Genomic DNA, 144,179 nt, shown 5'->3' with positions numbered 1-144,179 from the left:
ATACACACACACACACACACACACACACACACACACACACACACACACACACACACACACACACACACACACACACACACACACACACACACACACACACACACACACACACAGGCCTTTTGAGAGAAGCAGATTCACACTGAATGCAGATCTGCTTTTGCTTTAAATACTCGTCTCTAAGGAAGGGGAGGGGGTAGGTCTGTGGTGGCGAACCTATGGCACTCTAGATGTTCATGAACTACAACTCCCATCAGCCCCTGCCAGCATGACCAATTGTAGTCATGGGAATGGAATTGTAGTCCATGAACATCTGGAGTGCCATAGGTTCGCCACCACTGGTAGGTGATACAAATACTGGAATAATGCAACAATCTATGGAAAATCCAGAGTTGTAAAAAAAATTCTAACTAGTATCCACATTCCCTATATGTCCATCCAGAGCATGAACTATTGAGTTATGGACATCCTTGGAAAGATACTCCCAGTGGACCTCCTAACCAGCATATGGTAGAGTACACTAGCTGAGCATTCTCTTAAGCTGCCTCTCACTTTCTCCTGCATCAAGAGAATAATGGATGTTTTGGAGTGGTGGGCCATTTCTCTTGGGGTCCTGGCCAGCACCGCTGTTCTCTAGAATTAGCTAGAATTATAATTAGTTTCTTGCGTCTGATATCTGCGCCTCCGCTCCATAGCTGCATAAGTTTTTGAACCTCTGCTGTCCAATACCTCCACCATGTTAGCATAACATTTTGCATATATATGACAGGCAAATGATTAATCAAATGAATTAAATTCATAAATCAAAATAATAGAGTAAAGTTTTGGGTAGGACTGTGTCCTGCATCTTGTACATCATTAAGTTACTGATGAATCTATGCATGCTGCATAGACTAGAATAGATTCTTCCTAGCTCAATAGCAGGATGGAAAACTTCCTATGGAAACATCATGGGTTGGCAATTTTAGCAATCAAAGCACTGATCTTTCAGGATAGCATTTCACAGTAGAAGTCTCATCTTTCATATAACTAATATTTTATTGAGTATTCTAGGAAAAGAAAGGATCCTCTCCACATATTTTCTTTCCCCTTCACATAACATAGAGTTAATTCTGTCTTGTAGCTGGCAGTGGTACAGAGGAAGTAAATAGATCTCACCTTGTAGAACCTAGTTATCCACTCAGTATCCTTGAAATTAACAGCCCCCAAGACATTTGCTCTCAGTTCTCTAGTTCTTATTGCCTGCTGGAGAGCAGCCAAAACCAAACATGACCTGATTCTTCAATGACAAAAGGATTCTGGCCCAGAGAATATATAGTTCTTGGGTCACACATTCTTTGTACTTACTCCTGCAGCACAAGGAAGTTCTACATATACTATTTCTACCACCTGATAAGATGAGAGGACTCGCATTTGAAACTGCCCCCCCCCCCTCAAATGGCTATGACATCCACTTATGAGCTTGGTGGTCCAATACTCTTTAGGCAAGTCTGCTTTTAGATTTCATATGGGCTCCAGCACTGGTAAAGAGAACACACAGCTTTTACAAAGCAGAAGGGAAAGGGTAGGCTATTGTTAAAGGGTCATAAACTGAAAGGCCATTGCTGCAAGAATGAGCAGATTTTGCTGGTGTGTTTGCAATTTATTGAAGAGTCAGAGGAACATATCCTGTTTTGTGACATGGGTTTCTTGTAAGCAAATGATATGTAGATTTTGTTTTCTGAGATGAAAAACTTTCCTTCTTTTCACTAATGATAAGCCCATTCACATTCCAAGACAAGATTTTATAATCCATTGTGATTAGATTTCTTGTGTTTGTTCTAAGTCTTTTCTATACTTATGCAAAAATTCCTCTGTTTTCAAAATTTCCAGAATTTTAAACCTTTTGCCTTTAAAACTGAAGGAGACTCCTTCTGGTACTTCCCATTTAAATGGAACACCCGCCTTTTTCAGTAGTTCAGTCAAGTGCTTCTACTCTCTTCTCATTCTCAGGAGTTTAGGTGAGACCTCTTTTAAAATTATGATCTCCCCCCCCCCCTTATGATTAGGTTGCTTGCAAAGTGGGCCTTACTATTCTATCCCTGATAGAGTTGGACTTGAACTGAACAGTGCAATCTCTTGGTAAGTTCTTTTGTTTGACATAAGTTGAATTTATGTGAAAGGCTTTGTCTATTTCCCCTTCCATTATCTCTGGTTTTACATCCCCTAGCTGGGCCAATTTTATAGTAAGTAGCTGTTTAATAATATCCTTCTACTTCTAGGATTGATATAAGATAATAAAGAATTTTCTCTTTGCCTGTATTCCAGCACAGCAATATGGCTTTGGAGTCTTTCATTCTCCCCTTCCAAATGTCAAACCTTTTGGGCCAACCCATCCAATCTGTTCTTAATTCCTTTTACATCCTCTGTAAGGTTCTTAGTGGTGGTATCAATTACATTTACTCAGGGACATACCTGCCAGAGGGACATGGGGTAACCCATGTCCCCGGGTGCCACCTATCTGGTCACATGGGGGTGCAAAATGGCTAAAGTCTTCCATGGGCCCATCAGGTACCCCTTGGCCTGGCCCCTCAAGAGGTTGAAGACAAAGCAGTGGGGCTGGTGCCAAAGACAAGGCAGCAGGGATGGCAGAGGGGGGGAAGGCAGAAGTTGGCAGGTTGTGGCAAACCGTGGGCCCCTCTGGCTGCTGCTGCCTTCCCCCCTGGCTCAATCTCCATCAGTGACAGTATGGCTGCCTCTGAAGACGAGACAGTAGAGCCTCCACCAATGGAGGCTGGGGGGGTGGCAGCAGCTGGTGGGTCATGGCAAGCCGTGGGCCCACCGGCTGCTGCCACCACCACCCTGTGGGGGGAGGGGGGGGAGGCATCCACAGCAAGTGTTGCCTTGGGTGCCATTTCCCCCTGATAAGTATTTGCATTTACTTTCTTGTTTACTTCTGTGAGAGTTGCTGTGTTTGCTTCTAACAAATCATGCAGTTTATTAACCATCTTCATTAAATCTGCAGTGCTTATTTTATCAGGATTTTGCTCCCTCTCTGGCCCCACTACATGACTTACAGAGTCCCTCCTGTTTTTTCCTTTGGTGTTTATTGGCCATCGTTTAAAACTCACAGATAGCACTTTCTCAAAACTAAAATGTGTTTCTCCCACAGCCTTTTCCCTGGTCACAGACACTTCTGTGATTCTATCTTCTTGTTGCCATAGAAGTTTTATGTCTTAAGGTCAGAGAAGTACTCTTTCCCCTCCTTTCTTAAAGTGACTCAGATTTATGACGTGAGGAACACCATATCCTGCCTTCCTGTCTCAGTTCAGAGTCTCACAGTTCTTATCTCTTACTTACATAAATATTTTGATTTGCTGGCCACTCATTGAGTATTATTATTATTATTATAGGGGGGAGTGGGGTCAAGATCAGGATCTTTTCTTTATCTTTCTATGTATGTGCTATTTAGATGTGTAAAATAAATAAAAATTCTAATTAAAAAAAAGAGGAACATATCCTAACAAACATGGCACATAGCAGGAACACACAGTACCCACACCACTCATTAACCAATATTTTTATACCAATAAGTTGTAAAAGTGGGATTGTGCATCTCATCACTTTGCTGGCAGAAACCCCTTTCAGAGTTGTGAGATTACAATTTAGTTATGTCTTACTGTATCTTTAAATTCAGTATGGGGCAGATAAAATAACTGTTGCTCCTCCTTCTTGTTGGGAATAAGAGCTCCTCGTATTTGGAGATTATTCCTAATCGTAGTTAGCAGAGTGCACGGGAGGCTTAGAGCACAGCAGAAGCCTTACTTCGTGTGCATTTGTGTGATAGATCCCAATGTGCGGCAAGCTTACACAAAAGAAAGTCGAAGTCAGTTGTAGTTTCTAATCTAATAAAAAAAGTATTTATTAGTGAACTCCATTCTGGATAGAAAGATGGAGAGATAGGTTCACTATGCTATCCTAATCTAGCTAGATGGGGATGGATGCACGGAGCGTCCACCTCTCCTCTAGGCATGGTAGGAATAAGATGGAGAGATGTTGAGGAGGAAGCCAGAAGGAAGGAAGTCCCTGAGAGTATCAGTCTAACATCAAAGGGATAGCGACAGTGTGATAGAGTAAAGTTGTCAAATCCCTAGGTCCCTATCTAGCCACTAGCTCTCTAGTAAAAACCCCTCTGTAGGTTGAGGCAGGAAACAGCTTAAACGTGTAAAGTCCTTCACTTCCAACACTTCTCACTCCTCCTGTCACTGATACCTGTGTAACAAACCACTTCCCACAGAACAACCACAATAAAAATTTAGTGGGGTGGCTATTGAGAGTTCCCAGCAATAAAATGCTGCAATTGGATTACTGTAAATATTCAGTGTTCTCTATAGGACGTACATCTGGACTCTCCAAAAAAAACCTGTTCCATTTACTGCAGTAACAACTGTATGTTGGCAACTGCCCTAATTTTTATGACACTACAATAATTCCAGCTTCAATCACACACAAGGCCCATGTCTTCCTCCCATTCCCCCAAAACTCTGTTCCTCTTGGTTGGCTATCCACTTCCCTCCAACCAGGAACAATAGAAGAGCTCATATGGGGGCAGAGCCATCAAGAGAGTCTGGGACAAGTTATGTTTCTTTCATGCATATTCCAGGGGAATGGAAAGAGTGTGGAGCTCAGTTTACTGGCTTTAGTCTCCAACCAAGTCACCTTCTGCTCATCTCTAGGCTCCTGGCTCTGCCTTCCATCCAAACACTGCAACCCTAATCGAAGTGTCCATCCTGTTGAAGAGTCGCGCTTCCTTGGGTCTTCAAGGTCACTCTAATTGCTCCCTTGTGCCTCAGACAGCTTCTGTTTCAGCCCATTTTTGCAAGAATGATAGAATTTCTCAGTTCACTGATTCAGATAATCCCTCTAGTCTCAGAAACAAACAGCAGTAATAAGGGACTGTAATGCCCTGGAAACTTATTTCAGATGTCTCAAACTTTCAGCAGGTTTCTCATCTCATAGAGCAGAAATGAGAAACAAACTAACCTTGAAGGGCATTCTTTCTGCATAATCCCTTCTGTGTTTTTGTTACCAGGGAATAATCAGTGAGGGAAGAAGTAGATTCCAACTTGCCTTCTAGCAAAAAGTGGTCTAAGATTCTCCTCCAGTGAGGTTCAAGGCCAGTCAACTTCAACTTCTGTTAAGCAAAATAGGGTTAATAGGACCAGCACTCAAAAAGCATAAGTGACTGAAGCAGTAAGCAATAAAGACCAGTCACCTGACGATTCTCCCTTGGCATGCTGCTGACTCAGTTCTCCAGATGCTGTGAATCAACCTAACAACAAAATGAAGTCTACTGTTTTTACACTATCTGAAGGAGATGTAACACGAGACTTGACAACTGTGATAACTTTTCAAAACCTAGGTCTTATTCTGTGTAAGGAACAAAAAAACCTTTTTATATATAATTTTTTATTGTATAGTCTGAATCCTCATTACATTTTAGTATAATTATTTACATTTTTCCAAACCATACATACAAAAAGAATCTCAAAGGTATCCCCCTCACATAGACACACTATAACATTTGTTTAAAACATTTTACCCCACTTTCTCTCCACAGACTCAGAATTTCTATGTATTCAACTGCCTTAAATCTCCATTAATGGTTCAGAACTTTTTCTTCTTGGCTAGTTGATAACCTTAGTAGTGACACAGCTCTGGCTTTTGCCTCCTTGTTTATTTGTCTTCTGCTGATTGGTCTCCTGCCCAAGGCTCAACAGGGAATTTTTACCAGGTATTTTGCAGGTTATGCTGCTGCCTAATTGGTGTGTGGGGTGGTGGGGGTGGTGTATTGACTGAATATTGAACTCACTTGTAGTTTTAATTCATGTTGGTGAGTTGATGGATGCTTCTAATTGATGGCGATGATTTTAATGTGATGTTGGCTTTAATGCTGCCAATAGAAGATTAATGGGATATTACCTGAACACATGAAGGTGCCTTATATTGAATCAGACCCCTGATCCACCAAGGTCAGTACTGTCTACTCAGATTTGCACTGGTTCTCCAGGGTATCAGGCAGGGGTCTTTCACATCACCTACTGCCTGATCTTTTTTAACTGGATGTACCCAGGATTGAAACTGGGACATTTTACATGCCACGTAGAGACTTTACCAGTGAGCCACAGCTACCTGTCTTTATCCAGTGATTTATTTTCCTCCATACCATGAACAACTGTAGCTTCCCATTTTTACATATTAAGCCCGTTAACAGTTGTCTCTCTCTGGAGAGGTAAATGATTTGATTAAAATGTATATGACTCAATCAGCATGAAAGCCATCATGGTATAGTGGTTAAGAGTGGTAGTCTCTAATCTGGTAAACCAGGTCTGTTTCCCCACTCTTCCACATTAAGAGTTTTCTCAGAACTCTCTCAGTCCCACCTACCTCACAAAGTGTCTGCTGTGAGGAGAGGAAGGGAAGGAGTTTGTAAGCTACTTTGAGACTCCTTGAAGGTAAAGAAAAAGCAGGGTATCAAAACCAACTCTTCTTCTAACAAAATTTCTGGCTGAGTATGAGCTTTTGCGAGTCACATTCTAGCTGTATCTGAAGAAGTGAGGTATAACTCATTAAGGTTCATGCCCTGCCAGAAATGTTGCTAGTCTTCAATGTGCTGCTGGACTCTTGCTCTTTTCTACTGCTACAGACAAACGCAGCTACTCATTGTAATGTATCTTCTTTTTCTGCAACTGATCTATGACAGCTGCTATCCTTTGACAAATCTGTCATGTGATAGTTAACAGTTATAATTGTGATTGATTAGACTACATAAACCATCCAAGGTAGTTCTAAATAAAGGGTTAACTACTGCCCTTAGATCTTCACCGGAGGATCCTTCTTGAAAATGTTTGTTGTCTGTTACCTTTCTTGGTCAAGGACCCCTTACTGAAAGGATTTGTTTCCATTATTTACTCTTCTGCTTTTCATTCCAGCCACCCCAGGCAATGTGGCAGATCTTTCACTTACAGCTGGTTGTCAATACAGAATGAATCTGCTCAGTAACTAAGCTTTGTGAAAAGGCTGTAGAGACACAGCAAAAGTCCCTTTTTTCTTTCATTGTGGGAGGGAGCTGAGATCTGGAGGGCAGAATTACCCCTGCCAAAGAAAGAGGTGAGAAGACTGTATCTTCCATGAACATGTTTCCTCAGCAAGGCTGCCAAAAGGAGATTAATGATTCTGTGAAATGAGACTCATCTTCCACCTGCTTTTAGAGACACCTGAGTTAAATTCCAGCTGGTGTTGCTGACAAGCTTGGGAGCTAGTGCAGAACAGAAGGAAGACTCCTTCCGCACCCAGCCTGCTGGGACAGACCCTTTCCCTACACAACGAAAAGCAACCAAGGACTGCTGCTTCACACATGATAGATTTCTTGCAAGACCTTGCTGGTGTGCAGGAAATCAAGTGCCCCCACATGAGCCTGCATTTCAGAAGTTCTGGTCAAGTTTCTCACAAGTGAAAGGGTTCATATGGGGCTCATGTAATTCCCCATATGGAAGTGTTATCATTGTGGAAATCATAATGATATAATTAAAGCTGCACATTTTAAAAACATATATATCAATCAGATAGTTTTAGTTGATTAACTGAGAGAAAATTTTAATCTGGTGATTAATTGGTGAAAGAACAACCTCATTTAGTTTTGGAGGGTGTTTAGATTCCACAATGTCTTTTGTTTTGTGGCTCTGACAGGAAATAAAAAGTAACTACAATGATGACTTGTAGTTACCCCTCTTTGTTAAACTGTAAGTTATTTCAACACTTCCTCCAGTATCTAAAAAAGGCTCTGGCAATATACAAATGTGTTAAAGTGCAATCAAATGAGGTAATAAGTTAACAGGCAGATTATCAATCAATGAACATTTCTAAAAGTTTAAGATAATATGTATTTGTATTTGCATTGAAGATTTTTACTCTGTGTAGGAAATCTTGCTAGCATTCTTGTAGTTCTTTCCCAAATGTGGGCCCATCTGTGGATACCTAAATCTGTGGATCAGGGCCACTCTCATCCAAAACAGACTCAGAGGACCCTGCAGAAAAAAACTGAAAAGTTTTAAAAAAACATTGAGGGGTTTAAATTCTCCACAAATTAAGTAAAGCATTGTCTGTGCAAGTTCAAAATTAGGTTCAGGACTGAGTTTGTCAGTGCCAGGGCTCACCTTTGGGTTATGTTGAGTATTAACATGACATTTTTGAGCATAGGCAGAGTGTTTTCCCCTTGCCAGTGGGTAACAGAGGACCAAAGGGGATGTTAATCTGTAATAGGTGCACTGCATTGTACATTTATGCAGTTTACATCTGAATGGGAGTTACTTAGAGGATGGAGAAGAGATGGAAAGTTTCAGTCCATTTGAACGTGTGGCTGCTGCTGCTGCTGCTGCTACTACTACTACTACTACTACTGTTCATTCATCCAGTGTCATGAACAGGAAACGCAACTAAAACACAAAAGGTTGGGGAGTGGATTTATCCTCGCTCATGCAGACTTATGGAGCCTATGACTTTCAGAATGCTCTGTGGAATCTGATACCTCCCAGTGACTACAAAACATTGGCCTCCACAGAAACATTATTCTTTCCAGTCAAAGGAAATATCAACTATTTTCTAACATCTAAAAACCAAGGGCATTCAAGAAGAATATGGTCAATAGTATCAATTTTTTCTAATCCACAGGAACATAATCTATCAGAGAATGATATAGCAAAGCACAGGGACGGCATCCAGATGGGCTGGCTCAGAATCCCTTCTGCATCTCAGTACATTAAAAGTCCAGAAATACTCTGGGATCTTCATGGGGTGGGGGATGGAATTACAATAGCAAGTGATGGATAAAACCCACGAGGTTCTATAACAATTCTGTTATAATCTAGTTCAATATAAATTCAACTCCCTGGTGTTTTTAACACATCAGCAGTAATGTTTCGACATATAAATTTATTTTCCAGTATTCTGTCTCAGATTTAAAACTGTCACTGTTCACTAAACTGTTCACAGGCTGCAAATCAGACCTCAAGATATTTATCTTTAACTTAATATTCATCTTTAACAATATTTATCTTTAACTTATATTTATCTGGCTCATATCTCCAGTGAGTGTTCTCCTACTTCAGGGCACAATATCACACCCGCTAAGCATTTTGGAGCACCCAAAATACTACAAAGGAAGTATAAAAGTGAGCAATCTATACTATGCATAACAACTTGATTGTGCTAATCAAACCTAGACTCACAATACTGCTGTAGTGTTAGCATTTATGGGGGGAAAGATGTGTGTTTCACCCCGTCTAAACTGCTAATAGAAGTGTAAGGAGTCTTGTAATCCCTTGAGTCCCTAAGGGCCAGGTTCAAAGTCTAGGGTAATTCTAATAAACTAAAAATATAAATCCAATTTATTAAAATATAACAGAATTTGTGAAAATATTCCCAAAAAGGTTAACCCTGGTTCACTTACCATTGCCTTACAGCAGAGCTTTTTGCAGAAGGTATACTGTGTGTTCTTCTTGGGAACAAGTTTGGAGTGTACCAAAAAATCCTTCTTGCCACAACAGGAACTCTTTCTAGAAAGACTCTGGACAAGTCTTTGAGCTTGTCATAGGAGCTGTTCCCCTTTTCTCCTGGCAAAACAAAGTGGGGCAGCTCTTTATTATGGTTCTTCAGTGCAGTTGTTAAAAACTACAGCTATGTCAAATGCTGCTTTTTCCTCTTTCCAGTTATTGCTGCTCTGAAGAAGGGTTGCTCAACTCTTCCTAGGTACTACAGTTTTAAAGTAAGATAGTTCAGCTCTTTCAGCTCACAAGTTTGCTCTTTCTGTTCAGTTTTTTTCAGATTGAAAGTCTGTAAAGCAAGCTTTGCTCTTCCGAGACTACCTTTAGTGCTCCGAAATCAATCTCCTCTTATTCTTTTAGCTAAACTAGTCCTGCTTTATACCATCTTTTAGTGTTAAGGTGTTCATTTCAAAAGCATATCCCATGAACCTTTGCTAAATATGCAAATTAACATCAGCCCACACACACATCAGCTATCTGGGCTGTTCTGAGTTAAGGTCTATCAAAATATCTATGAGTTACTAATCAGACCTAGGCCTAAAACTTTGTTTTTCAGTACAGACTATAGTCTGGCTTCAGTTTTACTTTTTCTACCAAAAGATAAAAGTTCAGCCAGTAGTATGGCAGTGGAAGAGACAGTAGTGTGCTTCCACAGTAGAAAGTAGTCCTGAACATCCATGAACATTAAAATTCATTTTTAAGTGCAGCCTTTGCCAAAACCATCAATTCTTTGCATTATTAAACATGGTACAGTCCTCTCCCAGGAGGCTCCTGCACCCCCATCCCCAAGCTGCCACTCACTCGCCACTTCTGTTGCCCACCTGCCTCGTCCGCTACTTCTGCCACCTCACCTGCCCCCTGCTGCTTCTGCCGCCTTGCCTGCCCCCCACTGCTTCTGCCGTCTCCCCTGCCGCTTCTGCCACCTCCACCTTCCCCCACTGCTTCTGCCACCACTTCTGCTGCCTCACCCGCCCCTGCTGCTTCTGCTACCTTGTCTGCCCCCCATAGCTTCTGCTGCCTTGCCCACCACTTCTGCCACCTCTATCACCTCACCTGCTATTTCTTATTCTGGACTTTTAATAGCTGCCTCATGACCTGAGGAAACCAGATAAGTTTTTGTTGGTATTTGAAAGTGTTTGTCACAACCAGTCATGAAAGTGTTAAATATTTGTTTGTGTGTAAACAGTATGTTGAGATCACATTCCAATGAGATGACCTATTGTTGCTAACTACTTCCCGCTTCTTATGCTGTCGTATCATTTCTATTGCCCACGGCCTCCTCGCTCCGGCATATCTTTAAATCTTTAGATTTTTTTAAAAAAATAAATAACCATAATGGTAGACCAATAAATTGATACTATTACTAAAAAATGTAAAATTAATAAGACTAGTCGAACAGTCCAAACACCTGATTTGGCTCTGCATTTGATCAACAAACTGGGATGTCTCCAGCCTTGTCATTTTATACACAAGCAGTCCGTGATTCCAGACCACAGTGGGAAAAGCCCATTAGTCTTGATGCTTGAGTTTTCAACACACTAGAAGACAGACCAGGGACGTAGGTATAGATTTTTTATGGGGGGTGGGGGTTGGGGTGGGGCCACACCCCCACCCACCCCTAGGGCATGGCCACGCCTCCCCAAGCCCCGCCCCCTGACCTAGCACTTATAAAAGCAACTCTCCAAGGCTTATAAAAGCAACTCTCCCACACATGCCAGCAGGGTGACCTTGGGCTAGTCACAGCTTTTCGGAGCTCTCTCAGTCCTACCCACCTCACAGAGTGTTTGTTGTGAGGGGGGAAGGTCAAGGAGATTGTAAGCTCCTTTGAGTCTCCTACAGGAGAGAAAGGGAGGATATAAATCCCAACTCTTCTTCTAAACTGAGGACCTCAGATTCTCCCTTTAAATCCATGCTGAAGGGGGTGGATTTAAAAGGAGAATCTGGGGAAATTTGGGAGGTGCCTGCTTTCAGGGGTGCAATTGTTAAGCTAGCAGCACCAAAAATTTTAGGGTATCTTTAGGAGACTCTCCTAATGATACCACCCAGGTTTGGTGAAGTTTGGTTCAGGGGGTCCAAAGTTATGGACCCTCAAAGGAAACAATGGGGAATGGGGCACCCCCTTTGGGAGTCCATAGCTTTAGACCCCCTGGACCAAACTTCACCAAACCTGGGTGGTACCAGTAAGAGACTCTCCTGATGATACCTGCCAGGTTTGGTGAAGTTTGGTTCAGGGTGTCCAAAGTTATGGACCCTCAAACATGTAGCCCCCATCTTCTATTGGCTCTCATTGGAAACAATGGAGGATGGGGGCACCCCCTTTAGGACTCCATAACTTTGGCCCCTTTGAACCAAACTTCACCAGGTATCATCAGAAGAGTCCCCCAAACAATCCCTGAAAGTTTGGTGCTGCTAGCCTAAACAATGCGCCCCCTGCAGGCCAAAAACCAAAAAAACCACTAAAAATGTTTTTAAAACCCACAAACGGGTGGGCGGAGCTTCAGACATGAATGGGGGGGTCTGAACCCGAGAACCCTCCCCTTACCTATGTCCTTGAGACAGACAATCGTAAACCTGGGGAGCTTAGTCCTTTTGAGGTTTTGTAGTTTGTATGCTGCAGTTACTTCTCCCTCACTTTTCACCATAAAATACAATGTTTGTGAGCGTGCATACCTGAAGTTATGAAATTAACTTGTTTTATTTGTTCTCCTACAGACCAGTCATACTCACACTCTGACCCTCAGTCCTTGCCATGTACTGAGACAACAGTAAATATGTAATAGTACAGTGTAATATTTATTGTTTTATCTCCATGTTACCCTACTCTTTTAGCTAGTAAACCTTTATATTATGCAACTCACTAGTATCTGGGTCTTTATTGGTATCTGCTAAACTCTGATGATGGAGAAAGAAGATGCAGAAAGACCTGGTTCAAAGCAAAATTCCCAAACAACAGATTGTGTAATCCTTTCTTTCAGACCAACCAAAATAGCAGAAAAGAACCTGTAGATGGCTACTCAATCTCCTAAAAAGTTGTGAAGATGGCTTTTTAATTTTTTTTGTTTGAACGGGAAGGGTGGGGATATAATAAGGCAGGCACTAGGACCTAGCAGAGCACTCTATTAGAAATAAGATTAAAAAAGAAATGGCAGATGAATTTACAATTCTACTTGGAGCTTTTGGTGGAAAAGAGTATTTTGTATCAAAATGTGGTGAAGGAGAATTTTATATATTTTAAATTTTTAAATTTTATTGTTGAAGAAATATGAAAATAAAAAGTGTACAAAAACATAGAGTAATTTGTTCAAAATATTTCCGTTTGAATTATATAATATAAGATATATCAATGTGTTATACAACCATTACAGTCCAAAACTTGTCAATATAGAAATGTTTGTGTTATATGGTCAAACATATATCTTACTCTATGGTAATAAAAAAGAGAGGAAAGAGAAAAAAGATTAAAAGCATCTAAAGTGGATCAATTCAATTAGAGGAGGAAAGAAGAGAACAGGAGGAAAGCTAAAAAGGAAACACAAATCAGAAGTTTGAGGATGGACATGACTCCAACCTTCTATTAAGTCGATATGACTCAAATCAATAGTTTGACTTCCACCACCAAAGTGACCTTATATATTTACATCTTTAACTCTCAAGGAAAATTCTTCCCTTACTCTTTATGTTAATAGGTTATGGTTATTCATACAGAAAGTACTGTAATAGATATCAATGCATTCACATAGATCTTATTATTCCTTCCTCTATCCACTGAGAACAACTTTTCAATCAGTCCAATACTCTCTTCATAAAGTTTACACAATATAAAGTTGTATTTATCCGGTGTTCCTTTAAAGGGTTAAATCCTCTCCCGCTTTTCCACAAGGTCGCAATTAAAATGTATCTGGAAGGATATACAATTTAACTTTTTTAAAAACTGAGAGAGGTGCATGATTTTTGCCACACATTTTTGTTTTAGCCCTGAGAAACCACCTCCAACTCCTCTTAAATCTAGAACTGGAGGAACCAGTGATCAGGCCTGCTAAGAGCCATTATTGATTCCTAGACAAAGATCCCTTCTGATTTCCCCTTTTGATTTCCCTAGATCTAACCCCCAAACCATTACTTGCTGTTAGGATGAACAAACTAATAAATGGTAATCTATATGCACACCATACATTATTTCCCATTCCATTTCCTATGCTGAATATCCTGCTGTCCTTTCCCTAAGGAGCTCAGGGCAGCATACATGGTTCCCCAGACCCCATTTTAGTTACATAAGAAATGTGTCAGGTTAATTAAATTGAAAGAGAAAGTGACTAGCCCAGGGCCTACTGAATTTAGAGCTATGCAGCAGAGGCACCTTCTTAGACTCCCAAGATGGCCAGGGTCCCTAGAATTTTGTCCTGTCAGTCTCCTCATCTCAGTGGCCTGGCCAGAGAGGAATTCAATTCCAGCAGAGTTGAGCCTCTAAATGCAGGTATATGATTAGTAAATGCACATTCTTTTCTTCTACGTTTTCCTTTAACTCTTTTCATGGTTTCCCTCCTGTGTGTTACTTTTTCTGCCCAGAGGAAAATATTTTATGCAAACAGGGGGCTCAAAGAACCTCTTGCCAATCAGATAAAAAAACCTTCTTCCATTACTATTTGTAAGTTGCCTTCTCTAAGCTAATACCGAAGCATAAAGCCCCTTGAAACACCCAGCTGGCATCACCTGGGAGGCAATCTGTAAACCTGCAGCCTGCAGTCATTTATAATGTACAAAAAGTCCTCAGCCTTGCCACTGACAGCATTTCCAGAAGTTATACAGATGGATGGAAGAGCCCAGGAAATACCTAGAGATTTGCTCATATGAATACTCAAAAATGTATGCATGCATTTTGTGCAAATGTATAGAATTTCTGCTGGCTGTGGCATACAGGAGGACAATTTACAAGTACTTTAAGGCCTAAGAAACAGAGCTGCCCATAAGGCTTCCCTTCAGGACTATTCTAGAAAGTTGCGGTAGGGAGGGCAATTGTATTATGAATGTTCAGCTGTTAGTTGAAGAGAGTTCAGTGCAGTGCTGCTGTTGCTGAGAAATCAAATTTTCACATTATTCTGATGGTAATTCCACCCCCCTCCCCTGTCAAGTACCATGACTAATGTACTGTATATACTCATGTATAAGTGGAGTTTTTCAGCACACACTTTGTGCTGAAAAAGTCCCCTTCGACTTAGGCCCCTTCCCCACTTCTCTTGCTGCTGCCGTCGCTGCGCGCTGCTCTGAGCGCGCGGCATCCCTAGCGTGCGTCTGGGCGTCCCCACGACCCCGCGCTGCCCCCGCGCTCTGCCAAAGGCGCCGTTTTCGCCAGCGCCAGGGATGCCGCAAGAGCGCAAGAGCGGCAGCGTCGGGGCGGCTGCATTGTTGCCGCCCCTGACGTGGGGAGTGCAATGGGACCCCGCGCTACTTGCGGAGAGTAGCGCGGGGCTTATGGTGAGTGGGGAAAGGGCCTTTGGTGTATTTTAAAAAATATTTTAGGGTTTTTACTTTGTCGGCCGCCAGGGGGGCGGTTTTTAGGCTAGCGGCATCAAAATTTCAGGGTATCATCAGGTGACACTCCTGATGATAACAGCCAAGTTTGGCTAAGTTTGGGTCAGGAGGTCCAAAGTTATGGTCCCACAAAGGGGGTGCCCCTATCCCCCATTGTTTCCAATGGGAGCTAATAGTAGATGGGGCTACATTTTGAGGGACCATAACTTTGGACCTCTTGAACCAAAATTCACTAAACCTGGGTGGTATCATCAAAATAATATCTTGCTGATACCAGCCAGGTTTGGTGATGTTTGGTCTAGGGGGTCCAAAGTTATGGATCCTCAAAGTGGGTGCTCCCATCCCCCATTGTTTCCAATGGGGGGCTAATAGTAGATGGGGCTATATTTTGAGGGTCCATAACTTTGGACCCCCTGAGCCAAACTTCACCAAACCTGGGTGGTATCATCAGGAGGGTCTCCTAAAGATACTCTGAAATGTTGGTACTGCTAACATAAACATTCCTCCCCTAGGTTGTGTGAATGTTCCTTCTAAAATGACACCTGCCATGTGCAATTTTAAAAATATGTACACTAAAAATAATGAACTATTCTTTTAAAAAGCAGGGTAGTTTTGAGTCACAGTGAACAGGCATGCTCATTCCAGTTTTTATTGTAAGACCCATTGTTTAAAACCGTTCCTTACAAAAAAGCTAATGTTTTTGTACTTTTAAAGTTATTGTTGAGACCATATTATTCTTGTTGACCCTCTTTTCCATTTACAGAGCTAGTTTACTGTTTAGTTACTTATGAATCATAGCCACTGCAAAAATACCCCTGTTAAAAATTCTGTATACTACCCCAACTTGTAAAATGACAAAAGAAGTTTATTCGCTTTCCTGCTTTTCTCATCCCTTTTCAATACAATTGCTGTAAATGTAGAGTCTTAATTTCTGACAACATCTGCTTAGCATTAAATCAATGCATGCATTTATTCAGAGGCTGTGGTCCTGGTGGAGCACTTTAAAGACACACTAGTGAGAGCCACTTGAAGGCATGACTGTTTAAGAGCAAGGTAAGAACATAAGAAGAGCCCTCCTGGATCAGACCACTGGTCCAACTTGTCCAGCATCCCGTTTTATACAGTTGCCCTTAAGGGCCAACAAACAAAGGAGGAGGCCGGCATCTTGCTGCAGGAACTGGATCTTGTGCTTGAAGACAGCTTGATTACTTGAAGTTGCCTTATACTGAATTGGTCTATCAAGGCTACTATTGTCTATTCTGAGTGGCAGTGGCTCTCCAGGGTCACTGCAGAGGCCTTTCACAGGAGCTATGACCTGATCTTTAGTTGGAGATGCTGGCAACTGAACTTGGGGTCATCTGTGTGCCAGGCAGATGCCTCAGCCCCTCCCCAACTTCTAATAAGACATTATATACTGAATGAATGAGTTTATTATAGTGTTGTGACCATAGGCTGCAGAAACAGAAATATATATATAAAACAAACAGCATATGGCATATGGAATGAAACATAACAGGATAAAATACAGAAACATGATAATACTTAAAATGGCAGACTATACACAAAAGTGACTGAATATGCCAACATATAATAAATCATAAAGCTAGATATAACCTTAAAATCCTATTTTTTAAATGTTGTCCTACAATTTAATTAAGATATTTGAGAAACATTTTTCCTTATAATAAATGATAAAAAAGCAAAAGTGGCAACTTCAAGAGTTAATAGAGGAGTAGCATCTGCCCAGAGTGTAAGGATCTCAGTCGTTCTTGTTTCCCTTACAGCCTAACCTGGCCTTGACAGAGATTCTTTTGGCCGGGCGTCCGGCCAGGACCTGCACCAACCTTGTGAGAATGCTTATCTCGCTTTTGCATAGTAGAATTCCGTTCTCATGAGAACGGGGCAGGGGGGATGGGTTAGTCAGCATTATAACCTGTTGTTTGAGCGGGGTTGCTCATTCCTGCCATGTCGTGTGTGTGTGCTTTCCAGGATGTCTGAATAAACGGACTTATAATCAAAAGCCTTTTTATTTCTGCTCTTTGGAATTCCTTACATTATGGCAGGAATCTAACTCATTTTTCTCTTGACTGTGTTTGGATCTCTGGTGTTCTAACATGCAGAGATTGAGTACTCTCGACCATGTGGAAGGCACGATAGCCCCCATAGAGGGTTTCGAGCCTTCCCTTCCAGACTCCGAGGATCCGGGGGATGATCCGGTTTCGCTGGTGACTCTCTCCCGACCTCGGTCCAGTTCGAGTCTGCCTCTCTTCCCTTGGGACGATCGACATGGTTCAGATCGTGTGGAGATGCATGAGAATTTTGGGGCGCTATCTATGGATCGAGCGCCTGTTGACCGGTTCATTTCCACCCGGCAACGTGTGGATTACAAACCCCAGATGCAGCCAGTCCCTGAGGAGTTTGGATTATCTACCATTCATGCTGACACCCAAGAATCCATTGAAAGGTTCCTGGACAAATACTTCGAGGATATTCCCAAAGATCAGCAGTGGCATAGCACCGGAGCTCGTCCTAAAGTTACAGCGGAAGCAGGGACGATGACGAGGGTTGGATCGATGATCGGAAGAGGGTTCCACACCGCCTCGGCAGTACCAAACCCGGGAGCGAACGAGCGAATGGGTGAAATCCGTGGAGCAGTTGGAGGCGTGGAGGAAAAACCATCAGAGGAGGAACTGGATCCCGAATCGTTACCCATGCCCTCGAAAGAAAATTGGGACGATGCGGTGGCCATGCTGCGGGACGCCAAACTCGCCTAGGAGCACGAGCGCGAACTGTGGGAAGAGGAGCGCGAAAATCTGCAACGGGACCGTGAAAGTCTGCAACGGGACCGTGAAAAGCAACGCAAGGAAATCCAACTGGAGTTGGACCGTGAAAGAGAAGCGTTGCGTCAACAGTATCAACAGAATCTAACGATTCATGACAAAGTGCTGGATCAGTCTAAACTGGATTTACAGCGCCAGCGCGAAAACATCAAAGCCATCCAAACCCAGAATGAACTGACTTTAGCCGTTCAACGAGACGAAAGAGCCAAATTGGATCGAGAGAGGGCAGCTTTGCACGCGCACCAAGATGCCTTAACACGCAAGGAAAGGGAATTGGCTGAACGGGAGCAAACTCTACGACGGCAACGTGAGACGTTGGTTAGAGCCCCAGTTGGTGCCTACACCTTCACCCCCGCACCGGCGGCCCTCCCTCCTGCCGGAGGCGTGGCGCCTCGCGGCCCGGTTCCAGCGTTTCAACTTGGGGCACCTCCTCAACCCCCTGCTCCTCCAGCGCCCCTACCCTATCCAGTACAACAACCAGGTTACATGCAGCAGCAACCCCAACATGCACCTAGAGCAATTGAAAGAGGGTTCTACAGACCCCCCATCCCAGCTCATTTTGATGGTACCGTGTCCAAACTTCCTTACTTTATCCTGCAACTCGATGCTCATATGCAAGAATTTCATGATCTATATCGTTCTGAACGCGAAAAAATACGAGACATTGGGTCGGTGTTGGATGGGGTAGCCGCTGAGTGGTTTGTTACTCTTTATGAATTGCAGGGGGACGATACCCGCACGGTAGCGGGCTTCCTCCAAGCGTTGCGCATTCGGTTCCAAGATCCCAATGCTGAAAACGATGCTATCCGTACAGTAAAAACCATCCAACAGGGCAACCGCTCCTTTGCTGATTTTACCCGTGAATTCCGAGCAGCGGCCAGTAAACTTCCACCGGACTGGCCCGAGCGCATGAAATGCGAGTATTTTTTCGAAGCAATGGATATTAAACTTCGTGAAACAGTGATCCTTATTCGGATCCCGCAAACGCTTGCGAATTGGATCGAGCTCGGCTCGCAGGTTGCTGCCCGTCTTGCCTATGCCCGCGCTGGAGGCCGCCCACGCCCGAAACCAGCCAACACGCCGGCGCCTGCCGCTAGAAAACCAAACCCGGCTGTAGCGGCCGAGACCACGTCGGAACGCCGTCGCTGTTTGGGATTGTGCCTCTACTGCGGAGGTCCTGGCCACCTGGCTGCCAACTGCCCGAAGAAGCAGAAGCCTCCCCTCCCGGGGGCCCGCACTCCGTCTGCCAAGCCTCCACGCAAATCCAGCCTGCCAACTCAAGGATCGTCCAAAGCTACTTTTGATGAGGATGTCGAAGAGGAAGAAACTGCGCTTAGTCTTTCAGCGGCACCCGTGGATCTTAATCCTTCTCCTGATCCGGTGAGTGAAGGCAGCGCGCCCATTACTATTTTGACTTCCTTAGCCAACCCCAGTAAACATACGCGTATTTTGGCCTCTGCACTTGTGGACTCAGGTTACTCCCACTGGTTGCTCCCTTATGAGGCCGCAAGTGGCCGAAGAACTCGGTTTAGACCGAGTTCCCTTGGTGAAGCCCATTCCTTTCACCCAAATGGACGGTAGCCCACTGGGTGGTGAGGGTCCGGCCTGGTTCAAAACCCAACCGGTACTTCTCCGTTGCAACGATCATTGGGAAAAGATTAGTTTCATTCTTGCTCCAGTTGCAAAGCACTCCATTGTATTAGGTATGCCATGGCTACTTTTACACGAACCAACCTTCGTTTGGAAGGAACGAATCCTTCAATTCTCAGATCCCCCCTGCGGAGATCACATGGATGGGGAAGATCCATCGGTAGGGAGGAAGCAACCATCGCTACAGCTTTCAATGTACTGTCGGCTCCCCTTGCTGTAGAAATCCCAAAGGCGTATCAAGACCTATCCAGAGTTTTCCAGGAACAGGAGTGCGATCAGCTTCCCCCCCATAGAGATACCGATTGCAAGATCCTGCTACAACCCAGAGCCCAATTACCTAAGGATAGGATCTATCGCATGAGTCCCACCGAGGAAAAGGAGCTCTGCGCCTTCTTAGATAAGAATTTAGCCAGCGGATTCATCACGGCGAGCCACAAAACACACCCATGCAGCCCCTGTTTTATTTGTTAAGAAAAAAGACGGTTCGTTGAGACTTTGTACTGATTATCGTGGACTAAATGCTGTTTCCATCTCCAACAAATATCCTTTGCCCTTAATAAAGGACCTCTTGGATGCCCTAGGCAAAGGCCGGATTTTACCAAATTGGATTTGCGGGAAGCTTATTATCGTGTCCGCATCGCGGAGGGGTCTGAACATTTAACAGCATTTAATACAAAATTCGGGCAATATGAATATTTAATAATGCCCTTCGGATTAGCTGGGGCCCCAGGGGCTTTCATGGCCCTCATAAACGAGAGTATTACATGATTTGTGGTACAAGGGAGTAGTCGTATATTTGGATGATGTTTTGATTTACTCACAGACCCTGGAAGAGCATGAGGCTTTAGTCCGGGAGTTTTACAACGTTTACTTGATAACTCCCTCTTTGCCAAGTTGTCAAAGTGCTGTTTTCACCAACCCGCCATAGACTACCTGGGCTATCGAATATCCTCTGACGGTCTAGAAATGGACCCGGCTAAAGTGGCCGCAGTGGTTGACTGGCCTGCCCCCACCAATAGAAGGGAATTGCAATCTTTCTTAGGCTTTGCTAACTTCTATCGTGACTTCATTCCCCATTTTGCCAAACTTGCCTTACCGCTCACTGATCTGTTACGCACTAAAGGCAAGGACGTCCAAGCGGCCAAGCCCGGGGCCCCCCTCCCCTGGTCGCAGGAATGCCAATTAGCGTTCCAGCAGCTGAAAACAGCTTTCACAACTGAGCCAATTCTGACACATCCCGACCCTGAGCTTCCTTTCATCGTTCACGTGGATGCTTCGGACAAGGCGCTGGGCGCTGCCCTCTTACAGAAAAATAAAGACAATAAATTGGTACCGTGTGCTTATTTATCCAAAAAATTTTCTGGTTCCGAACTAAACTGGACTGTCGGAGATAAGGAAACCGCTGCCATCAAACTCGCATTGAGCACTTGGCGCCATTGGTTAGAAGGAGCCAAGCACCCCTTTCAAGTCTGGTCGGATCATAAAAATTTGGCTGCGCTTTCCACACCTCTCAAAATGTCCGCTAAACAATTACGTTGGGCTGATTTTTTCTCTCGCTTTTCCTTTACGGTCCATTTTTTCCCTGGTAAAAGCAATAAGCTGGCTGATGCATTGTCCCGCCTCCCCGGGGAGGGGGGAGACACATCCCTACGGGATATTCCACGCCCCGTTCTCAGGCAGATAAACACCGCTCAGAATTCCCCTTACATGTTGGGGCTTGGGTTTATTTGTCCACTAAAAACCTTCCAGACGTGCACAAATACTCATGCACGTGCACAAATACTAATGTGATCCATGTCAGGATCACGGGGAATTACCATGACTTGAAGCAGTTTAGAAAAGAAACAGCCCAATCCAATGAGGGGAGGAACAGGTTGATGGAGGCGGTGTGGCACCAGCGGAGAGGACAAAGGCGCAGCAGCCAGGCATCCCTTAGCTCCATGACGGTCAAACCCAGGAGTGGGCGACACCGCAGAGGAATGCTGGCATCCAATTGGGCATGGGGGGGGGCGCAGCTGGGGTATTCCCAGGGATGGAGCCAACTTTAGTTGGCTTCCACCCAGCCTTTAAGGCCAGGGACGAAGAGCTATAAGGCTGCTGTCTATTGTTTCTGCTTGTTGTCTTGCAACAAGACAGCCTTCACTCTTCTTTTTCCTGATTTTTTATATCATGCAGTTTACTGTCTTGTCCAGTTAGTACTTTTATCTGACCTGGAGGAAAGAAAAAAATTCAGCATCGTTTCCCTTATCACTTCCCAGTGGCAGTGGAACTTGATGCCCTCCAAACAGCACTGATAACCATAATCCAAAGGTAATTGGAAGAGACAGAAGCAACCAGCAACTCCTGCTGACTGTTTGCAAGGATCACAATTGGAAATTGAGCTAAATGTGCCGAAAGAATTTACCTCCCACCAAAACACTGCAAAGGGCTTTTCAGAAAATGAAGGACTTGAAGGCTGATCTTTAACCATGTTTACAAGTAATATGCAGCTTATGACTGAGCCTTTGCTTTACTACAGTTATACAAAGCCTCTATCAATTGTGTTCATGCTTTTTGCAAGCTTCCCATAAGCCTTGTTCAGGTCCCTTGAGTGGAACTAGCAAAGATAGGCTTCCCTCCTGCCCTTAAAAAGAAATTCATCGATTTACTATCAGCTGATCCCTGAAGTGAAATTGCTAAGGCTCTTTCCCCACCAAATATCCCAGAGGAGGTGCCCTACACCAGTGGAAAGAGAAAGTGCACATTCTTGACAATAGTGCAGAAGGTAGCCTTCTTTTTGTTTGGCATTTGTTTGATGACTAGGTGCGCATGTCAGCCTTTGAATGTTACAGCAGAGGAGAACTTAACATCTAAACATAGCTTTCAGAAAAAGAAGGCATATAAAATTTGGTAGTCCTGTGGAGAGGAACTGTATTGCTTTTCACTAACAGTGTCACAGACATTGTTCAATGGAAGATGGATTCAGCATTATGTGCTTGATGAAGGCAGTGTACCAAGGCTTGTATATAAAACTATGAGTCTCATTGTATGTAGAGGTGAAGTGGTTGTATTATTGTAGATCTGCCTGTTAAGCATTAATGGCTGTAGCTGCACACTGGTGGGCTGCATGGGCGCTCTGTCAGTTTCAGTGAAATGGTGACTTTATGGGCATTAATGAGTGGGTGTGCATGTGTATGCATTGTGATCGCAGCTTGCCAGATTAGCAGTGTCTATCCATCTGTTAGAACCTCCATGTGCCTAGAGACTAGACCAGAATTGAAGGCTTTCAGCTGATTGGACACTGAATATTGATCACTGCTTGATGAATCTGCACTGTCCCATTGAGTAATTACAGGCCATTTTGCAGTGTAGCATCATCCATCAAGATCCTGGTAACACTAAAGAAAAAAAACGCTTTTGGAAAGCATTTTCCTTTTCTTTCCTAAATACTTCTGCTTTCTATGTAATTTCAGAAAACCCTGCTCTACAGTCCTAAATCGTATTTGATAATCGTATTTGATAATTTGATTTGATAATTTTGATAATCGTATTTATGCCAGAATCACATATAAGTAGTTTCTTGGTTAAAAATAAAACAGAGTTGCAGTCCTGTTTTAGTATCCTATTCACCACTAGCATCTAGCCAAAACTACTGGGAATCCTTTATAAAGACAGGATGGAGTCCCTGCTGCTACTCCATAGCATCTGGCAGTTGTTTCTGACCCCAGAATTGCACTTTTGACTAGCCCAGCTTGTAGTCACCAACAGACCTAGTCCTCCACCTGTTTCTCTGATCTCTTCATATGATGTCTAATCTGCTTTCAGTTGTGCCTTAACATTGCCTTGTAACTACAGTGCCAGAGTTCACAGCTACAAATTGGTGTGTCTGGGGGCAATAGACATATGACTATGTGAACCACAGATAGTGGCACAGCTCTGAAATAAAGAACTCTTTGGGCCAAAGTGAATATCATGACTTTTAGCATGCAGAGTTGAGGTCCTCCCAACCTGACTGACTCAGATAGTCAGACATCAGGCATGAGGGAACAGCACATGGAGACCCTATTCAGATAAGGATCACAGCACCAGTGATGGTGGGGAGGCTTCAGCCTTTCCTCTGTGTTGTTGCCCAGCCGGAAATGACCCTGAGTGGGGGAACACACTAAGCTTGTCCTGGGAAACTGATGAGGGCACGACTTCCTCAAACAGTGGCCTTCTGATGCCACAATGTCACTTCTGGCCATGTAAACACAGGTAACATTACCTCAGTGTGGTGTGGTAGTTAAGAGCAGTGGACTCTGATCTGGAGAACTAGGTTTGATTCCCCACTCCTCCACATGAGTGGTGGACTCTTATCGGGTTAACTGGATTTGTTTCCCTACTCCTACACATGAAGCCTGCTGGGTGACCTTGGGCTAGTCACAGTTCTTTCTGAACTCTCTCAGCCCCACCTACTTCACAAGGTTTCTATTGTGGGGAGTGGATGGGAACAGAGTTTGTAAGCCACTTTGAGACTCCTTACAGAAGAAAAAGGCAGGGTATAAATCCAAACTATTATAATTATTATTGCAGGGATTCATTCAAAACTCTATGGATGAGTCCTAGAGCATCCTGTGATGATATCTCTTCCAGTTACATAGCCAGAAGTGATGCTGCAGCACCAGAAGATTTCTGTTTTGCACACACACCTCTTTTCCCCTGCCACCCCACTAAGTGCCTGCACAGGATGGAGAAATGCCAGTGTGGTGGGTTCTCCCACCACCAGCAGGCAATTGGCAACCCTAGCTGATGCTATTTGCCTTGTTGGAGGCTGCATATGTAGCCCTGTTCAGCTCTTACTTCAAAGATGGATGTTGTAGGAATTTACCAGCCTGGAGTGGGCAACCCTATGCCATAGAATTCACACTCTGAAGCTGCCATTTTCTCCAGGGTTGCTAATACTGGATTGGGCAGTTCCTGGAGATTTGGAGGGAGAGCCTGGGAAGGGTTGGATTGCAAGAGGGAAGGCACCTCAGTGAGATATGATGCCATACTGCCCACCCTTTAAAGCAGCCATTTCTTCAGGGGAACTGATGTTTGTTGTCTGGAGATCCCTTTGTTGTGGGAGAACTCCAGGCCCTGGAGTTTGGCAACCTTAAAACTAAGCTGAATAAAATAACTTCCAAATGTCATGCCTGACCCAACTAGGCCTGATCTGCCCCCCCCCCCGCCCCCCAAATGGTGCCGTGGGCTGGACTCAGTTTCCATCGCTCTAGGCAGACTCTCAGTTTTCCTTTCCCAGGGCATGAAAGAGTGAGAATGACTTGGTCAATATATGCCTCACAAACACACCAGCCAACTAGAAGACTTACCGGTAGTTCATGTTTGTGCTGTACAGCATAATCTTTGATTGGTGATTCTCTACTTAGCATTTTTTTTCCAAATCAAATTGCTGGCTCATAGAGAATGGCCTGAGAGAGAACTCTCATCATGAGCAGCAGTGCCGGCAACTGTAACAACAGCCTTTGCAGTTACTGGTCAGGAGCTTCATACAGGGCAGGTCAAAATGAGACAATGTTCTCCTCTATAGGGAATCTTTTGGAAGAGTGCAATAAGGAAGGTGCAGGGCATGCTTGGCTCAGCTCACTCTCAGCAGGGAGAAACAAGGAGCATGAGCGGTATCCCTGTTGCTATTTCCTAGACCTTCCTGATCAGCGGCCAGACTCCTGCAGTGCTGGGAGGGACACTTGGAGGAGGAAGGAGATGGAAATCAGCTATGACCTCTCATCACCTCCTGGGCCTGGGTTCCTGACAGCTAGGACAGCTAGAAGTTGCCCTCCCAAGTCTGATGTTGTGAAGCAATTATTTTCTCAATGTAAGGTAAGGAAAGGCTGGTAAAACAAATGGGTTCATACGTGGCCAGGGATTAGCACCCCTCATACTTTATGTTTAAAAATAAGACCTTCATGTGCCCATTCTTTGAGGCAGAATTTTAATAGGAAGGCTTTCTCCAATATGCCTGAAATTGAGTGGTGGTGGTGGGGGGGGGGAGGAATTCCTTAGGTACAATCTTTGATCATTTCATTTCAGCTGCTGGGGAGAGGTGCTAGAATGGTTATAGGAGGGAATGCATTTCATATTGCAAACTACTACCAAATTGACTAACATCTTCAATCACATGCAATAACAATATTACAACTTCTCCACAACAACATCTCTGTACTTCCATGCTAGTGAATATCTTTTTCCTGGATTTACTTTCCTGCCAACTTCCGACTTGGCTAAAACCAACCTCAGGAAACATCTGAAGTCAAACAGGAAGCTACATGAAAAGCAGGAGAGATGAGGGAAAGGAAGGAAACAGACGTAGCACAGACTATTATGCTATTGAATGACTGTCATGATGATACCAACACAGAATTGTGACATACCTCTTCCCTTGTTACAGTTTTGATTGTATAATATTTCTGACTCCTCTTTAATATGATACTCTTTATGAATTATCACCAAACCCAGGTTTTGCACTCTTCTTCTTCCAAAACTCCCCCACAGTCTAATACACAGATGGATTCCTCTCCATGGTACATGTGTGCTTATGAACATCTTTGCCTCTTTGGTGAAACAGATCCCTATATAATCTTATTTGTGATCTTTATCAGAGGGAGGGAGCAACATGACTTGACTTCACAGGTGACAAACAGATTTATAGGATCTACTGAGTGAAAAAGGCAGTCTCTTCCAGGTTGCCCAAGCTGTCTTTCATCAGTGCCTCAGAAAGGATACAAAAGCTGATGGAACACTTGGTTTTCAGTTAATGCCTCTGTCAATAAAATGAGTAGAATTAATGCTAGTTGTGGGCTTGAATTTACATCTATCAAATACAATAGAAATTCACCCTCCATGCATTCTATAGAAGAAGTGCTCAAGCCTTACTAATCAGATTCCAGACTCTAACCACTTATTTATATATCTATAAGCGAATTCCACTCACTGACTCAGAAACCGCTGAACCTACGCACTTGAAATTTGGCACGCCGGCTCCTCATGTACCTCAGGCACTCAATAAGAAAGGATTTCCAAAAATATTGAAGTCAACTCGAGTTATTAGCTATTTTCTGTTTTTCCTGTTCATCTCTGCCCATCTGCCCGAACATTCCGTGGGTGAAGGTTGAGCACTTCAGCCTTCCCAGAATACCAGACAATGGCCACAACAGCCAGCAGAGGGAGCTGTTCCATTAGATCCTGGACCATTTAGCTTCTCTCAACACAGTCCCTTGTGCATAGAAGATCTAAGTGAGGGTGAATGCTTACAGGAGGAAACTCAATTTTCAGATACAGACGATCCACTCACAGAGGACATAGAACAGACTCCCAGATTTTTTAAAGGGGAGGATTTATCTCTAGTAATGACAAAAACTATAAATGCATTAGATTTGCAGCATCCAGTGGACACTGAGGATCCAACTGGACAACTGCAAAGAAAGCCTATAAAGGGGTAATCAGAATTATTTCCTGGAGGAAGGGGTTCCTTCGAGGGTTCTCCCTCCTGTCTCCTGGGTAAGAGAATGGAACAATCCACTGAGAATACCCACTAATGGAACAATTTCCCAGTTCCTTTGATGAGTTACTCACTCCAACAGTGATTGGTATTCTGCGTTTACGTATACAGCTTCATGTCACAGGACTTTTCAGTGACAGCTACATTGCTGCTCTAACTCCACTATCCAAATCGACAAGCTGTGGTACTGCCCACCAAACAACAGGCATGCTTGATCCACTGGTGCGATGCCTTACATACACACAGCAACTTACAGATTGCATTACACACAGACAGCACCAAAAAGCTGCTGCAAAATATGCAAAACCCACCCCGCCACTCCACAGGCACGCTGTAAGGAAACAAGCTACATGTCACCCCTCAGTTCACAAACACACTGTACAGAACTATGCTGACTATCACCCTGAAATTCACAGAGACACCGCTCTCACCAACATGTAGTGAACCACGGGTGCCCTGCTATCCAACAGCAACCTGTTCCTTCTGCTGCAACCGCTACAGGGGGACTCAACAAATTCATGCAGACACTGTGATCACCAACATGTAGCGATTCACAGGGGCCCTGTCTAACACCATGCTCCTCAGCAGGTAGGAACCTGTTCCTTCTGCTGAAACCGCTAAAAGGAGAACATGCTCCACTGCTGCGCCACCTGCCTTCTAACACAGCACTCCTTAACACATAGACTGTGCTGAAGCATGCACACTGTCACCCCAAAATTCACACACAGCCTGTGCGGGAGCATGCTGAATGTCACCCTCAGGACAACAGACAAGTGAGAGAGACCGATTTCATGCCAATATTCAAAGTGCACAGACAGATCTACCACAGGACAGGAAGCCTCAAACTGGGACTCCAGCACCATGACTGCACCATGGCTTACACAGGAGGTATCGAGGCCCTAAGTAGGACGCTCCAAGATATTACTGGCCACAACCGTCTTATGGGTGGTATTCTTTGCATTTCTTACAGGTGGAGTATTTGCATTTCTTACAGGTGGAGTATTCCGCTTTTCCCACTCCCCATAGCAAAGCACGGGTACCCTGCTAGTTATACATAATCACTAGTATAGGTGGTGACAATTTTTGAGAGGCAATCATGATGAGGTGAGTTTGTCCAGTGGCTTCCTGATTCTAAACTATGCTAATCACAACTGACCATCCAATCTGTACATGCACTCTCTCAACCTCATTATAAGTCATGGTTGAGAGCCAACGAACTATGGGCCAGTCCACATGCCCAGGGGACATTAACCTTATGGGTGTTTTTTTAAACATGAACACTCCATTCTGCAGAGAAAACAGCTTTTGAAACTGAGGAGATTTGACAAAGGAGATTGTGAGTTAGCACTGTGGGGGTGGGTGTCAGCTGTTAAAAGAAAATCAAAAACAAACAAACATATAAGACATGCCAAAGTCATGAGGCATTGTATTGTTGAAGGCTTTCGCAGTCAGAATCACTAGGATGTTGTGGGTTTTCTGGGTTGTATGGCAGTGTTCCAGTAGTATTTTCTCCTGATGTATCACCTACATCTGAAGATGCCAACCACAGATGCAGGCAAAACATCAGGAGAAAATACTACTGAAACACGGCCATACAACCCAGAAAACCCACAACATCCATGAGGCATTATTTATTTATTGAATAAAATATGTATTCCCTGTCTTTCCCTCTTGGCTTAAGGTATGCTTAAAGAAGACCTTGGGGGATCCCAATCCATGCATATTGTCTGCAACGTCTGCCCCTATATTTCCATACCACATCGTTTCCACTACCTATCCATCGATTGTACACATTTCCCCAAATGAGCCTGTACCATGCACGGTTCCTGCTTCCCCTCCCAGGCTTTCCCATGTGCAAGTCAGCTGTACTGGCCCGATTTCTGTGACCATCTGCACCTCAGTCCAGCTGCACTGGCTCTGTAATGGACCAACCCCCTCCACCTCCTGGCGGGAGTCCTGCAAATTAATTGTGCAGTCTTAATTAAAATTAAGTAATTTTTCATTGGTGCCCGAGCTGGTGCTTTCCTGATGATTTATTAAAGTGAGCTACGGGTAAATTAGTCACACGCTGACTGTCGTTGCTGTATGACAGATGAGCTGGAAAGCAGTGAGCACAGCAAAGAGGAGAGGAAGAGCAGCAGCTAACAGCACTGTTGGCCTTTCCCCTTGGAGACAACCTCTTCCTCCTCTGCTTCTGGGATCAGTTGATCCCACTTTTAAAGGTGTGCCCCACAGCTTGAAATACTGAACATCATACACTTCGGTTGCTAGATAAACCACATTCAGCTTCTCTTTTTCACCTTTTGAAGACTTTGCATACTTAATATTGCACCCAGATTTGACACAAGGGAAAATGTAACTGAAGCACTGAAAGAAAGGTTTGCTTATTGCTTATTTATTTATTTGTCACCCTTCCTCTAACATGCTTAGGGCGGCTTACAATTAAGAAATTGCACATCATTGTCATACAATAAAACCCATAAAAACTAGCATAAAATTCCATAATACAGAAAAACCTTGGTGCCTTAAAATTAAGGCCATCAATCACAGCCAATACCCTTCCACAACAATATCTTCAGTTGTATTGTGGGAGGGAACAGTTGTATTGTGGGAGGAGAGAGCAGAGGGGAAAGGGAGGTTAGGATGATGGGAAACCATCACTGTCCTCAAGTTGGGCCTGGCGGAACAGCTCCATCTTATAGGCCCTGCGGAATTGCACTAATTTGCCAAGAGAGGCTGATAGGCTTGGTCAATACCCTAGAAATTCTGTAAAATTCAGATATGGATTTATTAGGGCATAAAATTATCTGTATGTCCAAATAAGACAAATAACATATTCGGATATACCCGAATATTAGGGTATACCCGAAAAATTCGGATCCATTTGATTTTTTTGTATCTTTTGGTGGATTTTGCGTTTTGGCCTGCAGGGGACACATTTTTAAAGCTAGTGACACCAAAATTTCAGGGTATCATTCAGAGACTGTCCTGATGATACCACCTGAGTTTGGTGAAGTTTGGTTCAGGGGGGCCAAAATGCACCCCTGATGGGCACCCCAAGATATTTGCCCAGATTCTCTGCTTTGCAGTTCCTTGGCTCTACTGGTGAACTTTGCTTCTGGGGGTGGGGGGGGCAGGTTGAGAGAGTTCTGAGAGAACTCAGCCAGCAAGCTTCACATGCAGGAGCAGTGAAACAAAATAAGCCTTTTGGGTGCCCATAAAATTGAACCCCCAGAAGAAAAGCTCACCAAGGCTGGATGCCATTACCAGTAGGGCCTCCTGGAGCAACCTTGAAAGTATGGTGCCTCTGTCTTCAAAAATGTGAAGCCTGCTTATACACTCAGAAATTCCCCAGTGGCTACAATGGAGCCAAGGCACTGCAAAGCAGAGAATCTGGGCAAATTTCTTGGGGTGCCTGTCAGGGGCGCATTTTTGAAGCTAGTGGCACCAAAATTTCAGGGTATAATTCAGAGACTGTGCTTATGATACCAACTGAGTTTGGTGAAGTTTGGTTTAGGGGGGCCAAAGTTATGGACCCTCAAAGGGGTAGCCCCATCTCCTGTTAGCTCCCATTAAAAACAAAGGGGGATGGGGACCAAACCTGGACCAAACTTCACTAAACTTGGGTGGTATCATCAGGACAGTCTGTATGATACCCTGAAATTTTGGTGCCACTAGCTTTAAAAATGCACCCCTGCAGGCCGAAATGCAAAAAACCCACCAAAAATATCCTCCCCAAAGCCCAAATGCCTTGTATTCAGATTCATTCATATTCGGGCAGGACATATTCAGCCAATTTTGGCCTGAATATGCCCGAATTTGCCCAGATTCGAGCTGAATCCAGTATTTGTTGCACCTGAGTCTGCAAGCCTAGTGGCTGACATTTACCTTGGCTGCCGTTGCTGCCTGGGGATGGGGCAGGGAGAGGGGCAAGCTTAGTACTGACATTCAGCCAAGTGTGGGGCTGGGCTGCCCAGCTGCTGGCGCAAGCAAGTGACATGCCTGGAGGAAATGGGACCTTGGCCTTATATGGGCAGGCTGGACCATCCCGCATCTCTTCTCTCCCAAGCACCGATGGCTTCTCTACTCTCTCCCTCAGGTCACCTGGCAACTGTATTTGAGTATAGTATGGAAAACAATGCCTTTGGTTTGCCCTTGGGAACAGATTCTGCATACTGAACAGAGAGTCCTTGCAGAGAGGTTGAACCTAAAGGTCAAACACTAATGCCCTATGGAGAGACTGTTCACCGCCAAGGTATCATTTCTGTCACAGCTCACCAGGAGTCAACTCAATTTTTGCTGAACAATGACCAAGTGTAAAGATGTTGCTTTTTCCTTTCCCAGCTCTTGTGACCTTGGCAGCATTCCTCGAGCTGGGCTGTGTGCCCGGTGAGGCAAGCTAACCTTGCTACTCCTTATCTATGTGTGTGAAGCTAGTTTTGAGTCTTTCATGGGAACCTGTCTGGGGTTTCGAAGGAGGGGGGGATTCAGACTCGTAAAAGCAGTCTGTTTGTTTGGGAAAAGTCAGATTCAGCATCTCGTGTGTGTGTATCATGGAAGCTTAAGAATAAAGATCCTTCAATGGTTACTCTATTCTGGTCCTTTCTGGTTCTCTACATTATGCTGAATCTCAAACAACTTTACTCCACGTTGTGAACCCCTGATGTCGTTCAACATGCAGAGGTTGAAATTTCGTGAATTCGAGGAGGGCCCGGTAACCCCCAAAGAGGGTTTCGGTCCCCCTCTCTCAGTCTCCACTGAACATGAGGAACCTGCGGAGTCTATCTCCCTGGTCACCCTCTCCAAGCCTCGGCTTAGCCGTAGTATGGCCTTCTTACACCTCGAAGAGCAGGTGACTGAGGCTGCCCGGATGGCTAGACGCACGGTGTCCGCCGAACGCCTAGAGGTCCGCCAGGAGTATTACGATCCAGGCGGAGGGGTGTCGATGGATCGAGCCCCTCATAAACAGCATGTCACCACGCGCCAACATATGGATTACAAACCGATCATGAAAGCGCTTCCTGAGGAGATGGGATTGTCCACCATTCATGGAGATACCCAAGAGTCCTTGGAAAAGTTCCTGGAATGCTATCTGGAGGAACCGCCGCCGACCGAACACTGGCAAAGTACCGGCGCGCGTCCGAAAGAGCCGCGGCCCCTGGCACCTCGAGACTACGTAGAGTCTGCTCTACCGTCGGCGGAGGGTGTTTCAACAGGCCCGATGCCTCGTGGCTCCCGAGTCCAACTAACTTTCCCAGATGACAGCCGAATCCAGGAACTAACTGAAGAGGATGAGGAACTCCTCGGAGCTACTGCCTTACCGACCAGCGACCCGGTGCCAACCGCTGCCCAGAAGGCGCAACAATGGGAAGCCCAGATGGAAGGTCTGAAGAGAACCCAACGTGATTGGGAATTGGAGCGCGAGGAATTGGAGAAGGAATGGGAAGCCTTCCAGGAAGAGTGCGACCAACAACGCCGGTTGTTCCAGGCGGAGATGGACAAGGAACGAGAGACGCTTCGTCGGCAGTACTTACAAGATCTCACAGTCCATGATAAGGTTATGGAACAATCCCGGATCGACCTTCAACATCAACGTGAATGTGTGAAGGCGTTACAAACACAGAGCGAAGCAACGGCAGCGGCACAACGGGCCGAGCGGGAGCGCCTCCAAAGGGAACGAGATGCCCTAGAGCTGAGAAGGGTTACCATGGCGCGTCGTGAGCAAGAACTCCTTGAACGAGAATGAGCCCTCCAACTACAACGTGAGGCGGATAGGGCCGCGCTTGCCCAGCCCCCAGCCGCACCAGTGCCAGTAGTTCCCGCGGCTAGGGATCGTATTCCGGTCGCTCAACCACCACCAAGGAGAATTCAACAGTTGCCGCCACCGCTGCCCGCACAGGCCCCGATGCAAGCTCCTCAGCAACCCATGCCAATAATTCAAGCTCCTCTGCCCGCACCGAGAGCGGCGCAGGCTCCAGCCAGAGGTTACCTTCGCCCGCCTATTCCGGCCCGTTTCGACGGAACCGCGTCGAAACTGCCTTACTTCATTTTGCAACTTGATGCTCATATGCTGGAATTTGATGACATGTATAGATCCGAGGCCGAAAAAGTACGTGATATCGGATCGGTCCTAGATGGTGAAGCAGCCCAATGGTTCGTAGAGCTATATGAAATTGGGGCAGATGAAACCCACTCAGTAGCTGAGCTGCTGCAGGGTCTCCGTCTTCGCTTCCAGGATCCAGATGCGGAAAATAAAGCGATTCATACTGTCAAAACCATCAAACAGGGTAACCGACCCTTTGCTGAATTTGCCCGCGAATTCCGAGCAGCAGCCAGTAAACTCCCTGATTGGCCGGAATGTATGAAATGCGAGTATTTCTTTGGAGCCGTAAACGATGATATTCGAGAGAAGGCGGTGTTATATCGTGAGCCTCAAACGATCGCAGAATGGATTACAGTCGGAACGTTGATTTCCACCCGTCTCACCCGTGCCAGATCCGGAAAACAACCCCTCCAAAAACCACCAGCGAAACAACCGGCCTCTGCGCTTGCCAATAAGTCTGGCGGCACGACTCCTGCTGAGACTACATCGGAACGCCGTCGCCGGTTGGGTCTGTGTCTTTATTGCGGAGGTCCGGGTCACCTGGCTGCCAACTGCCCAAAGAAACAAAAAGCTCCTACTCCAGCTCCTCGCACCCAAACTGCAAAGGCTCCACGCAGGTCCAGACCAAAAACACAGCAGGGCACTGCAAAAACAGCGCTTAAAAACGAGGAAGATGATGATTTTGTTGATCCAGATGGGGGGTGAGCCTGTCGTCAGCCCCGACGGATGGAGACCCTGCGCCAGATGTGGTGAGTGACGGTAGTGCCCCCATCACTTTAATGATTTCTCTTGCCAACCCCGCAAAAAATACGCGTATTTTGGCTCGCGCCCTAGTTGACTCTGGTTGCTCTCATTGCTTGATGAGACCTCAGGTGGCAGAGCAACTTGGTCTGGAGCGCATAGCATTGGTCAAGCCCATTACCTTCACCCAAATGGATGGCAGTCCTTTAGGGACTGAAGGGCCCGCTCGTTTTAGAACCCAACCGGTGCTTCTACGATGTGCAGAACATTGGGAGCGACGCAGTTTCATTTTGGCGCCAGTCGCCAAACACCCCATAGTTTTGGGAATGCCTTGGTTGTTATCTCATGAACCCACGATACTATGGAAGCAGCGCATTGTCCGGTTTACCAAACCCCCATGCGGGGATCACATGCATGAAGGAGAACCACCTGAGAACCCCTCAGAAAATCCTACCGATTCTGACCCCATCGTAAACGAAGTGTCACCCGGTTCCGATTTAGCTGGAGTTCCCCAGGTTTATTGGGATCTTTCCAAAGTCTTTGAGGAACAGGAGTGTGACCAGCTACCCCCCCCCCATAGAGACACTGATTGCAAGATTCTCCTGGTACCCAGTGCGCAGCTTCCCAAGGGTAGGATTTATAGAATGAGCCCAGTAGAGGAATGGGAGCTACGAGCCTTCTTGGATAAAAATTTAAAACATGGATTCATCCGGCGGGCCACTAAAAGCACCCACGCCGCGCCGGTTCTTTTTGTTAAGAAGAAGGATGGCACACTTAGGTTGTGCACCGATTATAGAGGGCTCAATGCAGTTTCAATGTCAAATAAATATCCATTGCCCCTGATCAAGGATCTCCTTGATGCCCTCGGTAAAGGACGCATTTTTACTAAACTCGATCTACGTGAAGCATATTATCGAGTACGCATCGCCGAAGGCTATGAACATTTGACAGCTTTTAATACCAAATCTGGCCAATATGAATATCTCGTAATGCCTTTCGGATTATCTGGAGCGCCCGGAGCCTTCATGTCTCTCATTAATGAAGTGCTACAGGATTTTTTGTATAAAGGGGTGGTGGTGTATTTAGACGACGTTCTGATATACTCGCAAAACCTAGAGGAACACGAACAGTTGGTCCGTTCAGTGTTGAAACAGCTCCTCGATCACTCCCTCTATGCAAAATTATCCAAATGTTGCTTCCATCAGTCATCCATTGATTATTTGGGTTATCGAATTTCACCCGAAGGTCTGGAAATGGATCCGGCTAAAGTTGCGGCCGTGGTGGATTGGCCCGCCCCAACGACCCGCAAGGAACTTCAGTCGTTTCTAGGGTTCGCTAATTTCTATCGTGACTTTATTCCCCAGTTTGCTAAGCTTGCCCTACCTCTGACTGATTTATTACGCACCAAGGGTAAAGAGCCTTTGGCTGCAAAACCGGGGGCGCCCCTTCAATGGTCCTCTGCCTGTCAGGAGTCATTTCACCTGCTTAAGACTGCGTTCACCACTGAGCCTGTGCTGAAACACCCTGATCCGAATATACCGTTTGTGGTGCATGTAGATGCCTCGGACAAAGCTTTAGGAGCCGCCCTCTTGCAGAAAAATAAAGATGACAAACTTGTGCCGTGTGCTTACTTATCAAAAAAATTTTCAGGTCCTGAACTCAATTGGACTGTAGGTGACAAAGAGACAGCGGCCATTAAGGAGGCGCCAGGCACCTGGCGCCACTGGTTGGAAGGGTTGAAAGCGCCCTTCCAAGTCTGGTCTGATCACAAGAACTTGGCAGCCCTCTCCACCCCCCTTAAAATGTCTGCCAAGCAATTGTGGTGGGCAGATTTCTTCTCCAGGTTCAAGTTTACAGTTCACTTTTTTCCGGGGAAAAACAACAAATTGGCCGATGCCTTGTCCCGCCTACCCAAGGGGACAGACTCTTCACTACGAGCCATCCCTCGCACCATTCTTTCCCCTGATCAGCTTGGGTTGGCGGTTACACGTTCTCAGGTTTCCAGTCAACAAACCCCTCCCTCTCCGGACATTCTGGACTTCGTTTCCCCTTTTCTTCATCAACTGATGGAGGCGGGATGGGGAGACGTTCCCACGGCAGAATCCGACCCTCTCTTACGTTTGGAAGGGGGTGTATGTAGGAGAGGCGAGTGTTGGTACGTCCCGCCTTCTCTACGTAAGTCGGTCCTCCTAGCTGGCCACGATGCCAAGCAAGCGGGACATTTCGGATTTTTAAAAACATTGCACCTGCTTCGCCGTCAGTTTTGGTGGCGCTCCATGCGTAAAGACATTGAATCTTACATTAAGGGGTGCCCAGTATGTGCAGAAGCCAAATCCATCCCAGGCAAACCCCACGGGTTATTGCACCCTATCCCGGCGGCTGCCCGACCCTGGCAGGTTATATCCATGGATTTTATTACGGATCTCCGGAAAGTCACGGAAACACGGTGTTGTGGGTGGTGGTCGACCTTTTCCAAGCAGGCGCATTTTATACCATGTTCCACCGCTCCTTCAGCTCCCAAACTGGCCAAATTGTTTATACAACATGTCTACCGCTATTTCCTCTCCTGATAAGGTGATTTCAGACCGCGGGCCCCAATTCATTTCCAAATTTTGGAAGGCGTTTTTTGGGGTTGCTGGGGACCACGGCTGTCGCCGCCCCCTACCACGTGCAAAGCGACGGTCAGTCGGAACGGACCAACAGAACATTGGAGCAGTACCTACGTTGTTACACTAATTATCACCAGGATAATTGGTGTGACCTACTACCATTTGTGGAATATGCTTACAATAATGCCGTTCATAGCAGTACCTCCAAAACCCCTTTTGAAGTGGTGTCAGGACGCTCTTTCCCTCCTCTGCCTCAACTCCCATCCCAGGCGTTGCAACCCCCGGAGTTTGATCAATGGATTCAATCCTTGGCAGAGGGATGGAAGTCGGTCTCAACTTCCCTCCAGCAGGTCCAGGAGTCGCGAGAAAACCCAGGCTGACAAGCATCGCTCAGAGTTTCCGCTAGGAGTTGGGGGGTGGGTTTACTTATCTACAAAAAACCTCAGGGATGTGCACAAATACTCCAAGCTGGGCAAGAAATTCATAGGGCCATTTCGGATTACAAAAGTGATTAATGATGTGACTGCTCGTTTGGAACTCCCTAACTCCCTCAGTAACATTCATCCTGTCTTTCATTCCAGCTTACTCAAACGGGCTCCAGATTCCGATGCCTGGCACGACCCTCCGGAGGCACCCCCGCCAGTGATTATTGACGGGCACAAGCATTATGAAATTGACGCCATTCTAGACTCCCGTTTCTTACGCAAACGCTTGCAGTATTTAGTTTCTTGGGTGGGTTATCCTTCCGGGCATAACCAATGGGTGTATGTGGAGGATATTAATGCGCCCCCATTAATTTCTGCTTTTCATAAGTCCTTTCCCGACAAGCCTGGGGGAAGTGGGGGGGGGAGACATCTTAAGGGAGGCGGAGTGTAAAGATGTTGCTTTTTCCTTTCCCAGCTCTTGTGACCTTGGCAGCATTCCTCGAGCTGGGCTGTGTGCCCGGTGAGGCAAGCTAACCTTGCTACTCTTTATCTATGTGTGTGAAGCTAGTTTTGAGTCTTTCATGGGAACCTGTCTGGGGTTTCGAAGGAGGGGGGATTCAGACTCGTAAAAGCAGTCTGTTTGTTTGGGAAAAGTCAGATTCAGCATCTCGTGTGTGTGTATCATGGAAGCTTAAGAATAAAGATCCTTCAATGGTTACTCTATTCTGGTCCTTTCTTGTTCTCTACACCAAGAATGGCTGGTTTGAATAGTGCAAGCCTCTGCAGACCTTTTTGCAGGCGCAGAGCTTCTTTCCCTCTTGTAGACTGGCCTCTTTCCCTGTTTTTGGTCACCATTTGGCCCTGAAATCCTGGCTGGCTCTTCCCAGTCAAGCTGCAGCAGCACCGACTCAGAGGTCACATGTATGTTTCCCCAGTGGATCCCACAGAGCAGAGGCCTGTGCACTGGCAACAGCGCTTCCACACATGGGAAGCACATTCTGCACACTTCCTTCTGTCTGTTTTCTGCTTTTTCTGTGCCACGTGTGTTCTATAGTGATGACTCACTGCCTCTTTTATTCTTTTTCATGCCTCAGCTATAGTCAATTCTATTAAAATATCTATTAAAATGATTCTATTAAAATTTGAGATAGATAAGTGGTGATAGATTGTTATAGTCCTATTAGGGCTGTAGCTCTATAGCAATTACCAGGATTTTTTGAAAGCCCTCTGGTGATGCAGCAAGAAAAAAAAGATGGAAAAGTGGTTCCCTCAAGAGGCAGACAGCTGGGGAAAGAGTACCAGATTGGAAAGACAGGAAAACTTGCACTATTCCTTCCAGACATTGTGCAAACACATTGGAATTGCATTCTTTCAAAAAAAATTATCAGAGCAAAGCAGATTTGGGGAAGAAGATTTTGGGGAGGGGAAAACCTGGGAACATGAGAAATACATCACAGTGGTGATTTCTGCATAGCAGGAATAAAACATCTTGAGGATGTTTTAAAAACCATTTTGGGGAAGAAGTTCACACAGCTCTCTCACCTCAAACATCTTTAAAACGTTTTATTTCTCTCAACCCAGTTTTTTTCAAAAATCCCTATGCTAGCAATCTTTTCCCCCCACCCTGGGCTGAAGATTTTTCCTGCCTGCTAAGTGAACAAAATCAGGCAGGAAAATGATTTATTTCTCCCACCCAAACCTCTTACTTTCACTTTGACTGTTCACACCCCTATTTTGTGTGCTGTAGCAGACATTCTCTGTGACAGTTCCCCAATTTTAAACAGACCTGTTTTGACTTTTTGTGGTCCCATAGCACAGAAAACACAAGTGTTGCTAGCCAAAATGATTCTTTTTTCCTTCCTACTGTATGGTGGAGCTCTGGTTCATTTCAGAGTTGTGCCCACCATTTTGTATGCTGCTGCAGAGATTCTCCTGCCTCCACCATTTGGTGAAGGTTTTCCATGTGGGTTTCCTCTGCTTGCAGCTCATCTGTGTGCAATTGCCATTTAAAAAGTATATTAATTTGCCTAGTGATCCTGCGCATGTGTGGTTTTTTTCCCTTTTTTGTTGTGAGGGGGATGTCTGTGAAGCTACGACAGCAGAACACATGAATCTACAATAAATGCCTGTTTGTGTCATCATAGCTTCACAGACATCTCCCTCAAAACAAAGGAAAAATGGCACATGGACAGGATCACTAGGCAAAACAAATTTTATTCATCAACTTTATATACAAAAATTGTACATGGATGAGCTCCAAGCAGAGGAAACCTATGTGGAAAACCTTCACCAAATGGCAGAGGCAGGAGAATCTCTGCAGCAGCATTCAAAATGGTGGACACAACTGAAATTAACCAGAGCTCCGTCAGCCAGCAGGCAGGGAAAAAGAACTGTTTTAGCTGGCAACACTCGTGTTCTCTGCACTTGGGAACATAAAAAGCCCAAACGGATCTTTTAGAAATGTCTGCAGGATGTTTTATTTCTGCTGTGAGGAAAGGGCCAATGTTGTGTGGATGCTCGAAAGAGCTGCAATTGGAAGCCAAAGGGGAGAAAACTTTTTGTGTGGAAGGAGCTCCCATCTTGAGAGACTGGGAAAGGTATGTACAAATGTTCCTCGTCCTTCACTATTTCTTTGAGCATTTTTGATACTTTGATTGGCTCACAAAGTGGCATCATAACTGGTTGAGGATTCTGATGCACTTTTCCACTAAATCATTTCCACTTGGATGTTCCCTTCCCTATATTCCCACCTGCTACTCTCATACTACCCTTGCTAAGAAACTCTCTTTACAGCTTCAGGAAATTTACCTTGTGACTTCATGCTGTGGCACTGGAAAACCCTCTGTCAGGATCCAAAGCTGGAGAAGAATACTTTTTTTTGAGACCCCCAAATGCCATGGCAGCTTCTGTAATCCATCACTCTATTCCATGCAGGAGAGGAAACAGGTGATCTACAATGGGTCACCATTTTGTGGACTTTATCACCATGACACACAGTAATTTACACCTATGGAACATCTATGGTTGATGTCTGTGTATGGCAAAGGAGGAAGAACACGGGGGTGGGGGTGAGGGTGGGGGTGGGAAGGCTGTGAGATTGAACATCTGGGAGCTAAATCTGCTGTGTCGCTGGAATCCACCTTCTGAGATGCAACTGGGATTCAAGTTGCTGGTCCAGCAGTGCCCAAGTTTCCTTCCAGCACAGTCAGCCTGCCCTTCACATCCCACTGCTCGACAGAGAAGTCTGCCGTGCCTTCTCCCCACCTGCTTTGATTACAATTCTGCTACTGTAAGCAATGCTGATGAGAGCCCAGGACTGTCAGCTGAGAAATATGGCATTATACAGCTTAATGGCACAGAACTCCAGCAGCACTGATGTTTGAGCGAGCCCATTAGTTGACTGATAGAAACATAAGATTATAAAATAACTATTTACTCTCAGTCTGCTGACACTATTGCGGAGGCACAGACAGTGGGAGGGGAGGGCTGCCTCTGTGAGAGGCAGCAATGCAGAAAGAAGACCAGCAACAGGGAAATCCCCTGAAGTGAAGCTCAGCATACACCCTTGCCAGCACTATGAAGAGTCACTCCAGTGCTGACTATGATTGATGACATGGCAATCTAGGATGTTATATAGTGTATTGGCTTAAAACTGTTACTGGTTGGCCCAGAGTCAGTGTCATTCTTGCTGGTCTGTGTGGAGGATTTGCAAGTCTATGCACAGTGGTCCTCAGGTTCCACTCTGAGCCCCAAACTTCTCCTGTATTCCTAGGTACTGCTGTCATGACTCATCCTCTTCCGTTAGGTACTTTTAATACCCTTGCCCACCTAGGGAGAAAATCATCAAGGCTTCCTCAACTCATGACACCAAGTAGGTTAACATGGCCATTTGCAAAGTTTTCTTAGAGTGTTCTACAACACCCACCCGAGTCCATTAACACAGGATACCTAGTTCAGGATCTAACTGTTTATCAGATTTTTATCTTGCTCTTAATCCAAGAAGCTAATGCATGGTTCTCTTTCCCCTCGAGTTTGGTTTTATAACTTCCATTAAGGTACATTAGGATGAGAGGGGGGGTGGGGGAATACAACTGGTCTAGGGTTATACCGTGAGCTTCATGGCTGATTGCCCACAGGTCTCCCAGGTCCTACTCCAACTTTCTAACCAGTATACCACTAGTTCTAAACAAGGGTATTTTGTGGGTTCTGATTATTTACAACTGCATCAACATGTCTTAATTCAGGCCTGTGGTTCAGTGGCAGGGCATCTGTTTTGCATGCAATAGGTCCTCCTAGGTTCAATCTTTAGCATCTCCCTGAAAAGGACTAGACAGGGTGTGATTTGAAGACTTCTGGCCTGAGGGCTGTGGAGAGACACTGCCATTCAGATAGTCCATACCAGCCTTGATAGACCAATGATACAAAAACATGTTTGAAATGTGTCTCAGGTCCAGGACCTTTGAAACTTCTTGTGCCACAAGGAATGAGTTATCATCACCTGGTCAGGGCACCAGTTTTGTCCAGAGTACAGATAATGCATTGAGTTGAAGTCACTATTAACAGCTCTTGCCCCAGTTAGCTGCACTTTATCTTGATTCCCAGTTACGTTCCTCCTTGTTTTCATGGGGTGTTTCTGATGACAACTATGCAATGGTTGGGTCCCAAGAACTAACATTATATGAAACTGCATCTGTTTTGCGGTGTCGCATCACTTACAATCAGGTTCCCCCACCCTGATAGAGTTTTAAGTGAGAGTCAGCCCTGCAAATGCATCAGAGAAATATCAGCATAGTGTCAGAGATGCCTCTTTTGTCCAGAGATAAGATTAAGAAAGTAAAAGTGGAAGCAAAAGTGGAAAGACATCAACAGCTTCAGACGGAGAAGAAATGTTTCCTGTTCAACTGGTGAGCCACTGGTTTTAGCTAATTTGTGACTGTGTGTACTGTTTTATGGAGACCCCAGCAAGGGAGTTTCAAGACGAATGAGGAACAGAGGTGGCTTGCCATAACTTTTGTCTTCCTTGGTGACCCCCCAAGGAAGCTATACCCTTCCCTCCCTATTCCCAATCTACTCATTCATTTTTCTACCCCTTCTACTTAACTTATTAGGCCTTTTGGGATAGGAATCTGTGGCTGATTATGCATAACTTGTCTGCCGCGCTGCAGGGCTGAATGCCAGTCATTGAAAGATTTCTGGTAAGGACCTGTTTCCTTGAGCCCCACGTTCAATTTCCATTATCTCCATGGCAAGCGACACCACTTCTAGCATGACTTTAATTTGCTTCACAACCAGAACATGGCAGATTTGCCAGTAAGCACAGCTTTTCCCCAGAATCTTCCTTCCATCCATGGCTAGACTACTTAGCTTCACCCTTCCCACTCCCTCGCACTGCCATCCACACCTTTTCCATCACACACACACACACCCCTTCATGTTGCTGGCTTTTTCCTGCTTCCTACTCATCCTGCCAGCATCTTTCAGTTTATCAATCAAGGCAGGTGTACAACAGGTACTGTCAAAAGTAATTACACCAATGCGTACTCAAACTCACTTAGTGAGTATCATTTAAAACATTGCTATATAATATATAATTCTATTTTTCACTAACTGATAACAATTCCAAAAAGTTCAAAAATAATTCAACTGGTAAGTACAAAGTCTAGTTTGGCTATAAAACCTCTAGATTTAGTTTTATTTCAGAAATCCTTCGTCAAGCCAATCTGCAATGTATAAATACAAGTATTGTATTTATCTGCAATGTATAAATACAATGTATAAATACAACTAAATGCAATCCACTCATTCTTATAATTTAAATATTGAATAATATGAATGTTTTATTTTTCATGTATCTTTAGAAAAACAAATGTGTTCCTAGAGGAGAAAAGAAAGAAAAAACTGTGTACATTATATGTAGGTACATATGGAAGGGGCTTCTGGGTTTTGAAAATTATAAAAATGAGTGGATTGCATTTAGTTAACACATACTGATACTTGTATTTATACTTCAAATTGGCTTGATGAAGGATTTCCAAAATAAAACCAAATCTAGAGGTTTTATAGCCAAACTAGACTTTGTACTTACCAGTTGAATTATTTTTGAATCCCCCCCCCCCCCGCCCCACATACAAACCAAGGGAGTGGCAGGGAACGGATGTGTGAGTAGATCTAATACAGGAATATCAAAATATCAAGGGATATCGAAATAACAAGCCTCTCTCTCCTCCTATGGGCAGCAGCAGCAGGAAGTATGTGTGTGCATGCGCGCACGTGCGTGTGGAGGGGTGGAGAAAATATCAGTTCTAGGACATGGTCCCTTTTTTCAGCAAAGTGTGGTCCAGGGAATTGCTTTGCCTCTTTCATAGGGAGGATTATTTTTGGAAAGGGGCTACAATATCGCTATAACTGTAATAACAACAATAATAACAACAATATAACTATAACAGCAGTTTAAAATACTTTAACAAAGCCAGCAATCTTGTGACTGTGTATCTTCAAGAGTGAATTGATGGATGGAGTTAAGAGAATGAGGAAAAACAGAGGCCCCAGAGACTTCAGCAAGCACACTGCACAGTAGCAGTGGAGTGCCTACTCATGTGTAAACAGAGAAACACGAGGAGACCCCACTACAACCCCACTGTGCAGCAAAGAGCCCCAGGGTAAGTGCTCCATGCATAATATCTGAAGAATGGGAGTTCAGGCTCCTGATGGGAAAGAGCACTGGGGTTGAACTGTAGCTCAGTGATAGAGTACATGTTTTGCTTGCAGAAGACCCTGGGCTCAATTCCTCAAATGCCTTTAGTGGAAGAACAGAATGGAAATTATTCACCCAAACATGCAAAGAAATCCTGGCCTCTCCGCTTAAAGAATCTCAGGTTGCTGTTGCTGAGAAAGCTCCTTATTTGCTGGAGACCTTGGCGTTTTCCATTTGGACCAAATATCCTGGGATGGGGAGGTGAAATGTCCTGGTCTGTGCATGATTTTTGCATGGCTTCTGGCCCTAAATCAGGCCTGCCCCATGAGATTTCCCTTATTCCAGGGTTTTCAAAAAACGCTAAATTGGCAGTTCTTTTCAAAACCCCACACCAATCCCGCTGCCACACATATACCGCGGGAGAAAGGCCAGTTTATTTTTCTCGCCTCGCTTCCTGCTCTCCCCGCCCCTGCAACCACCTCACTGGTCTGCCCTTGTGACGTCATACTTTTCTCTCCCGGGACCATAGCAGCCCACCCTTTCATTCAAGATCAGCCCCACAGCTACCGCCAATCAGAACGTGGGGAAAACGGGAATGTTAGCGCATGCACAGAAATGTTTGCATGGGAAATGCAAATAAACTGGGCTTGTGCATAACTGACAGAAGTTCTTCCTCCTGGTCTTAACACGATATCAGGCAGCCATGCGAAGGGAGAAACCAAGATAAGAGTAACCCGGTATGTATGATCCCGGTTGTACCCCAGGTAATTGTGGTGTGCGGAAAAGGTCCTTGAAGATCTACTGCCAGTCAGTCTAAAAACTGAGCTTCATAGACGAATGGTTTGACTTAGTACAAGACAGCCTCACTTGCTGCTTCAAAGCAACTGAATGTCATACTTAGCGGAAGGTTTATGACTCGACTTTATTAATCTGCAGCTGGTTTTGTATGTGTTCTTGTTTATTTGAAGAGCTTTTCTATGCCTTTGCTGTCAAAAAGGCTCACAAAGGGGTTTACATAACAATAAAAGACCAATTTAAAATACATCTTAAGACTAGTGTAACCAAAAAAAAAAAATTAGACAGCAAATACAAAGTAAAACCAACAACACAGGGCCCATCAAGTGGACTAAAAATAAATCTAACACTGAACAGGAATATCAGCAACTTGACAATAATAACATAAATCATAACTGTCAAGACCTGATGGTTTGGTTGCCTTGCCATGAGTTTCCAGGGGGAAGAGGGAGATGTGGCATATGGGGGAGATTTGTTGGCCTAATTTCACTATTATTGCATGCCTGTCTTTGTTTTGCTACACTGCTTGCTTATGTGCTGTGAGCTTTGGGGACCTGAGCCTCTCACGGACTTCAAACGACTCTTATCTGAACTGTGTGGGGTGGAGCAAAGCTGAGAAGAACTGCAAGGCTGGGAATAGCTGTTGCTTGGAGACGGGGGCGAGGGAAGGAGAGATAACTGGAGTACTTCTACAGGGGATGATTCTTGCCTGAACTTCTGACTTGACAGAGTCTTTTTCCAGTAATGTAACTTCTTTGATACTCTAATCAATACATGGATTATGTTATTAACTGAGTCTATTTCATTGAGAGATCAAGAGAACATGACAGTTTGCAAAGTCTCTGATTCTCCCTGTCCTGGATGCTTGTACTCTGTGAGCTATGGCAGACACAGAGAGCCAGATGTGGGGACTACTGACACCAAAGTGATGGATGTGGGAATGATCAATACCCAGGAGGGGACCCATGCAACAGGCTTGGAAGGGGTCGAACCCCTTCCCAAGGCGGGGAGAGGGGATAGAACACCCCACTTCATACCACAGGAGTTGTGAATGGCAGCTGTTCCAATAGGAGAGTGACCCACCAATGGAGCAGATTGGACTTTGATGAGGAAAGGGATTACAGGTGGCCCTCCAGAGTGCTGGGACAGTGGGATATCCAGGTGGGAAACAGCTGCCTCCCCAGTGGGTTGTTCTGAGAGACAACTAACTGGATGGAGGGAAGTGAAGGCAGAGATGAGATGTAACTTCCAAGAAATACTCAGGTGGCTGGATGGTGGGGGAAGAGCAGTGTTTGCTCCAATTGTGGTGCTGCATCCACTCCCTGTTCCAGAGCCCCAGTGCCAGCACTCCAAGTACCTCAGGCCCCTGCCCAACCTCCAGCTGCCCCAGCACTGACCCCTGCAGGTGCAGTGAGGGCCTTGATGGTGAGAAAGCTGTGGCCAAAATACGACATCGCTCCTGAGAAATTACCGTACTTCCTCATCCAAGTGCTGGGATTTATGCATGAATTGGGGGGGGGGACCTTTGTGTCTGATGAGAGCCGGGTGTCCCCTACTTGGAGGGTAAGTGGCAGCCTTGTTCAAAAGCCTGTTTGATTTAGCTGGTGAAGAGCAGCAGTGGTTAAGAGCAGATACACTGTACTCTGGAGGAACCAGTTTTGATTCCCCACTCTGCTGCTTGAGCTGAGGAGGCTTGTCTGGGGAATTCAGATTATCCTGTGCACTCCAACACAAGCCAGCTGGGTGACCTTGGGCTAGTCACAGCTTTTTGGAGCTCTCTCAGCCCCACTTACCTCACAGGGTGTTTGTTGTGAGAACGGAAGGGAAAGGAGATTGCCAGCCCCTTTGAGTCTCCTTACAGGAGAGAAAGGGGAGATATAAATCCAATTATTCTCCTCCTCCTCTTCCTCCTCCTCCTCCTCCTCCTCCTTAACTGGAAGACTTTGAGGAGTGTATGCTTGCCCTTCACACCCACTTCAAGGATCTGTTTCAGTAAAAAATGAGAGACCAGCAGCATAAATGTCAGGGGTCCCGATCTGTGAGTAAGCATGCCACAGAATTTCAGCGGCTGAACAGCAAGGTGCACACCTGGACTGAGGCCACCCAAGCACAATACTTCAGGGATGGCCTCAACCCTGAGATCCTGCAGTGGGCCCTAATGCAAGGGGATCCAGAGATGGTTCTGGGCTGGGTGTGACTGGTGGGAGAGGTCGAGAACTGGGCGCAGTTGGAGAAGTTGTTTAAGCAGCACTGGGGTGGTACTTGGAGTGCAGCAGAACAGACCCAAATGCAGAGAGTTGGGGCAGCAAACCCAAAGGTAAGGCAGCACTTAGGGTTACGCCTGTAGTGTGGATTGCTACCTGTCCCCAGGGAAGGTCAACCAATGGTGGGAGCAGCACCAGCACCAGCCATGCCATCCCCAGGAAGAAGCCCTCTTCTGATGGATCCAAACAGAAGGGGGATCTGGCTTGAGGTCAGTCAGGCCTGATGGCCAGAACTCTCACTCGGCAACCTGAAAGTGGGGCATCCACAGAGTTGGCCTTGGATGAGGAAGACAAGACTCTTGTGGTGAGAAATGGGAGCGACCTTGCTAAGCAGCGCCGAAGGCCAAGTCTGGTACTACATGGCTGGTGAGTGGGTTTATGAGCCCCCTTCCCCTCAAATTGGATATACAGAACTTGGAAAAGGATACACATATAACAGTGAGGGAAACTCTGGACTAGGTGCCTAATCAACCCAGCAGTAGCCATGTGACTGGAGCTTATGTTGAGAGAGCTCAAGCACCCAATACAGTTTGAGCAAATGGATGGAATGGTGATGGTGGGGTCACCAGCATTCCAGCTAACATAATCTGTAGCCATGGGGGTGGGTCATCATTCAAAATAGCTACAGTTTGTGGTTGCACCTGTAGTTAAGTATTCGCTGTTACTAGGATTAAGTTGGCTGATTAGGAACGACCCCCATATCTGTTGGAGTGAAGGGTCCATCACGTTTATCTTTCTGCTGTGCAGACAGCATCTTACAGACCCAGAGTCAAAGGAGGCGGGGGCAAATCCAGGTGCTTAGTTGTGTGGAAGCAGACTCTGACTTTGTGGGGGTGGCTGAGGAAGGGCCGGAGGCCATTCCTGTGGAATAAAAAGACATCTGTGAAGTGTTCAAGGAGGAAGAGTCCACCCTCTTCCCACCCCCACCTTAAGACTGACTGTGCCATTGAGCTAATTCTGGGGGCGGCGTTACCCAAGGGAAATGATACTCAATGACCCCTCGGAAGATGGAGGTGTTACAGGAGTTTACTGACAAAAACCTGGAGTGGGGGTTCATTCAGCCTGCTTTCTCCTCCCTTGAGACTCTTGTCTTGTTCCAGAAGAGAAAGGATGGTTTCCTAAGACTGTGTACTGATTACAAGGGACTGAATACCATCTCCATCACTAACAGCTACCCATTGCCACAGTTCAAAGATTTACTAGCCTGTCTGGCAAAGGGAGAGAGTTTTACAAAATTAGATCTGTGGGAGGCAAGGCTGGATTTAGAAGAAGAGAGGCCCAAGGCTATTCCACTTGTGAGGCTCCCTCCCAATCCCCCTCCTCATAACTAGAGGAAAATGGAAGAATGTTTTAAAGCTGATAAAACCAAGGATGACAGGTGTTTAAAATTCCACAATTCCTCTTCTAAAGGTTGGGCATAAGTTATTAAATACTGTAGTGTTTGAAAAAAAAATATGCATAAACATTAATATTGAAACTGTAAAAATCATTTGCCATAACTGAACCTCGTAAATATTTTTGTAATAAGCTGGAAAATGTAATTGTGTTAGGATGCACAACCTTAAGCCAATAAACTGACTCTGAAGTATTGATCAGTATTGAATAAGCATCGAAGTACCACACTTGGCAAAGCCAGTTCTGATGAAGCTGGCATTCACAGTCCCCTTTATCCGCCATGGAGAACCCCCCTCCCATTTTCCCAAGTATTTGTGAAAAACAGTCTTTGGAGCTAAGGCGCCACAAGGTTGGCGGCAAGTAGCAAGAGAAAGCCACCTGCTTCCTGCCCTATAAGATGATGGATGTAGCACATCCATGGGATCCATGGGACAGGAGTACCAGGGGAAGACTAGTTGTCTACAAAGCTTGTGAAGCCATAAAGTAAAGATCAAGGAAAGAATGCACAGATGGCAGTAGATACATATAGCAGGCTGGTTACATATATCTTTCTAGCAATTTCTTATTTTAAGCAGTTGCATGGTTCCAGGAATGTATATCAATCACCTAGATAGCATCCCCCTGACAAACTGTAAGGTTACTGGGGTGCTGTGTGGTTTCCAGGCTGTATGGCCGTGTTCTAGTAGCATTCTCTCCTGACGTTTCGCCTTTATCTGTGACTGGCATCTTCAGAGGATCTGATAGTAGGAATGGAAAGCAAGTGGAGTATATATACTGTGAGGTCAAAAGGTGAGGCCCTCTGAATAGAGTAGCTTGGTATGTGAGTCACAAAGAAGTCTGTAGCCTGGGAGTAACAATGAAGATAGCAAGGTCAATAGGTGAATGCATCTGTATAGAAGACCAGGATACTTCTATTCCGATGCATTCACCTATTGACCTTGCTATCTTCATTGTTACTCCCAGGCTACAGACTTCTTTGTGACTCACATACCAAGCTACTCTATTCAGAGGGCCTCACCTTTTGACCTCACAGTATATATACTCCACTTGCTTTCCATTCCTACTATCAGATCCTCTGAAGATGCCAGCCACAGATAAAGGCGAAATGTCAGGAGAGAATGCTACTAGAACACGGCCATACAGCCGGGAAACCACACAGCACCCCAGGGATTCCGGTCATGAAAGCCTTCGACAATACATTGTAAGTTTACTGTTATATCCTTTTTAAAAAATCCTTGAGCTTACAAATTTTATTACCTGGGAAGTGTTAATAAAGTGATCATGACTACCTGACAATAACAATGAGACACTTTTAGACCCTGCTTTATGTTGTAATTAAACAGTTGGTTTTAAAATACATATTAAGAAATAAACCACAACCATCAAATACACTAATACTAAAAAATTTTTTTCTAGACTTCCTCATAGTAAAATCATTCAACAGTTCATCATAATTTGTCTAGGTTTGTCACTTTTGTCACTTTCAATGCACACAATGTTCAGTGCAGACAACTCTCTTGAGTCATTGTGGCCCTTAATTAATTTTTAATTCTTTTGAGTTTTGAAAAAGATCTCTCTCTTGAGCAGCTAGTGAGCATTAAACTAAGAAATAAGCTAAGATTGCTTCCACGTTAGGGAGGGCCATCCAATTTTTTGTTGTATATGATTTGATAAAGATCTGTATGAGACAGAGAGTGCTCTTCTGTAGGCCTTTGACTTTGTCTCGTGTACAAGTGAAAGTGCAAAAGTTCGTCAGTAAGTTTTAGGTGAACATCTTCTTGGTATACTTCCATCAATAGTTCAACACCTTGCTGAATTTCTTGCTTAATTGCTGTCAGATTAGCAAGAAAGGAAAACATTTGTGAAATATCACTGTACACAGTAGCTCTTCTTAAACTGGCTTCAAGTGCATCTAGTATAGGAATAAAGGATTTACTTCTAAACTTATCTATTGAAGAAAGTACATCTAAAGCACTTCCATCATTTCCTTACTCTTTGTCTCCATAGGACAGTTCTGTAGTTAACATTTGACAAGATGGTTTTTGCTTGTTGCTCCAGCTCTTCAAGATCTTTGTGCAGGCTAGGTGAGGCTGGTGTGCTGCCACAACAACATGCAGCACTGAGGAGGCTCAGAGCCAGAGCTGTGCTGACAACAGTTTAGCAAGTACTAATTCAAAAGATACCAAGGTTGTGGGAGAGTCCAAAGCAATGTCGATCAAGCCAGAAGTTGAAAGCCAGGAACATACACAACAACAACAAGCTGAGAATCAAGGTCAAGAGGCCAGTGTGTAGTCAGTCAGGGACTGGAGATAACAGTGGCAAGCAGACAAGGTGAGGAAGAACACACTTTGCAACCACAACTGCAGTTCCTGCCTAAGGCCATTTATTCATCAGAGCTACTTGCCTGCAACTGCTTCTGCAAAGGTTCTGGGTAACACCTAGCCTGTAATTTTGCTGAGCCGTATCTCTCTTTTAAGACCAGTCTCAATCTTCATATGCAATGCTGATTATATCTGGAGACCCAGAGCTATGGCATCTTCCTTAGTCCTGCTAATTAGCTCTGAGCCAGAAGCCTGTGCTAGTTCAGGCTCTACTGATTCAGCTGGCGTCTCTCTGTGCGGCTCAGTTAACTCTTCCTCAGATGAGCTGTCAGCTGTAGCAGGGCAGCCATGACGATCTTCTCTAATTTTGTTTTAAAATCCTGAACTGTACAGACTTGCACAAGGACTCAATGACAGTTCTGATTTCTGAATGGCTTTGTTGACTCTGAAAAATGACCAAGCACTTGGGTCCAAAAATGCAGCAAAAACACAAATTCCAGTTCTTCCATTTTCTGCCAAACATAGTTACCTTGAAGCCTGGTACTACCCTTCCCATGAACATCTGAGTACAAATGACTGAGGGCATCAGCCACAGCACTGTCACTTCCCAAAACAGATTCTGTGACTTTTGCACGTACCTCCCACCTGGTGTCTGGCAAATATTTAGGCACTTTTGACTGAGGTTGCAAAAATGATTTTAGAACTGCCCATCTCTTTGTGGAGGATGAAAAGAAAGTATAAATGTAATTGATAATGTCAAAACAGTTCACTGCATCAAGGTAGCAGTCAACAGCTGATTGGCCCTCCAAATTTAAAGAGTGACTGGCACATGGAATAAAGCATGGAATAAATGTAATGAAAATACAGACTAATAGCCAACTAATATAAACACAATCCCCCCTTCCAGCAATCAGTATAAGAAATTCTCATACCTAGAATATTAATATGTAGTTTATAACAATGTTGGAGTCCTTCTGAGGGGAACTGCCTGCAGCTTCAGGCCCTCCAGTAAATCTGAGAAGAGTGTGCCTTTTCTTCCTTATTTCAAATATCCTAACTCTTTAGCTCCCCTGGTGGACTCAGGGTTCCACTAGGAAAAAGCACTTTATGGCCCCTTCCGCACATGCAGAATAATGCAATTTCAATCCACTTTCACAGTTGTTTGCAAGTGGATTTTGCTATTCCGCACAGCTGCGAAGTGCCTTGAAAGTGGATTGAAAGTGCATTATTCTGCATGTGCGAAAGGGGCCTATGAGGACAATTCAAGTTGGACAATGGTCTAAGCCTCCTCACACTATGTACCGTAGTCCCAATCTGAATTGGGAACCTGTTTTTCTAGGATGACCCCAGGGGAAGCAGGGTCCCAATTCAGATCTGACATACAGTTAGGCCAGCTCTATTATGAGCTATGTGCTTCAAAGGACTATATATATATATATATAAAAATCTAACAGTGTGTTTGTCCCTGATGGTCTCCCTCAGAAGCTGCTGGCAGATCGCCCCCAAATTTTCACAGGACGTCCCTCCCTGTTGCGAGCAGGTAATCGGACCTTCAAATCGCTGAAAGTCCATACCTTAGCCAGGTAAAACGTCTTTTTCCTGGTGCACCAGGCCATGAAGCTGCCCATGAAGCTCACCCTTAGAATGTTTGTGCTGCCTGTCTGTCTGTGGCCTGAGGGCTTGGTATGAGGGCTTAGAATGTTCGCTCAGATGGGCAGAGATGAGCAGTTAAAACAGTAAATAGGGATCGGGCGGTATATAAATTGAAAAATAAATAAATAAATAAATAATATGACTGGAAGTAAAACACATACACACTTTGCTGTGTGAGACGTCAGGTGGGGTTCCCCCCCCCACACACACACGCTGGTAACTTTCACTCTCTGTGCCTCACCCACTGCTACCACACAATACACATCCAGCTCATCCTCACACACCTCACTCTGCCCTCCCTCACATCCAACCACCACTTACCCACTTCCTCACCCATATTCGCCACAGCTCTCTTTTACTAAAAGCGAGCTGGAGTTCGCCTTTTTGTTCTAAGAAAATCCACGGGGTGGGGGCGAACCAACACTATTGGCTCTGCTTCTTTTGCACATGGCCTTTTAAGAACCCAGGGAGCTGGCCTCGATCTGAATGCCTCACCACCCTGCCTCTGCTGCCTCACTGGGATAGCCTCCTTGCCCCAGTTCTGCCTTACCCAAGCCAGGACTGTGCGTGTCAACCAGCCTCATGGACAGCGGGATTCACACTCTGGACAGTTCTGTTGTGGAATGGAAAGGGTTACCTTATACTAAAAAAACAAGACAGCACCATATAACGATGTGCATTGAAAAGGGAAAGAGGGATTCCATTTGACCACCCCAAAAGGCTATGCTGGGGATCATTGGACCTGCATGGACATCTGTGTGGGTTGCAGACTGTGATGAGAAGAACAATTGCCACAGCAACGCGTGGCCGGACCTGCTAGTTTCATATATCCAGGCAGTCATCTAGAGGTTACCAAGAAACACCTCCAGTTAACAGCAGTTCCTCAGGTGGATTGCTCCAGTTGCACTGAGTTCCTGTTCAGCGTTAGCAGATGAGAGAGACAGGGGACTGGTGTCACACCTGCAAAAGAAATGCTCATCATTTTTTAAAAATCCCCACCCCATTCAGAAGAACAAGAGGTTGTATCATTCTGACAGGATTCAGGCAGAGGAAAGTGCAGATAAAATCTTCACATCATCACCACATCAGTCTGGTTTATTAAACTTAGCTAGACTATTCTGGATTTTTGTTTTCCTCTTTAGTAGCACAGCAGTGGTTTCTTACACCTTAGATAATTTAGGAGGGAAACATCCAGAGACAATAGTAGAATGAGAGAAGAGATGGACCGCATCGTTGCCATGGAATCTCCTATGCTAATGATAGCAGCTGTGGGTGGTATTAAATTCTAATGCAACAGTGCACCTGTGCACAACCTTGGCAACAATTTTTCCTCTTAAATGTAAAGTTACAGCAAGTATACATAACTTGATGGTACTGCCAGAATCTTGCATCCTGCAGGAATTATCACAACAATATTCCATTCTTGTGACTCCAAGTACTCCAGAGGACTGAACTACTACACAACTCAAGATGAAATATCCAAAGACCCAAACGCAATTGCTTTATAACCTTTGTAGCTTTTTGATAGTTCAAATGAATGTGCTCATGGCTGAATATCCCTTCTACCACATTTTGGAGTAGTATTTCCAAGAGTATTTGCTCTAGACGTTCTGCTCTGTTTTTCCCTTGTGAATACTTGCATATGTCAAAGCAATGCAGTTGCTCACTGTGGAACCATAAAAGTTTGTTGCAAAGATCTATTGAAGGCCAGATGGTTTTCAGGGGATGTCTCATCTAGGAGTGCTATAGCTAGATATATCACTAGATACTGCCACAGTAATTCTAGTGACACCTAGTGGCAGATGAAAATCATAACAAGAATTACAAGAATTAAGGACTTTCTTAAAGGTAAGGAATCACGTTCAAGTCTGAGTGAAAGGGGAAGGAGCACTTTTGAAACAGGATGAAAGCATGCAGGAGTGGCAGCTCCTGGTTACTGAGAGAACAATAGTCATGATCCCCAGTTACAAAGAAAATTTCAGTAAGGTAGCCATATTGGTCTGCAATAGAAGAGTTAGGAGAGCCAGCATGGTGTAGTAATTAAGGTGTCGAACTAGGATCTGGGAAATCCAGGTTCAAAGCCACACTCCACCATGGAAACTTGCTGAATGACCTTGGGCCAATCACACACTCTCAGCCTTGACCTTGGCAAGTATTTGGATGAGAGACCTCCAAGAAATGCCATGAATATGATGGGGAGGCAGGCAAAGGCAGACCACCTCTGAACATCTCTTGCCTTGAAAATTCCAACAGGCATCACTGAAAGTAAGCTGTGACGTGACAGCAAAATAAGTAAGTAAGTAAGTAAATAATAAAGAAAGAAAGAAGAGGTAGATCTAGTAGCACCTCAGAGACCAACAGGATTTTTGGGATATACAGTTTTGATAGTCAAAGCTGCCTTTGTCAGCTACGAGGAAGGGACTGCAACAGCCCATCAGCCAGGAAAGAGCCAGCATTGTCAGATGGCAAATACAGCAGCTGAACTCTTTTTTCCTGACATCCACTAAAGTAGCAGCAACAGTTTGGTTTGTGTCTCTCCCCCCAGCCCCCAATGCCATTTCACAGTGATTTTAAAACACCATGAGCCGGGTCAATGCAAATGCAGAAACTGTGTTAGGAACCCAAATTTTTTTTCTTTCTTTTTTTCAAATTTTGTTTAGGGTGTTGTGCATACATGGTTTGTCACAGCTTTCAGTTGTCTTTCCTTCTTCTCACATGTGCATTGATAAAACACTGTTAAAACAATTGAAGATATTACATCAAGATGTTTGTGTGTGTGTGAGGTTTTGCCAGTGCTCAGGAATGCATTTAGAAGAAGAAGAAGAAGAAGAAGAAGAAGAAGAAGAAGAAGAAGAAGAAGAAGAAGAAGAAGAAGAAGAAGAAGAAGAAGAAGAAGAAGAAGAAGAAGAAGAAGAAGAAGAGTTTGGATTTATATCCCCCACATTCTCTCCTGTAGGAGACTCAAAGGGGCTTACAATCCCCTTGCCCTTCCCCCCTCACAACAAACCCTGTGAGGTAGGTGGGGCTGAGAGAGCTCCGAGAAGCTGTGACTAGCCCAAGGTCACCCAGCTGGCGTGTGTGGGAGTGTACAGGCTGATCTGAATTCCCCAGATAAGCCTTCACAGCTCAGGCGGCAGAGCTGGGAATCAAACCCAGTTCCTCCAGATTAGATACATGAGCTCTTAACCTCCTACGCCACTGCTACACCACAGTAATATACTGCATGAAAAAGTCTTGATGCAATTGTATATATCAATTTGTGTTTATTTTTATTTATTTATTTATTTGTGGGATTTTTATACCGCCCAACCCCCGAAGGGCTCTGGGCGGTGCACAACGCAAACTTCATATAACATATACAAGCAAATCCCATTAATTAATTAATGTAAATATAAATTTGAAATTTAAAACACAGCGGTAATTCAATAAAATGGCGCCAGCAATAACCTCAATTAAACCCTCCCAAAGAGGGGGAAACAGAAGAAAGTGGGTCCCCTAGATGACAAGGGGCTCCGAAACCGGAGGAATGGAAGGGGCACCTCCTCAGCGGCTGGATGCTCCAAAAGCCCGGTGGAACAACTCAGTCTTACAGGCCCTGCGGAATTCACCAAGGTCCCGCAGGGCCCGGACAGCTGGAGGAAGAGTGATCCACCAGGCAGGGGCCAGGAACCACCAGTAAATTGGCCTCTGCTGATAATAGTGTTTTGCTAATGTGCATATATACACATATATTTACAATAGTGTTTTGCTAATGTGCATATATATCCATTCATAATGTAGATGCAGGAAACAATATGAACACACTAAGGACAGGATCCAGAGATCCATCAGCAGAAGGCATTAACTTTCACATATTTTTTCCTCTCCCCACAGTGGTCCAAGTTCAACCTCTGGGTTGCTGGACCCATATGGACTTAGAGCTATATTGGTTGGAAGGGTTCAGTGTGGGGTTAGGGAAGGTAGAAGAGGAAGAAGGGAGTGACTTTGCCCCTTTATCTCCTTCAATTGTATCTTTTCCACTCCTGTGGCTGTTGGGGACAAAATAGACAGGACAGCATCCTCATGGTCCCCAGAAGGACACTGTGGCCATTTTTAAGTGATTTAAATTGACTTTGTGAGGTGCTATTGTCCCCCTCTGTGCCTTACCCAGTGCCAAAACAGCCTTATTCTCCCACACTGTACACCCCACAGATGGGGGGCAGAGCTGTGGAGAACGTCCCACAGATTAACTGAAATTATAAAGGGAGAGGAAATTTGTTTCTCTCTGTATTGCAAGACCTTGACTTGTTCAGCTTTACGATTGCTGCAACCTAGTCAGGCAACAGCACAGACCCAGGCTGTTTTGGTGTTGGGAGATTTGCACGTCCTTAGGAGCAAGGCTATTTCTGGAGTTAGAGAGAATTAATCCTTAGCCCAAATGCATCATTAGCTTTTGTCACTTGCCATCCATCTGCCTGTAAGGGGCTCATTCCACACTCGGCTGTCTTCTCTCTTTGCAGGCAAATGACCCAAGGTCAGTGCATCCACATGGACCATGACTGGGGATCAGACTATGGAATTCCCTGAAATTGATGTTCCACAGGGACCTTCAGGTAAGAAAAGCCTGAAGAATTTGGGCCATTAAATTAGTACTGTGTGTCAAAGGAGTAGCAGCATTCTTATGGGCTGAATGCCACAGGAATAACAATGAATGATCTGCAGATGTGGCGGTCACTGGAGAATGAGCACAATCATCTGTGTTCTGCTCTTCCCAGATTGCTTCAATACACTGCTGGGTTAAAGCCAGGGGCAAGGTTGTCTCTCATCTGTGAAGCGAGCCAGAAGTGGGTGAGCCTTCGTTTTCCTAGCAGGCATAAACGGGTGCACACAAGCCTGATCCTGAGCCCAGAAGTCCCACTAAATTACGCCTATGTCAGTGACTGTAGGATTTTAGCCTGAGAATGAGTGTGTATGTATTCTCACTTGTAAATCCATCTTGTGTCTGACTGAAATCCTGAGATCCTTTCCACACACAGAACTTCTAAGCCAAGTGTCCTCCAACCTGCATGTGTGCATTTGACTTTCTGCCTAAAAGCAGAAGTTTGCATTTGTGTATGTTGAATGACAGTTTTGGCCCAGCTCTACCACCTGTAAAGGGCATTTTGAATTTTATTTCTGCCTTCTAATGTGTTTGCTAACTCTCCCAAATGTTATGTTATCTGCAAAGTAGATAAGAATTCCCTCAACACCTTAGTCCAAGTCATTAACAAAAATGTTGGAAAGAAAGCAGGCCCAGGACAGGGTTCTGTAGCATCCTAAAACCTTTTTCTAGACTGAGCAATTGCCTTCTCTGGAGACTAAAGTCGTAACACTCTGGGAGCCAGTGCTGTGGAAGACGCTTCTCTACCTGAAAAACTGTGCAGCTGTTGCTGTGAAAATTCAGCTAGGTGGACCAGTGCCCTGACTCCTACACTGTGTCTTGTAGTTTCCTACATTGAGTCTTAAAGTCGAAGTGCTACTTTTAGTATACTTACCTAGGACATAGGCTATTTAATTATATTAAATGGGGCTTATTCCCAGGAGTGTATTCTTACAGTTGTACTGTCAATTATTATAGTGTGACAGTGCAGTCCCAAGCAGAGTATCACAATTCTAAACCTATTAACTTGAAAGGAGTTTTAAAAGTGCAATTATGCTCAGGACAGCATAGTTAAGGAGCAATCATAAGCAAGTCTACTTTGAAGTAAGACCCAATGGGACATACTCCTAGGAAAGGCATTGGGTTTGGAACTTTTGTCATCCATTGTAAATAAAAACAAATTGCCTAAAAATTTAAGTACTTTGAAATAATTGCATGATCTGAAGAATGTGTGTGTGTTGTGTGTGTGTAAGTCAGTGGGAGGCAGGGAGACTGATCTGTCCCCAGCCTACTCTAAACAGCACCCCTGTTCAAAAGAAGCCAGAAAATACGGCATGTGTTTGTGACATAGCCTTCCACATATGGCATCATACAAATCCATATTAGTGGAGTCACAACATTACGCAGCTAACTATAGCACTTGCTAAAACTAGAGCTGACACGCTGTGTAATTATACAATGTTGATGTATTTATATAATCTTAATTAGGCATAAATACATGAGTCTATGGACAATTAGATTCACTGCAGTAAGACCTGGTTTTATATGTATTCATGTAATCAGCATTCAATCTGTAGCCAAATCTAGCTGCATCTGGGTATATAATTGTCAGCCTTGCTAGTCAGCACAATAGTTCCAGGAGCACTCCTGTCCTACTCCCAGAGGTTCCCCCTGCCAAGAGAGAGTAGGAGAGGAGGGGGTGTCTTTAAACAACAGGTTTCAAAGCCAGCTGGCCATGCAGGATTGCTTGAGCATGAAGAGCCCAGGCAAAGTTAGCTGAGCAGAGCAGTTCCCTCAGACTTCAGACTTTCAGGATCAATATTGCCTTGGAAAACAGCAAAGAAATACTTCCACCTTGAAGAGAAATTCAGTATGATACAAACAACATATTTTCGACTTCATCTAACTCAGAATGTGATGCTGTCTCCCTTCCAGAGCAGTAGGAAGTTAGATTACTATAATTTTTTATACAAAGCTCTTCCACTGAGAATGTTTTCTAAACTTTACCTGATACAAAATCCTGCACCTGTCAAAAAAGAGAGCACATGATAAAGGAAGGGCAGCCTAGGATAAATATAGGGGTGAAACTAAGCCATTGGGGCCAGATGAAGTGCATCCAAGGGTACTAAGGAAATTTGCTGATGTAATTTCTAAGCTTCTGTCCATCATTTTTGAGAATTCTTGGAGAACAGGTGAAATGCCAGAAGATTGGAGTTGTGCAAATGTTTTCCCATCTTTAAGAAGAGGAAAAAGCAGGAGTAAGGTTAACTACAAACCGGTCAGCTTGATGTTCATACCTGAAAAGATTTTAGAACAAATCATCAGTAAGTCCTTGAAGATTTAGAAAAGATGTCATGCCAGACTAACCTTGTCTCCTTTTTTGAGAGTTACTACCTTTTTAGATCAGTAGAATGCTATGGACTTACTTTATCTTGATGTCAGTAAAGCTTTTGATAAAGTTCTATCTAATAGTCTTGTTGACAAGTTGGAAAATGTAGTTTGGATCCTACTCCTGTTGAGTGGATTCATAACTGGTTGTCATATATAACCAAAGGGTGCTTGGAAATAGTTCCCCATCTTTTTGGAGAGGAGTGACAAGTGTGCCTCAAGGATCTGTCTTGGGCCTAATGTTGTTCATAGAGGGGATGTTCATTAACTTTGCCAATGTTACTAAATTGGAAGTGGTAGCAAATACAATAGAAGACAGAATCATGGTTCAGAGTGATCTGCATGTAGGTAGGAAAAATCAAACACATAATTATAGGGAGGGGAGAGTTGTCTTGACAGTAGCTTGTGCAAAATATATCTAAGGATTTTGGTAGATCATACACTGAACATTAACAGTCTGGGACCAGCATATCTGTAGGACTGTCTCTGTAGGACTGTCTGATATGTCCCCCAGAGATCTCTTCATTCTGCCAGTAACAACCTGTTGGAGGTCTCTGGCCCAAGAAGTGTCCAACTGTCCTCAGCTAAGGCCAGGGTTTTTTCAGCCCCAGCCTGGTGGAACACACTGTCAAACGAGACCAGGGCTCTGCAGAATTTATCTCGATTACACAGAGCCTGTAAGATGGAGCTCTTGCACTAGGCTTATGGTTGAGGAAAACAACAGAGTTGAGATTTCTAGCAGGCTGGCTACCCTCTTGCCGCCCCCATTTTTTCCATCTTTAAATCAGGAGGGGGTGATGAATTAGTCTATCTTTGATTTGTTTCTAGCATGATCTTTATAAGATTTTATAACTTGTACTTTATGATATCTTTTTAAAATTATATTTTATGTATATGGTCAGCTGCTCTGAGCCTGCCCTGATAGGAAGAACAAGATATTAAATCAAACAAAACAACAACAACAGCATGAGTCAGCAGTGTAATGCAGTAGCTAAAATGGCAAATGCCATTTTGGGCTTCATCAACAGAAGTATAGGGTCTGGACCATGCAAAGTGATAGTATAACTTTACTCTACTCTGGTTAAACTTCACTTGGAGTACTGTGTTCAGTTTTGGGCCCTACAGTTTAAGATGGCTATGACAAGCTGGAACATATCTAGAGGAGGTCAACAAAGATGTTGAAGAGTCTGGAGACCAAATCCTATGAGGAAAGCTGGGTATGTTTAGCCTGGAGAGGAGACAATTGAGTAGTGATATGGTAGCCATCTTCAAGTATTAGAAGGGTTGTCATATATAGGATAGAGCAGAATTATTTTCTGTGGCCCAGAAGGTCAATCAGTGTGTTGAAATCAAAAGGGTTTTTGACTAAGGCTCATTCCACACACGCAAAATAATGCACTTTCAAGCTGCTTTCAGGGCTCTTTGAAGCTGTGCGGAATGGCAAAAACAGTTGTGAAAGCAGCTTGAAAGTGCATTATTTTGCGTGTGCGGAATGAGCCTAAGCATTAGGAAGAACTCCCTGACACCTAAAGTAGTTCCTCAGTGGAACAGTCTTCATAGGGAGATGATGGGCTCTCCTTCTTTGGAGGTTTTTAAGTATAGGCTAGATAGCTCTCTGACCAGCCTTGGAGATTCGGGTACACCTGAATCAGCTTGACTCTGGGCACATTCGTGCAAACTCGGGCCAAAATTAGCCCGAATATGTCCTGCCTGAATATGAACGAATCCAAATGCAAGGCATGCAGGCTTTTTTGATATTTTTTTGTGTGTGTTTTCATGTTTCGGCCTACAGGGGTGTTTGTCTGAAGTGCACTGTTGGGAGGGGAACTGGTATGGCTGTTGAGAATCTTAACCTCTTGGAGGGCCCAAAGTGGAATGGCATTCATATATCAGCAGGACATTCTGTGTCAGGAACTAAAAAAAACTTTAAAAAAAACCCTAAGTGCAGCCATAGGGTGTGAACTTATCAAACATTAGCTTGTTCATGCAGGGTACATGAAATCCAGCTTGTAAGAATTAAGCATCAGTCCTGCTGAAACCACAGGAAGAGAAAAAGAAGAAAGCACGGCATTACTTTCCAAGGTGAAAGAAATCACTGAAGAAAACATTTTCATGAGAAATCCAATCTTGTTTTCCCATTTCTACTTTTTTCAGCTTCCTAGGCTAGCTGTAAGTTTGCATACCCTGCCTTTGCAGTATAATTTTACCCTGGTATGAAGTCTGGAGAAAGTGGTGTGGAAAGAATGTTGAGTATATCCAAACATTTCACACAGAAAACTGGTTGCAACAAGTAATTAAATCTTTGGAAAGGTTAGCTTGGTGAACTACAAATTATTCCCTTCCAACAAAAATGCCTTTCACTGACATGCACCATAGAGGTTATCTAGAGAGCTGTCTAGGTAGTGACATGAGGTTAGATCCTACATAGTAGATCAAACTGGCAAAGCAAGTTCCTAACTTTAATGACCTAGGATGGTTGCAGTCTTGAATTCACTAGTATGCCCCTCAGAGCGCTGCCATATTCCTTCTCTGCCTGAGACAGAGCCAAATAACTGATGTAATAAAGGAGCAGCAGTGGCATAGCGGTCAAGAACAGGTGCACTGTAATGTGAAGGAGCTGGGTTTGATTCCACGCTCTGCCGCCTGAGCTGTGGAGGCTTATCTGGGGAATTCAGATTAGCCTGTACACTCCAACACATGCCAGCTGGGTGATCTTGGGCTAGTCACAGTTCTTCTGAGCTCTCTCAGCCCCACCCACCTCACAGGGTGTTTGTCCAAGATCCAAGATCACCCAGCTGGCATGTGTTGGAGTGTATATCCAACTCTTCTTCTTCTTCTTTACTGCCCAACAGAGCCAAGTAACTGATGTAATATCATCATCTATCCATTTCAACAAAAGAAATGTCAATTATAGGATCACTGCCAAAAGAGAAGAAATGATACCCTGTTCTGTTACAGGCTGGGCAGATGGAACACTGATGAAACTTAAGTGCGACTCACCAGTTTTTATCATGGAGCTTCAATCTCATAGCTCACGCTAAAGGTCAAACTAATCATGATGGTGAACTCATGGTGAACATGAGTTCACTGTCACCATTTTAAATTGTTTTTAAAATGCTGCAAGGCCCAATCCTGATTAAATCTGGAGCATGGAGCCCCCCCGTGCCTTTTCAAGTGCCTAAACAGCCATCAAGGGGTGTGTGCAGCCCCCCCCCCCCCCGCTCTTTTGGCATATGAGGAGGAGTGCTCTGCCACAGGTCCAATTAGGATCAGAGCCTCATGGTGTTTTAAAATTGCTGTGAAATGGCAACAGTGAACTCATGGTGGCCATGAGTTCTCCATCATATTCAGTTTGGCTGTGAAGTGGTGATGGAAAATGGCATCAAGTCACAGCCAACTTTTGGCAACCTTGTCAAGTTTTCAAGGCAAGAGACGTTCAGAGGCAGTCTGCCATTGCCTGACTCCACGTAGTCACTCTGGACTTCTTGGACACCCTGGTAGGTTTGCCAGCTATGGGTTGGAAAATACCTGGATATCTTGGGGGAGGAACCTGGGGAGGGTTGGATTTGGGGAGAGGAGGGACCTCAGGAGGGTATAATGCCATAGAGTCCACCTTCCAAAGCAGCCACCTTCTCCAGGGAAACTGTTCTCTAACTCCTGGAGATCAGTTGTAATCCCAGGAGATCTCCAGCCACCACTGGGAGGTTGGCAGCCCTGTCTCAAGGTGTCATACCATTCCAATGATAACCAGGGCCAGCCCTATTTAGCTTCCAAGATCTGATGAGATTGGGCTAGCTTGGGCCATCCAGGTCAGGAGTTGGCTTTAATGTACCATGTTTTTAAAAACAGAATGTTATTCTACCTGGGAAGGAAGCCAGAAGCAATCTGGAATGGACGTTAAGTAAAACACACGATCTCCTGTTTCTAGATCTGGCCCTCCCATTAAAACACTATTTTCAGGAGACTGGTCATTACTCAGGAACCCACTAAACAATACTGGGGATCTAAGAGTTGTTTTTAAATACTGTCAGCAGCCAAGGAGACAGAACCAGACTGGGATCACGGCATGAAATCTTTTCTCCCTGTGCTATTTTCTTGTTATAAATGTCATACATTTACAGACACATGCATACGCATGTGGCATGGTCTCCAGTGTTAAATGGTGCTGATAGATCCAGTAAGAGCAACAGAGGGGTCAGGCCCTTATTCGCATTCAGAAATCATCGACCTATCTCTGTCCCATAGCTTGGTCTGACACCAGGCTGAAAGGGGTCTACAGCAAATGTGTCATCCAGAAAGACTGGGAGTTGTCCTGCCATTGCTCTTTTTGTTGTCTTGCTGAGGAAGGGCAGATTAGAGACCCAGAGATAAATAGCCATATGTGCTGAAAACCTCCAGATCCATTTCTGAGGTTCTAAAGGTACAAAGATGAGCTTGGATGTATGCCATTTCCTGGCAAGAAACAAGAGAGGGCTTGAAAAGGTTTTCACTGGACAAGGCACAGTATGCTACATATCACTTGACATTTCCCCATGATTAGCAGCAGAATAAACTATGCAGATAAGAAATAATTGTATATAATGAAATTCTACTTTTGCTGGTGCTGCATTTGGGTCATGCTGGTGTAAAACCTTGAATTCTCAAGGGTCATTACTTTAGCTCACAATCTTCAGCCTCAAACATAACAGCATAGTGCAACAAAAGCCCTGCTGGATCAGACCAGTGGTCCATCTAATCCAGCATCCTGTCTCATACAGTGGCCAACCAGCTCCTCTGGAGGTCCACCAACAGGCCATAGAAGCCACAGCCTTCCCCTGATGTTGTCTCCTGGCACTAGGATTCAGAGGTTGACTGCCTCTGGACATGGAGATTCCCTTTAGTTATGAAGCCTAGTAGCCGCTGATAGACTTGCCCTCCATGAAACTGCCCAATCCCCTTTTAAAGCTGTCTATGCCTGTGGCCATTGCTACTTCCTCTCATAGCAAATGCCACATTTTAATCACTCTGAGTAAAAAAGTATTTCCTTTTTATCCATCCTGAATCTATTTCATTGGATGCCTTCAAATTCTAGTATTTTGGGAGTGAGAAAAAAATTCTCTTTGTCAACTCTGTCTACTTCATGCATAATTTTATAAATCTCTACCATGCCCTCCCTTAGTTGTTCCTTTTCTAAATTGAAAAGTCTTGGACTTCTTCATAGGGAAGGTGTTCCAACCCTCCTGGTTATTCTCTTCTGTACTTTCTTCAGCTCTGTGATGTCCTTGTGATATGGTAACCAGAACTGGTCGCAGTATTCCAGATGAGGCCACACCACAGATCTATACAGGGGCATTATAATTTCAACCATTTTATTTTCAATCCCTTTCCTAAAGAGATATCTATTACTACTACTCAAAATTTCCCCCCGCTCAACCCAAGCAAATTCAGACCCAATTAGCCTGTACTTGAAGTTAGGGTTTGTTTTTGTTCCAATGTGCAACATCTTTACAACAACCAATCTGCAGATCTGTGGACATCAGGCAGAGCTAGAAACACTATTAAAATACTTAAACATCTTCCCTAGAGCTGCACACATAATAAGTACAAGAATGTACAAAGGGGCAGGTTGAAAACTGCTCCTAACATTCTTTTCACCCCTGTTAGATCATGATGCCTTATCAGTATCCAGTGAAAACCCTCCTTTGGGAGAAAGAGTGAATGATTTAAGCTCAGGTATGTTTATATCAGTATTATTCCAACACTGAAGCAGCTTTGAAATGATTGGCCTATGCTTGGAGGGATGATTTTCTGTGCTGGAAAAAAACCCAACCAGTCCAGCTTTGGCGTTAATCAAATGGCACACAGAGAGAAACTCCCCATGACACAGCATCCCTCCCTTCCTTGTAAAGGTGAAATGAAAGAGCAATATATCCTTTTGACAAAGAGTTCTCATCAATGAGAGCAGAATTGATTCCTGCTACAGGCAGCTTCTACCTCCACGCTAAAGCCAAAACCATCTGCAGATGTTTTAAATGAGATGCAGCCCCATCCAAAATGGCAAGCCTATTAGAGGGAACAAGAATTTAATTACAGGTTATTTGATCAGTGGTGTGAATTGAGGATCAAGAGACACACGGCGGAAGGGTCAAGAAGTGGGCCTTTTCGTAAATCAAACTGACAGCTGTGAGAAGCCTAGGAAAGATGCTTGTTCTCCCAGGGTGGGAAATCTTTAGAAGTAACCAATAACCAAAGAAGAAAGCTATTTCAGCATTAGGAATTGAGAAGCCATACTTAAGTAGCACCTCTCAGGGTGACCAAGGGCAATGACAGTGACACTGCCTGACTAGAGAGGGATGCAGCTTAACTGTGTCCAGGTTTTATGAATTAGGCTCATGCATGAACTCTGGAACCTGACTGCTCCATGCTTTTTGAAGCATTGGCCACAATTGTTTTGGTGATAAAAATTGGGTGTATACGCTACTTTCACACTCAAAAAGACAAACATTATTTCTCAGCGGTCAAGGTTCTGAGGAGGCACCCTCCTTGCAGCATATTTATTGATAAATTTATAGCCCACCTTTCCTCATGACTCAAATTGACTTACAAATCCCACATATAAAGTAAAAACGTCGACAACCCCACCCCCTAACAGATTCCTGCAGTTTATTAAAAGCTGGTTAATGTGCTTGTAGTCGACCCACGCGGTCAGCGTAAGAACGAGACGAGACGCGGAGATAACATCTGGTGGAGATCGCCAGCAGCGGGAGACCGGAGGTCCGTGTTCCCTATGAAGTCTCCCGTCCTCCGGCCGGTTCCTGGCACCTTTTAATTGTTATCCTATTGAAATTAGCCGGGAGAGGAGGACCGGGGGGGGGGTTCCGAGAGCCGGGAGGTCGAGGAGATCATCATGTGATGCATGATCCTCATCCTGAAGCTCACGTCTTGGAGGAGAGCGTCGCACGCTGTCTGAGAGCCTAATCCTCACCTGGGGAGCCCAAGACCATTGCATCCCTCGCCCGGTGATTGAGTCAGGCAGTTTCGCGACCCGTGAGCTCATAGGGGGATTGAGGTAGTGGGGGAGTGCGATCGACCCGGCAAGGCCGCAGGTCCGTTGGCATCCCAACGTTTCTACTCTGGGCGAACTTGCTGGGTGCGGCGGTGCACTACTACATCTCCTCCTTTTACATTTTAAGAAAGGGGACCCAGCGGCAGCAAAGAGGCTGCATTTAAAGGGACGCCTTGTCTCCTCGCCCGTTTGGTCCAGAGTTGACCAAGCTGCTTGTGGCGTAACATTAGAACTTGGTTGCGGGGTAAGGGAAATTCCGAGGGGCTTCTTTAAGCACACGCGTTTACACAGGGCAATAGTAACACTTCGCGTTGAAGCAGTAAAACAAGATCCGGATAATAAAGGCACACACAAATTAAACCATAATGCAAGAGCTGTACAATAGCACTCCAACCCATCCTCCCGGCGAAAGCCAGCTCCCCGAGAGGGCTTGAGCCACCAATAAGGAGCAAAACATCATGCGCTTCAGATTAGATACAACCTCCTTGCAGCTCAATGCGCACTTTCATATGTGAATCAACTTTAGGAGGAATTATCAGAAAGATTCAAAACAACACATATTATGTACATTCTCACAACCTTGGTGAAGGGTGTAAGCAGCAACAAGTAATCAATAGCACTGTACCTGATTGTCTAGGGTGCGGCATTGAGCTTGAAGTTCACTGCTGCCTCGGAGGCCAGGGTCCAGAGCCCGGTGGAGGAAGTGGAGATTGATGGACTTCATGAGGAGCACAGCCCAGCCGGCCAATAGCGTCTTAGCATTGTAGGAGCCGAGTCCGGGGACTCCCACTAGGGAAGCTTGCGCAGGCGAGACGAACTCTGCTTGAGGAGAGACTGGCCGACCCCGTCGCTCCGACAGGAGGAGAACCGAGAAAGGCAGAAGCGGAAGGCGGCCCGGCGCGGCGATCAGGCTCCCGGGAGTGGAACCTGGCCTGGGTAGACGACAGCGGTGAGGCGACTGAGAACGGCATGAGGAAGTTCCGGCAGAGAGTCGGGCCCGGGAATATAAGTGAGCGTTTCTCTCCCGCTTGGAGTCCACGAGAACCAGCCCCTGGGGAGCAGGATGTTTCCGAACATGGAGAAGTATCCCTCCTCCCGATGTCGTGCAGTAGTTCCAGTTAGCCGAGCCGATGAATGGAGCCCGCTGAGTGGGTTCCCAGCTTTAGGCTGTACCCCGGTGATGCGAGCGCCAGGTGTTAGATTCGTGGTTAAGCGACAGTCTTAGTGACAAGAGAGAGAGCGCTCGCCGGCAGGAAGAGTTTGAGCGACAGGTCCCCAGTCGGCTCATAGGGAAATTTACCTGATGGATAGAGGCATTCGCCATGAGAAGGGGCTTTAGCCCAGACTCAGCCTGGGAAGTCTCGAGGGCGCTTTGCAGGAGCCGAGGGAGCAAGGCAGGGGAGCTTAGCAGGCTCACCCCGGCAGCCTCCTAGGTACTGGCCCAGGCAGAAGGGATGAGACGCTGGCAGCTGAGCGGCAAACTGCTCCCAGATGTTGGTCTGGTGAAAGCTACGTCAGGGGTGGTAGCGATCGCCATCGCCTTCGGCAGGAGAGGCAGGCAGAACAGGCAAGGAGCGGTGGCACGCCCGAGTTGGCGGTGATGACGTCATACGCTAAAGAAGGCGAGAGCGTACAGAGGTTCTCGGGTGTCTCGAGGGGTGGTCTTGCTGGGCGCCTTAGCAGCTCTAGGAGCCTGGCTGGTGAGTGCGTCTCCCAGGCGATATACAGGTCATTCGAATGCTGAGCATTGGCAGCGGCTGTTCCAATATTCCAAGGAATCGGGCTGGAAGGCGGGGATCCTCTAGGAGGAGGATAAGCGTTCCATCTCGGGATAGAGGTTGGTTTCTCTCCTGGCGCCATTCCATGGGATTTGGCCTGTCATGGCGAATGGGAGTCCCACGGGAACCTGTAGGAAGAAGGGACGTACAGAAACACACACACCTTCCCAGGTTCATTCTGAGGCGAGGGCTCCCGCCATGAGCTCAGGCCTGCCCTCTAGAATGCCGGATGGCGAGGAGATGCGGGGATCGAAAGTTAGATGTTTAGAATTTTAATATAGGAAGGAAGAAGGCTTGTTTTGCAGCTTTCTGTGAAGGTTGCTTTTAATGCAACCCTCCTAAGGGCATACTTACTCCTCTTTTCTTTAGTTGTTTGACAGGGAGGGCAGGAGGTAGGCTGACCCTGGTTGGGGAAGTGGCTTCAGAGCGTCCATCCAGGAGTGCGTCAATCCAGTGAAGTCCCGAGCCCTCGAGAGGGGAGGGAACAGGCGGGTCCTGGGGGGGGGGTGTGGGTATGCATGCGCTTAATCAGCTTAACTAAAGGGGCTTTTCTGGAAGCACCTTTGCTGGGGGGATGGGTGCATCAGGGAATGGAAAGCAATCCCGGCAATTAGAAACGGCAAATTCCTCGCATTACCACACAAAGGAGAAAAAGGGAAGGGGGGTTTCTTTGCAAGGGAGTTGCACTTACCGTGATACCTTGGTGGCTAATGCAAGGAAGCTGGATGGTGCTAAATTGCAGGATGTGTCCGAATTATCTCGGGGGGATTGCGCCCGCGAGACCGCTCCTCCTTAAGAGGCGGCTTCCGGCTGGAAAGCGTGGTAAGCCACCACCCACCCAAACTGGGCATGAGGAAGGATCTGTGTTTGCAGCTTAACCCCTTGTAGGTATTAGAGGGCATACCGCATGGCGGCAGCCCTTTTTTTAAACTTGGGGCCTGATCCTGAGCAGTGCTTTCTGATATCAGGACAGGCCCAGATTTTTATCCAGGGAGGGCCAGTCATGGTGGCCCTCCGGCCTTTACTGGTCGAAAAACAGAAGGAGAAGAGGGGAGGGGAAACAGTTTTCCCTCGCGGAATTAAGTAATTTTGGCGGAGGGCAAGATTGGGATCAACGATCTGTGGCGGCTTTACCGTCCCAGACCAGAGTCGTTTTGACCTGACTCATGAGGTCCCTTCCCAAGAGATTGACATGGATGTCTAGAGCGATGGGGGGCGGACTGTGAAATACGCTTCGAGTCCTGGGCTGTTGTCGTGGCGGGCGGATGCTCCGTCTGGCGGTTTATGCCCACCCCAGATGTGCGGGCAAACTCGGTCGGCCACTGGTGGGGCCCTTTCGGCTGCTCTGATGGCGGTAACATCAGCGCCCGGTGTCCGCAGGCCCTTGAACCCTACATCCTTCTATAAGCTGAGCTCCAGATATGGGCCGGAGGAGCTCCCGTGGCGTCTCCACCGCTGCGGCGGTGGTGTAGGCCTGCGCCATGTTGGCTGCTGGGGCTCGTAGCCTTTATTGGGTGAAGCGGCGGGCGGCGCATGGGGCGAAGAATCAGCTGGCCGCAGTTGGCTCGGCCGGGCAGCTCCTGTGGGATGTTTGTCCAGACCTGGAGATGGATGGGTCCTTAGTGCGTGGAGTCGTCACTCGGGGCGATGAACAGTCCCTGTTCAGCGGAGGCCTGGCAGCACCAGCCCAATAGTCGGTAGGGATGGGCTGCGTCATGCCTGCCTGGGTTGGGGCGGCGAACCTCGTGGGGAGCAGAAGGAGATGGGCTGGAGGTGCATCTTGGCGAGATGCCCGCGAGAGGGGTGGTTTTGGCAGGGGCCTTGGCGTTCAGGTCTGCTCTAGTACTCTCCTCCTTGTGGTCTGGGCTGGGGAGATGCCGGGCGAGAGTTCCCGGCGGGCAGTCATTTCTCCAATGGAAGCCCTTCTGGCAGCGTGGGCACCCGGGGTTTTAGGTGGCCTTCTCCTCCTGGGGAGGACCCTCCTCCATCAGGGTTGTAGGCCCCCACCGGGCTGCCTACCTCCCGCGCCGGAAGTGTCGGGTCTGCCGCAGTTAAAGCAGTCATCCTGAGACTGTCTCCCGCCCGGTGGAGAGTGCTGCGGCGGGAGGCTAGCAGTGGGCGGAGGACCCGATGTCCTGGCAAGCCTTAAGCATGTCGGCTGATTCAGGATTTTGCCCAGGCCGTGATTGCTCTCGGCATTCCGTGGAAGCGTTCTCTTTGCGGCATGAGGAATTTCGTTTTGGGCCTCCTCGCTATCTACCTCTTGGCTTCCTGGAGCCTGTTCGCAAATTCGGCATAGGGCTCTTGGGGTTTTGCGAATGGAGAGAAACTCTGGGTTGGCTACAGCGGCATTGGGGACTTTGACAAATGCCTTAGAAGCACTCAGAAGCGACCGTAAGGGGTGGCCTCAGGCAGGGTAATCTGATCGTTAGGATTGGCAAAAACATGAAACCGTTAAAGCTGAGTGGTGTAGAAACGCCAGAGGTGGCTGCTCTGTTGAAGCACTGCTGGCGGAACTCACTTTCCCAGACCACAAATTGTGCAGGGCTCCAGGAGCATCACGAAGGTGGTCTTCCAGTCATCTGGAACTATTAAGGTGGTTCCGCTAGCGATGGCCTCCAGCATGCCTCTCCGCGGTAGGGGCTAGTGACTCCTAGATCCGCATTGCACGAGACTCCGGTAAGAATGTTATAGTTTAAGAAGTGATTACTTTCGACAACCGCCGGATGGCGCCACACCTCCCCTCAGTATCTGTGAAGTGGGCCGGGCACAATGCAGAATCTCGGCATCGTCTTCCGTCAGGGGTTTCTTTCTTCTGCAGATGCGTGGCTAATCGTTCTCTGTGAGAGTTTTGAAACCAGCACCGTGCGATGGCGTGACGGAGGTGCAGTGGCTTCGAGAAATGAAGGCGGAGCAAGGGGCGGCTGAGCGAGGAAGAGTTTGAAATGGGTGAAGGCGGGGGGGCAGAAGGAGGACCGTCCAATTTAGTGGATAGAAAATTCGGGGTTGAAATTGAAGGTGAAAGATCGAAAAGGTACACAGCAAAGGGCCGTGGGTCTGTACAGGCTGATGGCGACAAAACATTGTCTCCGCGTCAGTAGCAGCGACATCGTAGCGAGGCTCTGTCGAAGAGTCGCCCGATGTTTTCCCAGTCCTTAGATTCAATGTCCCCCCTCTGGGTACCATGGACACTGAGCTTCAATCTCCTCAACCAATTTGCGCAGCTCCCTTCTCTTTCACGGGGACCCTGCGCATTTCGTTAAGCTTTCAGTTAGATCCAGCGTGCTTGTCATAAGCCCTGCTTTTGCAAGCTGCCATACTGAGCGGGGTTCGGTCGGACGAGAGAGTGTACTAGGGCGTGTCTCTGGATCGCCGATCCAGAGGATGGCGATGTCACAGCAGTGGTCCCTGGATAAGCGATCCAGCGGACTTCGATTATCGGCGGCCCTTCCCAGGCGGCGGTAGGGTGGAGGTTAGAGGATTCGGGTTTTCGGCACCAGCATGAAACCGACCCATCGAAAGCGTAAGAGCGAGACGAGCAGCGGAGATAACATCTGGTGGAGATAAGCCAGCGGGAGACCGAGGAGTCCGTGTTCCTAGCGAGGTCTCCCGTCTGCGAGTTCCTGGCACCTTTTATTGTTATCTATTGGGGTGTAGGAGGGAGGACGGGGGTTCGAGGAGAAGCGGGAGGTGGGAGATCATCATGTGATGAATGATCTCATCTGGCTTCGTCTTGAAGGAGAAGCGTGCAGCGTCTGAGCCTAATCCTCACCTGGGGGCAAGACCATTGTCCCTGCGCCCGGTGATTGAGTCAGACAGTTCATGACCCGTGACTCATGGGGGGATGAGGAGTGGGGGTGCGATGCGACCGGCAAGGCCGCAGGTCCGTTGGCGTCCCAACGTTCTACTACGGCGCTGCTGGGTCGGCAGTGCACTACTACAGTGATGATCTCGAACCTCTGCTAAACATTACTAGAGACAGCACCTCCATGTCTCTGCAGGGAGACTATTGAACAAGTGCAATAGAAAGGGGAAATAGAAAAGGGAAGTACAATAGAAAAGGCAGGGGATCCAATTGATGCCAGGCAGACTACTCTAAGCAAGGAGACAAGTACCAGGTGGCAACCTGAGAACCATTACTAGACCAGTTAATACTACATCCTGGCTTCTCATTTCCCCCTTTGCACAATCAGAACTCAAGGGAAAAAATATGAATTTTGGCATGGAAAATGCTCCTGGGTGCTGCACTGTAGATGGTATCTGTAAGAAAGAAAGTAAAATGTTGCTTTTTATATACTATAGTAAGTATTTTCACACATAAACATATTTTAGTGCACAAATATAGAATTTAGGAGTTATAAAGAATATAATCTTCACAGACTTATAATCTAGTTTCATGAAGTTCATATATAGTATCTACACTTAAATATTCGAAGACTTTAAAGAGCATTTTTATATTCCTAATATACTTTTTTTTTAATGTTAACAAGAAGGTATGTAGAATGACCTTGCTCCAAGACTAAGAAAAGTTCCTTATCACAACCTATTTGAAATTAAGAGTGGTACAGTTTGTTGGCTAATTGGCCTACAGGAAAGGAGGGAGCATGGTAACCTTGATGCAGTAGATAGAAGTACTTTTTAACTATTTTGAAGTTTGTTGACTAATTGGGATACAAGACAAAGTACACCTGCTCTGAGATCATATCCCATTTAAAAACTGGTAATGAGCTAGCAGAAGAAGAAAGGTCAAGGGTTAGAGGGGAATAATAGGTGATGTGGTAATGTAGTAGTTTATAATCATGTTAGTATATCTGAATGCTTTTATATTGTAGCTAAATAATGAAACTTAAAGAATATGTTAATCACTCCTGTTCAATATATGTATCCTAATGCTTCATGCTGCTATAAATGTTATTCTCCTGCTATAAATGTTATTCTCTCAGTTTAAAGTATAAAATAGCTAAAACAGCTTGCTTCTCTAGACCCTAATCAGTAGCAGAAACTCCATTCAGAAGCTCCTTAAGGCCTCTAGCTAAAATCTTTTTTTTAAGATGCTTCTGAAGCCTAGTTTCAATAGCCATAAACAGTAATGGAACATGAGTTCTTGTGCCAAACAGACACCTGCTGATAAGAGGGCCCCTAGCAAGCTTGGGATAGTGTCTTCAAAGCAGGGGAGTGGGTCAGGAAGACCTAGGTTCTTGTGCCAAGAGGTACCCGCTTATAGGAAGCTAAGATCCTGTGCCAAGGTAGAAGGCCTTTGGATGAAGGGGTAAAATATGATGGTGTCTTCACAGTAAGATAAGGGAACCAAAGACGTGGCAGGTGCATGGAAATATATCATGAAGACACTAACGAAGGGTTGACAACTAAGAACCAAATATTAATTACAGGAAATGACCATATAGAGATGTATTAATTGGAGGAGATACCACCTGGTATATGACATAGTATGCCTAGATGAATTGTAATAGGCTATGGCCCTCATCTCCTAGCCAATGGAGAAGTGAGGGAGGGATTGGGTGGTCCTGAAAAAGTATTATAAACTGTTGTAGAACAAAGGAAGGGTGTGCCTACTACTGGGTGGACACCCGATCTTGCAAGACCGTAAACCAATAAAAGCTTTGTTACCTGCTTCACCAATTTTGTCCAGATTATTTTGAGGGTCCTTGGACCCACGTTTCTAACATATCTCACATTCCCTCGTAAGATGATGGCACTAGCCATATTTGGGCAGAGGAGTGATCACTGTTACAGAGGGGCCTCCTCACTGTGACAGTTGCTGAATAGTGCCTCCAGTGTACTGGTGGACATTTGATGGGCATGATTGCGCCTCTCACAGCATATTTGGGCGCCCCAGATGTCAGCACATTTGAGGGATCCCAAGTGCTATCAGTGAGGAAATATCAGCTCATACTGCTGCTAGAACAGGTGATCTGACAGTAATTGTTGAGTGATTCTTTACATCCAGCTTTGTAAATGCAATTTATTTTTCATAACCTCTAATGGAATTCTTTTATATATTGTGAGTTTAGCCCAGGACAATGAGGTGCTGAAGATAACTTAGCTCAGAGCTGAATTCTGCCACGCAGCATCAGCGCTAGAGTATGTATGATTGCTCAAGGGGCAGAACCTTGAAAATGTGCTAAGATTCCTCCTGATATGTCATATGATAAATGTTTTACAAATACTTAGTGACTAAGGTCCCAAGTTACAACTGTATGCATCCAAGACCATGTGAAAGCCAAATATATCTGTCCTTGGCTGTCCTTCACAGTCAAAATGCCTTGTGGTAGATATGGGAGCATGTCTGCCCTGGTGCTTTTTGCCCTGCTGTTGACTCTGCCTTCTCCTTGATTCTTCGTGGGATTCGTGGCAGGGCCATTACATTATGCCCCAAATGTTTCTTCATGAGCCCAGTGATTCTCCATTTGCACTGCGAGTTCTTCCACAATGTCTTCCACGCATGCACGGACAACCTCCGTTTCCCACATTCTGATTGGCTGAATCTCCCCCTGTTCCCCCCACTCACTTTCACTATTCTAGTTTTAAATGACTCTCAACACAAAACAGGAGCTGGGGATCAACGTCCTCCCCCCCCCCCCCCCCGTCTAAAATACTTGCATGTGCGATGGAATCACCGTCCCACACCGTCCCTCTGTCTAAAATCTAAATGTAAGATCCTTGTGTGTGCAAGAAAACCACTGCCCTCCTGTTCGTGGAGCCTGCACACACCACTTTTCTGTCCAAGTTTTCTCCCTCCTTTCCAAAAACCAAGGTTTCTCCGTCTTGTTCCCACTGCAAGGGGGGGAACCGATTCTCAGCACCTGTCCATTGGTGGGTTGGGCCAGAGTAGTGAGGTGGGAAAAATGGCCCTGGTTCTGCTACCAAGGAGTTTTGCATGGGCTATTTTTCCCAGCAGCGAAGCCACCGAAGCAACAAAGGGGCATTTCAAAAGAACCTAAATCTTTGTAGTTCTGGAAATTCATGGAGCAAAGCCAATGCCCCGGGGCGGCACTGGGGCAAAAACATGGCAGACACGCTGCAGCACCGGGGGCAGTGCAGAACTCCCGATTGCATTGGGGCATTCCCTGTGCCAACAGAGGAGCAATTTCGCCGTTCAAAATTTGCCCAAGTTTGTTACTTTTTACTCATTCTGCCCCCCTCCACAAAACAGTATATCCAGGGGGCATACATTGAAAATGCTGGGGGGGAAGAATTAGGACTAATAAAAGGAAACACTTCTTCACGCAACGTGTGATTGGTGTTTGGAATATGCTGCCACAGAAGGTGGTGATGGCCACTAACTTGGATAACTTTAAAAGGGGCTTGGACAGATTTATGGAGGAGAAGTCGATTTATGGCTACCAATCTTGATCCTCTTTGATCTGAGATTGCAAATGCCTTAACAGTCCTGGTGCTCTGGAGCAACAGCCGCAGAAGGCCATTGCTTTCACATCCTGCAGGTGAGCTCCCAAAGGCACCTGGTGGGCCACTGCGAGTAGCAGAGAGCTGGACTAGATGGACTCTGGTCTGATCCAGCTGGCTTGTTCTTATGTTCTTATCCAGGGGAGGCTATTTTCAGCTTAGCATGGATTCCTTTTCCTTCCACTGTTGTTAAGAACAAAAGAGGAGAGCTGTTGGATCAGACCAGTATTGCATCTAGTCCAATATCCTGTCTCACACAGTAGCCAATCATTTCCTCTGGAGGTCCAACAGCGGAGAATAGAGACCAAGGCCTTCCCCTGGTATTGCCTCCTGGCTGACTGAACATGGAGGTTCCCTTTAATCACCATGCAGAGCCACTGATGGACATTTCCTATAGGTTCTGGTTGAAAAATATAAGTCAACAGTAAGGAAAGCAGAAAGACAATTTGAGGACCAGGTTCAGTGGTGGGATTCAGCAGGTTTGCACCACTTCGGCAGAACCGGTTGTTAAAATGGTGCTTGTAAACAACCAGTTGTTAAATTATTTGAATCCCACCACCAGAACCTATTGTTAAATTATTTTAATCCCACCATTAACCAAATTGCTAAAAACATTAAAAACAAGCAGTTAGCATTTCCTCACATATATCAGAAACAAGAAACTGAGTCAGCTGAGCCATGGGATGACAAACAATGTAATCCCAAGCAATTTTACTCTCTTCTCAGTCAATTGAAGGACTTAGAAGGCAGTAACTCTGATTAAGTCTGCACTGAAAAAAGTGAAAAGATTACTTAAGAAGGATGAGGAGATGGCAGAGAAACTTAATGCAGCAGCAGAGGCAAGGGGTCAGGAGCCCTCCACTATCAGGGCTTCTCAATGCTGGGCCTGGGGCAGCTGCCCAAATTGCCCCATAATTAAGACCACCCCTGGAAGATTTCCAAACCAGAAACACCTTTTTCAGTAATAGTGTCTGAAGCACTTAGCCAAGTGGGTGAACAGAAATAGAGTTCTGGGACTACTGGGGAAATTAAAAGCTAAAAAGCCTCTTCAACTGGATACAATATACTCACAGGTTTTGAAAGAACTCAAATGTGAAATTATTGACCTTTTAATCAGACATCAGAGTCTCTACTACAGGGCTACCCACCACAGGAAAGTAACAACTATAGAATCATTTTTTTAAAAAAGGAATCCAGAAGATATCCAGGAAAATATAGACCATTTAGTGCAGAATCTGTTTCAGGTAAATTAGTAGAAATTGTTATTTCAGATAGCACAATGCATATAGAGGAACAAGGATCACTGAGGGGAAATCAGCTTGGCCTACAAAGGGAAGTCCTGCTACAATTGTATGGAGTTCTTTGAGAAGCATGTGCATCTTACTTGGTTACACGGCCTTTCATAACAGTAAGCAAGGATAAATGGATGCTTCTCACAACTGCTGAGAATGAGCACCAACATCTCACAAAGTTTGATACTGAGACTTGTGCTATTTTTATTTGTTTAAAAATTATCTGAGCAGTGCAATAGCCAAGTTGGCATACGATGCCAAGTTATTCCGGATAATTAAAACCCAGGCTGATTCTAAAGAACTCCAAGAGAAGTGAGTTGGCAAAAATATGGAAAATTAAGATCTGTGGCTTGGATCTTTTTTGACAGAAAGGATTTCTATCTACAGAGTGTGATTTTGTTGCTCCCTATCCCTGCTGCAGCTCAAAAAGTACCCTTAAACACAGTTCTTGTGAAACTGGGGATCCCCGGAAATAGCATGAGGATAGAGTTGGAAATCTGGGGGGGGGGGGGGGTCAGGAAAAAATGGCCACTTCTGCCCATGGAAATCTTTCATGGGATCCAGCTCAATGTGAGTAGGTGCAAGTTGTTGCACATTGGAGCAAAAAAAATCAAAAACAACACGCACACCACTTTAAATATATGTCGGTGAAGTCTGAGACGTTGATGGTGTGACCATGTTTTGAACACTGTGTATAGTTCTGATTACCATACCTCAAAAAAGATAAAATTCAGGCGATAACATAGTTGGAGAAAAGTCTGAAATGTCTGGTGTAGAGAAAAGACATGATTTTTAATATTATGCATGTGGTAGAAAAAGTGAGTGGAGATAACTTTTTCTTCCTCTGCTATAGTATTAGAACTCAGGGTGCCCAATGTATTTGGCAATAAATTCAAGATGGACTAAAGAAAATGCTTCTTCACTCAGTGAGTAATTAATTCACTGCTTGTGGACACAGCAATGGCCATGATCATAGGTAGTTTTAGAAGGAGCGTATTCTGATTCATGGAAAATATGTCCATGAGAGACTATCAGTCATGATGACTAAAAAGAAACCTACATGCCCATAGGTTCAAATACCAGTGCTAGGAAGAAGTGTCACAGGGCAGGTCTTAGCCTCTATGCACTGTTTGCTGGACATCAAGGAACTGGTTATTTTTGTGAAACAGGATAATGGACTTGATAGGCAACCACTGTTCTGATCTGATATGGCATATGTTGGTCTGTTTCAGTCAGTTCAGTGAGTACGCATGAGCTGACATTTTTACCACATGACACTTAAAAGCAATTTTGACCCTCTGACATGGTATTGTGCAGAATACAGAAGATGATTGTTAGGTCTTGGAACCTTAAGCCAATAAACAGACTCTGAGATATTGAGTAGCATTTATTGATGAGGCATCAAAGCACTGAAGCTTGGCAAAGCCATTTATGACAAACCTGGCATTTGCCATCCTCTTTGCCCCGGTTGCAAGTCCCCCCTCCCACTTTCCCAAGAAGTTGTGTGTAGTCTTGCCCACGAGGCCCCAAGGAAGAGACGACACGCGGAGATTCCATCTGGTGGAGAGAGCCAGTAGCAGGAAGCGTGGGATCCCGTGATCCTGGCAACTCTGCCTTGTGCTAGGCTCGGGGTCCTTTTATTAGGGTTTACAAGAGGGGGGGCAACGTGGGCGGACCGGAAGGCAGGAGAGCGGGAGAGCAGGAGATCATCATGTGATGCATGATCTCATAGGGCTGCTATGTGCAGGAGGAAGCATCCACGTCTGGGTCTAATCCACACCTGAGGGCAGGAGCCCCTTTGTCCCTTTGTCTGGGAAATCGGGTGACCGTGAGTCAGGCATCTCATGACCTGTGACTCATGGGGGAACGGGGGTTGGGGGAGCGAGTGCGCCCAGAAGGCCGTAGCCAGCACCGGCATGCCAGGCGCTCCTTCTACGGTTCTGCTGGGATTCCATCTGGTGGAGAGAGCCAGTAGCAGGAAGCGCAGGATCCCGTGATCCTGGCAACTCTGCCTTGTGCTAGGCTCGGGCTCCTTTTATTAGGGTTTACAAGAGGGGGGGCAACGTGGGCGGACCGGGAGGCAGGAGAGCGGGAGAGCGGGAGATCATCATGTGATGCATGATCTCATAGGGCTGCTATGTGCAGGAGGAAGCATCCACGTCTGGGTCTAATCCACACCTGAGGGCAGGAGCCCCTTTGTCCCTTTGTCTGGGACATCTGGTGACCGTGAGTCAGGCATCTCATGACCTGTGACTCATGGGGGAACGGGGGTTGGGGGAGCGAATGCGCCCAGAAGGCCGTAGCCAGCACCGGCATGCCAGGCACTCCTTCTACGGTTCTGCTGGGTTCGCGGGCTCACCCCTACATCGTGAAAAACAGCCCCTGGAGCTGAGGCACCCCAAGGTCAGCAGCAGATGGTAAAAGAGAGGCAGCTGGCTTCCTGCCCCATGAGATAACGGATGTAACTCTTTTTCTCATGGTACCAGGGTGACAGGGGAAGCCTAATTATCTACAAACCATGTGAAGTCATAAAGAAAAGAACAAGGAAAGAATGTTGATTTTTTTTAAGCAGTTACACATAGATACTATCCGACAATGGTACAGTTTTAGCAAATGCAGGTTTTATAGTTGCATTAAAGAAAATGGTGACATTGAAAGAACATAAGCCTCTTTTTACTGATTTCCAGAAGCATTGCATTTGGTTGGGAAGTTTAATTTCAGCAAAGAGTGATTTGTCAGATACAGCTTCTAACTCTGCTGATAGTCCATCAATTTTGGCAGCCATCGATTGTCTCATGTTTCGCCACCACCCTTGGAGGGCAAGAAAAACCAGACTATCTGAATAGTCCCAAGACTAGTTTGTGAGGCAATTGACTTTTCTTTTTTCTTCTTATTGATAATGTCAGTGATTGCCGTAGCCCAGACCCCACCAAGCAGGAGTCAAGACAGCAGTCCGGTACTTCACTGTTTATTTAGTCCAAGGCAAGGATCAACACAAGCAAAGGCTCACTCATTCCAAAACAACATTGCTGCCACACTGCAACCTTCTTCCTACAGCCTTATGTACAGAATGGTCTTCCCACTAACTGCCAACAGAATGGCCTTCCCACTCATTGCCAACCTCCCCCAGCTGCACTCCTTTAGTCTGGTTCCTGCAAGGACTCCCTGTTTCTCCTCGCTTGCTCTAAGGTTGCCAACCTGCTGCTGCACCTCCACTCCTGTAGGTGGCTCCACAGCTGCCTTCATCATTGTTCCCGGAGTTCAGGTGACCCTGGGGGTGCAGGAGCTGATGGGCTGTCCCCTGACGGAACAACTGGGTACTGGGGAAGAACAGAGCTGGGATCTGGCAGTAGCTTTGGGTTAGCAGTTTCCAATCTAGGGGTTGCTTCCTCAGGAGTTTCCTGATCTCCTGGCCCTGATCCTGTGCCCACTACTGGAAGCTCAGGCTCTAAGTCTGTGTGAGTTGGCTGGACCTTTGATGGCCCAGCCACAGCCTCCTCTACTCCAGACTTCATATCTGAGGCTCCTGCCATGCTGTGGGTCCCTAATGGCCCTGCTACAGCCTCTTCCTCTGCAGACTCACCATCTGAGGCTTCTGCCATGGTGCACAGGGACCTGACACTGATATGTGGAATGGCAGAGGAGAGCCAATCAAAACTGGAATCCAAATGTTTCATGCTATTTTGTATTATTGTGAAGTGTCTTGTTTTATCAGCTTCCTGACCTGTTCCCATTTTCTTCTCCTCATTTTGCTCTTTGACTTCAGTGTTTGTGTTACATGTTCTTTAACCGCATACTTGTGGATTTCATGGAGAAAATCCTCCTTGTGAATGGGCTCCTTCAAATGAATGAAGGGTTTAGAAAATTCTTCACTGACTGACAACACTTTTAGGATGAGCGAGTCGAGAGATCCACTATATAAAATCCACTGTTTGTTTAGGATTTTCTTAAACATTGGCCCCTCAAAATGAATCCTGGTCACTATTTTGTGTTTTGTGCCTTTTATTTTGAGTTCGTCTTGTGGCATCACTGCTTCAATGTTTCACAGCAGGGTGCTGCAATTCTCTGAGCCTTCTACACTCCCTCCTTTGAAAATCAGCTCCCCAAAACTGAACAAACTCTCACATCTTTTGGTTGAATAGATGTGAATACGTTTCTTCTTGTCCCATACTTCACAAGGAGTTGTAACTCTAACTGGAGTAAAATGTACCTGTGGTAGCTGCAAATTCTGTACTGGGCTTTCACCAGCAGGAGCTCTTCAAGGTCTCAGGCCAGAGACCTTGAAACAGAGACCTTTTGTATACAAGGCAGGTGCTCCACCTTCGAGCCACAGGTCCTCCCTATAAAATGGAGCTTAGAGCCAGTCACTGCAGGGACTCCTTTGCGCCTGTGCTGCTGTCCTGCTTTGAAGCCTACAGGCAGCAGGAGTCAAGGTGAGCAGGCAGGCTGTGAGGCAGACATGAGTAAGGCAGAATAGGCACAAAGCAGGACGGAGGTAAGTGGGCAGACATCGAGACAACAGGAACAAGGCCTTATGGAAACTGCTGAAGCAGCAAAGCTGTCAAACTTCTACAGGCTTATATAAGAAGCTAGAATCCATTCCCTGCCTTTTGAATGGCCTGGATGAGGTCCAGGCTTCTGTAAAGAACTACAACACCTTATCTTCCTCCTTAGAGAGATTGCAGGGAGCCAGACACTGGGCTGATTGTTGTGTGTTCTTTCACTAGGTCCTTGTCTCTGCCCTGGTCCTCCACTGTCTTTAATCCTGAAGTTCTGGGCCAGCATGGGGTGGGGGACTTCAATGGGTCTTGCCAGGGTTCCTGCAGTAGCTCCAGGTAATCAGAAATTGCCAAAAGGGGTGCAGTGGTTCCCAGTACGTTGGCTCACTGGGCGAAGGGTTCACAACTGGTTCCCTTGGCAGGATCATTGGTAGGATCAGGGGGTCTGTTTGCAGAGTACTCAGATGGGTTGCACCTTAGCAATCACAGGGACTGGGCAGGACTCCTTGCCATTTGAAACATCTGCCCCAGTGGAACTGGGGCAAACCATAACAGCCACTTTATTTCTTGTATCCTTCCAGGAGCAATTTAGAGATGCCACTTTTGTCAAACTCCAAACAACCTTGTCCAACCAATTCTCATTGAGAAAGATGGAAAGGGAATCTATCTGCCAACACTGTTATGCCCTACTGTGGTTTTCAAGACTAAACTAAGAGTGCCCTCTTGAGGCTACTGTGCTTGCATCAAATAAGAGTAATTAGGGCATGCAGAGAAGCATTTTTAGTGGAACTCCCTGGAGATCTGCCAGACTTTCAGTATGTCTGGCTTTTGGGAGCCAAGCCAGTAAACATTTCTGAGAGGCTGTTTTATTTTTAAGCCACTATTAAGATTTAACTGTACTAATTGTACATCAACTGGACATTTTAGATTTCTGTTGTGCAATGTTTTGCTACCACCCTGTGACTTGGAATGGTGTGAAACCATTTGTACAAATAAATGAAAAGATCTCTATGAGAATCTACCCACAACCTACCATTTCCTAAATGGTGCAGCTCTTTAAAATATGCATATGCTCTCATTTATTGAAGGGGTAGGGGAAAATTGGGCATAATTTTAATGCATTCCTAAGCTATAAACACTATTCTTTATGCAATCATCATATAATCCTTTTTTAATGTGCAAGTATTAAATCCTAGTAGGCTTCCCAAAATTAAGTGGATTTCCAAAGTACATGTCTTTAGGAACAAGGAACATGAGCCTTTGAGGGATCTATCCACCTGTGCAGTGCCACACAGGCCAGGAGGGGACTGCACAGTTGGGGCCAGTTCCAGTTGCAAAGAACATGAAACATATTGTTGGGTTGCCACCTGCAGGTAGGACGGTTGTATTGTTTGCTGATCAAAAACATATCACTCCAAATTCTCCTCTTTTTCATAGCCATTCCAGAACTATACCCTCAGTTCTGGTAAGTTACTGCACTGAAAGCCAGCCTCTATGGGGGACCTGGGAATGTCCCAGAATTACAGCTTATCTCCAGACTACAGAGATCAGTTTCCCAGGAGAAGATGGATGCTTTGAAGGGTAAACTCCATGGCACATCACTGTAGTCCCTGTCATCCTCAGGTTCCATCTCCAATAGTTTCCCAGCCTGAATCTGGCAACTCTACCCCCCCACCATCCCCCATCAGTGGCTGGGGGAACCTGGCAACCCTTCGGAGGGATCCAAAGAAAGGGAAGATAATACATTTAATGGTTCAAGCAATATGGTTGAAATAAAAAAGCCTCGTTTGCTCAGCACCACCTGGGGCTGTTGATTGTCTCTGGGCCGCCCTGGGATCAACTTGCTGTTCCTGCAACACAGCTTTTCAAACTCGTTGTGGAGTTTTGTTTGTCAGTACATCAATCTGAAGATTCCACACACACTGTTTTAACATTTGCTTGAGTTCTGAAGAATGAGCAAATGCCTAATGCGTGTGTAGTGCTATACACAGAAGGTTTATTCCACACCATAGAAAGCAGAGAAAGGCTGAGCCTAGAATTTCTGGAAGGAGGGTTGTTGTTCTGAAAGGGTGGCAATCTTAGGAGCTGCAGAGTCAAGTGTGCTTTATAATTCTTGCAGCCTTACATCTATTGATTTGTTGTACCAGTATATAAGTTCTCCTTTCCGGTGCAGTCCCCAGTCCTTCATCAAGCTCTGACTTTGAGGACTCTCTGTCTCCTGGCCCTGCCCAAGTACCAGATATTTTATATTTCAAGAGTTGGAAGCCTTCCCAATGGCATGCAGTTATGGCTGCAACCTCTAAGTGGTGGCTGGCTGGAGATTTCCTGGGATTAAAACTGATCTGGGTGATGGAGATCAGTTCATCTGGAGAAAATTGACTTGATGGTATTATACCTTACTGGGGTATAATCAAAAGATGGATGTTGAATCATAGAATGTTAGGGTTGGAAAAGACCTTGGAGGTCACCGAGTCCAAGTGCAGGTCTCTCTAGGCATCAACTATGATATACATCCTACCTTATGCTTCTGTGACCAATTAAATACCCATTATTGTTGGAAGGTGCACCCCAACTTCACAGGGATCATACACATTGTTCATCCCCATGTGAGTTCTTGATGGACCCTGAGCATTACAGCTGGGGGAAAGATTTTTTCCTACAATAATAGCGTTTTCAAGTGGAAAACATACTTTGTGCTCATAAGAGTGAATGACATCCATTCACTTCAATGGGAGAAAATAAAATGTTATATTTGGGGAACTCTGTTGGAGTGGGAATGAAGCCCTGCTTCTGCAAGACCCAAGTAGGCAGGTTTCTCCCTTTCCCTGTGTGTCTCATGTTGCAATCATTTACTTTCTCCACAGAATTCAGTAGGAACTGTGAAGTATCGGGTTACAGTTACTCTTCTTCACAACTCTGGCCTGAGTCATACTGAAGTGTGGCAAAGAGGTTGGACCAGCTTTTCATATATTGTAATAAATTAAAAAACTGTTAATACTTCTTGTTCTGTGCAATTCATTAGAATGTACTTGCATATAAATGGGTTTTTCCAGTGCCGTAAGATGATAAACTTAAAAGAAAAATAATTAATCCTGGGATAGCTCATTCTCCTCTGTTCATCAACTTTGGTCTTCCCAGTTCTTATCCTTACATAGGAAAGAACAGCACCTGTGTCCATTTTACAGGTGAAGGTGAGAGTCCGCAGCCTGGGGGGCCCACCTGGATTCGTCTCTTTCAATGGAGACCCAGGTGGCCCTTACGACCCGGTCTGTGTTTTTTCATCTTCGCCAGGCCCGGCGGTTGGCTCCCTTCCTCTCCCAAGCAGACCTAGCCACTGTGATCCATGCAATGGTCACCGTTAGGCTAGACTATTGTAACTCGCTCTACGCAGGCCTTCCCTTGGTTTGATTCGGAGGTTAAGGCTGGTTCAACACGCAGAGGCTCGGTTGCTCACAGGAGGCGCCTTTCGTGACCATATCCAGCCTGTGTTGCACCGTCTGCATTGGCTTCCAGTCGAGTTCCGAATCGTCTTCAAGGTGTGGGTAAGACCTTTAAGGCCTTACGTGGCCTGGGACCCTCGTACCTTCGGGACCGCATTACCCCATACGTCCCTGCTCGGCCTCTGCGTTCAGCCTGGTGGAACACTCTTCCTCCAGCTGTCCAGGCCCTGCGGAATCTCGGTGAGTTCCGCAGGACCTGTAAGACTGAGTTGTTCCACTGGGCCTTTGGAGAGACCAGCCGCTGAGTGAAGTCCCCCCTTTTGTTTGCTCCGCCATGCTAGGGGTCCCTTACCATCTATGGGACCCACCTTTCCCTCTCTCTTGGGGAGAGTTTTAAAAATGGGTTTCGCTGGACGCCTTTCATTGAATTAACCACTGTTTTTAAGGGAATTTTAAAGGGATTCAATGATCCCATTTTATAATTGTTGGAGCCTATATGATGTGTAAACTATTGGTATCTAGTTTTTTCTCCTTTTGTTTGCTTGTAATTATGATGGAATTTTATGTTGTACACTGCCCAGAGCCCCCTGGGGATAGGGCGGTATAGAAAACTAAATAATAAATAAAAATAAAATAAAAAAGAGTGACCCCCTGCACTCATGTCAACAGAACAGGAGAACCCACGGATGGTATGCTGCAAATGTCATAATAGAATCTGGTGACATCACAAACCATGTAGTGAGCAGTCTAGTGTTTCCACTGGAGGGCCTTCTTGATCTGGATCCATGGGAATTTTAGGCAAAGAGATGAAGTATTTAGAAATGGTAACCACAAAAAATGTGGTAACTATGGCTACAGCAGCTGGCACTGTCTATTTAGTGGCTAAGACCATCATGGCAGGGATCAAGAGCCCTCCCTACAAGCAAAAGCCAATTCCTTTATCCAGTGAGTAAGAGGGGATAGAGAGATATTCTAGAATTGGTTGTGACTGAACAAGAAACTGTTCAGAAGAGGGTATATTCATATGCTGGAATTCAGGGCACAGCCTTAAAATGACTGGCCTTATTTCTTCAGGACCTGGGGGGACCGCAAGTACCAAATCAAATTCAACATGTTGGTATTAATCTTTAAAACCCTAAATGGTCTGGGACCAACAAATCTGCAGGACTGCCTTCCCTGATATACCCTTCAGAGAGCATTATGTTCAACAAATAATCTTCTGGACATCCCTGGCCCAAAAACTGTTCAGCTGTCCTTGACCAGGACCAAAGACTTTTCAGCTCTGGCCCCAGCCTGGTGAAATTCTCTGTCCAGTGAGAGTGAGACCCTGTGGGATCTATCACAGCTCTGCAGGGCCTGCAAGACAGAGTTGTTCCACCACACCTACAGTTGTGGGTAGCAATGGTATTCCAACTCAGATGGCCTCTCCTCTCTTTTTCTTCTTCTTTTGGTTGTTATTAGGTTATTGCTGTTGTCCCACCCCCCGCTGGATGGGTAAATGGATGGGTGCCATCAAAATGGGAATTTTATGTTGTTGATTTTAATTGTTTAACTTACTGATATTCACCACTCTAAGCCCATCTGACAGGGTGAGTGGTTTATAAATGGAATAAATAATAATCATAATTCCAGGGCCTGCAGGGTCTGCATCATAATTCCAGGGTCTTTTAATTCCTACTCAGCATGTGCTCAAAGGCTGACTTCTTTTTTTAATCTCTGCAGTGAGACAATCTGCTTAATGAAATGTGAATGGCTGTGAGTTAAATATCAGATATTCCCAAGTGGCTGATCTTGCAGCTGGCATTATATTACTTGTAAGAGCCAAAACTCTAAGAGAGCAATTTGTTGAAAGAGAAGAATGCATCAAATTATTGCCTTATCAGAGCACGTTGGGCACTTTTATTTGTTTCTGTGCATGTGGTATTCATTGCCAGTTTAAAGTTCACAGCCATCTTTCTTTTTACTCTCTTGACATTTTCAATACCCCTTTCCTTTCCTTCTTCTATTGCCAGGACTTGCCGTAGAGCAGCAGATTCAAAATGCAGCTGTGAGTGACTCTGGAGAGCTCAGGGGACTCCTCCTTTCCCTACATCCAAAGCTGGATGACTATGCCAAGAAAATGGTTCTCCATGGCATCACACGGTGTGTTTACTTACTAGACAAGGAGGTGAGAATTCAGAATTGCAACACACATGACATGGTCTGGAAAAGCAAGAGAGGTAGTCAGGCAGGTGAAGCAGCTGAACTCAATCCCTGGATCCTTAAAGCTTGCTCTACAGGATCCCAATAAACTGGATTGGTAACAGGCCTGCGTTTTTAAACATAAGTCTGCCAATAAACACATGAAGCAACTTTACATTGAGTCAAATTACTGGTCAATTAAGGTCAGTATTGTCTGCCGTGATTGGCAGCTGTTCCCCCCTTCCCCAATTTCTGTTTCACTTGCTCCCACAGCCCCCTCCTCAGCAGCTTTTCTCCCATTACTTCTCCCTTGGAGGAAGAATGCCCACTGGGGAATGGAAAACAGAGAGCCATGCTGGGCAGGAGAAGGGTTCACTGCAATCTCCTTTGTGCTTGAAATCTCACCTCCCTCCTGACTTTCACTCAACTGGCTGGCTCGCATTTTAAAAGCACGGGTCTGCTGGCATGAGTGACACACCTTAGCCAATTGCTGCAAAAGGAGGTGCAAGTATCTGAGAAGAAAATGTATTACTTTTTTCTAATAAATATTAGAAAAAGTGCCTCTTAATATAATGTATTAACAACTAGAACAGGGGTCTGCAACCTGTGGCTCTCCAAATGTTCATGGACTACAAATCCCATCAGCCCCTGCCAGCATGGGAATTGTAGTCCATGAACATCTGGAGATCTGCTGGTTGCAGACCCCTGAACGAGAAGGTATCATATAACCAGAGGCGTATGGTTATATGATATGCCTGCAACCTGCAGCTCTCCAGATGTTCATGGATTACAGTTCCCATCAGCTTCTGCCAGCATGGCCAATAATCTGCATATTGCATAATAACAAATTCTCTCCGGGCACGCCCCCTACTGTGCCTGGGGGTGGGGCTCCGCCTCCACGCCACCCCCCTCCCCCGGGCTCCCAGAGCCTGGCAGCCCAGCTTCTGCCCTCCCCTGTGCCCCAAGCCCCGCCCTTAGCCTCAGTTCTTATAAAAGCGCGTCATGGAGGACCGCAGTCTCTTCTGCTCTCCCCAGAGGGGAGGGCAGAAGCCAGGCTCCTGGATCCCGGAAGCCTGGGGAAGGGGTGGTGGTGTCCTCAGGCATCCTTGACCCCACCCACATCAATAACAATGCTGAGAGAACCCGAAGACGATGAAGCAGCAGGACTTCCTGCTGCCTCGTCGTCTTCGCGCTGGACCTAGTCACGTGGGGGGCCAATTTTGCGCCCTCCACATGACCAGGTTAGTGGCACCTGGGGACAAGGGCAGACCCTGGGCAGATAACTACATATAACTGGACAGTTTTGTGTGTACTCCTTGTCTATGGACAGTCATTAAGACAATAAAATCATGATACAATCAATTTATGATCATGGAATTGGTTCTTGAACTTTCTTATAAAATTATTTTCAGTCTCTCTCCTAAATTCAGAAGATCTAGAAACTTAATGGTTCATCCAAAGTTAACCATTTGCTTAACCATAAAGTGTTAAGTGGTTAAGAGGGTAACCTGATCTCATCCGATTCAGAAGCTAAGAAGGGTTGGCCCTGATCAGTATTTGGATGGCAGACCACCAAGGAAGTCCAGGGTCACAAACAGAGGCTGGCAATGGCAAACTTTGAAAGTCTTTGCTTTGAAAACCCTGAATTAGCTGGGATTGGAACTATGGGATCAAGTTGGATTTGACAGATGACAGTATTGTTTGGAAATGAATGAGATTGTGCTTGGTGTTTCACTACAACCATATCACCTTCTTTCTATGGTCTGCTTCTCCAGGCGTCTGCCTGTACTTATGATGACATTGTACAAGTGGCCTCATTCCTGGATGATCAAGACATGGGGATCAGGATTCAGACTCTCAATGCCCTCAAGGCCTTTGCTGGCATCTGGAAGTTTAAAATCAAAAATCAGGTGAATCTTTGCTGCAATCATTGTTCATTTAGATCAGGCTTTTTACTGTTTATAAGAGTTGATTCATACATTCTTGTACATCATTCAATAATGCATATTTCTGTGTCTCACCTTTGGATGACTTACAGCTGAATGTGTGAACTGGGTCTGTTGAAAAGCTTTGGGTCTAAGGGACTGCTGGGAAGTGCTGTGAATGTGATTTGATTTATGACTGCTTTCTGAGAAAACCACGCAGGCACTGAGCGATGAATACACCCCCATGAACTCAACCTTCACACCAAAACAGTTGAATCATGAAAGATCCCCGATTAGGATTTTTCCAGTTTATTTTTTAGAAGCTGATTAGTAGCACCATGTGATTACTTTGAACCCTTTACTCCAATGATTCTTCACTGGTTTAAAGTGCCCCTCTAAAGCTGCCACTTGCTCTGTATAGGGAAAACTAAGTCATGGTTTTGTGCCTTTCTTTTCCCCACAGAGATCTGAAGCTTTGACGGAACATTTGGAAGATGCATGGGAAGAAAGGATTAAACACTCTCCTACCCAGTGACCCCCTCCCCAGTCTTCAAAGCTGCCTCCTGGCACTGCTAATTAGCTTTTATAGAAGTCAAAGATCCCAATCTTTATCTCTTTCATATAAAACTTGTTTTGAATATTAGAAGAAGAGACAATACATTAGAGTGTGGTTTGCGATAACGTGCCAACGCACAGTTCCTATCCCACTGGTCCGTAAGAAGAAAAGAAAAATGAACTTTTCTTTTTATTTAAAAAAAAATCTCAAGCATTTATGTTCTGCACTCTCAGTCCTTCCAGGCTCATGAAGCAGTTAACAGTCATATCAAAGAGAAAATATAATAAAAAGAATTACCTTTTTGTATTGTTAGACAGCAGCAAAGAGGAAGCAGTGTGGGTACAGTTCTAAGCAATGGATTTGGCATCTCTAGAGGGCACAATTTGCTCTCAGAAAATAGGCACGGGTGCTGTTGCAAAAAAGTGCCTCTTCTATGACAAAAGCACTGTATACCACCCACACATACTAGATGCGGAGGTGGGGGATAGGCAAGCTCAGATTGGGGCAGAGCAGAAAGGAAGCCACACTTGCTGCCCTTTTTCTTGCTCCAGTCTGTTTCTGCATTGTTCAGAGGCAGAGAGCACAGCTGGCAAAGGATTTCCTTTAAAAAATCCCACAAAACAAAAGATTTAAAAAATGTCACGATCACGGGCAGTGGTGGGATTCAAATAACTTAACAACTGGTTGATTAACAAGCACCATTTTAACAACCGTTTCTGCCAAAGTGGTGTGAACCTGCTGAATCCCACCACTGATCATGGGATTGGAGAGGTCATGACTTATGCCAGGGGTGTCCAACTCTGATGCCCCAGATGTTCATGGACTACGATTCCCATCAGTCCCTGCCAACATGGCCAATTGAGGACTGATGGGAATCGTAGTCCATGAACATCTGGGGCACCAGAGTTGGACACCCCTGACTTATGCCCTGAATAGACAACATCAGCCTTGGGTGTTCTTTCAGTCACTATCATGTTCAAATGAGTAATGAATGGAGGAAGCCTTTCATTTTCCCAAGTATGAAACATTGCACCCTGAGCTCCTAGAAAATGAAATATTCCCAGAACAAAAGCACTACTGTGTAGGAGGATATATTCAGGTCATGTTGAGCAATTGGGAAATGAATAAGCATTCATTATGCAAAAGGAGAAAAAGGTGCCTATAAAAAAGCCTTTGCAAAGGTTTACATCATTCTGAACTGTCTTGAGCCTGGCTTAGCAGAATTTCAATAGCACAAGGTATAAACAAACAAGATACTAGTTGCAGTTGGTATAGACGTCTGGTTATCCCATGGAACAAAACTATGTCTGTTCTCCAAGACAGTAAGCTCATACAGGATAAATGGTAGAAAATTGCCTTCTGTCGCTTAATCTCTTTAGTTTGTTCTATTCATAGCCATTCAAAAATTTAGACTGTTTTGGTGAGAGGAGGGGTTGAATCTAAGGGAGGAAAGCTATATGAAGGAAGTACAGAGGCAGATGCTGGAAGTCATGAGGAAGAGCAAGTATTAGTTTGCTTTAAGGCTACAAAATCAGTGCTATTTGACCACAGGCCGTGTAACCCCAAATGTCTATTTTGTACACATGAAATCCTATACATTGATTTTAACTAGGATTGCAAATAATATTAATAATAATTGAACAGCAAGGTGGGATCTGAGAAAGGAGGAGACAGCAGGCTGAGAGTGGACACACCACTAAGTTAAGGAAGGGATTATGGGCAGAAACCAGCAATTTGCAGAAGGTCCAATGGAAATGTGGTCTACTTACCAAAAACGTACCATGGGTTTTTTTTAAGGTAAGGGGGAAAGTGAAAAGACCCTGTCTCACCACTGGCATCCTCCTTTTGGCTGCACCTTCTCTTTCCAACTTTGGAGCCACAGCTGCAGTTTGAGGGCAGTTGTCCACTGATTTCCTCTACTCCCCTATTCCCATTTATTTGTATTTAGAAAAAAATCAGTTCTGTCTCTTCGGAGAAATCTATGTGCTGCTCAAACCTGTCCCCTGGGAACCCAGGCCCTGTTATTGTACCCCTTGCACAGGCTCTTGGGCCCTTGCATCTGTCAGCCACCTTCTCCAGTTAATCCAGCCAGATTCTGAGGGCAATTTCACTTTGTAGAGATCCCCTCTACTTGACTTGTGCCTTGCATTTTACGCACAGCTCCTCTAAATGTGTCCCATACTTTGTGAGGTTTGAGATTTATCATATTTGGCAAGTGTTCAGGTTCTGATCTTTTTTTCAAAATGGTGATACATGTCAATTCACCATGCATATGAAGGTTAGAGTAGAAACGCTCATTCTTGCCAAACTGAAGGGTAAAACTAAGTAATATGAATACCTGACCTTGGAAACCATCAAAGAGAAAAGATGGCAAACAAGGTTTTCAGAAGTAAAATTTTGTGCTGGGTTGAATGCCGTGTGTGGTGACATGTATTATTCATGATGCTCAGGAACTGGGTTCAAAACTATCAAATACTTCTCTGATTTGCAGGAATTTGTCCCCAAAATTCTTGAAATGATCGCCAGCTTCTGGGATAACGATATGCACATTGCTGGGTTGAGGCTGCTGAATGGACTGCAGTTGCCAGCTCAAGCTCATTCGCTGCTCAAAAAGCTTATGCCTTCCTTGATGGACATACTGCAGTTGGGGAGTCCTGCGGCCCAGGTAGGGAGACTCTTGCACTATCATCCTTTGAGGTCATCACTGGAAACCAAAACAAGGCATTCAATTGTACTGACAAAATATATTCACATCCTCTCCTCTCTTTTTTAGGTGCAGGTTCTAAAGTTTCTTAGCATGCTAGCCCAGAAGGAAGATCTATTGTACAGCATCATGAACTGCCAGGTAAGAACTACCATCCTGCCTCCACAGACAGGAAAGAGAGCAGCAACAGGCCAAAAAGGAGGGTAAGGCTAGACTAGATTTTAGAAATCTGCTGCAGAAAAGGAGGTGCACTATGAACAACACATTTGTCCTTGCTGGTGTTTGGGATCTGTGGCTGACTGCACTAAAAACATACACACACATGAACCTGCCCTCCTTGGTCTTTCAAGATCAGCAGTGCTCCAGAGGTTTTTCACATCAGCTGTTCTGTGAACTTTTTAACTGGAGATGCTGGGATTGAACCTGGGGATCTTCTGCATGCAATGCAGATGTTCAACCATTGAATAACAGTTGCTCTCTGCTGGCCAGACACTAGATTCCTCCATGCTATGCAAAAGGGGAAGGTACACAACCAAAGCATCAGGACTTTCTTCAGGACATTTCAAGAAGCATAAGAAAAAACTAATTGCAGAGCGCTGTCCTCCTTGATTATAAGCACTATTGTACTTTTGAAAAACCTTGACCTGCCTTTAACAGCCTTGAAGTATAACGAGGCCAGTTACTTACCTAGAATCTGCCTAATCTTGTTGTTGTGTTGTAAAATTATTTTGGTTACTTATAAGTAAATTGCTACTCCAGTGGGAGACAAAATTTTTGAAGTAATTATTGTAGCCTGGTTGGTACAAGTTTTCTTCTTTTCACTTCTGCCAGACACTAGACTCGAGCCATCCATTCTGCCACATGCTGACTCCAGGTTGAGAGGAGATGGGTAATATACAGTGGAGGGTCTCCTCAGGAGATCCAGCCTCCTTCTGCAATTAAGCAGTAGGATCAAACTGAAACTCCCATGAGAGAAAAGGGTCTCAATCATGTAACTAATATTGAGGAGGGGGCGGGGGATTGCCATTGAATCAGCATCATGGATAGGACAGGGAAAAGAGTGTGCAGGCCTCTCAAACGGGGCCAAATCCCACAACTGACACCCAAAGAATCCATGCAGAAGAGGTGGCTTTTTCTGTCCTGCAGCCTTTCAGGGGTCACCAATGGCTATGTGGACTTGGGCAGCTGCCTGAAGTTGTGAGTCATTATGCTGGTCCTGCTGTTGTCCTTTTCTAAGGTGCAAGCTGAATTCCTGAATCTCTTCCAACCTTCCCATCCTGGAAACCTCCTCTTTGAGATGCTGGTGTTTGTGGAACGGCTAAGTGAGGGACGTCTGACTCCACACTACCAGTCAGTGAATTGGCAGTACAATGAGTTGTCCCTTCACGAGGTCCTCTTTGGAGAAGATTCACGTCTGTCTGACTGCCTTCTCTCTCTTATCATTCACCCTGAGGAAGAAGTACAAATCCAGGCCTGCAGGGTCATCTTGAAACTCCAGCTAAGTACAGACACAGAGATATCTATTGTCAGTGAAACTGATTCTAGCCTCAGTAGCTTCCTATTTGACTCTATTGGCAATACTACTGTTGCTGAATCCAGATTGTCTCAGTGTTGAACCCTTGCAGAACTGAAGAGATAAGTAAATTATTTCAATCAGAATAAGGCAAAGATATTAATAAATGGCTCTGGGGAAGAAGTGATGTGGTGTGTCTCTACCAGTTGAAATGGTCTTTTTTAAAAAAACAGGCATTGAAATTATGCCTCCAGGATGATTGCCAGGTTAGTCTATAGCCCAGAAAAAAAACAGCAGAAAGTTTTCTGCACCTAAGAGAATTAATAGGTTTACTGTAATAAGAATTTTCCTAGGCAATGGCTGAAGTGGTAGGCATATCATTTATAAAGATCAACATTGTCTACTCTGACTGACAGCAGTTATCCAGCATCTCAGGAAGAGAGCTTTCACGTTACCTTTTAATTGGAGGTGCCTGTGATTGAGCCTAGACCTTCTGTATGTAAAGCAGATGCTCTACAGCTGACCTACAGTCCCTCACTACTTTTCAGTCTTTCAACTAACTTAGTCAATATGGTGCCTTCAGGATGATTTCTGCTCCCACACTCTTTGAATAATCGGTAGGACCAGTGAAACTGATGGGAATGCATACAGCAGTCATGTTGGCTACGGTGCCTCAAGAGTATACATTCCTATGGCACCTGCACAAGACTGTATTGTTGTGTCTCTTGGTCCCTAAATTGTTTCAGGAGTTGTCAATAAAATCTTCCACCAGGGCTCAAATCAAAAGGAATTAGTTGCTGGAAAATCTAATGGTACACCAGCTCTACAACCAAAATCTGAATGAGTCAATCTCTGTTTCATTAGCAGATCCTACAAAATCTTCCACCCTGTCGGACAGATGCCATAATGCCTATGTCAGTATGATCCTGGCCTCCCAATAAAACAAGAGGGAATTTATACCCCAGTGCCAATTGTTGTAGGTCTGGGGAGGGGGGGGGGGGGCGCAGTTTATTAAATTTAATTACTAATAATAATTAATGATAATAAATCACTGTAGAATTTCTGAAAATTGTTAATAACTTAGTTTTCACAACCCAAATATCAAGCAGAGAGTATACCCATATCAAGACAATTCAGCCAGTGTTTTACATTAGAACATTTATTTCTCAGAGAGAAAATATAGTTTCGGACAGTCAGATTATAGTAGGTAAAATTAGCATTTTTTTTCTTTACAAGCATAGAATTTTATTATCTCTTATACGATCTGATATAAACAGTTCTAGAAAGCAAATAAACTCACTTTCTACAATAAATAGAGCCATCTGTGCTTTACAGCAGATTGACAGGTCACGTTTAGGTCCCATAGCAACAGCAGGATAATTAGCCAATTCAAATCCTTAAAATGCAATCTTAAAAACGTGAAATAAAAGTCAAATGCAAGTTCTTAAAACAGTTATACACAGGTCACAAGTCCACAGCTGAGCTACAACCTGGGAAAAGTGTATGTTGCTTTAAATTAATTACACTGTGTGCATACAAAAGACCCAGCAACATAACTGAGGACTTTAAGAATGGTAACAATTGGCCTGAATAATTTAGAACTGTATTTTACAACTATGTACATAAGTTCCTTCTGTAGCCACACACTTTAGGCATTACTGACTTTAAAAAAAGATTCTTATTCACCTTCTTCATATGTTACAGATATTTTCCATAAAGTGTGGTTGTATATAAGATGTATCCCAATATATAAGGTGTGGTACTTCTAAAAAAAAAGTAGACCACACAGAAATGGCAGTGATTTCCCCCTCCCATTTTTTAAATTTTTTGTTCCACTATCTTTTTAATATGAAAAAATAAAATAATAACATATTAAATTGCAAAGAAAAATGACGATTTATTCAAATTACAATCTTATTCTGCACTTTGGTTCATAATATTTAAAAAGAAAAAATCTAAGGTACATCAGATCTCAATAATGGAGACTCATAGAGCAGGGAAATGGAGAGTGGAGCGCTTATGGGAAAATGAAGTAGGAAACTGCAATATATTAAGGTGAGAAAGGAGACAGAAAACAAAAGATTAGGAAGATTTTCTGGGTAAAGAGGAGTTGTAGTTTGATGCAGATGCCCCTATCCAAAGCTGCACACTTCACTGTACATATGGCACTCAAGGCAAGCAGGGACTGCATCACTCAGATCTGGAAAAAGTTCTGTACATGTAGCTAGGCATGTAACAGCCCCTCCCCCAGTCCCACTATGGGCAATGGAAACAAGTGTGTATATATGTATTACCTTCTCTAAATGGGCAAGAGGTTGATCCTGCATCCAGCAACCATCAAGATTTATGCATCACAGAGAGAGTGATGTGAACGGGGCAGCCACTGCTCAGAGATCTGTAAGCAACGCCTTCACATTGGGTCCATGGATACAGGTTGTTTTCCTCAACTGTTAACTATCAAATGAAGCTGTTGTAGCAAATTAGATGCTTTCTGAAAGACGTTTGAAAACACTGTTTTGCCCAGTTTTAGTAATGTACTGACCAGAAGCTGAAGCTCCCAAATTATTGAACTGAAGTGCAAAAAAAACAAAGCAAAAAAATCCTTACTCCAAAAACTTAATCACACACATTTTAATTTAATAGATATTTCTTTTTCACATTTAAAGCTCTGCAATATAAGCATATATGTGGAAAAGTGAGAACTCACTAAAACATTTTCTTTATATTTTTCTGTTGGTTAGATTGAACCTGAAAACATATAACATATTTAAACCTGGGCATGAGATTAAAAAAACCTAGGTTATAAATGCATAGATGCAGTGAGGCAAATCAAAGCTTTAAAAAATGACATGGGAAAAGCATGATGAATATTACTGTTAATTTGGCACACATGAGTCTTCTATAGTGGGGCTGTTTTCACTGCTGGTGGGCTCCAGAAAATTCTTCAGGACTTGCTGAAGACTGAAAACCCAAGACACCCGGGTGGCTTCAGTTCCACTCAGCAAATGAGTTCAGCTTTCCTTTTCACTTATAACCTGATCTAAGATTCTGACAGGGCCAAGGCATTACAGTACAGCCACTCCTGACATCTTCCGGCTGGTCAGACCACTCCTTTACTTCCTCTTCTGCTGGCTCGTCATTGACAGAAAGAAACCAGACAGACTTTTGGCACATTCCAGGAACTTTACAGGAGCTTTTCCTATAGCTAGGAAAAGTGCATCTCTCCTACGAACATTTAAAAAAACACACAACGGAGTGGAAGAACCCTACTGATCCAACTGATCAGTGCACATCTGCCACAGTTCCTATAGAGGCAGACATTATTATTGGGGTGAAAAGGGAGGGCAGAGCAGGTTGTTTCAGTCCCTACAGATAATTTGGCGTGACAAAAGGATGGTCTCCCCGGACTCGACTCATATGAATCATGGCCCGGTCATAAGCCACCTGGACAGATTTGCGGATGCTGGTTTTCCGTCCTTCCATCATCTTTAGTTTATCCACTGTATCATCTACTCCAAGAGGGAAAACTTTGTCCCGCGGAAGCCACTGCCTGCAGTTTAAGAACAAGTATGAGACATTATTGAGAATGTACAGAATATGTTTTCCATGAGTCTGAGCCTAAGACTGGATTCAGACATTGCTATAAACTACAGATGGGAAACTAGTCTCCAAAACTGCACACACCATCCTAACTATTCAAAATGCACACACATTTGGCACCAAGGGGAGCAAAAGGGGTAAAGGGGTAAACATTTGCATTATTATTTATTTTAACTAGAAAGGAAGCTCTTAAGACACATCAGTGTTTCTGCTGAACAGAATGTGACATGTATGCTCTTCAAAAAGAAAGTTGTGCAATGATTTTGCCTCACATGGCCACAAGAAAATCTTGACATCAACCACTCAAGGAAGGAAGGTTTGCCCCCCTGGCTACACTCTCCAGGATTCCCCCCAGCCCCCCAATACTTTTCTAGTGTTTTAAGGCTTGAATTTCAACACATAAAAGGAAGAGGGCAATTTTTGGCAACCCCTGCTTTTGTGAAAGCCCAAAACACTCCCCTGTCTTGCTCCTGGGGGAAGTAGTTGGGGATGGGGACTCAGAGGTATTCTGTGGGAGTGGGGAATGGGCAAAAATCACTCTTAACATCTGTAGAAATTCTAGGCAGGGTTCAAGCCTGTATTCGCATCAGTAAGTTAATCAAAATAACTTCCTGACACTCTATAGAATAAAAAAAAGTTTTTCCCTTTCATCTGTTCCCATTCACTCACCATGTCCTCTTGTTATCAAAGAAAAGGACAAGGAAAAGCTTTTCTCCAGCTTCTGCCTGTTTCTGCTCCCCGAGCTTCAATACTTCCAGAGGGGGAACGGGGATTGGGACTCCGTTGTGAAGGAGCCCCTCTCGGGGCATCTCAGGATCAATTATCTGCAAATACAGACAAACAACAGCTGTAAGATTCTGGAGACTCACAACTAACCACAGAGCTTAAAAATTCAGTCTAAAAACACAGGCCTATTTTGTAGAGCCTGAGGACACTGGGATGTCTGTGTGTGTGTGTGGGGGGGGGGGGATAAGCATGTAATCTATGGTGGTGAAATGGGATTTCTTGATTTAAAATGCAATTAAACTAACATGTTTGAGCATTTACACAGAGCATCCAAGCATTTACATTGGATGTAGTACAGAGCCAAGAGAATTATAAAAAGAAATGTGTTAGTGGGAGCAAAGCAAAACATTACTAATTATTTAATATGCACAGCAAGGCAGAGCCTAGAGATGTTATGACTAGAAGTCTTTTAAGCAAAAAAAATCAGTAAAAGCCTGGAACAACTGTGCAGCGATCACAGCTTATTTGTACTCTACATTTCAATTTGTCCAACCTTGTAATTTAAAGTAACATGGAAGAAAACACGCAAGGCAAAGATATTTTCTGTCTGACGTCCCTCCGCCCACCTCTTCTAACCCTCCAGCTGTCAAAAGAACATTTGATATCCCTTTCTCTATTTTCTAGTACTGAACTAATTCTACAATAGGTCAAGTATATTATTTTTGTAAAATCATTATTTAGGACAACTAATATTTTATGAAAGTGCAGGAACATGCCCAAGAACCCATGCCCAAGTTTAGGAACAGTGCCATCCAGATGACCCAGTTTTTTCTCATGCTAAATAGTTTCATTCAGCTGCAAGTTATTGATTCCTGGCTAGCCCTCCTAATTTATATTTACTGGATCAAAATTATACCCACCATTTTCACTGCCAGACCAATGACAGTTTAGTGGCCTGACAGATAATAAAGCAGTCAGTTTTGGCAGACATAATGGGCCACAACTTTCCCCCCATCAAACAGACATGTCATTTTTCAAAAATAGACAAAATGACAATGTACATGAGATGATATTATTTGAACAGCTACTTGCATCCACATTTCCAAACACAGAAAGATAAGCTCTGATAACATAGTTTAACTAATTTATGTCTGCAATCCTGGGAATTGGCCTCATAGAATATTCCTGGGAGTAAGCCTCATAGTTTAAAATGAGACCTGTTTCCAAGTAGCTTGTTTAGGATTGCTCCCTGTGATTAATCTGAAAAGAAACACCTGAATGCCTTAGTGAAGGCTGGCAAGAACTTGTGATCTATATAGAAGATTACAGGCAGAAACTCTTAGCTGAGATAATGTGGCCTCCACCATCACCAAAGATGAAACAACCTGTATACAGTTGTGTGATTGGTGTTTGGAACATGCTGCCACAGGAGGTTGTGATGGCCACTAACCTGGATAGCTTTAAAAAGGGCTTGGACAGATTTATGGAGGAGAAGTCGATTTATGGCTACCAATCTTGATCCTCCTTGATCTCAGATTGCGAATGCCTTAGCAGACCAGGTGCTCAGGAGCAGCAGCAGCAGCAGAAGGCCATTGCTTTCACCTCCTGCATGTGAGCTCCCAAAGGCACCTGGTGGGCCACTGCGAGTAGCAGAGTGCTGGACTAGATGGACTCTGGTCTGATCCAGCAGGCTAGTTCTTATGTTCTTGCATTGTGCAAGGGGTTGGATGAGATGATCCTTGAGATCCTTTGGGCTCTTCAGAGCAAGGGCAGAAGCGGACGGGTTCGCTAGCCCTCCAACACAGCCATTTTCTCCAGGGGAACTGATAACTATTGTCTGGAGATTAGTTGCAACAGTGGGAGCTCTCCAGGCCCCACCTGGACATTAGTAATCTAATCATAGATGAGCAATACTGGATTAGACCAGTAGTCCATCCAGTCCAACATCCTGTTTCACACAACCACCATCCAGTCACTCCGGAAGGGAGTGCATGACTTCGTCCAAGAACGTCTTCTTTTCTCGACTAACTGAATTAAAATATAAGCACGAGATACTAGGCCAACAGTGTGTTGTCCACAGAAAGAAGGCAGTCTGCAAATCAAGGATACATACCAGTGCAGGGTAAGAAGGATAGCCACGACACTTTGCCCACACAAGCTCCAGTGGTTCTAGTTCAGTTTGCTCCTCAAAGGACATCAATAGATTTCTACCTAAGAAGTCACAATAAAACAGACTTAGAAACTTCCTTGAAAGGAGCTGGAATCCACGGCTTAAGTGTTATGAGCATGAAGGTGAGGATCATCCTATCCAAGGTATCACTTCTGCTCTGAATTTCAACATAAATAATGAACAAAATAGGGATTTACAAGCAATCACAAGGGAAAGATACACAATTAGGAAATTCTACTCAATCTCTCCCCGCAGGATTCTACAAGGTCCTATGGCCAGGGACGTAGGTATAGACTTGTTATGGGGGGTTTCGGGGGGGTCACACCCCACCCGCCCCTAGGGCATGGCCACGCCTCCCCAAGCCCCGCCCCCGGCCTAGCGCTTATAAAAGCAGCTCTCTGAGGCCGGGACGGCAGACTCCCCTGCCCTGCCCTCCCCTGACCCCCACCAGCTGGGCTCCCAGCCAGCAGTTCTTTCTGCCCTCCCCTCTGGGCAGAGGCTTACAGGGAAAATGGAGCCCGATGCAAAATCTGAGTTTTGCGCCGCCCCCCCCAGCCGCCGTGATGCTTAAATCCACTCCCAAACAGCATTACTTTCAATGGTGTTTAAACTAGAGAGCCCAAATTCTCCTTTTAAATCCACCTTAAAGAGAGAATCTGGGGTCCTCAGTTAAACAACACTGAAAGTGATGCTATTTTGGGGTGGATTATCCCCCACCCTGAAACAGCATCACTTTCAATGTGGCCTAGTGGTTAACAGCAGGTGCATTCTAATCTGGAGGAACCAGGTTTGATTCCCTGCTATGCCGCTTGAGCTGTGGAGGCTTATCGGGGAATTCCGATTAGCCTGTGCGCTCCCACACATGCCAGCAGGGTGACCTTGGGCTAGTCACAGCTTTTTGGAGCTCTCTCAGCCCTACCCACTTCACAGGGTGTTTGTTGTGAGGGGGGAAGGGCAAGGAGATTGTAAGCTCCTTTGAGTCTCCTACAGGAAAGAAAGGGGGGATATAAATCCAAACTCTTCTTCTTCTTCTAAACTGAGGACCTCAGATTCTCCCTTTAAATCCATGCTGAAGGGGGTGGATTTGAAAGGAGAATCTGGGGAAATTGGGGGGTGCCTGCTGTCAGGGGTGCAATTGTTAAGCTAGAAGCACCAAACTTTCGGGTTTCTTTAGGAGACTCTCCTAATGATACCACCCAGGTTTGGTGAAGTTTGGTTCAGGGGGTCCAAAGTTATGGACCCTCAAAGGTGTAGCCTCCATCTCCTATTAGCTCCCTTTGGGAGTCCATAGCTTTGGACCCCCTGGACCAAACTTCACAAAATCTGGGTGGTATCAGTAAGAGACTCTCCTGATGATACCTCCCAGGTTTGGTGAGGTTTGGTTCATGGGGGCCAAAGTTATGGACCCTCAAATGTGTAGCCCCCATCTTCTATTAGCTCCCATTGGAAACAATGGAGGTTGGGGCACCCCCTTTGGGAGTCCATAACTGTGGACTCTCTGAACCAAACCTCACCAAACCTGGGCAGTATCATCAGGAGAGTCCCCTAAACAATCCCTGAAAGTTTGGTGCTGCTAGGCTAAACAATGCGCCCCCTGAAGCTAAAAACAAACAAACACTAAAAATGTTTTTTAAACCCACAAACGGGTAGGCGGAGCTTCGGACATGAATGGGGGGGGGGTTTGAACCTGAGAAACCCCCCCGCTTACCTACGTCCTTGCCCATGGCCTAAGAAGACTGCAGTTGGAGTACTGTGTTCAGTTCTGGTCACCACATCTCAAAAAGGGTATCGAAGAGATAGAAAAAGTGCAGAGAAGGACAATGAGGATGATTGAGGGACTGAAGCACCTTCCTTATGAGGAGAGGCTGCAGCGTTTGGGACTTTTGAGTTTGGAGAGGAGACATCTATGGGGGGATATGATTGAAGTCTATAAAATTATCCATGGGGTAGAAAATGTTAACAGAGAGAAATTTTTCTCTCTTTCTCACAATACTAAAACTAGGGGGCATACATTGAAAATGCTGGGGGGGAAGAATTAGGACTAATAAAAGGAAACATTTCTTCATGTAACGTGTGATTGGTGTTTGCAATATGCTGCCACAGGAGGTGGTGATGGCCGCTAACCTGGATAGCTTTAAAAAGGGCTTGGACAGATTTATGGAGGAGAAGTTGATCTATGGCTACCAATCTTTATCCTCCTTGAACTGAGATTGGAAATGCCTTAGCAGACCAGGTGCTCGGGAGCAGCAGCAGCAGCAGCAGCAGCAGCAGAAGGCCATTGCTTTCACATCCTGCATGTGATCTCCCAAAGGCATCTGGTGGGCCACTGTGAGTAGCAGAGTGCTGGACTAGATGGACTCTGGTCTGATCCAGCAGGCTCTTTCTTATGTTCTTAAGACCAGTTTTCCACATCCTTCTCTATTTTGTCTCTCCTACTTTAACAGATTCTCAACTGCTCTCAATATCCCAAGGGTAATGAGCATGCTCAGCCATTTGGGGTGAAGAGTCTTCTACATTTTTAAAATTATGAATTACTATTTTCTGCATGCCCAGGCAGTCCTCTGAACATGCAGAAATCTTGAGCCAGTTTGCAGGGTTGCCTCTCGGACAGGTACTCTGCTTATAGCTAGTTCCTACATATGTTTGCTCAAAAACAGGTTGTTTAGGATTTCCAACCTTATTCTTCTTCGGTACAGTCAATAGGAAAACAGAACAGTATCCATAAAAGAGAAAGCCCCATGGGTACACCTTGACCTAAGACATACTTACACCATTGCCTTCTCACCTGAGCTGCTGTAGTCCAACTCTCCATTCACACCATCCAAGAATGGGACCCGTGCAAGAGCAGGCTTTCCTCGGCTCTGTTTGTGAGGAATCAGACCCCTGCAACAAAAAATTACGAAGAGACAATCAGGAGATCAACTCAAACGTCAGTTCTAACCTGTAGCCTACGTTCTCTTCAAGTTGTGCCTTGATGTGAAGGAGGATGATATGGAGCTGAACCCCAGAAGGGCAGTTGTTTTTTGGAAGTGGTGGTCACACTGCTACTGTTGCAACATATGAACAGGCTGAAGCCTGTAATTTCTTCGATCTGGTAAGGAATATTAGCAGCATTCTGTTGCAAACACCATGTCACGTGTGTGGTGTAAGTAGCAGCTAAAACCACAGAAATGACAACAGCAAATACTCTTACAAAACAATTGCTCTATGCCAAGGGGAGTCATATAAATTGGGGTGAGGACAATCAGAGCTGTAAACAAGGGGGGAAAGTATGTTAATGCAGGGATATCTGGAAATGAAGTATGATGGGAAGGGGGGAAAACCAGTTTCGGGCAATCCTTTCTCCATGAGGGCTGTTCTAGTGTCAAGAGCTTACATTAAAGAAGGGTGAAACTAGCATGTTTTTCCCCAGGCTGGCAGGCTAATGGTGAGGACTGTATTTTAATGAAAGACTTGTTTGCAAAAGAGAAAAAGGCCTTCACTCAGTGTCCTGGTTACTATTTCATTTCATACCATGGGTCAGAAGCCTGATTATTTGAAGAAATTAAAGAAAAATACAAAATGAACAAAGATTCAGCAAATAAAGATGCTTTAGGGATCAGTAGGAACTCTTGCGGCTCTCCAGTTTATTTCAGGGAACTACAATGTTTCCTATCAGTCCCCTAAATACCTCAGGCATGGCCAATTGGCCATGCTGACAGAGGCTGATGGGAATTGTAGTTCCTGAACATCTGGAGAGCTGCAGGTTCCCTACCCCTGCTTTAGACAAAACCACAACATAGGCATCAATGTTATAGCTATAATCAATTTGTTACACACTACCCAGAATAGATGCAGGGAAGAAACCCCCAGCCCTACCTGCAAATGTAACACCAGACATGCAGTTGACACAAGATCATGCTGCCAAACAATATCAAGAAAGCCCAGCTATCGTCTAAGAGGTCTGCTGAAAGAAAGGACTAGAATATTACTAGGGGAATAATAATTATTCTGAGTAAGGTCTGGCAAAAGCAGCTTACCTCAAAACATCATGTGGGAGACCATTGCCAAGACCAGAACTGCACTCTGAGTCAGACCCACTCTCTCTATGCCTTCTGAAGCCATTGGTCACTGCTGCTGAGAAGAACAGACATGAGAATGAGTCCATACACCTGCACCCCTCTTAGAAGGTCATTAGACATTTAAGACAGCGAACAGAAAGAACTCCACAATGCTATTGTGCACCTCACAAAGAAATGCTCCTCAGCCACCTTTCTTACTCCCAGCATCTCGTCTGAAGCATCTGAAGTCCATTGATCTTAATGAATTAAACATTGCCCTGTTCGCAAAGCTAAAGACTCAACCTAAATGGGTTCTGGAAATGAGTTCTGCTTCAAAAAACTTTTAAGCATTTGGATTTGTGCTGAACTTCTGTTTCACACTCTGAAACCAATTTCATATTCTGGAAACCTGATTCCTCCCTGCAGCTTACAGAATCCACCCAGGTATGGTTTCAGGGATGCTGGGTAAGTCATGCCATGGGTTTAAACTGCCAGTGTGTGCAATGACATCATACCATGTCAGCAGGAATACACATACACACATATGCAAAATACAGCCTACAGTGTATTGTTGAAGGCTTTCACGGCCGGAATCACTTGGGTGCTGTGTGGTTTCCGGGCTGTATGGCCGTGTTCTAGCAGCATTCTCTCCTGACGTTTCGCCTGCATCTGTGGCTGGCATCTTCAGAGGATCAACTGCCTGGGTGCTGTGTGGTTTCCGGGCTTAAGATCCTCTGAAGATGCCAGCCACAGATGCAGGCGAAACGTCAGGAGAGAATGCTGCTAGAACACGGCCATACAGCCCGGAAACCACACAGCACCCAAACAGCCTACAGTGTTTCTGAAGCCTTCCTATTCTGTACTACAACTCTCCACATTCTAGTCTTATTTAAGGTGCAGTCTGTACTGAATTTTAAAGTGTTCAAAAGCTCTGCAGAGTAGTAAGCATTTGCTTGACAGACTATGGTGAGGTTAAAGCAGGAAACCAAATAAATGCAGAAGATGAATTAAGTTATACCCGTCACAACAGGGAATGCCCCTGTGGACATCTGATTTCCAGGACTGCTCAAAGATAACAATTAGGACTTATACGTATGTTCCTATCAGAATATAGGTTAAAAATATTGAAAAAGCTAACTTTTATGGGGATGGCTGCATGAGCAGAATCCCAGATTTCTGTTTGATCTTGCTTTTTCCTGAAATAACACAAATGCTGGATCAGATCAATTGTCCAACTATTGCAGAATCATGTTTCACACAGTGACCAATTAGATGCCACAAAAAGGCTACAAGAAAAGTAATGCAAGCCACAACTCTCCCTATTGCTTCCCCTGGTAATGATATCCAGAGGATTACTGCCTCTGGACATGGGGGCTCTGTTTAGTCATCAGTGGAGCAATCTCATAGGACTGTAGTGTTAATTACTAAACCTCCATGTTCAGAAGCAGTCATTCTCTTAATACCATGGCTGGAGGGAACCATAGAAGGAAGCTTTAGCTCCTATGCAGAGTTACTCTAAGCCTACAGACCTCAGTGGACAGAGACTGGTGTAATTGTGTAGTATTATCCTAAGGATAATAGCCACTGATGAACCTGCCCTCCATGAATTTGTCTACATTAAAGACAACTAGTCATCCCCATATCCCACAGCAGTGAATTTCACAAGCCAGTCACTATTTGAGTGAAGCAGTATATCCTTTGCTCCAGCTTGAAATCTACTGCCCATCAACTTCATTCAATGCCAGTGAGTTAACAAGGACAATAAGAAACTGAGTTGTTTTAAAAGTAAATGCAGTACTCCATTTTCTCCTTCATTTCAAAACAAGCACTTGTTTTAAGACAATAAACCATTAGATGAATCGTGTGCCCAAGACAACTCAAAAATGTATCACAGGAGTACTGCAATTACTTTTGAATCATACTCAAAATTGTAGACTATATCGCAAGCTCGCTTTTCCAGCTAAAAAAACAATAACACCATCAGCTTCTCAACACAACACTTAATTCATGGAAGCCCACCACAATTTTCTTGTGGTCTTATCTTCCTCTCATGCACTACTTATGAGAAACTGGACAAAGTGGGTACCTTAAAAAAAAGGAAGTGCTTTTTGTGAGCACAGAACATATTTCTTGTTTCGTAGACTACATGACCTGCACTGACCTTGCAAGAACACCCCGCTTGCAAATAGTGGTCCGGCATGTGATGGAGTAAGAAGTAAGTGTGACGAACTGAATATATGTTATCACCCTTCAAAATCATTTTAAGGATACACACTTAATTCTCAGGTAAGCAGTCTTAAAAGAGTGTAATAAACTATATCAGATGTTTCAGAAATTACATTGTATGGTGTAACCAGATAAACTAAAACAGAAAGAAGAAGCCATTCAAAGTATGCTCTTGTAAAGTATGCTCTTGAAGTATAGGGCATTTGTAAAGTAATAGACTGTTATAATATAAACAACTGACTTCCCACAAATTCAGTTCAGATTCATGAATTTGAGTTTAAGGTACCATCAAGGAGACAAATAAGTGGATTCAAATCAAACCTGAACTCTCCCTAAAATGACACGGTCAGGCCTTCCTAGCTAAAATAACTAAACTGAGGCTATGGTACTTTGGTCATATTATAAAACAGCAAGAGTCATTGGAAAAGACAATAATGTTAGAAAAAGTTCAAGGCATCAGGAAAAGAGGAAGACCCACCATGAGATGGACTGATTTTATAAAGGAAGCCACAGCCTTCAGTTTGCAAGACCTGAGCAAGGCTGTTACCAATAGGTCATTTTCGAGGCCATCTATTCATGACTTGAAAGCGACTTGACACACACTCACACATATCACCAACAACCTTATTCCAAGCACACACTCAGAATAATAGATGGGAAGGAAGCCAGAGATTATGGGCCTGTTTTAATCAACTCAGGTGATAATTACAAGAACATACTGTGTAAATCTCTGATTCTTTATGTTTTGTTCTGATTATTTATTTTACTTTTATACCCTGCTGTTATAGAACACAAGGCATCATACAGAGGATCCTTAGCAGGTCACATCTAGACAGTGATGTATTTAGCTTCAGCAAGGATGTAGCACCCTACAACCCTTTCAAATTGCCAGTCTTAGCAGGATGGCGTCCACTGTTGATCCATTTCTAAGGCCGTTTCTGCACGGCCTCCATTCGCCCCCACGCCACCAAGAGTTCTGGCGGCGTGGATTTGCCGGAAGCTTCGACCATGCAAGCATGCGGCTGAACCGGCTGCGCAGAGGTAGGCGACATTGAGCGGCGAGGCGGCTCCACACGGAGCCGCGAACTCTTCCTTCTTTTCTCCGCCCCACTCATTGAATATGGCCATGGTGATCCGTCGCCTGCTGGGTGTAGAAGTCCCCGCCGCTGCCCCTCCACGACCCTGGAGGTCGGAACGGACCCCAGTGTGAGCGAGGGCTCGCGACGCCCAGCAGACTAATGCACGGCTGAATACATCGCGAAGTGGGGCGCAGAAGGGGTCAGACAAGCGTCTTCCCCAACAACAACCCTTTAAAGGGTTGTTTGTTTACGGCTTGACCTGAGGAGGCAGCCTCTGCTGGGAGGGAAGCCGGAAGTCCAGATTAAAGCCGCTGCTGGGCGTTGCAGCAGCGGGCGCCAGCTATATCGAAAACCCGAAGCAATGCTGACCTGGGGGCGGCGTTTTTAGCGCCCCCAAACCGTCGTTAATGGGCCGTGCGGAAACGGCCTAAGTAAAATACTACTGAGATGGGTGTTTCATATATTTAATTTCAATCCATCTGTGGCCAACTCTAAAGCACTGAAGTCCTCTAGCCATTTCAAACAGTGCTGCTTTTTTCCCTTGCCTTTTTCAGCGGAGAATTCCTTTTCGCTTAAAAAAATACGTTCTGAGATTTGCTCTATACTGCTATAGCACCAGCAGCCCAATGCATCCTAATGCTGGTTGGTACAGCAATTCAGCGCTATATCATCGGTACTGGGATACACTGGATTGTTGGTAATATAGCACAACTTTCAGAATGTTTTTTAAAAAAGGATGCCAGGGACAAAGGAAGCAGGAGGAAGTAGTCCTTTCTGAAAAACTCCTGATATTTTAAATAGCAACCCAAAGCAATTCGGAAGCTCACGGAAAAACTGAAAAGGGAGGAAGTTGCATCTGAAATGACACCAAAAAATCTGTTAGCAACGGACTGCTAAACAGATTACAAGGGCAATTTGAAAGGGGCCTTACTAATCTGACATTTATTCAGTGCCAACAATATACTAAGTATTGTATACTTCTGACAGGTAGTATATATATTCTGGATACAGCTGCATACTACAGGGGTGTGCAATTGGATATTGCCAACCTGATAAAACTTTGATATTTCCTGGCTCACATCAGCAACATCTGATACACTGAAATGCTTTCTCCCTAATTCCTGTTTCTGATTATTTTTTTCCCAATACATACTGGAAATACAGGAAGCCTTTGAGAAAGGCATAGATGGCATAGTAGACCTTTAAACTTTGAAGGGCCATTATTTTCAGTTAGCAGACCCATCTGCTGACATCTGCAGGCCAGGTCTACTCCCATTAAAATAATGGTCCTTTAATGTTTAAAGAACAGAGTTGGGGAATATGCTAAATAATGGGAAGTAGACCTGGTCTCCAGACTCAGGCTGCCAGGTCAACCACCCATTACATTTTAAGGGGTACTATTTTCAGTGACAGGAGAGGCTCTCCTTTCCCCTTTACTACTCCTGCTGCCTGCAGAGGAGGGGAGAAGTCTGGCCGTCAGAGTTCAGAGGAGAGATCTGTCTCCCAATGAAAATAACAGCCCTTAAAAGTTTAAAGGGCAAATTTTATTTTATTTATTTATTTATTATTTGATTTCGTATACCGCCCTATCCCAAAAGGGCTCAGGGCGGTGAACAATATAAAAGCATATATAAACATAAATATATAAAAGTTTAAAATTTTCATTCTAAAACAGTATCCCACGAACCCATATGCAACCCTCCCAAGAAGAGTGATGATGGGTCCCGATGATGTTAGGGACCCTATACAGCAGGGGGAGGATGAAAGCAGGGCACCCTCAGCGGCTGAGATGATGCTCTCGAAGAGGCCCGGTGGAAGAACAATTGGATGCGGAGGCCCTCCGGAACTCTCAAGGTCCGCGGAAGACCGGACAGCTGGTGACGTGTTTCCCGCCAGGCAGGGGCCAGAACCGTGAGCCCTGGCGAGGTGAAAGCAGCGCATCGGTAGGGGGCAGGGATATGACAGGTAGAAGCTCTGCGGGTAGGCTGCCAGGATATAGCCGGGAATGCGTTAGAAGTGCGGGGGGTCAGGCAGCGTAAGACCTGCAGGTCAACACCAACTTGAAGATGATTGAGAACTCACAGGAGCCAAATGCAGCTGGTGCAACACAGGCTGGATATGATCCGGCTGCCGACGACGTTGCATGCCGCTGGGCCGTTTAAGCATACCGGAATGCGGCGCGGAAGGCCCCACGGCGTGCGGCGAGTTAAACTGATGACGCCGGTGACGTTTGCGGATCACGGTGGCTGAATTGGCGGCGTGGTGGAAAGGGAAGAAGAGGGCCAGCCCGTGGGGCCTGTCGAAGATGGAAACGCAACCGGGTTATTTGTATGGGCCACCTGGGTCTCCATTGAAAGAAGGTGGACCCCCGAATACTGAGCGGAGGTCGGCATGTGACCCCCCTCCACACGGCGGCTGGAATTCTAATCTCTGCGGCCGGGGATCTCCGTCTTCGATGGATTAACCTGCTCTGTTGTAACCAACCCAGCGACCGCCTCGTGAAACAATGCTTAAAGAGAGCTGCAGAGGCGGTGACAGCTCCGCCTCCATGCGACAGAATGAGCTGCAATTGTCATCAGCATACTGATGGCAGACCAGCCCAAAGCTCACGTACCAATAACTGAGCAAAGGGGGTAGCATATAGATGTTAATAACAGTGGGGACAACTTAATGCCCCCCTGGGGGCGCACCTGATGGCGGGCACCGAGGGCTTTATTACGCACACTTGCTTGACTCCGCCCGGGCGAGGAACAATCATTGAAGGACGAAGTGCCGGACCCAGGCGGCCAGAAGCTGATGGGCAGAGGTAGTGACCGACCATATTAAGCAGCTGATTATCTAACAAACACCAGCAGCGCCGATCCCGCCTCGGTCAAGTTGCATGCGTATCTCAGCGGTAGCGGCGAGAACGTCTCCGTCCATGCCTTTGCCAGCGCGGAAGGCGGAACCGGAAGGAATTAACTGATAGAAGCCTGAAACTGCTCCAACACCACTCTCGAATTACCTTCCCCAAAGGCGAAGATTCTGGGCGGGCGTGTTAGCCAAAGAATCTCCGGGATCTGGTGCGCTGGAGTGGGCGGACCACCCCACTCCTTCAACCCATCTGGAAAGACTCCTTGCTCCAGAAGGTCATTGATGATTTTCAACAGGTGGGAATTAATGAAACTCCTCCCGGCAAGTTTTAATTAATAGCAGGAGGGCGGTCGAAGACAGGTAGTAGGTCTAACGGCAGCCAAGATCCTGTCAACAGCAACCCGAGGAGAGCAGGAAAAACCCGAAGACTAAACAAAGGGCCAAGAAGGCGGCAAAGGAGCTTCCAGTTCACTAATTGTAGTTAAAAAAAAGGTGGCAGGAAGGTCCTGGCGGGGCTGTGCGAAATGCTTAGTATATGCAGCTAATAGCCAATTCCGCGATTTGTAGAACCCACTCTGATAAAGAGGTCAGATCGAGATTATCCAGTATGGTGTTGAGCGAGGCTAGCAGATCACGAGAGAGGAAGAGAAACCCTCTTAAGCCTCCTTAAAATTAAGCCATCTCATAGGCGATCCTATAGGATGTTCGGCGCGCTCCGCGAGCTTTCCTCCACACACGCCGCTCGTCTGAGCACCCACTGCATCTGGCAGCTCCTCTGCTCTGGCGGGCCGCCCGCGTGGCAGGGGCTTAACAGTCGATGGCATCAGAGAGGCGGGAATTCCAATCCTCCACTTGCTCATCGAGTGTGCCGGCGGGTTCAGGGTCCCGCAGAGCATTCAGGAAACCAATTGGATCCATAAGTCTCTGTGGGCGGGCACAAATGCACCATGGATCATCTTGAGGGGCTAGGAACCCTTCCCTCTCTCTTCCTCTCTCCCAACAATTGCTGCTTTCGGAGAGGGCACTTGCAAAATTATTGATTTTTCTTATGGAAAAGTCAGGAAGGGCAATATTGGGAGTATTGCTTCAATATATTCAGAACAACCTTTTGGAAGGAGAACTACAGTCCCAACGTTTAGCGAAAACAATAATAATTCCCTTCCCAACTTTCCAATATGGAATCACAACAATAATTTTGCAAGTTCAAACCCCTAGTGTAGAATTAAGAGTATATTTCAGCTGAATGGTTGTTTCATTCACTGTGCTCCTTTATGGATCCGTAAGCCATATCCTGCCAGATCACTTTAAAATGTGCTCCCCAGGGAAAATATATCAGAACTGGTTCTCTCTTCTAATGTTCTAGCAGTTTATTTTGAAAGGGAAAATAGGAACAAAGGCAAATTTAGAAAGTAGTAAACTTTCTTCACTGCCCCCCCCCCCCCCCTGTTTATGCAATATTTCCTGAAGTAATGCCTTGGAACTGGTTCACAAAATACACACATTTGATGACTTCAGAATCAACTATTAACTTGTATGTACAAATGGGCCAACACAAATCAAACATCACACAAAATTTCACTATCTCTTCAACTACAATACTTGTTGCGCTATACTGCATATACTTTATGTTTTATACTCATTAAATTTTAGTAACAAATACTATCATCATAATTACTGGAGTCAGTTCACACATTCACTTGTGAATCAACAAATAGTGAATACTCAAATAATATACAAGAATGTGTGAACCAGTCTGGAGTAACATCTCACAATCAGATCCATGTTATATTGCTCATTATAAACAGATTAAATCTCCTAGCTCTTCCTTGCTTCCAGAGTCTCCAGATTTGTCCGCCACCATCAAACCAATATTATCTTTCTGCACCTGAATTTGTTTTATTTTGGTAATATAATAGCACCAGATACGGGAACAAGGAGTGGAAGACAGCCTGCCTGAAACATTTCAGATGACTGATTGAACCCAAGCAATATCAAGAGTGGAGCCAGAAGTCACTTCTTGAAAAATAGATATAACTAATAGTTCACAAGCCACCTCACAAAATTGTGGAGAAACATTTATATTGTATAAGATTGAACAGAAGGTTGATGAAGGTTGATGCAACATTTATGGCCCAATTCAGACAGGAGGGAGGGCACAATTGCCAATGGATTTGCCCTCCCCAGGGCACTTATCCCAGCAGAGGGGTAAAACCACCAGCAGGTAGATGCTGCAGCACACCCAAAAGGGAACTCCATTCAGTCCAGTGGAGGGCTTTCAAGTGGCATGGGTGTTTTTCTTTTGGGCTGCACCCATGCACCACCTGAGAGCCCTCTGGAGGCAGGCAGCACAGTAGCAGAGCGATCCGTGTCCACGGCTGCCCGGTAGATTAAAAAAAGAACTGCACTCACCTCCTGCAAATCAAACTATGCAGTGTATCCTTAATTTGCTAGTAGTCATTACAGAAGAAAAATCCCAAATTATAAAGATAATTCACAATGCCACAACCAAAACCTATCTAATATCTTTTATTAAAACCATACAAATAACAGAACATGTGTTGTCTTAATACTGACTGGTTTTGATAACAGGCATTATGTGGATTTTGGACCTGGATTTTGCTATGGACTAACAGTTACTTTTTGGGGTCTGTTTGTTTACAAAGGCCGACCCTCTTTCATTTCTAAGCCCTATAACCTTCTCAACAGTCAAACTAGAAGCTGTTGTTGGGATTCATGTGACAGAACTCAGTTACCAAAGGACTAAGGGAAATGGTTGCTGCTATGGATAAAATTGGAGACTTCTTGTTAACTATTAGATACTCTAGCCCTGGGAAACTCTGACATCAGAGGAATGAAAGCTCAGGGGAGTCACCTGTCGCTCCTGCCTGCCTGGGGGATTTCTCGCCATCGCTCTTGCTGCAGCTCCCACTCTGAGGCCGTTTCCGGGATGGCCGCTCACCCTCTATGCTGGAGGGGGAGAGCTGCCCACTGTGGCTGCGGTCCTCTCCATTCTCAAGGGGGCACTCCAGACCTCTTTGCCGTTTCACCCCGTTCTTGGCTTTTTTAAAAAGGACAGATGTCCGTCTGCCCACTCCACTAAATGGAGGACTGACAGAAGCGCCCGTGGCCTGAAGGGCCAATCCATTCAGGCCGTTGTCGCCGAGCAAGCGCTGGAAGGCGTGGCTCTCCCTCTGCAGCGTCTTCTTATCAAAGAGCTCGCCCTCGGACTTCAGCCGCTTATGTAGTCTGTTCAAGGACTTGCTTTCGCTAATGGGTTTGAGAGTTGGAGGGTCCTGCAGAGAGTCCAGCTCCGATAGGGAGGGTGCAGGTCCTGTGGGCTCCAGGGTGGGGGGAAGTGGGGGCTTGGTGTCATCTGCTAAAGAGAAAAAGAATCTGCTTGAACATTTTAGAATGTATGGATCACAGATCTCTGCCCTTTCCTATGGTTAAAGGTCACTGGTGGCTCAGCATAACAACTCAGTTTTGTCACACACACTTAAGGAAAACATTCAGAGAAATACTGCAACTATGGTCCACTGCAGAAGAAGGGAAATATTCTTATCTTCCTAAGTGCTAGCTGACATATCTACTGTTTAACCAGTCAGGTTTATCCAAAGCTATAATCCTATGTACACTTACTTGGGAATAAATCTCACTGAATTTAGTCAGATTTATTTCCACATAAAAGGACTTGGGACTGGGTTACAAAGCATTTATTTCCCCATTTTTAAACACAGTTTTCCAAATCATCATACCTTTCAAGTAACTTAACCTCTACACATCCCTAAACACCACAGAAAGGTTAGAAGCTATTGAACAAGCAGAGGAGAGGGATTCAAAGGCAAAAATGGGGCTAGAGCCTATTGCAAGTCAGTGAGTAACAGTCATGTTGTTTTAAAAATCCACCTCCATCTCTCACACTCAGGTCAATACACCAGGGCTCATCAAAAAAATCAAATCTAGACCTAGAGAATTCCAGGGTCTGTGTTTCTCCACACTGAACGTTCCTTTCATCTAGTTTGCATGTAAACATTTCATTCCAATTCGTGGTGGAATTAGATGAGAGATTAACTTGAATTCTTCCCTTTTAAGATTCTGCTCCTGCTCAAGTGGTATCTGTGCAGTGCTCTGCCAATGCCGGGAAGCAAGTATTTCCCAACTGCCCGAACTATATGGACTGCCAATACCACAGGGAAACATGGTGGTGAAATGGGCCACATTCCCTGATTCAGGAATATCACCAGTCAGGAATTTCCTAGCAAAATCATAAAGAACAACGGCTCCTATCGGCAATTGCTAACAAACATCCTACAACCCCACTCAGAACTGATCCAAAACAAGAGACCTTGACACTGACAAAAATTATGGGTTAACCAAAATATTAAAATAAGGCAATTGTTCCATTCTGAACCTCTTCTCTACCCTTCACTCACAGGTAATAAATGTCAGGTTTTTGGCTCACTTTCCCAGGTAGTAGTTGATTGCAGGTGTGCTTTGCAGGAAAAAACATATATGTGGGCAAAAGCCAACAACTCTTAAAAGTGAAATCTCCCAAGTTACTGGTTGATGGTTTCTACCAAGAACTAGACAGGCTGAATGTGACCCTGCTAGATCTGCTGGATCTCACAACGGCCTTTGACAAGACAGAGATTCTATAGGTTACTAGAAAGCAGACCAGGGACTTCATATTTCTCCTGTCTTGAACTTCAGATCTCCCTCCAAAAGCTGGATTTGCAACTTGAGAGTGCTACACAACACAGTGGGTTGTCATGATTGGTTCTCCCTCTGTATTAGACAGCGAAGACGAAAGCAGCCTACCACACACCCCTGTTAATCCCCCCATTGTCAGCGAAGGAATGTTTCAGGAGTGGAGGCGTGAGAGCAGCTGTTCATCAGAAGAGAATGAACCAGCTGTTGATCCAGTGTCCTCTGCAGGACCCTCCAAGTTAGGACTTTCTCAGAGTCCACCGTCAGCACCCCAAGCAAACAGTCCTCCCGATTCACCCACCCCTTTAGAGCAGCGTCACCAACGGTTACACCTTGAATTAGTTGTGTAGACTGGCTGTTCATCATTTGTAAGTTACGAGCAGGACCAGCTCCCTGAAGCAACACTCCTCCAGCATTTCCGCCCTCACACTGACAAAAGACAGCTCACAGCTGTGCATTTTTGCAGAAGACAATTTGTCACCTCGACAGCTACTCTGCTTCGGTTCCATGGATTGCTCAGAAAAGCCTGCTTTCCGGTAACAACTCTTGGACTTTGCCCCCTGGACCTGCTCTGTAGATTTGTGTTTTGGATTGTGACAACCTGGTGGACTGGTGAGCTTGCTTACTGGTTCTCAGACTGAACTCTAACCAGTGCCTTGTCTGGTGCCTTAAGAGACATTTCTGACCTGTGTTTAACCTGCAGTAAATATCTATCAGTTGCACACTGTCTTTTGTCCGTCCTTGATAGTCAGCCCGTGCCAGGGGTCACCTTAGAAGACCACATGGCTGCAATGGGTCTTTTACCCAGCTTTCATTGGTGCATCAGATGTGTCCATTCTTGGTTCAGTCAGATCTAGCCACAGTGATCCATGCCTTAGTTACATCTAGACTGGACTACTGCAATATGCTCCACTTGAGGCCACCCTTGAAGAATTCTGGGTTTTAAGTTTTTTATGTGTTTTACTTTATGTATGTCATCTATGTATGTCATCTATGTATGTCATCTATTTTGTAAGTCATCTTCAGATCTGTAAGGAAGAAAGGTGACTAATAAATGTTTTAAATAAATACATAAATATTTTAAAGAGCCTCAGTGACAGAAATTAGGATTATGGAAAGTTCATCAGTAAGGTTCCAGCAGTTGCTGACCTTAAATGGGCCAATATCACCAAGTAGACATCAAGCTTTTTCTGTTGTTATAAAGTTGACACCATAATTCGTTTTTGTGGTATTTCAGTCCCCAGCTACATCTAGCACTTACAATTCAGAGTTGCAACACTGCTACAACCAAAAAAATGCCATGAATTTTTCCACTAGTGATGATTGGAGGCATCTTTTCCCATGTGCTCATTGGTCTGGTTCAGACATAAAGACATAGCACAAGATTTGGCCGTACATGAGTGGGCCTTGTGTTTGCATGCCCCCTCTTCCCTTCCCTCCTCAGCCTACACTTGCACACCAAACCAAGACTGCAAACCACCTTACATCTGAACTGAGACAATACACCTTAATTAATGCTGTTGCTAAATCCCTTTTACTAATTGCATATCTCTGTGGACTATTTGTATGCTTTGCACATTATAAGCATTACAGAACCGCTGCAGCATGATGCATTTCTCAGAACTACTAACAGGGTGTTATGTCTTACATTATTATTTCTATCATGATTTAGTTGTTTTTACAGATCCCAGACTTCTTTTGCTGCGGGCACTTCGCTCCCATAAATAGATTGCACCTCATTCCTTCATTTGCTTGAGGTAAGTAGAACCGGTTTCCAGAAACTGTGCTCAGGAATATAGCCATTTATCCCAGCCTGGCATTTCTTGCCAATACTTTCTGCTTTTCAGAAGAACCAACAGAGGGTGAACATTCAGTATCCATTAATTCTTTACTGCCATTTAAGGAAATGCCATTTTAGAATAGGTAATATGACAGGATTTTGAAAGTGTCAGTTTCAACCAAATTACACCTTGCTGATCCGAACTCTACTGCACTTGTTGCATATACATACAATGCTTTTCACTTTGGGGTACAGGAACATTTTATGGAGCCTTCCCTATCATCAAGATCTAAGTCCAGTAGCATCTTAAAAGGCCAACAAGATTTCCAGGCTATAAACTTAAATCTGGACATTTTTTTGGTCTCTTGAAGTGCTACTAGACTTGAATCTTACTCTTCCACTGTAGACCAACACAGCTTTAATGATAAGCTATAAACATACAGGAAGGCAACTATGCTCCACAGAACACTATTTTTTCTGACATGGCATTTCCAGGAGGCATCTCTGAAGCTACAGACAGCCCTTGCTGAACATGGCTGCAAGTAAAGCTTCACAAGCTGAAATCAGACCTGCTCTTAACAATTCCACCTTTAAAGGGTAGGAATGGTGCAGAGGTAAACAACCATGTCATGTATGAAGACCATTTTCCGGATGGATGGCAAGCCTAGACTAACAGTGCAATCTTAAAGAGTGTTACTCCAGTCTAAGCCAATTCATTTCACTGGGTCAGACTAGAGTAACTCTGCATAGGACTGCACCATAAATCAGTTTCTCAACCACAGTTATTTGTTATTCCTTTCATGACATTAAATGTTCAGACACAGATGTGCATTTTAACCAGTCTATTTTTCTGAACCTCAGTAGGAAGGGAAGGCAGACACCAACCAGTTTTCTCATGCACCAAGGCCAGGAGAATTACAGTTTAGGAAATGCTAACTGGTCCACCCTTCAGCAAAGTCAACCCTGCCTTGTTGTTCTGTCTTAGATTCTGCATTTCTTATCTCCCAGGGGAGGTAAAAGGTAAGGTCACTGGTTTCTCAGCTTGCCTATGGGGAAAAGTCAGAAGGCTACTCAAATAGTGCCAAAGTATGCCATTTTAAAAAAATACAAAGACATGAACACAGAGCAGCTTCTGCTATAAAGCCAAGTAAACTCCAGGCTGGCTGAAATTAACTTTAGATTTATTCTGTGCGCCATTTCTGATACACCATTGGCCATAGGACAACCACCCAAGAATTTTTCCTCTAATCTACTGAGAAATATTGTGGAGAAGTCTAACACAGCATCTTCTGAGTTTCATGATGTCACAGCCAATTGTTGCTGACAGGCATACTAGGGAGATGACATTGACAGCCTTCTTAGCCTACAACTTCTTTCTGCTGAGACTGTGAAGGTCAATGAATGGTGCTACCATCGGTGCCTCTGAGCTGCACATTGCAACACTAGGAGGAATTACATCATCCTAACTTCACTGACTTCAGCGACTGAGAAAGGTGTAACTATGCGCAGGATGGCATGAGCAAACCACCTCTAGAAACAGTAAGATTGTCACACATTTCTCTAAGGCAGTGATGGCGAACCTTTTTGAGACCAAGTGCCCAAACTGCAACCCAAAACCCACTTATTTATCGCAAAGTGTCAACATGGCAATTTAACCTGGTTGGCTCCGAGGCATGCATTACTCAGGAGTAAGCTTGGTGGTAGTCAGTGGCTTTGCTTTGAAGCAACCGTGCATTTCTTCCAACAGGTGAATCACGACCCTAGGAGGGTTTCATGGCCAGTGGCCCAGGCCAGCCAAGATGGGGTGTGTGTGTGTGTGTGTGTTATTATTATTATTGTGTGTGTGTGTTATTGATAGATGGAATGTGCGTCGCGGCGTCTTGTAGCGGCCTTGCTTACCGTAACCTCTGTGCATTCAAGGTTACAGGGTGGAGCGCAGCCCTGAAAAGAGTGCTAAAGCCCTGGCCGAGCCCTGATTGGCCAGAGAGAAAAATATGCAGGGGAGTATAAATACAGTCCAGCTTAGAAGTGCTGAGGGGTTCTTGGCTTTGAGTCTTTTTGACTTTGTGTGGCTCTGTGTGAGCTTGTGTGCCCTTGGGTGCTTTTTGTGAACAGAGTGAGGGGAATCCGCTCAGATCTCTCACTGCTGTTATTTAGTAATAGCTGAGGAAGCTATTTGAAACATCTGAAACCCTGAGTTGGAGGAGAGAGAGTCCGCCCTCAGGTGTTTTATTTTGTGTGTGTGAGGGAAACCTCTAACAATCCAAAAGTCGGTCCTCAAAGTGAACAACAGTCTTGGAAGGCCCAGCTCCTGTGGCAGAGAAGCCAGATTTTGGGAGTGTGGGAGAGGGAGGCTGTTATGCCTGAATCCCACTGGGCGTAGACTGAGTGTGTTTATTTTTGTGAGGAGGAACAGCGGACTGAGTTTTTATTTTTGAAGAGAGTGTAAAACCTCTAAAGTAACATCTGTTAAGAAACATCTTTTTTTTATGAAGTAAAAACTGGAGTGAAGGGACACCTGCGAGTGTCCATTGTGTAACTGAAGTAAAGTGCCTGAAACCATTAAGCTTAAGAACAAACTTATTCTGTAACCGTTAAGCTAAAACAAACTCTCTCTAAAACCAGTACGCTTACATCCTCTCCAGTTTATCTGAGAAGCCTCTTTGTTAAAGCCAGCAAATAAACGTTTTAAGGTTTTGGTTCAACTTTAAACCGTTCCAGTCTTCATCATTTATTTTTCAGTCTGTGTCTGTGTGTTCCCCAGTCAGGGTGGTGACCGGTTAAAAATCAGTTTTGTGGGCTATAAGAAAAATTTATATTTTGGTGGCAGCGCAGTATAATAGGCCCTTTTGTTACAGGGGGCACTCTGTTTGTGCATGCCCACAGAGAGGGCTCTGAGTGCCACCTCTGGCACCCGTGCCATAGGTTTGCCACCACTGCTCTAAGGCTATTACCCCAAACTGTGATAATAGCATATTTGGGCAAATTCTAACCCAGTATACGTCACAGAGATCTGCATGAAAAACAGAATAAGTAGACTTCCACAGACTGCCACAAAGATTCCAGACTGGTGGCCAACTTGCTATCTGATGTCTTCACCCTGAACCATTCAGCCTATGATGAATGTAATTTCTGAATCTGTGGTTAAAAGAAGTTACTGCACTGTGATCACCTTTAAAAAGATGGCTATATATTAATATGCACCCATTTCAGGAGATAAATTCATTTACCAAATCAATTCCCAGACAACTTCCCTTTCTGCACAGCCTGGACCATTTCCCTCAGAGATCTGCTGAAATCTCTCACCTTTCTCCGCATCATCATCCTGGTCTCCTTGCAGCATCTTGTCCAAACCCTCCTCCCAAGGAGCTGGGTCTCCATTTGGCATGGTTTTGTTCTGCTGCTGGGCCAGCTTCTGTCGGATGGAGTTGATTTCACGTCTCAAGAGACGAATGCGACGGGTACGGGCACCACTTGACCGCATGGTGCTCACCATGTCCAGCTTTTCCAACAGCTCCTTCAGTTGTACCTCCAAGGAAAGGTGAGCCCGGTTTTCGGGGAGTAGAATGTTATCCACTACAAGGAGAAAAGAGGTGGTATGAGTAGCCAATCCAGTAAGAAATGGGTAAACTAGTCTATTCTGCGAATAAAGCAATAAAAGCCGTAACTATGCATGGTTATGAGCATACGCAGGAAAGTTGTAAGAATTTCCAGGATGATATTCCAAAAATGTCTAGAACATGCACCACAGAGACAACGAGAAAGTGAGAGAACATGTGCTGTATGACATATATGAGAACCTGATGCCCAGATTAGGATTAACAGAATTAAATATTGTCATCGAGAAAAGTTGACTACAAAGAACTTTATGGAACTATTATTTTTACACACGATTTTTTAATATTTAAATTTCTTTAATGGCCTTGTATTCTTAGATAGAAAGCTTGGTGGAAACTCACCATCCTCCCAAGAAAACCGATAAAAATCATCTGTCTTCGGTGATTCAGGCAAGTGAATCCCCACTTTGGGGTCAAAACCAATACTGTCAGCTTGCCGCCGTGCATGGCGCAATATTGCCCCTCCAAGGTCTCTCAGTCGGACAGCTGCTCGGTGGAAAATTGTGTCTTTGGAATTATATCTCATGCAGTTGGTAACAATAAGGTTAAAGTCTTCCTCAAACTCATCCAGTGTTCCGTACTGGTGGGACTCCAGCTTCTGCCTCATGGTAGAAAAATCCATTGGCTTGGAAATGAATTCCAGGTAATCTGGAACCTAAACATATAAAACCTGTACAATTACAAAAATCATTTACTAGCCAACCAGGGCATATCCACCACAAGCACTTTTACATGCCCTCTCAGCAGCACTGGGATAGTGCACAAATCTCAGCCATGTGATATCTGCCCACTATAAAATGTGCCTGTGTTGTGAAGCAACAGCACACTCCCTCAAAAAAAAAAAAAGGTGGCCAGTTAGGATGCCCTCTACATAAGAACCTTGGAGAATTTCCTTTGTTAAGCAACAGCAGGGCAAGCACAGCAGAAGCATTCAAAACAGTGCCTCCTTGAAGCAGCTGTAGCATTTAGGGTAGGGGGGCCAACCTATGGTGCTCCAGATGTTCGTGGACTACAATTCCCATCAGCCCCTGCCACCATGACCAATTGTGGCAACAGGCTCACCTGGTAGATGAGGATGGGGATTGTAGTCCATGAACATCTGAAGCACCATAGTTGGCCACCTCTGATTTAGGGGATACAACTTCATTGGAACAGGCATTCAGGTCAACATGAACTATAGTTCTAGGTACAGTACTTGCCTCACTCAGGTTTACAGGCTCTGCAAAGATCTGGGCTGGATCCTTTTCCTGAAGCAGATCCAGTGTTGTGCGGAGCAGCACATTGAATGGTGTGAGCTGTAACTCCATAGCAGCTTGCTGAATCTTTACCTAAAAAAAAATTCAGGAAAGCAAGACCCCACAAAGGTATCACATCAAGAGTGTTCTGACACCAGTGCAGCCATACCACTACTTGCCTCTGCAGGCTCCTGGGTGGATGGGAGAAGCAGGAGCTGCTACTGCAGCCCCATCACCAAGGCTAGGCCACAGAAGTTGAGCAGAGGCGGGGGACCAGGAGCTGCAACAGCCCCCTTCCCCAATGATGTTCCCCACAGAAAGGAGAACATGTAGTTGGGCAGAGCAGTGGGAGGAAGGCAGAGTGGGAGTGGGCAAGCAAGACTCCCTCTCCCAGTGAGTTTGCCTGTGGGGGTTTAATGAGAGCCTGAGCCACCGCCGACAAGCAAGGGAAGTGGACGAGAGAAGGGATTTCCCTGCCCCCCATAAATCTCCTTGCTATGCATGAGAGGCAGATGGGCAAATAGAGGCTGACAGTTATGAAGATGGACTAGTGAGAGGGAACCCCAAATCCTGGCTGAGCCTAGGAACAGCTCCGACTCATCCAACAGCTCTGGTTTTACAACCCAGAGAGGAAATACGCCATCTATTTGATGTGTTAATGCCTCTCAAGTGGAGGGACCTGGCTCTGGTTGGCTTGGCCCCAGAAACTGGCATCCAGATTGTTTAGGACATTCTGAGCATTAGAGGAGGGACTGAAAAGGAGCTGTCCCTTTATAAGCAGGGCACCTATTCAGGAGAGAGAGCTGTGGCAACAGGCTCACCTGATGGATGAGGAGGAGGAGAGTTTGTTTTAATGTCCCACTGTTCTCTATCAAAAGAAGTCTCACAGTGGTTTACGATGACCTTCCCTCCCCCTCCACCCAACAGGCACCATGTGAGGTAGGTGAGGCTGAGAGAGTTCTGAGAGAACTGTGACTGGCCCAAGGTCACTCAGCAGGCTTCCTGTGGAAGAGTGGAGAATCAAACCTGGTTCTCCAGATTAGAGTCCATTGCTCTTAACTACTACACCACACTGTAAAAGTGGAATATTGCTCATTGCTGTTTAGTGAGTGTGTGCATGCACATCATGCACTCAGCCTTCCACTGAGGTTCGGCCTGATGCTCTAGGAATATATGTCTCCCTTCGCTAGGAAGCTTTTCCATGTTCTATGTATTGTCGAAGGCTTTGACGGCCGGAATCACTGGGGTGCTGTGTGGTTTCCGGGCTGTATGGCCGTGTTCTAGCAGCATTCTCTCCTGACATTTCTAGCAGCATTCTCTCCTAAAAGTCAGGAGAGAATGCTGCTAGAACACGGCCATACAGCCCGGAAACCACACAGCACCCCAGTTCTCCATGTTCTGTTGCTTTTGTAGCTTGCACATTAGTACTGTCCTGTCTGTTACTCTTTGAGCTGTACCTTGTAAAGCTGTTTAGCTTAGAAGCATTGCATGGATTCCTCACATATGTCTGAGACTGCTCTCCTAATACTACTGTGTGCACCCCTGAGCAGCTGTATATCTGGGAAAATGCTGGATACCAGGGATGATCCTCCAGCAAGGGGTGGAGGGCACAAAATAACCAGAGATGATGGCAGCCATGCCAAAGAAGGACTCCACGGATCTGCCCAACAGGAGTTGGAGGAAGAAAAGAAAGAAAGGAGGGGGGGGTTGGGGACTGGGAAGAAAGCGTTTCAAGCCATTACACTCCTGGGGTCCTGCTTGCTGACATATATAGTTAAACCAATGCCCATTCACCAATTGTAATGTACTGTAAAAATAGTCCGTGAGCTTATTCTAGAAAGTCTGGATAAGTGCTCATTTCTTCAGTTTGCAGTGTATGAAAACTATATAATACACAAGAGCACACATTTCAAAAAATATTCTTGCCTTCTGATGAAGGTGGCATCAAAACTAAAACATGTCATGATTAAATTTCATAAAATTAGAACAAGAAAGTGGTCATTCATTCAAAGCTAAAAAATCACTACCAAGCTCTGGCGCGCATGGCAGATTTGTGGTAGGTGGCTGCTGTGGGCACTGGCCATGAGCTAAGATCGCAGTGTCCTCCATGCCTCACCGCTGTGCTGGGCCTTGCTGTAAATCCCCTTTGTGGCAGAGGTGGGAGGGGGAAGGGACACAGGAGTATCTTAGCTATAGCAGGGGGGGAGGCAGGTTGGGGTCACCCGCTGCTCGCCAAGCTGCTTGACCAGGGTGGAGGGAGAGGAGCAGGGAGGGCTGCCAAGTGCTGTCTCTTTGGCTTAGCAGACCACCCCCACAACTCTCTTTGCCACTGCAGCTTAGGCTTCTCTGCACCTGCCCTCTTCCCCACGGTGGTTGGTTTGCAGGGTGGGAGGAGCGGCAGGCAGGTTGCCAGTGGTCTGAACTTGTTCCATCCCTCATACGTGCATGGTACAGTGCAATGCATATATATTCAAGGAACAGCAACCAAACAAACGATCGACTGGTCAGCTACTTCCATGCTTTGGGTGGGTAGGAAATAAATTGATCTGGTGGGTGTTACTCAAAATATAAAATAGCATGTTTAAAACTGATGGTCAGAATTAAACTGTAGAAAAGAAGGCAATCTTGTTGTACCAACTTATAGTATGCTAAAATAATAACAGAATATACAAGACAATTATGACAGTAATGTGTATTGTCATGGGAATGACCAACACCTGTTAGTGATAATATATTATCTAGAATGTTATTTATTCTTTCTCCATAAGACCTTTCCCCAAAATGTACTGTAAGATAATGAACTAGATAAACTAATGGTAAAATATATACATTTTTAATGACCTGTTTGATCGCATGTAATAAAAATAGCTATGAAATGTAGAGAACTGACTTGATGAGAATGCCATGCACAAAGGACATGTTTTATAGTTATCTTAAATAAAGATGTCAGCAATAACAAAAATCTAGGCAACAACTGTTAGGCTAAGTAAGAGGTTACTTGTTAGGACAGAATACAGAGAGACAGAATGGTTTCCAATTGGTAAAGGTGTCAGTCAAGGACGTATTTTATCTCCCTATCATTTCAATCCTTATGCAGAGCGTATCCTAAGGAAAAGCTGGCTTAGAGTTAGATGAAGGGGGAGTGAAAAGTGGTGGAAAAAAAATAAACAATTTGAGATATGCAGATGACACCACATTACCAGTAGAAAACAAAGAAAGACTTGAAACAACTATCAACAAAGGTTAAAGCAGAAAAGTGCCAAAGCAGGTTACACCTTAACATCAAGAAGACAAAAGTAATGAATACTAGGGAAGTGTAGAACTTTAAGGCTGATGATGGAGAAATTGAAATTGTTCTACTCCTTGGCTCCATCATCAACCACAAAAAAACCCAGGAGGTGACTGCGACTGGGAAAGTAAGCCAAGAATGAGATAGAAAAGGTTCTTAAGTGTAAAGATGTGTTGCTGGCAACCAAGATAATTCATACCACAGCACTCCCCATGACTATGTATGGATGTGAAGTAACAAGAAGAAAGATGATTCATTTGCAATGAGATGTTGGAGGAGAGTTTTTACAGATATCGTGGACTGCCAAAAAGACAAATAGGTGGGTTCAAGATCAAACTGAGCCTGAACTCTTCCTAGAGGCTAAAATGACTAAACCAGTGGTGGCGAACCTATAGCACGGGTGCCAGAGGTTGCACTCAGAGCCCTCTCTGTGGGCACGTGCAGAGTCACCCCCCCCTCCTACACACACACACATCTAGGCGGGCCTGGGCCGCTGGGTCCTCACGATTATTAGCATTAAACCCTAAGATCTAGTTTTTGGGGGAAGCAGTGTAGGTAACCCTTTTTAAGCACCCTCGTTAAAAAACCACACACTGGTTTTCATGCAAAAGAACTAAAGTGTGAATCCTTTATCTGGAAGTAGGTGCCTGGTTATTGGCAATGGGGCTTGCTTCTTTCTGAGTAAACCCTCCTAGGGTCGTGATTCACCCGTTTGAAGCGTTACATAGTTGCTTCACCAAGCTTACTCCCAAGTAACATGCGCCTCAGAGCCAATCGTTTTTTATTAAACGAAAACCTCAGTATTCACATTAAATTGCCGTGTTGGCACTTTGCAGTAAATAAGTGGGTTTTGGGTTGCAATTTGGACACTCAGTCTCAAAAAGGTTCACTATCACTAGACTAAACTGAGGCTATTGTACTGACAAAATGATAACACTAGGCAAAGTTGAAGGCAGAAGGAAAAGAGAAAGACACAACATGAGATGGGTTGACTCAATAAATATCGCCACAGCCCACAGCAAGACCTGAGCAGGGCTATTAATGATAGGCCACTCTGTAGGTCATCAATTCACAGAGTTGCCTAAGTCAGAAGCAACATGATGGCACTTGATACACACAAACAAGAAACAAAGGAAAAAAAACACTGCTAAGTTCAGAGAGCCTTGTGTAGGCCTGCAGTAATTAAGAGTACAAGATTCATGAACCACAAAGCTCTTCCCCCACTGCAAGAAAAAGTCTGTGAAGCTCAAGAGCACATAATCCAAATAACTATCTGCTTATTGTCTGCGTAGGCAGCAAAATCATCTTGCAGCAAACTGAAATACATCAAGCTTGAGAAACAATACTAACAATCCACCGTAATGCTTCTACTTACCTGCTCACGTTTGAGTTTCTCCCGCTTACGGATCAGTTCAATGAGTAACCGTGCCCTTTCCAAGTCATGTCGCAGTTTCTGCCAATATTTCAGTTCTTCCTTTACTGCACTGTTCTTTTCATCTTGCTCTTTCTGCAAAGTGGAGATAAGGTTTTTTGGGCATTGCCTGCTCTCACCTCACATCAATCCTGACTCAACTCTCGTCTTGTCTGCAGTCATTTGCGACTAGAGTCTATCGCTACCACAAAATCTACTTTGCTAGCACGATCATCCAATTCAGTAGATGCCTAAGCACATGTTTGGTACTGGCTACCTAAAAAGAGCCCAGCACAGGTTATGAGGATGTTTTAGAAAAACATTTTAACCAGTGTTCACTGATCTTTCTGTAACGTTTCAAATATATCATGGCTTCACATCTATATTTAATTGAAAACAATATTCTGTTGTTTTGGGTTCATCTAACGAAGAAAAGTTATGGGGAATACTAAATATTGAGTACTAATTCTGCTCATTCACTATTGATGGTACATTAATATTGCACCAGCAGTACCAATGACTTAACCAATTGCTAGGCATGTCCCCTTAGCTTTGAAAACTAAGGAAAAGAGGTTATTGTTCTAATGTAAAAATAAATATACAATTATATTCAAGAAATAAAACAAATATGAAACAGGAAATGTGAGCTGAAGCCAATGATTAATGAAACTAGAGTATGCATTGTCAAAGGCTTTCACGGCCAGATTCAACTGGTTCTGGTGGGTTTTCCGGGCTGTGTTGCCGTGGTCCAGTGGATCTTGTTCCAAAGGTTTCACCTGCAACTGTGGCTGGCATCTTCAGAGGTGTATCACAGAGGGAAGTCTGTTACACACTGTGTCCAGAGAGAAAGAAATGTTTGGGGTATATGTCGTCCATGTCCCAGGGTGGGGAACCAATCAGTAAGTGTTTGGGTGGAACATGTTATGCAAAGATGTGATTTGCATTCACCAATACTACTGCTGCAGCAGGGCATGAAAATGTGAAAATGTGAATCACTCCCTGGATTGATAAGCCCCACCCGCAATACAATACTATCAACCACATCTTTGCATAACAAGTTCCACCCAAACACTTACTGATTGGTTCCCCACCCTGGGACATGGACAATAAATACGCCAAACATTTCTTTCTCTGGACACAGTGTGTAACAGACTTCCCTCTGTGATACACCTCTGAAGATGCCAGCCACAGATGCAGGCGAAACGTTAGGAACATGATCCACCGGACCATGGCCACACAGCCCGGAAAACCCACCAGAACCAAACTAAAATATGGTTTCAAAGAGCAGAAATGTATTCCCATGAGATAAGAACATTTTTTTCATGAGATACATGCAAGCCATAGATGTGTCTGCTTTATAGTAACTACATAACAGAAATACACACAGCAAAATCCTTTTTAGAAAGACATTTAAGCAGTGAAAGACTCTACTAAAAGAAATTATGGAAGTTTCACCTTTACTAGTTATTCCAAATGCTTGCAGTTAATTGCCTACCTACTTCCCCTAGCTGGCAGTGGAAATTTCATAATGGATTATTTTCATTCCATCCTTCCACAGGATTTCCCAATCAGTTCACATAATGCTTACATCTCATGCTGTTCCCTTGTACAGTAAAAAGATACTGCCCTACCTGTTCTGCATTTCTCTGGGACTGTAAATGAGAATGTAGCCGCCGTATCAGTGGGACTCCATTTCTTGACTGACGCTTTAGCAGCCAGTAATTGTGTAGTCTCTGCATAAATTGATTCTTTCTCTGAAAGGAGAGCCCACTGCATATTTTATTCAACCTAAGGAAGACAACAGAATCAAGAAATTTCATCATATATATCAAACCCATTTTCATATTTTGTAAGAACTGAGTGACGCATGGGTACCCTCCCACTTGAACAACGTGGTGCCCAGATTTGTAATGTCATATGAAAGCAAAGCGAGAACCATACACATATTACAAGTTCATCAGAGGCTTTTCAACTATGAAGTTGCTGCTCCATTAGAAACAACTTTATAGCTCCAATTAAGCAACAGCAAGATAGGGAGTGTTCAGCAACCAACTACATTCCAATTGACCAAATTACTTCACAGCATGATGTTCAGAGTAATTTAAATTCATTGTTAATATGAGCCAACTCAGCTATAGTCTAAGGTAATTCTGCAAGCAGTTATGCTGCTTAAATGATAGATCCCATTGAAATCAATGGGATGAGTCTGTACAAAGCTCATAATTAACAAGTTATCATCACTGTGTTTGCATTTCATTTGCTTACTCCATTCAAGAGATTATATGTCACGTTGTGGCAGATTCCTTCTTACAGGACAATTTGTACATGCAGCACAGTGTCACTCATCTTTCAAGATACAGTAGTCTTGCCGTAAGCCTTCAGATCATATGATGTAAACATAAACAAACCAATGCACTTGCTGCAGTGGGCACAGAAAGGATTTAAACAGACAACAGGAGAGAGATGTTGGATTAGTGTATGGATCAGCACAGACGCTACAATCATGCTATTTTTTGCCCTCAGAGTACTTGCAGCACTCACCGATAAGAAGGGATTTGTGTGACCATCAGCAAAGGTGCAGATGCATAGGTTTCCTTCTTTACTTTCTGCTTCAACTTCACTCTACTCTTGTTCTTGGGAGTGCCCTCATCCTCTATTTCATTCTTTGCAGTCTCCTCTTCCCCTTCACGAACAATATTTGTACGCCCTTTCTTCTCTATGCCAGGAGGGGAATGTACTTCACAATAAGCAGTTTTACGTACAGTGAATGTTGTACCATTGAGGCTGGTCTCCCTCATGGGCTCAATCTTCATGAAGAGACCAGCCCTCTGGGCGCAAGTAACATGGAAGGCAGTATAGCAGTTCACCTTGTGACACTGAATAGCAGCTCCCATGCCCTTCTGTTTGCAGATGTAGCAAGTTAGCTTCCACCGAGCAGGTGGGATATTGTCTATCCCTTCAATGGGTTCCAGAAACACAGTATTCGCAAAACAGACTTCAGGGATCCAGATAGCACAAACAACATGGGCCCACTGACCATCACTAGTCTGTTTGAAGGCTCCACCTTTGTTTGGGCACAAAACACAATCAACAGGGCGGGAAGGGGATTGTAGGCAGCAGCGACAAAGCCACTGTCCCTCAGGGATATAGGGCACTCCGTAGCATTCCTGGTGGACAGCCAAATTGCAAATGTCACAAAACAAAATGACATTGCTGTTATGACACTCATCATCCATGCAAACACAGCAAACCGCATCCTCATCTATCAGAGTCTGCTGGGGTCCATTGTTGCGGCTCTCCAGGTATGATTCCTTCTCCAACCGATCTACCAGCAATTCAAAAGTCTCAGCAATTGACCCATAGCCATCATTCTTTCTCTTCTCATTGACAATATCAAGCCAAGCCAGATCCTCCTCATCCATATCATATTCCACGTCTACGTCAATATCCTCAGGTGATTTCTCAATGTACTGATAGTATGCAGTAGGAAGGGTTGGAGCGTCTGGCTGGTTGAGGGAATCAATCATCCGAAAACTAGGCTGAGGTAGATGGAAAGATGTCCCAGGAGCATGTTTGTTACCTGCCTCCTTTTTTTTGCCTTTAGACTGAGTTTTCTTGGATTTGGAAGGAAACAGTGGTTGTTCACTGTTCTCTTTATTGCTATTGCATTCTGTTATGTCCTGGGCAGTCAGCTCATCCTCTGTAATTATCTTTAGAGGATCATAAATGCTAATGCGATGGAGACGTCCATCGATATCAACTTCCACTATTCGCTGTGCCTGGGCATATGTCAAAGTCTCTCGCGTGGGTGAGCATTTCAAACTATACGGTGAAGGAGAACGTCTCCCTTCTAGAGCCTGCCGGGACCTCCTGCGAGGTTTCATAGCAGCACCTCAGAAAACCTATGGGATAGTCCAAACAGAAAGCAGTTTAAAACAGTTGTGTAAGAAAATGTAAGAAGCCATAATTAAGATATAATTTGAGCTTTAATTGATCCATTGATTGGAATGAATTTTAATCAGCAGTTTTGAGAGTTAATGATAGTTGTCTATTCTGAAGTATTTATGTTGTCTATTCTGAAGTGATTATGGTGCCTTAATGTAAGGAAAAAAATACAAAAGGCTGGACCAATAAGGTACAATGATTATTTAACAGAAAATTCCTGATGTATTTCACTGTCTCATGTTAAGAGAATTTGTTCTGTCATTTTATGCCTACATTTCCTTTTAGCACAAGTACACAACTCAAACAGTTACAGAATCAGCCTTGACTGAAACTGAGCAGACTGAATTGTGAAAATACATTACCAGGCAACACTTAGGGCTCAAGCAGGCAAGATGAATACCATCACTGTATTGTCGAAGGCTTTCACGGCCGGAATACAGGTTAAAGAAGCTGTTGTATGGTTTGTTCTATAGTATTTTTTCCTCACGTTGCTTGGATTAGGCTGGCATCTTCAGAGGATCCTCTGAAGATGCCAGCCACAGATGCAGGCGAAACGTCAGGAGAGAATGCTGCTAGAACACGGCCATACAGCCCGGAAACCACACAGCACCCAAATACCATCACTTCTTTCCAAAAATAAATTGCAAATTACAGGCTCATCCAGCCTCAATTTACCTGAGGGCTATGCAGAGAAGTAGAAAAGGTTTAAACCTTCAGCATCTACTTCATTTCATTCCCTTCTTTGTTGTAAGCATTTTAAAGGGGAAAAAACCATGTTGTCTGTTTGTAGCTATTGGCAGCTTGTCTAAGGCCTGTCCCGCACAAGCCATAAAGACCAGTGTGGGGCCAGTAAAAACGCCATTGTGGGGGAGGACTTCACGCTGCTGCTGCTGGAGCATAGCGGCAGTGGTGCATTCCCCCCACAAGGGTGTTTTTCGGACTCGCTCAATGAGCGAGTTTTTTGGAAAATGCCAGCATCCACCCAGTGCCAAGCGAACGCCAGGAGGCAAGTCCCTGCACCTGCACAGATCCCCTCTTACCTTGTCTCTCAGTCACCATTGCTCTGGAAAGGACAGGGGACATGCCTCCTGGCCTCTGGCTCTGGAAGCATGGCCATGGGTGTGTGTCCCCTGGTCTCTCCAGTGCAACAGTGGCTGGGAGACAAAGTAAGAGGGGATCTGCACCAGTAGGCCCATGCGAACACGGCCCTGTGGGCCACTGTGACTCCAGGGCCGTTTTCAGGGCTCTGTGTGAATGGCCTGGGGGGTACACCAGTGTCAAGTATGCCGGTGCACCCCCGCTTGCGAGGTCCATGTGGAACAGGCCTAAGATTTGCCACCCATCTCTTGTGAAACTGTTTCACTGGCAACAAAACAGAATGAGTGGAAGACAGTATCTATCTCAAAAAAAAAGGAAAAAATATATCTGGCTCTAGTGCAAAGTTAAATTCTATTTTTAATGAAAACCCAAAACTCTTAATCAACTGCAAAAAGGATACCAAGTATATGATGCCAGAAAGTACTCAACTTAAGTGGATGTACTCATAGGTGGAAGTGCAAAATATCAGGAGGAGGATGAAAAAATTCTTGGCTGGTGGTCAATAGAAGGTGGGAGTATTGACACGGGGAAAACCAACATTTTTGACTGTTACGTCTTGCTCAGCCACTTCAGTCACAATCATTAAATATAAAGAACCAGAGGAATCGAACTAGTACAAAAAAGGCATCTAGCTCAAAGTCAAGACAACACCCACATGCATACAAGAATGTTTGAAAATAAGTTATTATAGATTCACAAGGTCTGCGCAAAATAGCTAAGCCCATAAGCTCAAATTGGGCTTGGCGATTAAAAAAAATGTTTGTATGGACGTGCCTCCCAGTCCTAGAAGGAAAGTCTGGGGAAAGAAAATGGAGGTGTCTCTGCAGGCTGCAGCCACTCTGGGGCCACTTGTACCTCAGCATGTGAACAGCCCCGGAGAGGGGCCCATGCGGAATCTACCTCTGTTCTTCAAGTTGCAAGGGCTGCTGAGAATTCTATTGCATTACCATCTGGGAGGAGCAGGGGTCTGGCCCTTTCAGATAATAATGCACTACAATTCTCATCAACACTTGTGACTTGACGAACCGAGGTTGGCGGTTATGGCAGTTTGTTTACAAACAGGAGGGTGCTGGGGTGCTGTGTGGTTTCCGGGCTGTATGGCCGTGTTCTAGCAGCATTCTCTCCTGACGTTTTGCCTCTGAAGATCCTCTGAAGATGCCAGCCACAGATGCAGGCGAAACGTCAGGAGAGAATGCTGCTAGAACACGGCCATACAGCCCGGAAACCACACAGCACCCCAGTGATTCCGGCCGTGAAAGCCTTCGACAATACAGGAGGGGTGCTGTTGTCAACAGATTTACAGTATTGCTGTCCACCACTTGATTGAACCATATGCCTCTTCTCCCCACAAGCAATGCTATAACCATAGGCTACATTGCTCCATAAACATTGCTGAATACCTGAAGGGCAAAGGGGGGTGGGTGGAGCCCAGTGGGGCCTGCTGGAGCAGCTTCTATTTTGCCCTACTGTGAAGGGACTGGGAGAGAACTGGGAACCCACACAGATCTCCTGTCTGCAGATAAAAATCAAATGACTGATCACTCTGTGTTTTCTTTGGCCTTTTGGCTATCTTTTCCCTTTTTTAAAAATCAACCAGTGCCAATCCACATAAACCTAGCAGAAGGAAGGCCACTTTGCCAAGTGCTACAAAAGCCCGTGATAACTGCCTCCTCTCCCTTCACTCCTATTTCCTGCAAAATTTTCCAAGCAGGTTCAAAACCAACCCTTCAGATCTTCAACTGCTGCTATCTGGAAATGCTGAATAAAACATATATATATATATACTTTGGCAAGTGCACATAACCAATGCCAAACCACAAAAGCCTTTGACAACTGCCTCCCCCTCGCCTCCCCCCCATTCCCTGCAAAACTCCCTGCTGCGTCTGCGACCAAGTTTTCTAGAGCTCGATGTATTGTTTTGCACAATGGGCTTTATTACTAATCAATAATAAAATAACAGCATTGACTTTTTTTTGTTTAGGGAAATCCATCATCAAACTAAAGGATTCTGGAAACTATCCATCCACCTTTGAGATCACCATCCTACTGTTCTACAGTTATCTGTCCTGGATAGTGTTTCAGTCACATCAAATACATCACATATATCACCTAAAAGACAGAAAAAAATCCAACCATCCAGGAACCACCATAGATCGGTTTGTGATAACAACCAGCTGATTAGAAAAAGAGGTCATGGGTGAAAAAATTGCCCAGTTTGTTCATGTAACAAACTCTTCTTTCCATCTGATTGAAAACCCATACCATGAATATGGTTCAGTCACTGAGATCAGGATACAGTTCACCCAGCAGAGAAGATGTTGCAGGGAAACTGCTGGATAAAGTGTATGACAGAGAAATGGAGCAATATGCAACAAGTCTAAAGGGTAACTGTTAAGTATTGATGGGTGGACAGCGATCCTGTTGTATGCCCTTGTACAGCAAAAGAAGGGAATGTCTTTCTTGCAGATACAATTGATACATCAGGAAATGCACATACAGCAGAATACTTATTTAGAAGTAGCAGGAAAAGCTATAATTAAATGTGAACAAAAATTCAAAAGGCAAGTACGCAGTTTAGTCACAGACAATGCTGCAAATGTATCCAACACAAGAAGAAATTTAGAAGAGCATGAAGATAATACTAAGTGTTCATTTACTGCACCTCCTAGCCCAGGGGTAGGGAACCTGAGGCTCTCCAGATGTTCAGGAACTACAATTCCCATCAGCCTCTGTCAAGCTTGTTTTCTTTTCCATAATATGAACAAACAAGAAAATTAAGATGAAGATGGGTGAGATACAGAAGACAGTATTTTAAGTTTACCATCTGTAGACCTGGCTATTTTTAAGCTATTTTGTTTAACCACATCAGTTAACAAAATGGATGTTTAAGAAAATACAACAATATATATGCTATGTTATTGTTTTGGTTAAATAAAACTTTTTAAATTGTTACTAAGGTAATGATTATTTTTCTCCTTTCACAGCAGAAAAGATGTCCAACTATGAGTGATTAACCTATTAAACTGGAGACTGTTCACTTTACATTAATTTCATAATTCATAATCTATGTATTTATAATTCATATACATTCATAATCCAGATTCTATGTATTTCTAATAGTAAACACAATCCAGTAAATTTTGATATAACTGTAAAACTAGTCTGAAAAGTTATTTTTCAAAAAAAATGAATTTTTCATCTGGTTGTAAATGTCAAGGTTATATCAACAAGAATAAGTCTTTATGTAAAAAACATGATTTTAATCAGGTCTTACTGACTAGTGATTTAAATCTGATTTAAATCAAACCCACCCTGATGAAAAACATATTATTTTTTTTTAAAGAATAAGTCTTTAGAACTAACTGTAACTATGATTTGATTCTGATTTATTTTTTTCTGTAGTCTTAATTTCTAGCTATAAAAATGACAAATAATTATATCTATATGTTACTCAAGTATACAATATAACGCAATACTTAGAATTATTTTACAAAATTCTAGTTTTCATCTACTTTGAAATCTCTAATCAGCCATGCAAACCCTTTAATGTAAGATAAAAAGTTCCAGAAGGTCAGACGCTACAAAAACAATGCATTAGTTCTGGATGTAAAGAAAAACTGGTTCCATATCTGACATTTCTACATCTGAATAAACTGAAATGATCTGGCCTACACACTTGACCAGAATGTAGTCATCTGGCTGCCCTGAAAACAAAGACGTGAGAAGGGCAGCCGGTTCTTTGCATCAGTACGAGCACTAAGAGATTGCAGTTTGTGCCTGCTTAAAAAAAACTCAGGCACAATTCTCAAATGACTTCTGGACTTATGTAATTTAAACTATCCTCTTTTCTAATGAAAGATGAAAATACAGTTGTATATTCATTTGCCACATGCTGGACTTTGTCAAAGAATATTACATGAAGCTGCCCTTGAAGACTGTTTGGAAAGCTACAATTGTTGCAGAATGCTGTGGCTGGAATTCTAACTGAAGTGGGTCATACAATCATATAGAGTAGACCATCTCAATCCAGACTTATTCAACCCACCCTGGCTCCCAGTTTGCTTCCAAGGCCACTCTGAAGTGCTGGCATCTACCTTTAAAGCCCTATACACGGTGGTGGGATTCAGCAGGTTCGCACTACTTCGGCAGAACCGGTTCTTAAAATGGTGCTTGTAAACAACCAGTTGTTAAATTATTTGAATCCCACCACTGCCTATACAGCTTGGGGCCAGCATTTCTTAAGGACCACCTACCCCTTACAAGCAACTTACAAGCAAGTAAATGAGAAAGTGGAAAAACCTCACAGTCTTCTGCCAGCAGGTGAAGACTTCTATTTTGTCTCGCATTCCCTTTATGATTTTCATTGACCCTTCCTCCCATTCATCCATTTCTGTGCTTTGTTTTAATTGGTTATAATTGTTTTACATAAATTTATATGAGTTTTAATCTTGTTTTATTGCTTTTATTGTTTTCTGCCTTGGTGACTTTAACTTGTGTGGAAAGGTGGTTTAAAATGTTTTAAAAAATAATAATCTTTGCAGAATGCACAATTCCAAAATGCAAGGAAATGCAAACCTGAGCCTTTTGTGCCCTGTCTCGGTGGATAGTATAAGAGACCTAATTCTGAACTTCCAACATTAATAGAGAAAAAGGGATTGAAATATACAAATTAAGGGGAGAAATATGTCTACTTTTTATTGACTTAGTTCTTGGAATATAGTGGTATAGCATGCAGAAATTTAGCAGGCAACCATTTTCCAACTAGCAGAAAAATGTGATGGGAAAAACTTTACTAGCATATATTTGTTTATTTTTATTTTATTCGATTTCTAACCCATATTTCCCGATTACACCGTCATATATATCAAATGTAATAAACATAAAACAACAATTAAAGTCTGAGTACTAACAGATGGTGCCAATGTAATTTCTCCTTGTCCTTCTACTGTTAAAGGCAAAGATGAACAGCTGGTAAAAAGTTGACAATTGTAGCATAAAAAGGTGAGGATAAGGTAGCTATATAAATTTAAGGTAAAACCTGTAAAATAATATGATGGGGCTGAAAAAAATTCAATTTATTTTTTTGAAATAATGCCACCTTAATTAATAGCTGATGGCACATTTGGCCAATGGGTTGAATGTGACCCCTAAAAACCAGTTTTTTCAGGTTAACGATAGCCCTGCCAAATATTAACCAAGGTCCAGTAAAATATTTTCCTTAATTCAACTCGTATAAAATGAAAATTATGTTCAGACATTGTGAGAGAACTATTTCACAATTAATATTAAATCTCCCTTTGGATTTTATATGTCACTTCCCCACTAAGCCTAAAAATGTATGATCTACAACTGAGATATTATTATTCCTAGGTGATGCTAACAATAAAACCCTGTGCAGAGTTATAAAGTAATTACTAGCATTTTCAATCTGCTCTTGGCCTTTTAAGAATAACACTGCATAAGACTGCATTATAACTCCCATTAAACCACTGAATAGCTCAATGGTGCAATAAAATAAAATTTCAGTCCCTGATCTGATCCACCAGCATTATCTGGAGAACTGACATCCCCCAAGAAAACAAATATGTTCGTTCTTTACATATTGGCTCAGTTAAAGCCTGTCTCTGAACACAATGGATTTTCAGATCCTGATCCTGGGTGGTTTGCCATCAGAAATTATAAATTTTGCTGAGACTGCAGCAATGCAGCAAGGAATAATGGTTTTGCATTCCATGAGGAACATCTAACCACAAGTAGCTGTAAATACTTGACATACACTTCTTCATACCAAGAGAAGACTTTTGTTCAGGGTGGCAGCTAATCTAAAGCTTGTCCACATGGATTTTTACAACAGAAGACTCTTCCCACTAGATGACCCCAACTGTGTTTGGCCATGCAGTATACCTGGAGAGTGAAGAAGAATTAATTGTTTTCAGAAGGTTGTGGTGGGTTTTCCAGGCTGTGTCGCCGTGGTCTGGTGGATCTTGTTCTGAAGATGCCAGCCACAGATGCACGTGAAACGTTAGGAACAACATCCACCAGACCACGGCCACACAGCCCAGAAAACCCACCACAACCCGTTGAATCCGGCCGTGAAAGCCTTCGACAAAACATTGTTTTCAGAAGAATCTGCAGATTCAGCTGGACCCCAGAAACTGGTGCATTGACTGAAATACTGCAAGTTAATTGTGTCAGCTGAGTTAAGATAAGCAGCTGATGAGACAGAATGAGAAGGTGGGCAGTTCCTATCATTACAGGCAACCAGATTACACATGAAATATCCCTACAGGTAAGGAGGAAATCCCCCCCCCCCATCATTTGCATGTATAATCATGCTGTACAGGGCACCTTTCCTGAAAACAGCACACACTACAACTTTGACAAAGAGGAATAACAGTCCCAGAATCAGTAAGAAGAGTTATGACTGTTATAGTGTTTTGGGATAGTGAAAGCTGTTTTCTTGTTGCTTGGGTGACAATCAGCCAAAAACGAACAATATATGAGGGGAAAATGACATCCATACCATTTTCTCCACTCTCTGGAGATGGGGCCACATTGGCAATACCCCTGATCAAGGGAAAGGCATAAATAGATGAGGACTGCCTTTCACCAGCTTGGAGTTAACTTGTCTTGTGATTACTGTCCTGCTACCACTTGAACCTGTCTGGGACCTACCCTGTGACTTAACTCTATTGGGGTCCATGTTTTTTCAACCTGAATAATTTTCCCTTCTAAATTTTTGGATGTTTTCTTAATTCTGTGGGGTTCCCCCACCCCATATGTATGGAGTATGTTTTAAAGGGTTTTTTTTCCTTTCTAAGGCCTGTTCTGTAGTTTCAGGTCACAAGCTGCTGTGCTCTATCCTCCCCTCAACCTAATCCTCAGGAGTCTGAGAGCTCAGAAACCCACAAGCCTGCAAGTGTCTGGTGTCTTCATCCTCCCTGAATCCTTGGATAGGTAGTATGAAACTTAGCTTCATTGCTGGGGAACAAAGCTATGACTAGATGGGCAGAAGAGTGTAGCGTAGCAATTCGTGTTTTAATATTCAGGCTGGATAACATGAATTAAAACTGTTCTAATATTTACACCTTTTTGTTTCCAGTGTATTTAAAATGTATAGCAATTTATGGTTTTTCTCTCTACTACCTAGTATGTCGTCCACTGGGGACTGGTTTAGAACTGTCCTATGGCTTCGGTCTTATTTGCTTATGCACTGCCTGTTCATATATCCCATATCATCTACTGTAGCCAAACACATCTGGTGGTTTTATGTCTATGCCTTTTCCCATCTATTAATGTATCAGGTACCTGATTCAGTTTGCTAACAGAGTGTATTGTGGAAAATTACCTTCCAAAAAACCTGCTTAATTCCTATAAGTAACATCTTGTAACATGTCCTTCTACTGACAGTCACATACCCACTGGGGTGACACAAACCCATAGGAGCAGATGTCTCTTGCTTAAGAGGTCTGAAAGAAAAAAAATGCATCCTTGCTTTAAAGGACCAGTCATAGAGATAGTGCACAACTGATGAAGTAAGTAAATACATACACTGTACTGACTACCACATTTCTAATCTGCTTTCAGTCATTTAAGGAACCTGTATGTTTTGCCTGGTCTCAAAGAGCCTACATTTTATAATTTCACCTGAAGGCTGCCATTGCTTCTTCTTTGTCCCAGAAAGGCAGATGTGCAATCTGATATACTAGCACCACCCAGCACTACTTTATTTAAATCTGCCTGGCACCAGTGCAGAGAAGATCAGGATCTGCAACATTTTTTTCCTTCTCTCCTCCACCCTTTTTTTTAACATCCAGCCTGATAAAGAGCTCTGGAGAGTTTAAAGGCTTCCATACTCTTTGGTGTTATTATGAGCCCCATCCGGGGCGTGGGCGTGGGGGGGCGGGGGGGGAGAGGAGAATCTGCCTGTGGGAATGGCAGGCAGCAACACTGGTGGATTTTGCCTTCCCCAGAGCAGTTGCCCTGGTGGAGGGGTGAAACTTCTGGCATGCAGTCACTGCGGCCCTCCCAGGTGATGAGATGCAGCGCCAGCATCCCAGTGTCCCTGCTGGCCATTTGGCGTGTTATGCTGGCAGCTGGGCATTCAGAGTTAAGCAACCCTTTTGGGTGGTGTAAGTCCACTGGGCTTCTCAACAGTGGGGAGCTTGCAAAGCCTTCCCAAGTGGCCAGGAAACTCCTTTGGGAGTGTCTGGGCAGCGCAGCCGCAGTCAGCCACCTGAAGTCTTGGACAGGAATACTTATTGGTCACAACAAATTGTACTGTGTAACTTTTTTGTTTGAATTTTGCTTTGTCTCACCAGCAATTCCTTTCCTGTCAGTGTGTCACAGCACAAAGGTTGCCAAGCTGACTGAAGTGGATGGGTATCCGTTCCCTTGCATTATGATGCACAAATTATCCTATCCGACCCTAGGTCTTACTATTGCATGTATTGAAATTACTTTGCCACTGAATAATAAGGATTATTCATTGTTCACAAACCTATTTTTTCATTATCATTTTCTTACTGGCTTCCCTCTCCTGTGACACCACTCTATCCTTCTTACAAAATATTTAACCTATCAGCCTCTTGAATCAGCAATTTTCCTCCGTGATAGTGTAGTATTCTTTCCATAATGTCTCCAAACTTTACTTCTCCATTAACTGACCTCACCTTTCCTTCACTCCAGATGCAAGACAGCAGATTTTGCCTATTTTCATTTCATCCAACCAAACTCTTTTAGTACTACAAGATGTCACTTTGCTGCCCTCTCCAAATGACACACAACAACAGAACATGATATTTCCTCCAAAACTTTCTACTTCTACTTGTTTTGAAGCTAGTCTTTTCTCATTCAGGGAATAATTGTTGCTATTCTGTTCATTGGGCCTTTAATCTCACTCCTTCCATATGCTTCTAAACTTTATTCCTATTGTTCATAGTAATGAAGTATACATAATATACATCACGCGTACAAAATTGTGACAAAGTTCTGATTTGATCGGTGATCTTTAACTAGCATCAAGAGACTCCACAGATTACAGCACCACTACACTGCTTTGTGCTTGTGACAGTGAAGCCTTTGACAGTGATAAACAACTATTCAACTGGTAAGAGAACTAAACAGAACTAAAAAGAGAACTAAAAACTTTCCATGAGCAGTGGGAAATTTATCAATATGTCTGGAATTAAGGTCTCGCATAGAGGAATGCTGATAAACAGGGGAGAAATCCTGGGATGTAAATTACCTAAGGGAGAAGTTCAGAAGAAGTTAGGCTGAAATAAGGATGCAGAGTATATAAAGGATCAAGAAAAAGAGGCCTGAAGGAAGAGTAAGAGGAGAATGGGGTTTGAAAAGCAGAAAAGACAGAATTGAAAAAAGAGCTGATGTGAGTTTCTGAAAAAAAGTCTCAGTCCTTAAAAAAAGTAACAGGTTGTATGCTCTGGAGAAAAAAAGAATATTAACAAATATGCTAACTAAAGGGAACAAAATAAACAAAGGCTTCAAATTCAGGGGTCAGAGAAAACAATGAGTAATGCAAACATGGAATTGAAGAAAAGCAACATCTGGGAAGAATGTCAGGCTGGGACCTAACTATACTTAGGGCATATAGATAGCATGGACTGTGCACAGTTGTCCAGAAGGAAACAGGCTGGCAAGGGTAGATGCTAAGAAGGTATAGGGCTGCTAGGCCTATAGTCTAGAACCTGATGGGTAAATTTTGCTAGCTATGGTTTTTTAGTGACTGAGTAGCATTGTGATCAGGCAGTTCTAAAGAGGCCAGAAGAAACCACCAATTCTTTGGCCACAAGCTTTTAGCATGGATGTAATGAGTCAGACATTAACCCAGCAATTCTAGCACCATTCTGCAGCAGTATGCCAGTGAGGAAATAGTCTTGTGTCAGAATGAAAAAAACCCTCTGTCCAGAGTGGAAGATATGCTCAGTTCATGAATTGGTATTATGCCTCAGCAAAATAAATAACCCTGTTGCTACTATCGCCAGAGTCATGGAAATACACCTTGAAGTGACTATGTGTTTGCTCACATGCAGTCAGTATATAGCAGCCTTATTTTTTTAAAAGCTGCAGTCCATATACTTATCTTTCCAAAGCTTTAGTACCTGAGCCTCACAGTAGCAGGGAATGCTCTACTGTAAATTATGTTACAGTATAAAAGAATCTTACTGTCTTACAGAAAGACAACTCCCTGTCACACTTACACCAGTAAGATACATACATATACAATCCTTATCTAGCATTTTAATCCTGTGTTTTTTTTATCTGGATGGATTTCTATACTGTTCACATGTTTGCAATTTGCTGTTGCTTTGTTAACAGCTTTGAGACTAAGGACTCAAGGTGGGATATAAATATTTTAAATAAAATTAAAGACAAGGAGTGTGTGTTTGCTTTCCATTACTATTGCATGGTTACACTTTAGTAACCGTGCAAATAAGATATGTCTGAATAGATCTCCACGTTTCTCAAAACAGTGGCGCCTGCATTGATCTATGTCTGGGTTGTAATGGTGGCCAGTGTCGTGCCTCAAGCTGACTCTCGGAGGTGCAAACTGGAGAGAAAACAAACATCAGTTTTTGCAACCGAAACCTTTCCTAAGGGAATAGCATTTTGACCAGACTGTGTCAGAATTCAGGCCCATTTCACGTGACAGCACACGCAACGATCTTGTTCTACCAATGCAAATAGCCCCACCACCATCCCAGAGAAGGGGGGGGGGGAGAGGGAGGAGGGAGAGGCTCAATATAAATTCGCCAACATCTACCAGCCCCTCCGAGAGGGAAATCCCTCGACTAATTACACGCCAAGGAAAGGAAACAGCTTCAACCACTCTCCCATTGGATACTCCCACTGTCCATTTTCCTCGAATGCGGCCAATAGCACCAGAATAATCCTGGGCGGGAACGACGCGTCGCCAGCTAGGCCAATAGGACAAGGGAAGGGAGGCGTGGCCAACCAGGTCCCGGTGATGAGGGCGGACAAGATGGCGGGGGTCGGTTTCCCCGTCCCCCCCGCATTTTCACTCTTTCCCTCTCCCTCCTCAGCCTCGGCATAAGCCGCCATGGGGGAAGGCTTGCCTCACAGTTCGGGAAGCGCCAGGCCTTCGTAGCTTCGCTACCCCCCACTGACCCACCCGGTCACCTTCCCGCGACCCCGGGGGCACGGCTGAGGGCGGGAGGAGGAAGAGAAAGGGGTGGCCAGCGGACCGGGGTGCGGGCTATACTTGCCTGGGCCGCCTCCTACGCCTTCTCTCCCTTGGCGGCGGCGGCGGCGGCGGGTCTTCCGCAAGACGGGCGGGCTCGCAGGGGGGGACAAGATATCGGCTGGGCTTGTGCCTTCTCAGCGCCGCCCCCTCCTGCCCGCGGCTCCCAGCCCGCCCGCTCGCTCGGCCCCGCCGCCACTCGCTCCCAGCACCTCCGCCGCGGCTCCGGCTCCTGTTGCGGGGTGGGGGGGGGGAGGGAGCGAGGGAAGGCAAGATGGAGGCGGCGGCGGCGGCAGGAGCGCAGCCCGGCCAAACGATGGAGAGAGGGAAAGGGGGGGGAGGCGGCGAGGGAGGGGGTTTCTGCTGCTGCTCTCTCTCCACTCTCTCTTTCGCGTGCCCCCCCGGACAGGGACCGCCCCCCCCCTGTTTTTCCCTCCCTGGACACAAGGCTTGGAGGCCTGAGGGCCAGTGGTCATGGTGGGGGGGGGGGGCGGATTCGGGCTAATGAGCTCTGCCCCACTCGCCTCCACGGTGTGGCTGGGAAACCTGTGGGACTGGTATGCTCGGACAGGGGTGGGGGGAGGTGGGAGCCTTAACACTGGTTTTCCTTAGGGGCATTTGGTAGTTGTGGGGAGATCTGAATGTTGAGGTTAGGAAAGTGCCCTCTTGTTAGAAAAGAAGTGATCTTTGGGTTCATCTTGTAGTAGTCTACCTAAGGACATGTTGATACATGGGGAAATTCTGTCTGGAAGTCCTTGCAGTGTAGGAACATTTGTTAACCCTGAATAGATGGTTGTATTTTAAAGAATCTGCACATGCTCTTGTTAATCTGTTTTGGAGCCAGTTATTGACATGTTTCGGGATAGAAAGAAGTAGTCAGCTGTGTTGGTACGAAAGAAAAATCCAAAACCTCATAACATAATCCACATAATGCCTTTTGTTAGGACAAACCAAATGATACATGACCATGTGAGCCATCAGGTTCTCTAGAACTCTTCTTCAGGTGTGACATTACAAAAAAGAAGAGAGAGGAAGGGAAGATCCTTCAGGATACAAAGTTAAGCCCTAATTAAGGATGTATTAAGTGCAGTGATGTTTCAGATGTTGCCTTTATCCAGTTACACCCAGTTTCTTAAGCAAGAAGCAATAAAATGGTTACAGTCCTTAGAAAAAACAAGTATTAGAGCCATTTGTTGGATTCCACATATCACATCATTGGTTGACAGCTCAACCCTACTCAGCTGTGATTCAACTTACTACCAATAAAGCAGTCATCAATAATTTGTGTAGTCTGTAATTTTGCACATTGCTCCACAGTTTCCAAATATGGGTCAAGTGGTGGCATGTAAAAAGGGGCCCAAATTCTAGTTTGAGACAAATATTGAATCAAGAACTAGAGAAGTTACTTTGCAGACACTGCTTCTCTGGTGTGTGGTTAGCACTTTGGGCAAATTGGAAACAACTAACTGAATAAGTATTGACTAAAATCTTATATATGTTAGTACCCTCTAGGTAACTTAATTCTGGGGCTTTCAGTGCATTGTGGGAAACATTGCCATTATTAACAACATGTGGAGTGTTGGGGGGGCAAGGCAAAAACTCCTTAATATCACTGAAAAGTGTTTGAAAAGTAATCTAATAGGTAAAATTATTTTGCTAAATTTACCTATTTATTTAAAATGTATTTATCCTGCCATAGCACAAG

At 44.7% G+C, this 144,179-nt stretch overlaps 2 protein-coding genes across 8 annotated transcripts; one reads left to right on the top strand and one right to left on the bottom strand.

Moving 5' to 3' along the window:
• The first annotated feature begins 56,579 nt into the window (after positions 1 to 56,579).
• ARMC12 (armadillo repeat containing 12) lies at positions 56,580 to 93,660 on the top strand. Of its 2 annotated transcripts, XM_048497115.1 has the most exons (7): positions 56,580 to 56,705; positions 84,023 to 84,107; positions 86,611 to 86,765; positions 88,555 to 88,689; positions 91,752 to 91,925; positions 92,034 to 92,105; positions 93,202 to 93,660. In XM_048497115.1, exons 1-7 carry the CDS (start codon positions 56,685 to 56,687, stop codon positions 93,577 to 93,579), a joined length of 1,020 nt encoding a protein of 339 aa, XP_048353072.1. In that variant the 5' UTR covers positions 56,580 to 56,684; the 3' UTR covers positions 93,580 to 93,660. The 2 variants fall into 2 exon arrangements, with proteins under 2 accessions (XP_048353072.1, XP_048353073.1); XM_048497116.1 differs by lacking the exon at positions 84,023 to 84,107.
• A 960-nt stretch (positions 93,661 to 94,620) lies between these two features.
• On the bottom strand, positions 94,621 to 142,722 carry BRPF3 (bromodomain and PHD finger containing 3). 6 transcript variants are annotated; one of them, XM_048497109.1, is made up of 13 exons: positions 142,500 to 142,722; positions 128,752 to 130,112; positions 127,842 to 127,998; positions 126,175 to 126,306; positions 121,475 to 121,603; positions 120,618 to 120,930; positions 119,965 to 120,234; positions 113,044 to 113,547; positions 103,993 to 104,089; positions 102,759 to 102,856; positions 99,917 to 100,014; positions 97,747 to 97,901; positions 94,621 to 97,027 (listed from the first exon to the last, which is right to left on the bottom strand). In XM_048497109.1, exons 2-13 carry the CDS (start codon positions 130,092 to 130,094, stop codon positions 96,844 to 96,846), a joined length of 3,480 nt encoding a protein of 1,159 aa, XP_048353066.1. In that variant the 5' UTR covers positions 130,095 to 130,112; positions 142,500 to 142,722; the 3' UTR covers positions 94,621 to 96,843. The 6 variants fall into 6 exon arrangements, with proteins under 6 accessions (XP_048353066.1, XP_048353067.1, XP_048353068.1 ...); XM_048497110.1 differs by having other exon boundaries at positions 103,993 to 104,086; XM_048497111.1 differs by having other exon boundaries at positions 113,044 to 113,544.
• Positions 142,723 to 144,179: the final 1,457 nt, after the last annotated feature.

Source organism: Sphaerodactylus townsendi, linkage group LG05 (assembly GCF_021028975.2).
Source record: "Sphaerodactylus townsendi isolate TG3544 linkage group LG05, MPM_Stown_v2.3, whole genome shotgun sequence".
Classification (NCBI taxonomy): Eukaryota; Metazoa; Chordata; class Lepidosauria; order Squamata; family Sphaerodactylidae; genus Sphaerodactylus; species Sphaerodactylus townsendi.
The sequence above is the reverse complement of the archived record's forward strand: the minus strand, read 5'-3'. Positions and strand labels throughout refer to the sequence as shown.

Bases quoted from the DNA above. Each gene is read 5' to 3' on its own strand.
- ARMC12 (XM_048497115.1), top strand. From the start codon at position 56,685: ATGTTCCACAGGGACCTTCAG. The intron at 86,766-88,554 runs GTGAGAATTCAG...CTGCTTCTCCAG, and splicing joins TTTACTTACTAGACAAGGAG to GCGTCTGCCTGTACTTATGA. The intron at 92,106-93,201 runs GTAAGAACTACC...TCCTTTTCTAAG, and splicing joins ACAGCATCATGAACTGCCAG to GTGCAAGCTGAATTCCTGAA.
- BRPF3 (XM_048497109.1), bottom strand. From the start codon at position 130,094: ATGAAACCTCGCAGGAGGTCCCGGCAGGCTCTAGAAGGGAGACGTTCT. The intron at 121,604-126,174 runs GTAAGTAGAAGC...ATTTTTTTTTAG, and splicing joins AGAAACTCAAACGTGAGCAG to GTAAAGATTCAGCAAGCTGC. The intron at 97,902-99,916 runs GTATGTATCCTT...CTGTATTTGCAG, and splicing joins ATCCTTCTTACCCTGCACTG to ATAATTGATCCTGAGATGCC.